A 144,179-nucleotide genomic window follows, 5' to 3' on the forward strand; every position below is an offset into this window, starting at 1 on the left:
TGTCCAGGGTGACAAGAGAACTTTGTAAACTCCTGAAAGTGACCCAGTTACGTACCTCAGTATATCACCCTCAAACAGATGGGTTAGTGGAGAGGTTTAATAAAACGTTAAAACAAATGTTGAGGAAGGTGGTGGATAAAGACGGAAAGAATTGGGATTATCTGCTCCCTTATCTGATGTTTGCCATAAGAGAGGTTCCCCAATCATCCACAGGGTTCTCTCCGTTTGAGTTGCTGTATGGGAGGCACCCCCGGGGCCTACTTGACATTGCCAGGGAAACATGGGAGAGTGAGAGTTCCCCTCATCGAAGTGTGATTGAGCATGTTGCCCAAATGCAAGATAGAATTGCCCAAGTGATGCCGATTGTGAAGGCACATTTAGCCCAAGCCCAGTTGGCTCAACAAAGGATTTACAATCGTGGGGCCCAGGTCCGTTCTTTTGCACCTGGTGATAGGGTGTTGGTGTTGGTCCCCACGGTCGAAAGTAAATTCCTAGCCAAATGGCAGGGGCCCTATGAAGTATTGGAGAAAATAGGGATGGTGAATTATAAAATTAGCCAACCAGGAAGACGAAAACCTGAGCAGCTTTATCACGTGAACTTGTTAAAACCATGGAAGGATAGAGAGTCCTTGGTCGCTGAGACTACCCGAGTTTCTGCTCCAGTTCACCTGGCTGTCCCTGAGGTTGGGATAGCAGAGACTCTGTCCAAACTTCAGAAACAGGAGGTTAAAGAATTTGTGCTCCGTAATAGGGAGAAGTTTTCAGACCTGCCAGGTTGGGTCTCGGGAGTTAAACATGACATTATCACCACCCCAGGGGATAAGGTCAAGTTAAAGCCTTATAGAATTCCAGAAGCCCGGCGAGATGCCATTCGCCAGGAAGTAAAAAAAATGCTTGAGTTGGGGGTGATAGAAGAGTCAAATAGTGATTGGTCCAGTCCCATTGTCTTAGTGCCCAAACCAGATGGAAGTTGGCGGTTTTGTAATGATTTTCGCCGCCTGAATAAAATCACTAAGTTTGACACCTATCCTATGCCCCGCATAGATGAACTAATTGATCGCCTAGGCACTGCCCGGTACATGACCACGTTAGACCTTACCAAGGGTTATTGGCAAATTCCTCTCTCGGGGTCGGCCAGGGAAAAAACAGCATTTGTAACTCCAGACGGATCTTTCCAATGTCGGAGGATGCCTTTTGGGTTACAGAATGCTCCTGCCACATTCCAACGCACCATGGATAAGACCCTTCGGCCTCATCTAGCCTATGCTGCTGCATACCTCGATGACGTGGTCATTCACAGTGAGGATTGGGACTCACACTTACCAAAAGTTCAGGCTGTGTTGGATTCCATCTGGAAAGCTGGGTTTACAGCCAATCCAAAAAAATGTACCATTGGGCTAGAAGAGGCGAAGTATCTGGGGTATACCATTGGTAGAGGTTTAATCAAGCCCCAAATAAACAAAGTTGAAGCTATTAAGGATTGGCCACGTCCCACCAGCAAGAAACAGGTTCGTGCATTTTTGGGGATTGCAGGTTATTATCGCCGTTTTATTCCCCATTTTGCCTCACAGGCTGCTTCCCTGACCAATCTGACCAAAGGGAAGGAGTCTGTCATGATCAAATGGACTCCCGAGGCAGAAACAGCTTTTCAGGCTTTAAAACAGGCCTTATGTAGCCAGCCAGTTTTAAAGTCGCCTGATTTTTCACGAGACTTTGTGGTCCAGACAGATGCATCAAATGTGGGTTTAGGAGCTGTACTGTCCCAGATTATCAATGGGGAAGAACACCCTGTTATGTACCTCAGCCGAAAGTTGAAGGCCCATTAAGAGAATTATGCCACCATTGAGAAAGAGTGTTTGGCGGTGAAATGGGCCTTGGATTCTCTCCGATACTACCTCCTGGGTAGACAGTTTGAACTGGTGACGGATCACGCCCCATTGAAGTGGATGGCACAGAACAAGGAGACCAATAGGAGAATAAATAGGTGGTTTCTGGCCCTTCAGGAATTTAGTTTTGTGGTAACGCATCGCCCCGGTGTTCAAATGGGGAATGCAGATGGTTTGTCCCGTGCACATGCGTGCCTGTCAACCTGTGTCCCAACCCTAGGGTTGAAACAAGAGGGGGGGGTATGTGACAGGAAGTCAGGAAAATCTATGGGTGTTGTCACTGACGGGAGATATATTTCTGCTTGGTTTAGACAATTCACTAATTGCTATCAGGTGTCGGCTGCAGAGGTAGGCAGGAAGGTGTACGGAAGTTGAGAACACTTTCAGCTGTTCAGAATGAGGCAATTAAGATCTCTATAACTTGTCCAAAGGGAGTCTATTGATTGCTGTCTCCTGAGGCTGTGTAAGCTGGGGAGAGCAGTCAGATGAGAGACTTCTAAAGGTGAGGTGTTGAATTTTTTTCTGTGTAAAGAAAACACAAATGGACATTTGAGTGTCTGCTGTAGAACCAGCAGGGTCTGCCCAAAGAGTAGGTTGGGAAGACTCCTTAGATAGGTTCCGGTGTGTGAGAAGGTAGACGCCCACAGTGGCCAGGATTTATTTTGTGTTTTGTTTTATTTTTGATGTTTTTGCTGCATGCACTGTTTTGAAGAAATTGGACGAATAAACCATAAACTGTTGTTTTCAACCACTCCTCGGCTATCTCCCTGTGTGACGAACCCCCCCCCAAAAGGGGTTATCCACACCCGCTACCGAGCTAATCCCTCACAATATATATATATATATATATATATATATACACACACACACACATTATGCTGGCACCTATACTCTCCCAGTAGAGCCAGGGATTATAAATATACAGTGCACTGAACATAAACGTTATACTCCTGGTCTCATAATATATAATCCCCTTGGATTATGCTGGATCTTGTATTCCCGCTGTCCAATTATACAGGTTGTATAGAGGTCATGTTGAGGTTTGGAGTCACACAGTCGAATAATATACAGTATTTTAGGGACATGTTGGGATTCATAGTCCCTCAGTGTACAATATACAGTTTTTATAGGTAATTTGGGGACTTTTAGTCCTGCATTTACATAATATATTGAGATACTTGAAGTCCCTCAGTCACATAATAGTCCTCAGTTATTTACCTAATACTTCAGGGAATTCCTGGCTAATTAGCTTTAAAATAGTCTAATTGCTTATCAAAAATGCCCAGCGCATAGTCTTTTTAAGGCAGCTGAAATTCAATTCCAAGCTGTGACCGTTTTTTTTTTCATTTATACCGTATTATCATGATAATTAAAATTATATTTTATGAATCCATAAAAATATTTTACAGAGCGTTATAAAGACTGTGCTTTCCTTATTTAATTAAAAATAAATTCTGTAAAATGGGTAAAGTATTATTTTATATTTTCCTGCACCTGCTAATACCAAATACAATTTATAAATGGTTCCCAATGTAATGTGAACATGTGACTCAAGTCATTAACACCAAAAGGAAAGAAACAGAGGCCGTATGTGCCTAACAGGTATGCACCATTTGCCCTGTAAAACGTAGAGTTACTAAAGACCATATGGCAATCCATAACATAATTAGAATTTATATATCAAATATTCTATGTTTTCCTTGGAGCTTTAAAATGTTAAATTAGTAAGCATTTTTGTTTCAGAAGCAGCATTTGGGTTACCAATTTACTCTTCTTGACTATGTTTACAAATCTCTTTGATAACTACTTCATTGATAAATATTCACAGATTAACAATGTTTTTAACCACTTTAAGACCGGGCCTATTTTTGACACTTGGTGTTTCAAGCTAAAATCAGTTTTGTTTGCTAGAAAACTACTTCAAACCCCATAACATTATATATTTTTTTTAGCAGAGACCCTTGAGAATAAAATGGAAATCATTGCAATATTTTTTATCACACCATATTCGTGCAGCGGTCTTCCAAACGCAATATTTTTGGAAAAAATTCACTTTTGTGAATTAAAAAAATAACAAAACAGTAAAGTTAGCCCAATTTTTTTCCATAGTGTGATAGATAATGTTATGCCAAGTAAATAGATACCCAACATGTCATGCTTCAAAATTGCACACGCTAGCCGAATGACGACAAACATTGGTACTTAAAAATCCCCATAGGCGACATTTCAAAATGTTTTACAGTTTACCAGCTTATAGTTACAGAGGAGATCTAGGGCTCAAATTATTGCTCTTGCTCTAACGATCGCGGCAATACCTCACATGTGTGGTTTGAATACAGTTTACATATGTGGGCGGGACTTGCGTATGCGTTCGTTCTGCGCACAAGCTAACAGAGACAGGGCGCTTTTTTTTTCCTATTTATTTTATTTATAATTTTTTTACACAGTTTTTAAAAAAAAAAGAAAAAACATTTTTGATAATTTTTATTCCTATTACAAGGAATGTAAACATCCCTTGTAATAGAAAAAGGCATGACAGGACCTCTTTATTGTGAGATCTGGGGTCAAAAAGACCTCAGGCCTTACAACTACAGTACACTAAAAAAGAAAAAAAAATTGCTAAAAAAAAAAAATTAGCCCTTTAAACCGGTTGCTAGGCAATGACGTTTGACATCGCTCCGGTCCTCCAAGACCATAGAGTCGAGTGGGGGCCATCTTGCTGTCTGTGAGGAGCGGGGACCGGATAATTTCCCCCGCTGCGGAAAATTGGTAAGGATGGTAATACTATGTCCTACTTCCTGTGAAAGGAAGATGCTACCTTGGGCAGATATAAGGGATCTGGCTTGAGAATAATCCTATCTGGGAAGATCGACATAAATGGTTCTTTAATTGAAAGACCTTGTAAGTCCCTTACCATTCTGGCTGTTGTGACAGCAAAGAGGAAAGCTAGTTTTAGGGACAAAAGCTTAAAGGGAAGCTCTTCTATAGGTTCAAAAGGGCTTCTAGATAATACTTATAGAACCCTAGTCAGGTCCCAAGGAGGGAACCTGTCTCTAGTGACAGGGGTAGCTCTATCCCTGGCCATAAAAAATCTTTTAACTAAAGGTTCTTTTTCAAGTCTCGCATCTAGAAAAACTGAGAGAGCTGCTATTTGTACCCGAAGGGTGTTAACCACCACACTCCTCTCTACCCCATCTTGTGGGAAATCCAAGATTATGAGGACAGAGGCAGAAGAAATTTGCTTCTGCCAACGCTAAGTACAAAAATGTTTTACAAACTTTTAGGAATATTTTCCTTGTTACTGGTCTTCTACTCAGGAGGAGTGTGTCTATCACTCTGTCTGAGCAGCCCTTTAATCTAAGGATCTGGTGCTCACTAACCAGGCCGTCAACTGGATGAACTCTGGCCTAGGGTGCCAAACTAGTCCCTGCAATAGCAGGTCTGGGAGGTTCGGAAGCTTCCAAGGAGGTGCTACCGATAACGCTTTCAGGGTCGCAAACCATGCCCTCCTTGGCCACCAAGGCGCAATCAGGAGGAGGCAAAGGCCCAGGGAATGACTGAGCTTCTGTAAAACTCGAGGTATAAGAGTTAGAGGGGGAAAGGCATAGGCTGACTCAAACTGCCATGTTTCGGCCAGAGCATCCAGGCCCAACATCCCTTTTTCCTGCAAAAGGGAAAAAAAAACTCCCTACTTTTCTGTTTTGTAGGCTGGCAAATAGGTCTACTTCTGGACAGCTGAATTTTTGGACTAGTGTCTGAAATACCTTGGGATTTAGCTCCCATTCTCCTTGTCTTATTGGATGGTGACTGAGGAAATCTGCTTCCCAGTTGGTTTCCCCTTTTATATGAATGATCAATAGGGAGATTACTCTTCCTTCGGCCCAGCCTAGGATTTCCTGGGCTAGTACCAAAAGGGGTCTTGACCTGGTACCCCCTTGGTGATTCAGGTAAGCTACTGTTGTAACATTGTTGGAGCAGACCTGACCTTCCATGCCTGAAATGCAACTCTTGAAGGCTTTTAGGGCTTCGCCCACTGCTCTGAGTTCTCTGAAGTTGGAGGAGGCCTGGGCTACTTTCTTGTCCCAGATGCCCTGGGCTTGGGCTCCCTCTAGATGAGCCCCCCACCCCCAGCTGCTTGCGTCTGTGGTGACCTTCAGAGGGCTCCACTGACCCCAAGGTCTGCCCTTTTCTAAATTGCTTGGAATTGACCACCACTCCAAGGAGGTTTGTACCTGAGGGGTGAAGGATTACCCTTTCGTCCAAGGACTCAACCTTTTTGTCCCAGGACCACGCTCTTACTGAAGGGACTACCTTCTCCTCCTTTCCCTTGGAAGGAAAAGACTTTGTACTCATGAGTCTATCTGGTTCCCTAAATAGGTCTGAACCTAGGCAGGCTCCAGGGAAGACTTTTCTATACTGATTAATCAGCCTAGCATCTGTAAGACTGTCAATACCCTCTGGGTGTCGGATCATACTTGGTCCACTGAAGGACCAAAAATCAGTAGATCGTCCAGGTAAGGAATCAAGGCTATTCCCTGGAGATGAAGATAGGCCACTGCCTCTGCCAGGATCTTGATAAAAATCCTTGGACTGGCTGCTAGACCAAAGGGGAGTGCTCTGAACTGCCAATGTGCAGTCCCTTCCTCTGTGACTTCCGCAAATCTCAGAAAGGCCTGGTGTTCCGGATGAATTGGAACATTCAGGTATGCATCCCTGAGATCCAGAGTAGTCATAAACACCTCTTTCAATAGGTTTTCCTTGACAGCTTGACTCATCAGTTATTAATGATGCGGCTGCCGGCTTACCAGCCCAGTCCTTAGCAACCAGCTATGCACTGTTTGTTAAAGAGGAAAAAAAAACAACAACATGCAAAATGCATGTAAAAACGCATAAAAAATGCAACACTTGCATTTTTGGTGCGGGTCCATTGAAGTCTATTATACGCAAAATACAATCTCTATGGGAAAAAAAATCCCTGACCCTTTCCAAAAATTCTCCGGTTGAAAAACGCATAGCTGTGAACGTGTACCATAGGAAGCCATGTCAAATGGACTGTAGTGAATTTCTTCAAACTGAAATACGCACTACAAATATAGCACCCTCCTAGGTAGGTGATAGGTAAACACATATGTGGCCCTGTCTGCTTATCGGGGGGGGGGGGAGAGCCTGAATTGTTAGCTAGTCTGTCACATGTTTCCAGGTGTGTCTGTTGAGTCTGGGGAGTCTCCCCGCCGTATCCATTGAGTGACCTTGTTGGACAGTGGAGGAAATCTGGCCAATAGCACATCAGGATTTAGGACTGTCCCAGTGGGCGGGGTATGCCGCAGTGCACCCTGGGATTGGAAATAAATCTGTGGGGAGGATGTGACAGAGCGTCTTTGGCAGGAATCAGAGTCCTAGGAGGAGAGTGACGGCTCCTCTTGTCAAGTGTGAAGGTGGTCCGGGCGGTCAGCCTAGGGACTGGAGGTTTAGCTGGGCTGCAGAGGATCTGGAGTGTGCTGACTGTGTGAGCTGCTGGGCAGAAACTTGCAGGAAAAACAGTATCGTGAGTACTTAAGATCTGCCCAGGGGTCTGCCTAAAGAGGGGACCAGTCCAGAGAGGTCAAGAGGGATCCAGGAGACAGCTAACCAGGAGTGCACAGTAAAGGGGGTGCCAAGTAGTAAAGCCCTGAAGTTTGGGGAGTACAGAGGGCGCCAGGAAAGGGCCATGAAGTGTTCAGCAGTACAGTACAGCAAAGTCAGCTGCCTCAGGAAGGAGTATCTTGGGGAGCTTAAAGGGACTTTTCACAGTCAGAGGTGAAGTTGTAGGGACTGGCCTAGTCGGTGTCGGGGTCAGCGTCAGTCAGCGCCAAGCAGAGTCAAGAAGCATTTTAGTGTCCCTGCTCAATTGTGCATAGTTCAGTTGTTGGAGTATCCCATTAATCCCTTCTCCCATCCAAGTTCTCAAATAAACCCTAAAAACCAAAGAAACTGGACTGGTCATTGTCTGAGGCGCTCACACTTGCAACATGCTTAAAGGTACTGCTATTGCTAATGGTAACCCAAGGGAACCCAGTGCTACACAAACAAAAAACGCATTGGTGTGAACGTAGGGTAAATGTAGGTAGTCATAAACAAAAGAAAAAGAAGGTAATTATGGTGAAGCCAAAAGTAGAAGTATGATGTTATCAAGGTAACTCTGTGATATCCCTACCATAGGACAGTACCTGTTTCACAAATGTTCCTGTGTTTAAAAATAATTTAAAATATAATGCAAGTTCCTGTTTTAAATGGCATAAATCGTGAGCATCTTCTATCTACTTAAGGGATTATTGTCTATCATGGGTTTAGGAATATGAAGGACATAGCCAATGGTATACTACTCCTCTAACCTAGCAGGTTACCACCTACAAATATGAAAAATTATTTTTTGCCAATTTGACTTTCTAAATTGCTGTCAACAGAAAGAGATAGTTTATTGCAAATACTCTAATTTCTCACTCAGAGGAATGTCAAATAAATAGAATGTATACCTGTCAGCAGAATGGGGATTTCTCTGTTCACTCACTAGCTTGACTGCCAGCCCTAAAATCTGGGACTAATGAGTGACAACCCCCCTCTTGACCAAAGAAAACAGAAAACGTATGCAGCTGTTGGCAGATTTAAGGAGTCTAATAATTAGCTGCCTTGCTGAAAATAGCAGTGCCAAGTCATAAAGATATTTGTCTGCATTAGAAAAATAATAGTTTTATATTAAAGGAAAGGTTTTAGAAAGAAACGTAGAAAGAATACATAATTGCAGTTTAGAGTATTGTGCATGGATCTGAATATTAGAGAGCTTATCAAATTAGTCTGCAGATAATTGAACATATATCATTAGAATAACTTTTTTATTTGTAAGATATTTTATTTTCATGTTCATGGTTGAATAAAAGTTAAGTGCTTTTCAAGCTAATTTTTTTTTTTTTTTTTTATAAAAAGAGATATTTTTGCGCTTAGTGGAAAAATAAAGGCACAGCAAGTTATAATACGAAACCATATACTGTGTTGTTTTATATATATATATAGGTGCGCTACCAAAATTACTTGTCAAGTGCAAGAAATCTACAACATATAAAACAATAAAGAAATAGAAACTTCCATCAGGTGGACACGCACATGCTTAATGGCCCGGGACTTCTGAAATGTTTTAATGCTTGGATTTTATCTGCTTTTGTAAGTATGTTTGCAAATAAATGTTAAAAGTTATTGAACATACTGCACTATGAGATCTCCTTTATCCCTCTTGGTTTACATCTGAGTTGCTGGCTGGAGAGTTATATCTGACTATACTGGAGAGTTATATCTGACTATACCATCCCTGTTGATTGGTTTAAAGCTGCTATTGGGGACTGACATATCATTGGGTTGATCCTCTGCCGACACTTGCTACATGCTTTTTTCATCTTCATTCTGGTAAGGAGATTGAGAGATCATATGTTGGTGTTGTGTGTTATCAGATGCACTGAAGGTAGTGGATTTTCCCTTCTATCAAGCGCTGCTTATGAACTTTTATATTTTTTACCTATAGGAAAGCCTATATTAAGGCTTACCTATAGGTAGTGTAAATATCTCTTGAACATGCACTGCTTGGCCCCTTTCACACATACGGTCTGTTTGTCCATTTTTCATCCATCCGTTGATGAAAAACGGACATCAATGCATCTCTATGTAAAAACGGATGACAACGGATGATCCATTTTTTGGAACAGATGAATGCCCTATTTTTCATCCGTCAAAAAAGGGATCGGACAAAAAACGGACAAATGGTCCATTTTTCATCAATTTTTGCATTGGTAGTGGATGTAAAAAAAAAAAAAAAAACGGATGAAAAATGGATGAAAAAACGGATGAAAACTGATACATTTTGACGTGACTGGACCTTATGTGTGAAAGGGGCCTGTAGGAGATATTTACTGACCTAGCAGCCAGTTACGTCACTGGTGCATGCACTGTGATGGAACGATAAAGCAATGGGAAGGGAAAAGCCGCTCAGGTGTGTATTTCAAACCTGGTGCACGTCAGATCCGTCATCCGAGAACTGAAGAAATCCAAAATTTGAGACCGCACTCAAGGTATATGATGAAATCAAAAAGGTTCCTTTATTCCTCATGTATAAAGTAGACAGACAGTGTGCAAACAGACGTGCCTGGTTGACGCGTTTAACGACGCTGTAGATTGCTTACTCATAACCATACTTTATTTATTATGAGTAAGCGACCTACAGCGTCGCGAAACGCGTCAACCAGGCACGTCTGTTTGCACACTGTCTGTCTACTTTATACATGAGGAATAAAGGAACCTTTTTGATTTCATCATATACCTTGAGTGCGGTCTCAAATTTCGGATTTCTTCAGTTCTCTGATGGAACGGTCACCCGTGCCGCTTCTTCAGAGCAGTGTGCCGTGAAAAAAGGGCAGCGGTTTACAACCGCTTTAAGATCAATAAATGACATTCATACATTTAATAAACAGACAAAAAACACTCATGCAAAATGTATCAAAATTTCAAATATATTATTAAATGAAACAAAGTCCACAAAAGTGCTCAGTATAAAGTGCTCAGTCCATGCAAATCCTCATGGCTCTAAAGAGAATCCAAAGGGAGCTTCAATAATGTTATACTATAAAAAAATTTCCTTTTTTAAAAACTGACAGGTACTTGCAAAGTAGGAAGAAACAAGAACACACAATCATACAAACACAGAGACAATGATCTCGGCATGCATGTGACATCACTGGCTAAGCCCCGTCCAACATGTTTCGAAACCAATCAGCATCATCAGGAGTGTGGAGTAATTATTTGGTTTTGTTTTGGGGAAGGGTTATAGCCCTTGTCACCCAGAGAGTCAATATGGAAACACAGTCAGCAATAAAAACATGATGAAGGTTCTAGCCTTTCCCTACTTCCCTAAGGATGTTTTATAGTCTATAGCTGTATTCCTCTTGGTGATATCCCTTCCCTTCCTGTTCTGGTGACATGTTGCCACTAGGAAAACAAGCCAAGAGAAATCTATCAGTGTTGTTAATATTCAGCATGGCATAGTATAGACTAAGACTCAGTTTACCAATTAAAGTGTGACTGTACTTTAAAATCATTATCTTTGTATTGTTCGCCACACTCCCACCTGGTGTTATACTTACCTTCAGATCTGATTCAGTGATCTTCATTGGGTAGTCTCTCTCCAAGCTATATGGCCTTGCTCCTGAAATTGTTCATTCCCTTCTGAGTGCATGTGTGTTGCAGCTCCATTCCAAGGACAAAAGCCTTACTCATGGCTGCCTCAAGCAGTCTCTTGGAATATGGCTTTCCCATAAGAATGAATGGGACTGTGGTGTGCATGCAGTACAAAGCAGCCATTTTGTATGGAAAAGATTGCTGAAGATTGCTGAATTAAGGCTGAAGGTGAGTAGAACATGTAACAAGTGGGCAGTATTCAAGGGGGTTGGGAAAACAAACTACAAGAAAAAAAACTGACAAGGAAAGTAAAGTTGTTCTTAAAGTGGATGGAAACCCCATTCACCCTATAACTGTAGTGTTTACTTATCGCTCTTTAAAGCCCCAAGTCCCATGTCTTTCTTCTGCTCCATTCCTCTGTTATCAGCATGATAACTTCTGACAAGTTTTTAGACACAGGAGATAAAAGCAGCTGGAAATTTGTGTCGGGTGGGTGCATAGAGATTAGCAGAGAGCTGGTCTATTCACACCACAGCTCTGCATGTTTCTTCCTTCCTCTGCATATGTGAGGAATATTTTCTCTTTTTCTCCACTCATCGTTCACACAGTGTATGCCAAGACTCCACATCCAGTGCTAGAACAGGAAGAAAAAAATCCTAACACGATGTTTACTTTCTAAACAGTATAGAAAGCTTAAGACAGCAGACTTAAAAATAAAATTTATGTAGGAGGATTGGTTTAATCTCTGTATCATCTGAGGCTGTTCCCTTCACTGGGGATATGTGAGGGTTTACGACCACTTTAAGTTTAAATTTAGACTTACTCAATTTATACATGCAAGATCTATCTGTAGAGTAGTTTCACAATTTTTCGTAAACTTTTTAATAAATCCTTTAAGACAGGGGTCTCCAAACTTTTTAAATGGCCAGTTTACTGCTTTTCAGACTTTGAGGGGCAGGTCTGTCAGAAATGATAATCCTTAAATCACAGTAAAATATAAAGTGGTATAAAATGATGTAGTTGTAAAAAATGATGATAAAATACAGCTTAATAATTGCTGTATAAAAAGTGAACCACTACAACCTTCAGTTGCACAGTGAATAGCTAAGATGAACTAAATCAGGTGCCAGTGACGATATCAATAACAAAAGTGACAGTGAATTCACTTGAAGTGCTAAATGAATAAATAAACGCCGTGAACAGCACTAATGAATGAATTACAAAATTGCAAAGTCCCAAAGTAAGTGCAGAAAGTGCAAAAAATGCCAAAAATTACAATAATAGAAAGTTCATGTGTGATGGAGTGACACAGGACACTTCCAGTGACATCCCGGTGCGGACTTTCGTGAGCTTGGAATCTACAATTAAGTGTAATGGCCGCTCACCTCCATTAACACTCAAAAGAGCGTTTAGGGTATATTGGATCACCCTGTAGACCCTCTGGATCAATCTCCAATCTGCTGCGAGGCTAGGGTAGTCCCTCTGCACTCCTCAAATATATGGATGTACCGAATGGATCAATAAGTTATCTTCTATAATAACATCAGGTATGCGGCAACAGCTGCAGAGTTCCTAGGGTACTCATTCACCAGAGATAAATAGGGGGGACTCTCATAGTGTAGTATATTCAATAATTTTAATGAATCCAAAATAAATCACACTTACAATAATGATGAACAAGGAAAGCCTTCAGGAAATAGTACAGGATCCCACCGATGCGGTCCGTTCTGATACTTCCGGTCTCGGCCGTAGACCGGAAGTGACGTCACCACGGCTTCTCCCGACGCGTTGCGTCACAATCTCACGTGACTTTATCAAGGGTAAGCCATTGGGTGACAGTCTCCGGTAGAAATAGTGTCATGGTAACCATAGGAACCAATGCGGACGCCATTCTGCTATTAACCCATATGCGGCTATTAGCTTTTAAGGTGACGCTGCCGAAGTGTGTTATATTCAAAGCAGCATTATATAACTTCTATGATCTGGGAAAAAAAAAAAATATATATATATATATATCTGAGGGGCAGTAATAATAACATTAATCGTTCAAAAAAACAATCTAAACTCTCAGGTCGTCTGCTTAAAAGGTGATAGTACCAAAGACGCCATCTAGTGTTAGAATAGCATATAGTCTCCGATGTATTAAACCATCAATAACCCAGCTTCTATTTAACCCAATAGGGCTGACTGGTCTTGAAAAGCCAATTCAGAAAAAATATTGACAGGCAATAAAATGTGTTTAAAAATGAATACAAACACATATGTATAGTATATAGCACAGGACATCAGTAAATAGCCCAATACTTAGAACAACTAAAAATATAGTTAATATTGCATTAATGAAATTTCATTAATGCAATGTTAACTATATTTTTAGTTGTTCTAAGTATTGGGCTATATACTATACATATGTGTTTGTATTCATTTTTAAAACACATTTTATTGCCTGTCAATATTTTTTCTGAATTGGCTTTTCAAGCCGATTGGAGTCACCCTGCCGGGAAGCCCTCTTTCTAGTGTATGGGGTCCCGGATGTGGAGGCGGGGCTGATTGGACGCCTTCTGAGTGGCCTGGCGCTCGATTGCGTCTCCTCATATCCCCCCCTGTGGCACCGCCTGATTACTTCCGGGTGCGGGTGAAGCAGTGACGAGTTCCGGCCGCAATCTCCGGGATCTCCGCTCCTGCCCGAGTGCCACCTCGTAGTGTTCTTTCATTTATACATTATAAGGGGCATTAAAATATATACTATTTTTACTATTGGTGACCCTATGACCCCCGACTTCCATTCACTTCCGGCATAGCCCCTATATATCACATTTGATTGGTGCTATGTGGCCACGCCCCCTGATAATGTCAAGTGTAACGAAACATGTTGGGAGGAGCCTAACCACATGATGCTGGCATGCTGTTGGAGGTCGGCCATGTTTTTGGATGAAAAACAAACACACACCGTTTTTACTATATGCCTTTTATCCTTGGATGTAATGTGAGTACCCTGTGTGCAGAGTTCTACTACATGTTTGAATAAAGCCTTTTTAAGGATGTCTGCGCAATGATATTGTCATTTTATTTTTACCACGAGGAACAATCTATATGTTGGGTCCATTCCCTTGGACATATACATTTAATAATTGATATCTATGCTACCTGGTTGGATTCGCTTGCTGGTCTGTGACAGATGCCTGCTTCATTTGGTTCATCCTGATTGAATGCTGTTTTCTTTAGACCATCTGGTAAGAGGCTGCATGTTTTTACCCTTCCTGGTGGTTGATATACGGACAACATAAGTTCACATCTGTTTGCATTTATTTTCACTGGGGGATCGCTTTGGAACTTTGTATCTCCTCTGAGCGCGGCTATTTTATGGAATCTCTGATTATCCTTCACCAAGAGGACATTGTGTCTGCTGCTAATTTGCCATTCATGGACCTTTATCTCTTTCTTAACATATTCATGTCCTAGCGCAATGTATTCTTGTTTTACATTAATGGGAGTAAACAATGCCTCATCGTTGGTATTAGTGGGAGTAATAGTGCCCCAGCATTGGTATCAGGGTAAGGAATAGTGGCCCATCACTGGTATCAGGGGAAGGAAGGGGGCTTCCTCATTGGTGTCAGTGGGAGAAATGGTGTCCCTTTGTTGTCCCTTTGGTGCCCCAGCATTGGTATCAGCGGAAAGAATAGCGCCCCTTCATTGATATCAGGGGAAGGAATAATACCCCATCATTGGTAGCAGTGAAAGGTATCGTGCCTCCTTGTTTGTGTCACTGGGAGTAATAGGGCCAAGGGACCAAGGGCCAGATATAGGCAGACAAAGTGCCACTTCCAGCCCCCGAGCCACAGTTTGGAGACCACTGCCTTGAGGGATCAAGTGCATGTTTAATTTGGTCTAATTTGGATTCCTCTTACTGATGCTAAGTAGCATGTTGGCATGTAGAACTTGTGTTCCCCTTTAATTCTTAGGACAGACTCTTATTGTGATACTTCCTCTGGGTAGGGTCTAGCTGTTACCCATAAAAGGTTTGGGAGGAGTCTATGTAAGGAGAGTTCAATCCTCACTGCCAGGTGGGGCCCCTGCACCTGCGGGATGTCAAAGAAGGGATTAGTGGGGGCCTTTGACCTATGGAAACCATGAGCAGCATGCCCTAACAGTGAGTATGCCACAGAACCCCCCTGGAACTGTAAGAGAAATGCTTGAACCAGGGATTAAATTATGCCCAAAGCAAAAGTGTTGCCTTCTGTTATAGCCATACTGTGGATGAATGTAACCTCCTCTTTTAAAAATTTCAGTAAAGTTAAAGCAAATCTGTCCCTAGCCTCATTACTGTTGAAGTCAAGTGAAGTACTGCATTTCAGAAGGTGGATAATTTCATTCACTTAATTGTGGAGTTGTGTCCGCTAAAAGTGTTTTTGTGTTCTCAACTGGTCAGTAACAGAGCTGATGGTGGTTAGAAGAACAGAGTCGCCCTCTCAGGTAACATGCATTAGGTGACTCGGGCCCCTGTGTAACAAGGGTCTTGAATGTTCAGATGGATTTTGGAAGCTCTAACCTGGACCACGAGTAAGACATACTGTAGGCCTATGCATTAATGTGCCCCAGAGCGTGATGGTGTTTAACAAATGTGACTAGGAGGATGAGCTGAAGTAAGTGGCCTATGGCCTGCATCTGTGCATGTGGTTAAAGTGTGAACTTGGAAAAAGATACAATCAAGTGCCTGAAGCTCGTATCGTATGGCTCTCGTTTGCAGCAGAGAGTATGGCTCAACCTTCTGGTGAACTGGCAAGCAACAGCGGCCTAGTACATCCTGGTTGCAGTCAAACCAGCACTGCAGTAACACTTGGTGACGTTGCGAGTCCCATAAGTACAGTTCAAGCTGGTGCGGTGGCTAACACAAGTAGTGTCCCGCAGCCACCAAGAAGGCGAAGACAGGCCTGTAGAGTCCATAGTGTCCTTCCTGATGCGCTTACAAATCCTGGTTGGAAGCCCACCACTTCTGCAGCACCCGTACTTCCCCATTCACTTGCCAACCCGGAATTCAGGAGGAAATGGCTGATTTTACTCCCCTTGTTTTTATGAGCGTTTTTTTCCTGGAAGATCTGTACAGATCTATTGTTGACCAAAGCAATTTAAATGCCAATCAATTTATCGCCGCAAATCCACATTTGACTTTTGCCAGAGAATTTGCATGTAAACATATCGCTGTTTCCGAATTTAGAACCTTCTGACCAATGAACTCGTCGTCCTCTGGGTGACCCGGAATATGACCTGCTCCACAAAATTCGGCCCCTCGTAAATCACTTCAATCAAAAGTTTGCAGCCTTGTATATGCTCCAACAAGCTGTCTGCATTGATGAGTCCCTGATTACGTTTTCTGGCCACCTTGTTTTCAAACAGTTTCTCTCCAGCAAGTGTGCCAGATATGGCGTCAAGATGTACAAGCTCTGTGACAGTGCAACAGGCTATACATGTAGTTTCCGGTTTCATGAGGGAAAATACAGCAATGTGGAGCCCCTCAAACTGCCCAGACTACATGGGGAGCAGCAGCAAGATACCGGTAATCTATTATGTACCAAAAATCCATAAAAATAGCCAAAATACACCTGGTAGCCCTATAACAGACTCATTACCAGCTAGACTCAGAGAATACATTGACATCCTTCTACAACCAATGGTACAAGAAACCCCAGCGTATTTAAAGGATACGAAGCCTCACTTTACACCAACATCAACCATGAGGGAACGATAAATGCAGTAAAATGGGTCTTGGAAAAGAATGATAGACTGAACATTGCCACAAAAATGTTTCTGATTAAAAGCTTCACATTTTGCCTGAAACACAACTACTTTTGCCATGGTGACACATACTACCTAAAAATCAGAGGAGTAGCGATGGGGGCTAGGTTTGCCCCCAGTTTGGCAAACGTATCTATTGCCAGATGGAGAGTGAACAAAGAACTACCCTACATCACCAAGATATCCTTCTATACAAACAATATATATAGATGATCTAATAATAATAATGAAAAGCAAAAAAGAAGACCTGAATCATTGTAACACCATAGAAGCCAACATCACCTTAACGTGGGTCATAAGCAGTGAACAAATCAACTTTTTAGATCTGGATGTCAGCATTATCAACGGCATATTCAAAACAAAAACCCATTTCAAGGAAAAAGACAGAAACTCATATATACCCATTACCAGCTGTCACTACAAATCTTGGCTACTTAATATACCAAGAGGCCAATATATAAAGGATGAAGAGAAATTGCACCAAAAATGAAGATTTCGAGCAACAAACAGGAAAATTTCTATCAAAGGAAATGGAAAGAGTAAAGAACATTGACAGAAAGGACTTATTAATAGACAAACCGAGAAAGGAAAATACATTCATTCATCAATAACCCAGCAGTAATATTGGACTTCAACATACAGCACAAAGTAGTGGAAAGAATCATCAACAAATATTGGGAAGTTCTCAAGCATGATAGGGTAATAGTAGATAGTATTCCAGACAGGCCTAGGTTCATACATAAAAAAGCACCTAATTTGAGAGATAGAATAGTTAAGAATATGGTAGATCCACCGAAAACACAGAGGCTCTTCACCTGGAATATCAAAGGCTTCAGAAGTTGTGGACGATGTTACAGCTGTAATAGAGTACCCAAAAACATCAGGAAAAAAAAAAAACATAATTCACCAATCCAAGCACAAACAAAAGCTATGAAATAAAATACTTCATTACATGTGACACTAAAGGTGTGGTGTATGCGATTCAATGTCCCTGCAACCAATTATATATAGGTAGAACTCAAAGAACTATGAAGGAAAGGGTTAAAGAACACATATTCAATATCCAAACAGGATTCGACAAAGCTGCAAAGGACTACAGTTTTGGGGAATTGAGGCCCCAAAGAAACATTGGAGAGGGGGGCAACCACATCAGAATTAGTAAAAGAGAGTCGTGGTGGATTTACCAACTGGGATCTTTGGCCCCTGGGGGCCTCAATAAAGAATTTGAGCTGGGGTGCTTCATTAGTGACCTATAAAAGGAGAAAAGATCATTTAAAGTATTTATTGGATAATTAACACAGTCCTGACTTACCAGATATAAACCTAAAAGATATAAAAATATAGGCCACTATTTCTTTAGAAAAAAAAAAATGTAAGTAGCACAAATCCGGACACATCAAATAAATAGTACCTCCCCTTATACGGTTATGCCACAAAGTTAAATTCTACACATTTATGTATCACATTGTAGAATGTACAACATCTCAGAAAAATGAGTACACCCCTCACATTTTTGTAAATATTTTATTATATCTTTTTATGTGACAACACTGAAGAAAGGACACTTTGCCACGCTTTAAAGTAGTGATTGTACAGCTTGTATAACGTAAATTTTCTATCCCCTCAAAATAACTCAACACACAGCCATTAATGTCTAAACCGCTAGCGACAAAAGGGAGTACACCCCTAAGTTAAAATGTCCAAATTGGGCCCAAAGTGTCAATATTTTGTGTGGCCACCATTATTTTCCAGCGCTGCCCTAACCCTCTTGGGCATGGAGTTCACCAGAGCTTCACAGGTTGTCACTGGAGTCCTCTTGCACTCCTTCATGATGACATCTCATAGCTGGTGGATGTTAGAGACCTTGCGCTCCTCCACCTTTTGTTTGAGGATGCCCCACAGATGCTCAATAGGGTTTGGGTCTGGAGACATGCTTGGCCGTCCCATCACCTTTACCTTCAGCTTCTTTAGCAAGGCTATGTTTGTCTTGGAGGGTCTTGTTTTGGGTTTTTATGTTAGCATACTGCCCTCCGAAGGGAGGGGATCATGCTCTGCTTCAGTATTTTACAGTACACATTGGCATTCATGGTTCCCTCAATGAACTGTAGCTCCCCAGTTCCGGCAGCACTCATGCAGCCCCAGACCATGACACTCCTACCACCATGCTTAACTGGCAAGACACAGTTTGTACTCCTCACCTGGTTGCCACCCACACGCTTGACATCATCTGAGCCAAATAGGTTTATCTTGGTCTCATCACACCCCAGGACATAGTTCCAGTAATCCATTTCCTTAGTCTGCTTGTCTTCAGCAAACTGTTTACGGGCTTTCTTGTGCATCAGCATTAGAAGAGGCTTCCTTCTGGAATAACAGTCATGCAGACCAATTTGATGCAGTGTGTAGTGTATGGTCTGAGCACTGACAGGCTGACCCCCCACCCCTTCAACCTCTGCAGAAATTTTGGCAGCACTCATATGTCTATTTCTCAAAGACAACCTCTGGATATGATGCTGAGCACGTGCACTCAAATTCTTTGGTCGACCATGGCGAGGCCTGTTCTGAGTAGACCTGTCCTGTTAAACTGCTGTATGGTCTTGGCCACCATGCTGCAGCTCAGTTTCAGGGTCTTGGCAATCTTCTTATAGCCTAGGCCATCTTTATGTAGAGCAACAATTTCTTTTTTTCAGATCCTCAGAGAGTTCTTTCCCATGAGGTGCCATGTTGAACTTCCAGTGACCAGTATGAGAGAGTAAGAATGATAACACCAAATTTAACACACCTGAGACCTTGTAACACTAACAAGTCACATGACATCAGGGAGGGAAAATGGCTACTTGGGCCAAATTTGAACGTTTTCAACTAGGGGTGTACTCACTTTTGTTGCCAGTGGTTTAGACATCAATGGCTGTGTGTTGAGTTATTTTGAGGGGACAGCAAATTTACACTGTTATACAAGCTGTACACTCACTACTTTACATTGAAGCAAAGTGTAATTTCTTCAGTGTTGTCGCATGAAAAGATATAATAAAATATTTACAAAAATGTGAGGGGTGTACTCACTTTTTTGAGATACTGTATATAGACTTAATTAAGGTGATTTCTTCATTTATCTAGGAATTCAAAGCAACAGTAAATTCTTAAAAAAAAAAAAAATTAATGTATATTGATAAATTATATGGATTATCCCCAGATATCCCATAACCAATATCTAAGGATTTGAATATACAATTTTTTCATTTTATCCTTATTCACATTTTTATCTTATTTATTTTATATTTTTTAACTTTTAAAGTATGTTAATAAAACTATTTATTAAAGGGAGAGCAATAATGAGAAGAAAGTTGAGTTGAGGAGCCTGTGCTTTTTTTAGGAGTCCTGCACCTCAATGGGGAAGCTGATGGGAGGAGTTCCAAAAGTACTGTACCTTTCTTCACCTGCTTCCCGTCAAGAGGAAGCTCCAAGAAATAGAGCCTACATTGTTGTAGTTATGTCCTCTTGATACTTCCCATAATGACCCCAGGCAGATTCCCAACAGACTATTTATAACAGACTCCTACTTTCCAAGATATTCCACACTGGCATTAGCAAGACAGCTTACTGGCAGACTCCTTCACTTCGGTTTAGACTAGGACTCAAACATGCCCAAATCTCATTCCTAGTCCTTTTCAATTTCTAGGACATGAGCTACAACAAAATAGCCACAGATTTTACCTGTATCAGGACAACTGAAGTGATAAGGGGCTGCAACAATGTTCCTGAATCTTTGCTGCAACATAATAGAGTGCACTGTGCAGCTTTTGAATTAGGAAGCACACTCGCTCCTGCGATGCTGGAGGTGAACATTCAATGACTGCCATGTCTTTGGAATAAACCAAGAAGTAAGAACCGAAACATTGGGAGTTTTTTCGACCAGGCTTCATAGGTGACATAAAAGGCCTATAAATATGACATTTGCATGATATAATATTTTTATAAATAGCACAGTAGATTTTAAACTAATGGAGCCACTTGTCTGCATGAGCCAGTTTATGTAAAATTTGCACCGGTAAAGTGTCACAAGCCTAATTGATTAAAACTAAGCATATTATAAAGAAATTATTTAAAAAAAACCTAAGCATATTATATTACTCATTGCAGAAATAGTTGTAAACAGGATAAGTTAATGGAAAGATATAGAAATCTGAATAGATGCAAATCTGTATAACAACCCACAACAAGATATATGCAGTAATAAAAATGGTGACTGAACCCCCTCCTCTCAAACCAAAAATTATTCTTTAGGGGTATTGTGTTTTAAAGGGGTCATTCTGACCAAATATATATATATATACAGTATATTTTGCTTTTGAGTAGATACCAACACTTTATAATACATTTTGTAATTTTAAATATTCCAAAAATTCAAGAGGCAATGGGGTTAATATACTGAAGAAGTTGAAAATCATCAACTACTAAATTGTAGCTGTGATCACTTTGAATACCCAAGCTTGTGCAAATGAAAAAAACAAAATAAGTGCTTTTCATATGATTGATTTGTTGCACTGAAGATTCTCAAGTCCATTAGTAAGTCAGCCTCCATATCTCAATGGTCAAGTTGCCAAGCTGCAAAGATCATAACAAGTGGGGATCCTGCTTTCTATTGAATTTTGATCAAACCAGTTTTATTTTTCACAGTAATTTGTAGCTAAATACTTTAACTTAGGTTTTTTTAAACACATTCTGGGAAATTCAATAAAGTCTTAACAGCTCTATACCCTAGGGGAGTTTCTCTTTAAAACTACCTGCGTCTACGTCAGACAAGCATTTGTGCCAGTCCTGGTAACATTACTGACACGGGCAACAAATTAGGATAATACCACCACAACTTTCTCACTATGACATCGATGATGTTTTCCTAAAGAATTACCACCATTTTTCAGATTAGGAGACTGGCTGTAATTGAGGCCAGAGGTACGCCAGTGCTCATAGTGGACCATGTCTTTGCTGGGAAGTGGTCATGAATGAGACAGCTTCCCACACAGGGCTCTATCCCCCAATTAAGCTGTCAGCCAGAGAAGCTTCCAGCTGAATTGCTGGCTGTAACTAATTATAAAGTGTTAGCTCGAGTTTTGCTTCTATTTGTTAGTGTATATAAACCTGCTTGAATATATAACACTTCCCTCCCCCCAAGCTGACAGTGCTGCTGTTCAAAAGTGCCCCCTGTGCTCCTTCACCAGAGTGGGGCACTCAATACAAGAGATGTGTTACTGGCCAGATCACCGGGTGAAAACCAAGGGAAAAAAAATAAAATAAAAAAGAAAACAAATGCAGCCATCACATTTAATGATTGGCAAGCTGCAATGTATTGCATTTTTTGTTTGGGTTTAATACCGACAGCTTTAAATCTGAACTCAAAGTAGAAATAAAAATCAAAAAAATTACAAATCATTAATGCATTCAAATGCAAGCAATGTAAGCATCTTCTTAAACTTTAACTTAAAAGGGAAAAAAGTTTTATATATTTTATATTGAGTATAGAATTATTACAACACCTGTAATGTATTATTGTTGTCTGTGCCCTTGTTAGGGAGATTCCCCCTGTCTATTTATTATGTTTACGAGTATCATACAAAGTGTAAAAGAAATTCACACATTTTTGATTGGCATCAGAACACTAATAGAGGGGAAATCTTGCAGTGGGGACACTAGTTCTGGTGACCTTGGTGACACACTGGGATTCCCTCACTTTGTAGGGATTTCCTCTTGCTTTCTGGTTGGCTATGGGACAGGAAGTGTAGGGAAATCTCCCCAATTGGACACAGATGTAAAAAAAAAAAAAATGTTTATAACCATCCCTTACACTAAGCAAATGAAAAAAAAAATTGTTTTGTCTTTAGTTATACTTTAAAGTATAACTTAAGGTTAACTTTTTCCTTTTTTGAATGGGATAGAGTCTGTCTGTGTTTCCATTAGAGAAATTAATTTTCTCTAAATGTCTTACTTACCAATAACACTGGGAGTGAAAGTGAGGACAAATCCAACATTTTTAACAACACAACAGGAATAGAGGGGAAGTCTACCAATGGAGATACTAGTTCCCAAGTTCCTGTTGAATCTACAGGGCAGGACGTGAATGGAAAGCTCCCTAACGAGAAACAGATGTGTCCCTATCCAAAATTTAGAAAAAAAAAAAAAATGGCTGCAAATATAATTTAATTTGCCTGGTATCAGACTCTTGCAATCCCTGCACAGTAAAGAGGGGCTGCTTGAAGAGGGGCTGAGAAAAACAGCAAAAGGAGTCAATCAGGCATGTAAGAAAGTGCAAGGAGTATGCTAATAGAAGGAGATGTGCCCCGCATCCATAATGCACTGCGCGTAAATTGGGCACCACATGCTTGACAAGACATATGACGACCTGCCATGCAGTCCGTTTGCAACAGCACCTGAAAGAGCCACAAGATAAAAACAAGCATACTTCACCTGGCTCCTCATCTGGGACCTCTAACCCTACTATACCTCATGTCTTCTCAAAAACCTGCATTGAGAGGGATGATGGTATAGCAATGAGTGCCACAGATACTTGCACCCAATCTGCTAGCAGTACACCACCACATGATTTGAGCAGCAGGTAAATTTCCCTACCCCAGTTGCTAACCCATAGAAAGAAATACTGTCTTCTCAAAAACCTGCATTGAGAGGGATGATGGTATAGCAATGAGTGCCACAGATACTTGCACCCAATCTGCTAGCAGTACACCACCGCATGATTTGAGCAGCAGGTAAATTTCCCTACCCCAGTTGCTAACCCATAGAAAGAAATACTGTCCCAGCCATTCACATGCTTAGCGTCTTAATGCTAGCTTGGCCAAATTGCTAGCACTACAATTGCTGCCTTTTCATCTGGTAGACTCTGCTCCCTTTTGCGAAATTGTGGATTGTGCTGTATCACAGTGGCAGGTTCCAAAAAGACATTTCTTTTCACGTAAGGCCATTCCGGCTCTCTACCATCATGTGGAAGGTAGTGTTTTGGCCTCGTTGGACCGAGCAGTCAACAGGAAGGTTCATATTACTGCTGACTCTTGGTCCAGCAGGCATAGACAGGGATGGTACATTTCCTTCACGGCTCACTGGGTAACTTTGTTGGCCGCTGGGAAGGATGAAGGATGGGGTTTAGTGCTGAAGCTTGTTTTGCCACCACGCCTCCAAAAAGCTGGTGCTGGTTTTGCCACATCTGGCTACTCCACCACCTCCTCCTCTTCTTCTTCTTCCTCTATGTCCTCTTCTGCTAAATTGTCCTCTGAAGCAGCAGTACTCCTGTGCTCAAGGGGCTATGCAAGCAGTCAGGCTAAAAGATGCAATGCAGTGCTTCAGTTGGTCTGTCTAGGGTATAGGAGTCACACCGGGGCAGAGATTCTGTCAGCTCTGCAGGGCCAAGCTCAGAGATGGTTGACGCCACGACAGCTTGAGCCAGGAATGGGTGTATGCAACATTGACACCAACCTTCTCTCTGCCCTCCGACAGGGAAACTTGACACATGTTCCATGCTTGGCACATGTTCTGAATCTGGTGGTGCAGCATTTCTTGACCAGATACCCGGGCTTCCAAGATCTCCTGAGGCAGACCAGAAAAGTCTGTGGCCATTTCTGGTGTTCATACAATGCCAGTGCTCGGCTAATATGACATTCAATGGGAATTCAACCTGCCCACCAACCGCCTCATTTGTGACATGCCCACGAGGTGGAACTCAACATTGGCAAATGGCAATGCTGCAGCGGCTGCACACGCAGCAGAGGGCCATCAATGAGTACCTGTGTGAGTATGGCACAAGGACAGGCTCAGGGGAGCTTGAATTTTTTTTGCCACGCCAGTGGCTTTTGATAAAGGATGCATGCACCATCCTGTCACCATTTGAGGAAGCCACAAGGATGATGAGCCGGGATGATGCATGCATCAGTGACACTATCCCTCTATTCTACCTGCTGGAGCACAGGCTTCATGGAATCAGGGACAGGGCACTTGAGGCAGAACAGCGGGAGGAAGAGGAGGACTTCCTTTCCTCACAAGGCCCCCTTTATGCAGATATCATGCTTGCAGGGACGCAAAACACACAGGAAGAAGGAAGAGGAGGAGGAGGATTGTGGCAGCATGGATGTAGAGGATAGGATACAGCAGTCTTCAAGGGATGGTTTTGATTCCCCATGAAACATCTTGGAGGCGGCCCTGAAAAAAAATGTGTGTAACACCTTTCCAGACACTGGGAGGTTAACATTCTCTGCATGTGTTTCTGAGGCATCATTCAGCCAAAGGAGGAGCAGTGGAAAAGGCGGCTGGCTGACCGATGCCTTTAAACAGTTATTTAGTCCTCAACAGCACCCAGGACTGTTAGGTTTAAGCAACCTAGTGCATTACCATAAAAACTTTTATTAAAATATTAAAAGGTGTACAATATACTCACAAGACTGGTGTGGTACAACACACATCAAGAATAGCATATACAGTCTCCAAGGTAGCCAGGTCCCAATAGTGACAAATGGGCATACAGATAGTCGCATGGGGCTGCTGTGGCTAGGCTGACGCGTTTCAGGGGCGAGCCCCCTTCCTCAGAGCCAGAAAAGATGCTGCTAGATCACAAGCCGAACGGTCAAAGACTAAATGGGAGTAGGCCCCACCTCTTCCTGCTCCGCCCCAACCCTAAGGGCGGGACAGAGGGGAGGGGGAAGGTGAGAAAAGGGAAGAAGAGGGGAGAAGAGAAAGGAGAAGAATAAAACGGACACAACAGCAAGAAGGAGAAGGGGGGGAAAGAAAAATGGGGATGCTGGGACAGGGAAAGAACATGGAAGGGGGGAGGGGGAGGGGAGGACAGAGAGGACACTTGTCCAGTCCGAGCCAAAACACACCCACCTTCCAAGGCCAGCTCGGACTATGTGATCAGCGGCAAAAGAAATATAATAGATAAAATAAATATACAGCAAATGAAACACTTGTTCGAACAAGAAAGGAGATAACAAACCAAATGTGACGGGTAATGCATTGTGGTCAGAAGTGGTATACATATATACGTATATACATATACACATATAATAACTACATACGTATATATATACATGCACACATACATACATATACATGCACATATACACTCACATCAACAGTCAGTACTTTAGGTCTCTATTGGATCAGATGAGAACTCCACTGCTTATCCTGTGCATATCCACTAACAAGCAGAGCAGTGTCAGCCACCCCTGACCTACAGCCATGCAGGGGGGACACTACCCGTGGGAGCAGAGCATATACAGCTAGCCTGGCATGGTGCAAGAGGATCTCACTGGCCTCCACACACAAATAGTACCTGTGATCATGATGTGAGGAGGGCGCCGCTGGCCGGGACTAAAAGGGGTCTGCTGTATGTTGAAACATCCCTATTTGGATGGCTGCGTCCCTTCTCTGGGACGCACGCCAACCCGTACCCGGAAGTGAGAAACCGGAAGTGCGGGTGGATGCGTTCCACCCGCATCACTTCCGCCATCACTACGGGGCGCCGCTCGGACCATTTCTCTACAAGTCATTAGCTGTGCTAGCCAGCAGTGGACATGGACAGAGCGGCGCTTACCCGACTCCGCCCTCCTCCTTGCGTCTCTAAGCAAGTGGCTACAAGTGCATATATATATATATTCAAATCTGTAAAGAAAAGCGCACGCAACCTCGGGCAATAACGCTTTAATAAAGGACAATAACACAGTACATTGGAATTGCACTCACACTTTTCCTTTAAGACAATCGCTTTACAGCATTCCAACAGGAGCTACTCGCTCCTCCCGTCCCTCCAGATGGTGACTCTGCGGTCTCCTCATCCGCGGCTGCCACCGCTGTATCCCCGCTCTCCTTCACTTCCTGTGTTGCCTGGTCACCGGATGCCGGTTCTAGTGCGCCTGCACACTATACCAACGTGATCTACGGCGCCTCAGGAGAGCCTCAGCCAAAGCCGGAGCCACAAGTTGTACGGAGCTGCGAGGTGGGGGATTCAAGACACGGGTGCACTGCCTCTGCTGTTACTACGGACAACGCGTTTCGGAGGCTGAGCCTCCTTCCTCAGGTCCCACCTTGCTTCCTGCTAACGCCCTTCCCTATATACCCGGGATACCATCGGCCCTAATTATATAGTTGTGTATTCTTAAAGGGGCCAGTAACCGATAATCCTTATCCACCTTGGCTGGGACGGGAGAAGCAAGGGGCTATCCACTTTTAAAAAACATATATTAAAATTACAGTTTAAGATACAATTTAAAATACAATTTAAAACAGTACAATACCAGCGCAGATATTAACCAGAGCTATTATAGATACATGTTTGGATATCACATTCCCTACATAGCAATGGTTGTCTCCTGCTTAAAATACATAAACGTATCCTAAAAGTATATCAGCATTTCCTAATACCAATAGTCGACAGATCATATTAATTCCACATTATCTCTCATCCATCTACCAAAATAATTTCATAAGTCAGGATAATACACATAATAAATAAAAAAAAAAAAAAAAAAAAAAAAAAAAAAAAGGGATACTAGTCTCATTAAAATACAATAAAATAAGATTCAATTCCATATGGCACATATACAAATATCAATTAGTATATGAAAATACTACTCCATATAGGCCAACCAAATATACTACATGGCAGTTGTTTATATTTCTCATATATATATATACACACACACACATGAGAAATACATATACCTACACATACCCATGTATATATATATATGAGAAATATAAACAACTGCCATGTAGTATATTTGGTTGGCCTATATGGAGTAGTATTTTCATATACTAATTGATATTTGTATATGTGCCATATGGAATTGAATCTTATTTTATTGTATTTTAATGAGACTAGTATCCCTTTTTTTTTTTTTTTTTTTTTTTTTTTTTTTTTTTTTTTTTTTTATTTATTATGTGTATTATCCTGACTTATGAAATTATTTTGGTAGATGGATGAGAGATAATGTGGAATTAATATGATCTGTCGACTATTGGTATTAGGAAATGCTGATATACTTTTAGGATACGTTTATGTATTTTAAGCAGGAGACAACCATTGCTATGTAGGGAATGTGATATCCAAACATGTATCTATAATAGCTCTGGTTAATATCTGCGCTGGTATTGTACTGTTTTAAATTGTATTTTAAATTGTATCTTAAACTGTAATTTTAATATATGTTTTTTAAAAGTGGATAGCCCCTTGCTTCTCCCGTCCCAGCCAAGGTGGATAAGGATTATCGGTTACTGGCCCCTTTAAGAATACACAACTATATAATTAGGGCCGATGGTATCCCGGGTATATAGGGAAGGGCGTTAGCAGGAAGCAAGGTGGGACCTGAGGAAGGAGGCTCAGCCTCCGAAACGCGTTGTCCGTAGTAACAGCAGAGGCAGTGCACCCGTGTCTTGAATCCCCCACCTCGCAGCTCCGTACAACTTGTGGCTCCGGCTTTGGCTGAGGCTCTCCTGAGGCGCCGTAGATCACGTTGGTATAGTGTGCAGGCGCACTAGAACCGGCATCCGGTGACCAGGCAACACAGGAAGTGAAGGAGAGCGGGGATACAGCGGTGGCAGCCGCGGATGAGGAGACCGCAGAGTCACCATCTGGAGGGACGGGAGGAGCGAGTAGCTCCTGTTGGAATGCTGTAAAGCGATTGTCTTAAAGGAAAAGTGTGAGTGCAATTCCAATGTACTGTGTTATTGTCCTTTATTAAAGCGTTATTGCCCGAGGTTGCGTGCGCTTTTCTTTACAGATTTGAATTGTTTTGATCCGCCCCCCCCAGTGGAGTGAGAGAGGAGCAGCAGCAACCAGGACATTTCAGCCAAAAAAACATACAAACAAAGGAGGTGAACACATGGACAGCGCCATGGGCTGGTGAAGTACTCCTCTTTGTACTTGTTGCATATCAGCATGTGCAGGATCTGTCCTTTTTGATTGATATATATATATATAAAATGTCCGTGGTAAACAGGCAGGCTGCTCAAAAATAAGGGCAATGATGGCACCATTTGCATAAGCTTGCAAGGTACATATAGCATGATCAGGACATAATGACAAAAGAATATATATAATAATAATAGTGATAATAATAAATAGAGGTAAATGATTGATTGATTGATAACATGATGCAATAATACAACAATACCACTGAAAAATAATACTACATAAAGGAGATTTTTTTGGGGGGGGGGGTGAGAGTGAACCACATCTGAAAAATATATATATAGTATAATACATTATAATATAATATAACATAATAATGGTGCCAACAAGCACAGAACGCATATAGATTTATGCATACGTTTATGTTTAGGCATATACCTTCTATCTATATCTCTATCTATATTTGTTTTTTGTTTTTTGTGTGTGTCCCGCTCAAAATACATATACGGTGCAAGAAAAAAGTGCCAATGTGCCATCACTGTCTATAAGCAGGCCGCAGAAGGAAAACAGTTCCCCATGCGGACATGCATAATGTGGGAAGCATGCACTCAAACCAATACCAGCTGGTCTTTGTGTACATATGTCAATGCTAATACTAATGGCCAAAAATGGGCTGTTACAGCCATCTCACCCAAGAGGCTGTACCACAGAGGAACAAGGGAGCGAAGGAGGGGGGGGGGGGGTTTTTTTGTCTTTTCTACCAGTGGTTCTGGATACCCTTGATCCTGAAGGGGGCAGCAAGACCAAACAGCTCTCTTTACATCTGAGTTTGTAGTGCACCTCTTTCTACTCCATCAGACAGCACTTAAGCGCAGGAGGTTTTGTTTTTACTAGGTTTAAGCAACCGTTGGCAGCGTCTCCATCATATGGTGCATGATAATCTAGGGGCAAGAGCAGACTTGGAGACCTTTTCAACTGAGCATCCACTGAGTTACTAGGTCTTGAGGATGGACCACTGGCCAGAACTTGCTCAATATGTAATGGAGCTACTGGCCTGTCCTGCTTCCTGCATACTTTGCTTGCAAATGGACATTCAGTGCTGCTGGAGGTTTTGTGATGGATAAAAGAGTGCGTCTATCCACAGACTCTGTTGACCAGCTGACTTTTATCAAAATGAACCAGTCCTGGATCAACAGCAGCTATCAAGCCCCTGATGCTGATTTAACTGATTGAATTTGCTAGGGGTCTGCCATCCCTTGAAGACTGCATATGCTGCCTATCCTATTCCTCAACCTTGATTCTGCTAGCTTCCAACAATGTTTTTGGTTTAGGTCACCACTAACACCCAAGGCCACTAACACCCAAGGTCTACTTTTTCTGCACTTGTATGACAGGTGCATACAATTTAAATTTTGTATGAAATGTTTAACAACAGGGCCCATTCCTGTGCCCTGCACTAAGCAAGAGTAACTGTGAGCGGGTTACAGTGTTAAGGCACCACCAACACCAAAGGCCAATTTCAGTTTCAGCTCCTGCCGATACTAACCTTCCAGGTCCCCATCACTATAGCAGGTTTGCATAGCAACCACCTAACCTTGGCCAGGTCAGATGACAGCACAGCTCCCCCACTAGATCACTGATAAGAACACATACAACACTTGATCTTAGACAATTTCAAATTTGTATGGAATTTTTACCAGCAGGGCCCGTTCCTGCACCCAGCAAGAGTAACTGCGAGGGGTTGCAGTGTTCAGGAACCACCAACAACCAAGACCCAATTTTTCTGCACCTGTATGACAAGTACATGCAATTTCAAATTGGTATGGAATTTTTTCCAGCAGGGCCCGTTACTGCGCCCAGCAAGAGTAACTGCAAGGGGTTGCGGTGTTCAGGCACCACCAACAACCAAGGCCCAATTTTTCTGCACCTGTATGACGAGTACATGCGATTTCAAGTTTGTATGTATATTTGTATATGACATTTTTTCCTTTAGAAATGTCAATATTGCTGCAGCAGGCTACATACATCGTACAGATGCACTACTTTACAGGCACATTGCGGGGGACCCCCCAGGCACAATATTTAAAATAATTTTTTCATTTTTATAGTTTCACTTTAAGCCTCATTAAAATCAGTAAATCACTGCTCCTTTAAAAACGATAGTTTTTAAAAAAAATATTTTTGCATTGGTACATGTTCCCCGGGTCAGTACCCAAACCCACATACACTTTTTTGGGGGCAATAACTTGCATTTAAGCCTTTAAAATGAGGACTTTTGATTTTTGACGTTCGAGTCCCATAGACTTCAATGGAGTTTGTTTGTTCGAACAAACTTTTCCCCTGTTCGCGGTGTTCTGGTGCAAACCGAACAGGGGGGTGTTCGGTTCATCACTAATAAAAGCATATGTTTTCTGGCTGGAATAATCTGAGCCAGGGAATTGGGTCAGGGTTATTAAAGGTCAGGGATGGATGACTCATCTGGCAGCTCTTTATGGCACCTTCCCCCTGGTCTGGCAGTTTGTAGAAACTTCCAGAACTAGAGAGTGGGAGTAAGGAGGGGCTGCCATGCATATTTATGAGGCCTCAGCCAATCCCCAGCAGTGGGCTGGCAGGGGGGCACAGTTTATACATGACCCAGGCTAGCAGGGGCAGTGAGGTGGAAGATGGAGATGCAGTGCTATGGAGTCTGTCGGTGGCCATCAAAGGTGCCCCCTAGTCTGGGAGGGGGGGGTTGACCATGGCTGGGGCTCAGGTGCTGGAAGGATCCTTCTGCAACACATGGGAGCATTGTGGGGACTACAAAGGAGGGAGACTGCAATATGTAGTCAGTCTCCCTTGAAGACAGCAGTGTGCTTAAGTCTACAAGCCTTTCCCTAGAGAGAGAGTAGGCCAGGTGGTCTGATTAAGAGTCAGTCGAGTGGATTAGTGTAAAGGGGCAGATGCAGCTAGGTGGATTGACATTGCCCGAAGAAGTGATACTGGGCTTAGTGACCGCAAGGGAAGTTAAGGAGAAAGTTTAAGCTGTGTCACTCCAATGCGCTACTGTTAAGGGACTGTGAGTTCCTGCCTGTAAAGGGCTGTTGCTGAGCTGACATCAGGCCTGTCAGCTCCCCTAAAAGAGTGAGCCAGCAGAAACCTAATAGAGGAGAAGGAACCAAGTATGTGCAGGAGGCTGAAGAAGTGGAGACTGTAAATAGAGACTGTAGAACGAAAGTTGTCCCTGAAGTTATTGAAGTCAAGTGGGCATCCCTAACCATCCCATCCCTATCCAGGGTTAAATCCCCCTAATAGAACATAAAAACAAAGCCATGAACTGTTCTCTGTCTCTGGTGCTTGTGAGGATTCGGTGTACCTGGCTGTGTAGGGGTGGGGGGTCCCTTTCATCTGAAGCCTGGGGTGTGCTACATAAGTAAACCACTGCGTAAATGGATGCCACTATACAAGTACTTGTAATAAATAAATAAATCAGGTAGGTAGAAAGATCAAGTGCTAGGCAGTGCTGTGGGGCAAAGCTGTGTAAACCTTAAGAATGGTCAAATAGAACTACATTTGGCAGGTATATAAGCTCCTATATTTTTTTATATTCCTGGGTATTTATTGGTTTTACTGGAGCTCAGCTTTAAACATAACTTGTCACGTTTATGTTTTTATATAGATCAGTTATATACTTGTCATCTGCAAAATAACTGCTGATTTGCCTTGTCACAACACACCCCAAGTGAAATCATCAAAAAATAATCATATATACAGTGTGTCTATCAAAAAATAGACTGGCATCAAAAAAAGTCCAAAAGACAATAAAATCCTCCAGTAACAATCGATCAATCACAAATAAATGAATAAGCTTGCCACCTCTGTGTGTAGTAATCAAAACACAGGTGCTCAAAAAAATCCACCACCGGTATTCACTAGCAGCTCACCTCCAGCTTTGACTCCTGTTTTACCAGGGGGTCAAGATACGCTGTTCCCCCTTGGGGATAAGCAAGCTCAGTGTGGATGAATGGATGTCCCTGGATCTATCAGGATCCAAGGTAAAATAAGCTCACTCACATTGAGCAGCACTATGAGCCGTGCTAGCTGTATACATATTGAAATACAATCCTCTGGCTCTCAACTGTCAATATGGTAATGGACATGGGTGAGAATCAGATGTCAGCTCCTGCCTCCAGATGCCTTGCGTCTTCAATAGACTTCTTCAGTGAGGTGGAGCTAAGTTCTGACATATCCTCTATTTAAATTGCTTGCGCTATTGCCTGGTAACCATCACTGTCTATCATCTACTCCCCTGTTGGCCGGAAAAGCATCTCCAGTGACACGGACTCATAATCTAGCTAATATTATACCACATATTAAAGGAGCTGACATATTTACTTCATCCCACGGCCATACCTTACAAGCACATAGATAGTACTGCATATATAATAACCATACAAAACAGGATCAGATTAGATATATATTAGTGTTAATAAATTCAGACACCCTCTATTGCATTAGCCCTACATTAACATCAATGCAATTGCTAAAATATCCTTCCTGAATAGGGCTAAGAGCAAATCATATGTCAGATGTATATATATATATATATATATATATATATATATATATATATATATATATATATACACACATACACACACACACACACACACATACACTGAACTCTCAATGCAGCCCCAAAAAATCAATAAAATGTATAATAAATGATAACAATTAAATAAACAAAATACATTTTTATTATATACATATGCGAAAATTAATTTACATGCACACGTAAGGAATATTAATATGTTGTTTGAGAAATGGGATTAATTTAATACATAAAATAAATGAATTAACAATTGGGCAATCCAAAAAATCCACTGCGCACGACCCCTCCCCTTTTCCTGACCTGCCAGGCTGCATGCTCGGATAAGGGTCTGGTATGGATCTTGGGGGGACCCCACGCCGTTTTTTCAGCGTGGGGCTCTCCTCAAAATCCATACCAGACCCGAAGGGCCTGGTTTGGAACCTGGGGGGACCCCCACGCTGTTTTTTTCCCATTTTGGCATGGAGTTCCCCCTCAAGATCCTCAGAGCAAAAGTGACACCACAAATTAGATCATCCTGATCCGACTTTTGATGAGACTTCCATTCAAATCAATAGGCTCCCATAGGGAGCCATTGATTTTCACATAAAAAAAAAAACGTATAAACGTGGCTTAACACTGTATGAGCAACGTTAAGCAATGTTAATCAGCCTTTAGCAGCATCAGTAGTTTTTACAGCTCTGACGCTGGTCATCAGAACGCTCAGGCCCTGGGTTTTTTTTGCAGCTTAAAAACGCCTATGCCACTTGGAGCTCCTAAAAGCCTGTGTGTGCATGAGGCCATAGAATAACATGGCAAAGCGTTTTTAAGCTACAAAAAAAAAAAAAAAACTCCTGAAACTCCTAAAAGCAGCTGCAAAAACGCCCTGTGTGCATGGGGCCTTATAATAAATACGTTTTTACAGAGCGCACTAGATACTTTGCTTTTGTATTATATGGCTGATTATCATGCAAGCACCTGAATAAAGAGAGAGCATGGGATCCTGATAGATTCAGGGACATCCATTCATCCACACTGAGCTTGATTATCCCCAAGGAGGAACAGCGTACTTTGACCCCCTGGTAAAACAGGATTTAAAGCTGGAGGTGAGCTGCTAGTGAATACCGGTGGTGGATCTTTGAACATCTGTTTTTTGATTACTACACACAGAGGTGGCAAGCTTATTTATTTATTTGGGATTGATCGATTGTTACTGGAGTATTTTGTCTTTTGGACTTTTTTTGATGCCAGTCTATTTTCTGATAGACACACTGTATATCTGAATATTTTTTGATGATTTCACTTGGGGTGTGTTGTGATTTAGCTTTGACACAGATAATATAGGTTTATACATATACTTTCACATGTGTAGCGAATTTTGTGCACAATTTTGAAAGAGATGATTGTGCTGTACTAATTTTATATTTATACTGTCGTGAGTGAGGGGAAAACACTTGTTGAGTACTGGCAGCAATCAATTCATACATTTTTATTTAAATTTATTTAAATGTATCTAATTGAGCTGATTCAAATATCATTTTTGTTTTATAAAAGCACTCATGTTTCAGAAATATGCAGAAATGATTCCCATGCACAAGAACATGTGCACAGCAAACAGGAGGAAATATGCAAAATTATTCTCGCCCTTGGTTGTAGGAAAAATGCGAATACTGGCTATAAATTTCAATGATGCGGTAATATATTCTAAAACATAAAAACCTTACAGTCATGAGTATTACTTTCAGCATTTCCTAGTACCTGTAATCATTTCCTTAGATTTCATGTGGAGCTTTAGCCCATCAGTAGGGAAACTGAAACTTTAGAGGGTAACTGAACATTTCCTCCCTTCCATATTTATGTAATCCCTCTAGTGCTGCCCCCTGTCATCATCTCCTTCTTCATAATATTAACCTTTCCCTGTGTCATCTATTTCCTCCCTCTCTTGTTTCACGTTATCATCTTTCTTTCCACTCGCCTCTTTAACCCATGTCCTACTATGTCATCACATGTGCCTGCTTTCTACCTCTTTATCATTTCTACACTTCACTCCTCTAAAGGCTGCAAATCGGACATCTGCATACCTTTACTGCTGCTTTATTTTTTCATCTGTCAGGCAAAGATCATAACACTTTACAGAGCTGTTTGGATTTTCTCTTCCTATTAGCTATCTCTTGATAGGAAAATCCTAATAGTAATGCTGAAGTCAGGATGGGACAAGGGAAAACATTCCAAAGTTCTGCTTTGATGTTGAGAATCCTGGAAATTTAATATAAAAAAGAGGGATAGGTGGTGCTGCCTAAAACATGTGTAAACTTTTTGGAAAGAAAAAAAAAAAAAAAACGTGTATGAAAAATGTGTCAATAAATAAATCAATAAAATAATAAAGGTGCTATTTCCTTAAAACCATGCGTACATAAAGGCATAAGTAATATATTACCTACCTAATGCAATTAGAATCAAATATAACCAACTCCAACACACTGTGTAATATAAAATGATGCAAAAAGTACTCTCAGTGCAAAAAGAGGTGCAAAAAAAAATGCAATACATAGATTATCACATAGATGTATAAATAAATATGAAGTGCTCTCAGTGCAAAAAAAGTTGCAAAAAAATGCAACACACAGATTATCATATAGTTGTATAAATACATATAATAATCCAAAAATTCATAAGTCCATATAGGATGATAAAGTGATAAGTGCAAACACAGTCTCTGGTGGTGAAATGCAAGAGAGGGGTTAGCACAAGTGGATTCACCTTTGCATTTCAGCACCAAAGACTGATTTTGCACTTATCACTTTGTCATCTTATATGAATTTATGAATTTATACTTGCAATAAATTTTTATTGAAATTTTCAGAAAACAGGAGAAGCAAACAAAATTAGAGTTTAACATATATGACCCGTACAGGGTAAAACATGTGAACAGTACATGTAGATAAACGTATAAACAAGTGGGTAAATGCCTCATGAACATTGTCAGAAGATAATCAAGAAATTACAATAACTGTAATAGTATCATTAACATTAGCCGGGTGTTGAAAAGTATGGACTTCGTACCCAAACTTGCCAATCTTTGTGGAATTGGATTTATGAATTTTTGGATTATATTTATACATCTATGTGATAATTTGTGTATTGCATTTTTTTGCACCGAGAGCCCAACACAGTGTGTTGGAGTTGTTTATATATTTGATTATTATTACATTATGTATGCAATATATTTCTTATACCTTTATGTACGCATGGTTTTAAGGAAATAGCACCTTTATTATTTTATTGATCTATATATTGACACGTTTTTCATACAAATGTTTTAGGCAGCGCCACCCATCCCTCTTTCTTATATTCTATTTCATATCCCATATGTTGGGATATGTGAGGTAGGCAGCAGCAGTGGCGTACCAATAGGGGGGGCGGTCTGCCCCGGGTGCCACACATTAGGGGGGTGTCAGTGTGTCAGGGAAGATCAGGGTGACACCCGGGGCCGGCCGCCAGACTGCTTCCACCGCGAAGGAGGAGGAACTATTTAAAGCAGAGAGGATGTGAGAGACTCACTGTCACTCCCGAGCCCTGAATACACAGCGATTGGCGCTGCCGCAGTTTACTATGCTGGTTAATGAGAAGGCGATTGGTTGCTAGGACCGCCTATTAACCAATCACCTGCTCATTAACCAGCATAGTAACTTCTGCAGTTCCCGCCGAGGCGCCGATCGATGTGTATTCAGGGCTCGGGAGTGACAGTGAGTCTCTCACATCCTCTCTGCTTTAAACAGTTCCTCCTCCTCCGCTCTCCTCCTAAAAAGGTAGGGGGGGGGGCTTTGTATTGTAAAGGGGTTATTTTGAGGGGGGGGCGGGGGGGCTTTGTATTGTAAAGGGGTTATTTTGAGGGGGGGGCGGGGGGGCTTTGTATTGTAAAGGGGTTATTTTGAGGGGGGCGGGGGGGCTTTGTATTGTAAAGGGGTTATTTTGAGGGGGGGCGGGGGGGCTTTGTATTGTAAAGGGGTTATTTTGAGGGGGGGGCGGGGGGGGCTTTGTATTGTAAAGGGGTTATTTTGAGGGGGGATGACTTTGTATTGTAAAGGGGTTCTTTTTTTGGGGGGGTGGCTTTGTATTGTATAGGGGTTCTATGGGGGGGGCTTTGTATTGTATAGGGGTTCTATGGGGGGGCCTTTGTATTGTATAGGGGTTCTATGGGGGGATTTATTGTAGAGGGGTTCTATTGGTGGGGGCTTTGTATTGTAAAGGGGTTATATTGGGGGGCTGTGTAATGTAAAGGGTTGTATGGGGGATGGGGCTGTGTAATGTAAAGGGTTCCAATGGGGGGCTGTGTAATGTAAAGGGGTCCAGGGGTAAGGGGGCAGTGTAATGTAAAGGGGTCCAGGGGTACAGGGGCTGTGTAATGTAAAGGGGTCCAGGGGTAAGGGGGCTGTGTAATGTAAAGGGGTCCAGGGGTACAGGGGCTGTGTAATGTAAAGGGGTCCAGGGGTACAGGGGCTGTGTAATGTAAAGGGGTCCAGGGGTAAGGGGGCAGTGTAATGTAAAGGGGTCCAGGAGTAAGGGGGCTGTGTAATGTAAAGGGGTCCAGGGGTAAGGGGGCTGTGTAATGTAAAGGGGTCCAGGGGTAAGGGGGCTGTGTAATGTACAGGGGCTGTGTAATGTAAAGGGGTCCAGAGGTAAGGGGGCTGTGTAATGTAAAGGGGTCCAGGGGTAAGGGGGCTGTTTAATGTAAAGGGGTCCAGGGGTACAGGGGCTGTGTAATGTAAAGGGGTCCAGGGGTAAGGGGGCTGTGTAATGTAAAGGGGTCCACGGGGACAGGGGCTGTGTAATGTAAAGGGGTCCAGGGGTATGGGGGCTGTGTAATGTAAAGGGGTCCAGGGGTAAGGGTTCTGTGTAATGTAAAAGGGGGTCTCCATACATTTTACACATGACACGTCAATGTTCGTTGCCTGGGGGGGGGGGGTGCCAGATATAGGATCCGCCCCGGGTGCCAAATGCTCTAGGTACGCCCCTGGGCGGCAGCCTTGTTGTACACATCCTAGCGCGGAATTAATTTACCTTAATCCTGGAAATATATTCTGAGCTTTATTCAAATAGTTGTAACATGACAAAGTTTTGTTAAATTTTATATATATATATATATATATATATATACACACACACATACATAGTGGCAACATATACTTTCATTTAATTAAATCAGCATTGTAATAATACAAACACTAGTTATATTTGACAATCCAATAAAATCTTACTTAAAAAGATCTTCTTTCATGTTGTGAGTTCTGCCTGTCTGCTGGTCATCACTCTCCACAGCTTCCTGGATTCCATGCATGCTTTGCAGCTTCTCCCCTGCTGTTTACTTTACATTTCTAAAGGACTATATATCCCATGGCACCTTGCTGTCTACAAGCAGTGATTCCTGTATTGACTCCACCTCCTAAAACTCCTCCTTCCAGCACCTCTGTAGATCAGAAGGCAGGCTCTGGGAAATGTGTTGACACAGCTGTGCCTACTCACTAGGGTGACCACTTTTCCAAACTGCCATTCAGGGACACCCCCCCCTCCCCCCGACAACACCCCCGCCAAAAAAAAAAAAGATGACTATTAGGTACACCAAATATAGTGAAAGGACAGACTGTACCCTAATATGGCCAGCGTGTGCCCTTTTTACACCCAAAATTGTCAAAAACAAGTATAAATTATTATCAGCCGAGTGTTTCCATAATGATTATTGACCTGTCAATTGCAGCTGCACTCTGAACATCTTGCTCTCAGAGCTCCAGCCTCTGCTCTCATTCCTGATATTACAAGAAAAGTGGATCTTATGAATAACATACACAACCAAATACGGCAAGAATTAGGACATTTCTGGCCTGTGTAAACATCAATTAACTTTAACCTTTCCTTAAAAAGGTGTTCTTTAACTTTGCTCCACTTGTCAATCAAGGCAAGACAGTGACATCACTCCTCACTGCAGGACACAGGCCTGAAAACTTTTTTCCATCCGAAACATAAGTCCTGTGTGCAGTGCTTAGGCATGTGCCCCTTTCACAGACTCCAGTGACATCACTCCCCTATTAACACTGTGCTCTGAATGTATTTATTTTTTTTACATCAAGACCAATACCATTTAACTTACATTTTTTGTCCTCCTCTTCTTAAATGCTGATAACCCGGCCCGCCGGCCGGCCGTTGGAGACAGTTACAGGAGCAGGCAGGCTGAGTTGAGCTGAGGCGGCGCCGCACATGAGATGATCCCGGGCCGGCTCCGGCTGACGTCACCGTCCACCTCTGCTCACTGCTCTCCTATTGGCTCGAATTGCAGGCAGCCCGCCCTCTAATGGCACACACAGCCCAGCCCAGCCATGACGAGCCATCCTCCCTCATCCAGCCGCGGACTGACTCAGACATGATACACAGACAGTCCAGACTGACCGAGTTCGGCTGACATTCCGGGACATTGCATTGTCCCGTAATGAGGGTGACCGGGACCCGGGACAAACACCCCAAAAACGGGACTGTCCTGGGCGATCCGGGACACGTGGTCACCCTACTACTCACAGGACGTAGTGAATACGTGTCACAAAATTCAAGAAAGTAAATGTGTGGGGATCGTCATAAAGTAGGTTTACAGACTTCAAGATCATTCAGCATAAAGGAGTAGGCTAGAAATGATTGAAACACTATGTGGAGATTATTATACGATTTTAAATGTTGACCATGGATACGCTTTCAATCAGTGGGTGGATGCATTGACTATGTGAACTTTGCTGATCAGAGGTCAGACTGCAATGCTCCCTTTCAGTAGCAAGCATTTTTACAGAACTCCTAAGTCTTCACACGTGTAGCATGATTCTTGAACAGCATATCCTTGTAGAAATTAAAGTATTTCAGCCCTACTAGTATTCCTCATTCATACTAAGCACACTGGTAACATACATTTATTTTAAGAATTACTCTTTTTCAAAAGGAATTTTGGCTTGTAGTTTATAGTTTTAAAAATATATAGGAGCTTCCTGCCCAGCCTTGGCATCCTGTTAACTTGCCAATTATGCCCAGGGGATGGGAAGGTCTGCCTGACTGGCTGTCACAGTGGTCAAATGAATAGGAGCCAAGCTCACCACTACCAATTATTACTACAGACCAGGAGTTGTCTCGGAGAACTCCATCATTGTGCTCAGCACAGAAACCTCTGCCACCCATCGATGCATTTGTGTGGCGTGCGCGCAATTAAGCCCACCATCTTTTCTGCCACACGTATGGGTTATGTGGGCAGCAAGAAGTTATTGCGACCCTGTGACTCTAGTAAAGTAAGGGTGAGGGGAAACAGAGCCAAGGATAGCAACAAAACCCAAAAGAAGTTTTTTCCTTCCTCACTCTATACAAAATGAAAACAAAAATACTTTTTGCTAAACTTACACTTTAACCACTTCCCGCCCGCCCTATTACAAATTGACGGCGGGAATGTGGTTGTGTTATCCTGACCGGATGTCATATGACGGCGGCAGGATAACACAGCTCTGGGTGCCCCCCGGGGGCGCGCAGAGCGGCGATCGGTGATGCGAGGTGTCAGCCTGACACCCTGCATCTCCGATCTCGGTAAAGAGCCTCTGACGGAGGCTCTTTACCATGTGATCAGCCGTGTCCAATCACGGCTGGTCACATAGTAAATAGGAACAGCCGTTGATCGGCTTTCCTTAGTTCGTGCCTGACAGGCACGAGCAAAGGAGCGCCGATCGGCGGCTCCCCTGACAGGGGGGGGGGGTCGGCACTGGTAATCAGATCATTAATTACCAGTGCAGACCCTCGGGGGGGGGATGCCACTAGATCCACCAGGGATGCCCACTATGACCCCAGGGATGCCCACTATGACCCCAGGGATGCCCACTATGGCCACCAGGGATGGCAATCAGGGCTCAGGGAGCCCCCCATTGCCCTCCCCATCAGTGATGCCCACCAGTGTCCTCCCTATCAGTGCTGCCCACAAGTGCCCATCATTGCTATCCTTTAGTGTCGCCCACCAGTGCCCATTATTGCCCACCAGTGCCGCCTATCAGTGCCCATCAGTGCCGCCCATCATTGCCACCCATCAGTGCCCACCAGTGCTGCCTATCAGTGCCCATTAGTGCCCATCAGTGCCACCTATCAGTGCCCATCAGTGCCACCTATCAGTGTCCATCAATGCCGCCTATCAGTGCCCAGCAGTGCTGCCTATCAGTGCCCACCAATGCTGCATATCTGTGCTACCTATCAGTGCCGCATATCAGTGCCTATCAGTGCCGCATATCAGTGCCGCCTATCAGTGCCGCCTATCAGTGCCACCCCATCAGTGCCACCCCATCAGTGCCACCCCATCAGTGCCTCCTCATCAGTGCCTGTCAGTGCAGTCTCATCAGGGCTCATCAGTGCAGGAAAAAACTTATTTATTTACAAAATTGTATAACAAACAAAAAACTTTTTTTTTTTTTCAAACTTTTCGGTCTGTTTTTATTTGTTTAGCAAAAAGTAAAAATCGCACAGGTGATCAAATACCACCAAAAGAAAGCTCTATTTGTGGGGGGAAAATGACATAAATTTGGTGTAGGTACAGTGTTGCATGACCGCACAATTGTCATTCAAATTGCAACAGCGCTAAAAGGGGAAAATTGGCCTGGGCAGGAAGGGAGGGAAGTGCCCTGTATTAAAGTGGTTAAGGGCCAGTTCACACCACATGCAGTGCTTTTTTTCCCATCAAAAATGCATTGAAAGTAGGCTATATGGTTTCCAATGTCATAGTTCACACCAGAGATTGCAGTTCCAGGGTGTTCCAGTTCAAGAAAAAAAAGTAGAACATGCTTCATTTTTCCTGCGCTGCACTGTGCTGGAATGCTGAAAAAATGCATCGGAACCCACTTAAACATACTGGAACACAAAATGCATCTAGAACGCAATGGAACACATCATAACGCGTCAAAAATGTGCATGCAGAAAAGCATCTAGAACGCATCCGGACTGCGTTTCCTTGGTGTAAACTGACCCTAAGGCAAACTTGTTGTTCTAGTAAAGTTCCCCAGGCAAACACAGCTAACTAGAAGTTATCCCCTGAGCTCCCTTGGGAAGCTAACATTTTCAGGAGTGTTGACCTCCTGGATCCCTCACATCTCCCACTGGTTTCTCCTTTTCAATGCTGTCTCATGTAGTGTCATGGAGGTCGGCAGTAAGAACCAGTGAGCCTTGTGAGAGATCCAGAAGATCCTCACTCCTGGAAATTTCAGTCTATTTTGTTAGACATTTCTACAGAGCAGTGTTCAGCAGGGTGGGCAAGAAAGGAGAGCATTTACAGTTTTATTTTACAGGTATGCCTTACCCTAGAAACTTTACTAGAGCAACAGAGTTGCTTTAACCACTTGATGACCGCCACCACTACATTTGCTGCAGAAGGGCAAATCCTCCAGGCACTGATGTACCCTATCTACGACCCGCTGTGACACAGCAGATTGCGGGGGTTGGTATCAGGCTGCTGTGAGTGGCCTGAATACCAGATGATTGCTGTGTGATCACAAAATACACATAGTAAACAATAGTCATTGAATCTATTCATGATATCATTGTTTATTTCTGTGTGTGATCTGGGGTTGGTCACCAGTGATTACATGGTATTTAGGCCAATCAGAGCACCCTGTACCATGTGATAGCTGTGGGCCAGACACAGCATCACAATAGTAAACAATGAGTCATGAATGAAAACCATTCATGACAGTTTAAAGGATTGTGGTTACAGTGATCATCGCTGTAACAAGCAATCACAGTGTAAAAAAAAAAAAAAATAAAATAAAATATGATGATGCTGTACTGCACAGTAAGTTACAAAAAAAAAAAAAAACACTTTTTTTCATTTCTTCATTTTCCAAAATACTGTGACAAAAATATGTCAACTTCAAAAAAGTCACCGTGCCTTTTACTAAATACCTTGGACTGTCTACTTTCCAAAAAGGCGTAATTTGGGGGATATTTGTACTGTCCTGGTGTTTTAGGGCCTCAAGAAATAGGATAGGCTGTCAAAACATCAGGATTGATACATTTTTAAATATTATATATATATATATATATATATATATATCATAGTTTGTAGATGCTATAACTTTCACACAGACTAAATGGTATACACTGATTTGGGTTATTTTTACCAAAGTAATGTAGCTGACTACATTTTGGTCTAAATTTATGAATAAAAGGTTTTTTTTTTTTTAATTAGGTTTTTTTTTTTCATTTATATAGTAAAAAATAATAAACCCAATGGTGATTAAATACCTCCAAAAAAATGATATAAACTTCATTTGGTTACAGTGTTGCATGACTGAGCAATTTCCAGTTAAAGTAGCACTGTTCTGAATAGCAAAAGAAGCCCTGGTCCTAAAGGGGTTAAAGGCTTCTGGAGGTCAAGTGGTTAAAGAGCAAATCCGGCCAATATTTAGGTTTTGCATAGAGTGAAATAGGAATGGAACTTCTGTCAGATTGTACTGTTGTCCAGGGCTCTGTTCAAGATGTTTCACCTCACCCTTGACACATACAGTATAAAGAGAAACTGTTCTGCTAACAACAAGTTCTAAATTATAACTAAAGGCAACATTTTTTTTTTTTTAGTTTTGGATAGAGCCCATGTGAATGGGACCGAAGAGTAAATTAGGTTTATGGCTAGGAACACCCAATCTTACTAAAGTCAAGGTAGTTAGGCCTGTCTGCTTTCCTTCAAATTAGCATACTCCATTATTGTTAAAGAGTTCAACATTATCAAAGCACCAGCTTAGTTCTGGTAAACCTCAGAGGTCATAAGCAGGTCTTTAGTTTATAACAGGCTGAAATCTGTGGTAGCTCATTGCAGTTCCTGCCAAACAATGTATTAAAAAAAATCCAAAAACAAATCATGCAGACATCAATTAAACAGCTAATTTTTGTGTTTTGTATCTAAAACCAAAATGTTTTTCCTTGGTTTTGGATAGTACCAAGGAGGAGGAGTAGTATAGAAGGATTAGAACCTCTATCATAACCAGGGCTTTTTTTCTCAGAGAATAGGTGAAGGTACTCCCCACTTCTCCCCATTGTCTCTTTCCCTCACCCACCTCTGAGCATGATCCACTGCAGTCAGGAACAATAGATCCCCCCAGCAACAATATATTCCCACCAGCAACAATAGATCACCCAGCCACAATACCCCCCAAGCAACAATAGGCCCTCAGCAACAAAATACTACCTCAACATCAATAACCACCCCCCCCCCAGAAATAACAGACCCCCAATTTAATAATGCAGTAGATCTCCCAGCAGCCAGCAACAATAGTCCCCTCCCTCAAGAGTAGATCCCTCCCAGCAACAAGTGACACCCCATCAACATAAGATTACCTCAGCAACAATAGATCCCCCAGCAGCCAGGATCAATATATCCTCCAGCACACCCCAGCACCCCATTCAGTGCTGGAGGTGCCGGAATTGCATTCACCCACATCCCCACTGAAAAAAAGCCCTGGTCATATCTGGTATTACAGTCTATGTTCATGTTAGGGATATTTACCCCTCTTATCATCCTGTGGACCATTGTCACTGGTGCCTAAAGTGAGGTAATATCTAAAATTTTCAGTTCTCACTAGAACAAGAATAGAGGGGAAATCTTCAGTGGGAACATACAGTATGTGCATGTGACAGTTGTCCAAAGAAGGAATTTCCCACACATTGGAAAGATGAAGGAAAGTCTTCCCAATAGGACACAAATGGCAAAAAAAGAAACTTTACCGGGATTTTAGCTATTGCCTACACTATGCAAAACTAAAAGAGTAAAAAAAGTGTTGGCTTCTCAGATAGACAGATTGGTATGTCATTTTCCAGTTTCTTTCATTGCATCTAGTTTACTATATATATATTACTTATGATAAATATTGTAATTTGGTGTTTTAAACACATAAGTGCTCATGGCAGCAGCTTAGTGATAATTGACTATAAACAGAGCCATATGGAGAACAATATTGGCTCTATATTAAATCATGCACCACAGTACTCAAACAGATTAAAAAGGCAGCCACCATTATTCCCCAGTATGGCTACTGCCATGATATGCCAAGACTGCACAATCCCTGTGTAATAAATTCCGGATGAGTCTGGTACAGCAGACAAATTCAATAAAACAGTAATACTGTATTTCCATTTACAAACAATTCACTTTTATACATTATTTAATAAAACATCATGCTTCTTGTTAAAATCTACTTTTGCCATTTCTAAACTATAAATAGGCCACCTAAAATGAAACATACATATAATGTAATCCCTAGTTTTCCTATTACTAAGTCCAGTTTCCAATTTGAACAGAAACGTGAGTTTGTTATATATAGAGAAATTAGCACAATTTATTTGACATCATACACCTGATGAGAAGCAAGTCCTCGGTACGATTGATGACATAAAGGTGCAATGGCTGTGATTCAAGAAAATACACAAGGGTTATACCAGGCAGCTACGTAAAACCTTTGATTGCTTCCAGCACCGCCATGCTAAAGAAAAGTAGATTAGAGAAAACGCACGCTAAAGTGGAATAAAGGAAAAAAACACACATTTGCTTTAGTAATTCACACCTACATTTAAGGGGATATGTCAATCTTTTAACTTTCTTTCACTTTCTTTGGTTCACATTAGTGCCATATCAGATGCAACTTGAGTCACACAGAATCGCATGCAATGGAAACCACATTATTCTCTATGGTGCCCACTCAATGCAGCACAGCGTTTTTGGAAAAGGGTCCAGTGCTACTTTGGTGTGATTGCAGCATGATTTTGGCCCCATGGACTTCAATGGAAACACAGATGTACAGGTTGTTAAGACTCATTATCCCCTTTAAAGCAAGGGCAAAACCAATTCTAACGTCTGAGTACAGTTTTGCAACTTTGACATATTGTATGTTAGTAAAATTGTATATATCATCAAAACGACTTTGTGTATCCAGGTTGATTATACCTTGCTTTTTTTTTTTTTTTTTCCAGGACAAAATGGGCTTTTATTTGGTGTTAAATAGTAATGGATATCTCCTGTTCCTTTTTTATTATCAAAGTAAAACTGGCACCAAATAGTAACAAAAAAAAAAAAAAGTAAATTTTCAAAAATGTAGCTGTTTATTTCTTGCTATTACCATAACCTACCACCAAACACCAACCTAAAATAAATTACCACATACACTATATCACCAAAAGTATAGGGATGTCTGCTTTTTACATGCACATGAACTTTAATGGCATCCCAGTCTTAGTCCGTAGCGTATCGTTTTGAGTTGGCCCACCCTTTGCAGCTATACCAGCTTCAGTTCTTCTGGGAAGGCTTTCCACAAGGTTTAGAAGTGTGTCTATGGGAATGTTTGACCATTTTTCCAGAAGCGCAGTTGTGAGGTCAGGTACTGATGGTGAACTAGAAGGCCTGGCTCGCAGTCTCCACTCTAATTCATACCAAATGTGTTCTAGCAGGTTGAAGTCAGGACTCTGTGCAGGCCAGTCAAGTTCCTCCACCCCAAACTCACTCATCCTGTCTTTATGGACCTTGTTTTGTGCACTGGTGCGCAGTCATGTTTGAACAGGAAGGGGCCATCCCAAAAACTGTTCCCACAAAATTGGGAGCATGAAATTATCAAAAATGTCTCGGTATGCTGATGCCTTAAGAGTTTGATTCACTGGAACTAAGGGGCCAAGCCTAACCTGACACCATATTCCCCCCTTCACCAAACGATTTGGTGTCAATACACCTTGCATTCAATACACCTAAGGACCGGTATGCTGCATTAAAATTGGTTCCTATCATAGATCAGTGGAGGAGTGACAAAGCCACCCAGGGACAGGAGCTGTGCATTTTGCAGGCTTACCAGATGAAAATAATGCTAAAGAAGCCTGGAAAAAAATATGTACAAACATAAATGTCACAAGAAAGAGGCCTTTTTTCTGGTAATGTTTAGAACTGGTCTCTTTAGCATTCTCCTGTCAGCCCAGGGCAGAGGGTAAGTCCTTGACAACCTGGGCCCACAGGAAGTGCATTGATTGACACGGTCATTGTTTAACCTAAAAAACAACCAGCGCTATATCCCCAAGTGAGTGAGTCTGCAGGAGACCATGCTGAAAGAAGAGGTGATGATTTCAGCTATGGCCTCTTTTTTAATTTTTAGGAAGTGCAAGGATGGAGTGAATGGTGGATCCTTTCACATGGGCTTTCAGTCTGGATCCATCCGTCTGTTTTTCAGACAGATCCAGACTGGACCACAGTGCATGTCTATGAGGCGGCATTTGCATGTGCTCTGTTCTTTTTACGTCCCTTTTTAGGCAAGAAACATATTTTGATACTTTTCGCCACCTATGGCTATTTTCCTCAGCAACTAAAAAAAATGGACATGTGAAAAACAGATGTATACTGATGTAAAGTCAGCTGGACTAAACTGAACTGAAGACAGATGTATAAACTCATGTAAACTGATGTAAAAGGATGCTGTTTTCATGTGTTTTTTTTTTTTTTTTTTTTTTTTTATTGTTATTATTACTTTTTGTGACAGAACAGAAGATGATAATGTGAAGGGAACCATATCCTGTGAATTAACCCCATTTTCGATGCAGGGAAACAAATGTAAATCCCAACACTGAGTAAAACTGAGGGGCAGTGGCAGTTGTCTTACAGTGGATTAAGCAGTACAGAATCATGTTATCTTTAAACACTGTAATCACTTCAGTGGTATATATGCACTGCACTATGCATTTAGGGCAGTATGTTAAAGTGCTTGTAAATCCTCTAATAAACCCAGTGAAGTGAACAGCCTCAGATGATATACAGAGATGAAAGAAATCCTCCTACATAAGTTTTACTTGTTTATCTGCAGTCTTCTCCCCTCTTCACCCCTTCAAAAAAAATCAGATTGTGTTAAAAATCTTTCTCCATCTGTCAGCAGTACAGAGGAGGGGGGCGGAGAGACTACAGTAACAGTGTGTGAGAGCTGATTGAGGGGGGGGGGGGGTGTGCCTCTACTCCAACACACAGCAAAACTGAATTCCAAATAGACAAGCTGTCTGCTGAGTCCCCCCCCCCCCCATCCTGACATAAATTTATCTCATGTGTAGGGAAAACTTCTCATAATTGACACTGATAACAGAGGAATGAAGCCTAAGAGAGAAACAACACTTAAAGCTTTGGAGAGAGATAAGTAAATACTACAGAAATATTTGCTTTGCTCAAATTTTATGACTGAGGTTTACAACCACTTTAAATGATGCGTTCAACTAATTTAAAGAGTTAGTTCATCTTTACAGAAACATTGTAAAAGGTGACCTAAACTGGACTCCCTCTCACCCCTCAGTCCCTTCTGTATTCACCTCCTGTGTTCCCAAGCTGTCAGGGCAGCCGCAAGCTGCTCCACCAGTCAGGGGATTTGAAATCCCCGCTGCTTTCACTCCATCCAGCACTGCAAGGACTGACCAGACAGATTCTGATTGGTCAGCACCGTCCATGTGTTATACAGTGTTAGCTGGAGTTTAGCTTCAATTTGTTGGTCAAGTCCCTCTAAATCTGGTAGTCTAAAACTTCCCTCCCCCCTACCCAGACTGACAATGCTGCTGTCCAGAGGTGTCTGTTTTACTACTTCATTCAGAATGCAGAAACTCTAAAGCCTAGTACACACTATTAGCTTTTTTAATAATTTAACCCAGCAGGCTGAATGAAAGAAAATTGAGGAGCTCTGAAGGCACTCGCTGTACTAACTATGCAATATTAGTACAGCAATTTCCCCACTGAACTATTGTGTCCTGACAGAGGAACAGCCCCCACCAGAACACATTTCTTAGCACTTGCAGTGGATTGGCTGCTGTTTTTTCAGCATGCCCATGTGACAGAAGCTGGATGTTCACATTTCTTAGGTTGGACGGGCTGCTGTACATATGGGCCGAATGTTGTCTGGTTTCTGTTGAACCGGACAATGTTCTGTCCATGTGTACCAGACTTAGGACATTAAGGCAGTGTGTTACTAGCTAGACCACCAAGTGAAATAAAAGGAGAAAAAAAGCCTAAAAAAGGCCTAAAAAGGAATACAGCCACTACATCAAGGGATTAGTAAGCTGCCATAAATTATATTTTAGTTTTTGGATATAATACTGCTTTAATCACTGCTGTGAACCCGCCCCGTGCATCTGTGTCTCTACATTTAGTGTTCTGTGAATGGGCTGTAACCTGTTATTTACTTTTTCGGGGTTCTTTAGGTTTTCCCTAAGTCTGGTGGGTTGATTGCTTCAGCTCCTGACTGATAGAGGGTTCCACTAATCAGTGTGGAAAGGATTAACCACTAGGTAATGCACATTTATCTGACTCAGCCAAAGGGGGAGTTGATTAAAAGGTACCTTTTTTCCAGAATGTTTAGGGCTTCCACTGGGGGGGGGAAGGGCTGTATGATTTTTTTTTCTTGAGTATCTTGCACCCCTGGACGTCCTATCCAATTTGAATACTGCAAAAACTCTTAAAAGAACCCTAGTGACTGGAGCCCGATAATTGTCAGAGGTTTGTCAGTGAGCTGTTTAACCTCTTATCTTTACTGCTGTGCAGATGCTGCTGTCTAGCAACTCTCCTGGTCTAGCAAGTTACTTTCCTACATAGATTTAAACAAGAAAGCCATATTTTGAGTCAAATCAAGTTTCTTACTTTAGCTGAAGTCCTTAAAAAGGGGTTTCTGGCCCGCAAAATGCCTTAGTGTTATAATTTGGTCTGGTGCTCCTTCTATTGGTACATTTTTCATCTGGGTGCCCACTTAGGGGAGCCCTGTCTGTTGTGAGCAGTCTAACCTGAGCTAGTGAGATCTCTGAATCTATTTTTCTTCTCACTACGTAATATGAATTAAGATTAAAGATGCTGGGCCCCTTGGATGTTTTTTTTTTTTTTTTTTTCGGATCCAGATGCAGGGCAGGTAGCCATGGGACAGGAAAACCAATTCCAGCAGCTCCCCAGGAGGTATTGCTACACCACTCAACAATATTTTTGTTGCTTTGTACCTAAATCCATTCTTTACAACCCTTAAAGAATTAAAAAAAAAACATTCTAAATGAGACAAACAATTATCTTTTTATAGCCTTACAAAATTTGTTAAGATAATGAAAATGGTAGCATACCTCCCCATAAATTTTTACCTTTATAGACTTTGTTGAAAATGGGTTGATAGGTTTCTTGTGTCTTGATCCTGTTTGCTATTAAACAGTTAGTGGGAAAAATGTGCATTATCACTCTAACACAATTATATTAAGGTCTTTTCTGATAGAAATGATACAACATAATTCATTATAAATATTACATACCAGTAATGTGAATAGGGCTAAATTAATCCATCCAAATGTGGCATTCTTTAACTAAATTACCATATTAAAAGCCATGTGCTAACACGGTGGAAAAAAAAGGCACCACAATGTCAATTTTGATTTTGAAAGGAAAGTATATCTTCTAGACAATCGACTCTGATAAATCTACACAATACCGTGTGCTGTTAATGGGAAGTATTTTTCCACTTAGTTCATGCAAAGGCTTACTTAATAAAAAGTGCATATCATGCCTATACAATGCTCCTGAGAAACAAGTTAAGCCAATTTTTCAGTTAGTAATCCTTTTGGCTATGCACCACAAACCTTGCACCTTTCATAAGCCTCCCAACATGCCTCTGAGCCCATGCAGTGTAATGTGTTTTCCCTGCCTTGTTGAATCACTTTAGATGAGGCTATTTTCCAATAATTTCTTCACAGCCGCCCCAAAGCTTTGACCTAACGGTATGACACTGTGAAGACCAAAGTCCTATAAGCAGATAATCATGAGTCTACAGATCTTTTCTCTACTGCGATAATCTTATATGCCGTTGAGAACCACAATAAGCCAATGTTAAGCTAAACACTGTCAACAGCTCTAAAGGGAAAACCTTAAGAGTCATTATCCCACTACAGAGGTGGCTAAGAGAAGGTTAAAGTAGAACTATAGGCAAAACTTTTTTTTTTTTCATTTTGGATAAAGCAAGGGATGGTTATAACCCCCTTCTGATTTTTTTTCACCATCTGTGTCTCATTGCCGAGATTTCCCTTCACTTCCTGTCCCATAGCCAAACAGGAAGTGTGAGGAAACCCATACAAATTAATGGAATTCCTTAAGGACTCCCAGGTCACCAGAACTAGCTTCCCCATTGGAAGATTTCCCCTCTATTACTTTTCTGAGGACAACCCACGATTTTGGATTTTCTGTTACTTTCAATGATAATGGTAACCTATGGTGACAATGCTGCTCTTTAATAGATACAGTGCGATGAGTGAGCATTGTCAGCCTGGGGCCTGGGGACAAATAGAGAGATGGAATCTCCTCAACAGGGGCACAGACAGCAATAAAAACCTGACAGATGTTCTAATTCCTCTGCACTCTGTCCAAAACTAAAAAAAGTTTTGCTTTTAGTTAAACTTTAACCACTTACGGAGCGCCCACCGTGTATTTACGTTGGTACTTTGACGTTATATACCGGGGTTATGGCAGCAGATATGGCGAGCGGTTCGCTTTAACATAAGGGTGGTCCCAACGACGGATTCACCGCGGGATCACCCACTGCTTCCCGGTCGTTTTCTCTGCTTACCGCACCTGTTGGTAGCAGGGAAAATAATCCTGTCCACTGTCCTCTCAGGCAGGAAGTCGAGTGAGTGCAAGATGGACCTCACTCCACTCTATGGCCTTGGGGGACCAGAGCGACATCATACGTCGCTTCCTGACAATGGTTTTAAAGAGTGCATTTTTTTTTTCTTTTTTAGTGTAGATGTAAGATCTGAGGTCTTTTTGATCCCAGATTTCACATTAAAAAAGGTCCTGTCATGCTTATTTCTATTACAAGGGATTCTTACATTCCTTGTAATAGGAATAAAAGTGATCAAAAACATTTTTTTTAAAAGGACAGTGTAAAAATAAAATAAATAGTAAAATAAAAAAAATAAAAAATTAAAGCGCTCCGTCCCTGTTAGCTCGCACGCAGAAGCGAACGCAAACGCAAGTCGCACTCATATATGTAAACCGTGTTCAAACCACACATGTGAGGTATTGCCGTGATCGTTAGAGCGAGAGCAATAATTTGAGTCCTAGACCTCCTCTGTACTTTAAACTGGTAACCTGTAGAAATATTTAAAGTGTCGCCTTTGGGGATTTTAAGGTGCCAATGTTTGTCGCCATTCTACGAGCGTGCGCAATTTTGAAGCATGACATGTTGGGTATCTATTTACTTGGTATAACATTATCTTTCACATTATAGAAACCAATTGGGCTAACTTTACTTTTTCCTTATTTTTTAATTAAAAAAGTGTATCTTTTACCAAAAAATTACGTTTGTAAGACCGCTGCGCAAATACTGTGTGATAAAAAATATTGCAACGATCTCCATTTTATTCTCTTGGGTCTCTGCTAAAAACAAATATATATATATATATATATATATATATATATATATATATATATATATATAATGTTTGGGGGGTTCTAAGTAATTTTCTAGCAAAAAAAAAAAACTGATTATAACATGTAAATAACAAGTGTCAGAAAAAGGCCCGGTCCAGAAGGGGTTAAGATAAATTCTGGGCTTGGGTTTATTTTTTTATTTATCAGTTGGTATTTATTATAGTCTTTGTCTTTTCCGTGCACAGAGTACATTTCTTGTCTTTATATGCACTGTAGTTTATGTTACCACATGCCTAACTGGTAATTTTACTTTTCTCTCATACCAGCTGATTGTCTTCAGGGGTCTGTCTTTATTTTTTAATTGACTTGCTTGTGGATTTGTTTACCTTACAAGAGGAAAGCAGAAGCGAACGCAAACGCAAGTCGCACTCATATATGTAAACCGTGTTCAAACCACACATGTGAGGTATTGCCGTGATCGTTAGAGCGAGAGCAATAATTTGAGTCCTAGACCTCCTCTGTACTTTAAACTGGTAACCTGTAGAAATATTTAAAGTGTCGCCTTTGGGGATTTTAAGGTGCCAATGTTTGTCGCCATTCTACGAGCGTGCGCAATTTTGAAGCATGACATGTTGGGTATCTATTTACTTGGTATAACATTATCTTTCACATTATAGAAACCAATTGGGCTAACTTTACTTTTTCCTTATTTTTTAATTAAAAAAGTGTATCTTTTACCAAAAAATTACGTTTGTAAGACCGCTGCGCAAATACTGTGTGATAAAAAATATTGCAACGATCTCCATTTTATTCTCTTGGGTCTCTGCTAAAAACAAATATATATATATATATATATATATATATATATATATATATATATATATAATGTTTGGGGGGTTCTAAGTAATTTTCTAGCAAAAAAAAAAAACTGATTATAACATGTAAATAACAAGTGTCAGAAAAAGGCCCGGTCCAGAAGGGGTTAAGATAAATTCTGGGCTTGGGTTTATTTTTTTATTTATCAGTTGGTATTTATTATAGTCTTTGTCTTTTCCGTGCACAGAGTACATTTCTTGTCTTTATATGCACTGTAGTTTATGTTACCACATGCCTAACTGGTAATTTTACTTTTCTCTCATACCAGCTGATTGTCTTCAGGGGTCTGTCTTTATTTTTTAATTGACTTGCTTGTGGATTTGTTTACCTTACAAGAGGAAAGCAAAATGCAAACTATTAAATGGATACAATCTTGTACACTACTATGACCAATGTCTAAATAAAAAAGCCTGGGCAAAGCAGCTGTATCTTGGTGGTTTCATGCACAATTATATTAGAATAAATGTTTTAATATGTGTGTTTAATAATATTTTAAACAGCCAAATCCAAAATGTTTTAGACAATGTTTTTTAAGCTATTTAATATGTTTAATTCATAGATAGAAATGGAATTTATGTCAAAATGTTTCTTATCTGTTTTATAGATATTAAGACTCTGCACGGATATCTTTACTGATAAGAGTACAGTAGCAAGGTTGGATTTCTACCTGCCATTGGTACCTGCCATTGGAATCACAATGAAAACTTAATTTATCTGGGGCTCATGTTTACAAGTTATAGAAAAAAGACAATTTGTTTGGACTGACAATTAAACGAAATCAGCAGCAGCAATTATGGTGCACCCATCAAGGTTGTGAGTGCAAACTTATAATTGCTGTGTATGGACATGTACTTAGTGAATCTTCTATAAGGTTTTCTTTGTCGGGTTGTGGTTGCTTCAATTATTCTTGAGGGGATAGTAGTTTGGCTTCTGTGTACTTTCCCCTATACGGGGGCTGGTATTTAAGGATCCTATATTCGTCACACTCTAAATGTTATTTACTCATATTTTGGAATTGTACATTTACATGCCTTGAAGCTGTATTGGCTACTTAGTGCTGATACTCAGTATGTTTGATTTTTGTGGCCTGTTTTCCAGACTGTATTTGTACCTTGCAATAAAAATAATTTTCAAAAAGAAAAAGTTTGTAGTTAGTTTGAGTACAAGGGGTAGAAATGAAAAATTGTTTCATCTCAACTTTCTGCTCTATGTTTCCCACTTTGATGGAAGAAAAAAAAAAAAAAAAAATATATATATATATATATATATATATATATATATATATATATTGATGATGATAATGATGAGGAGGAGTCGACTATGCTAATCAAAACGCTGTTTTGGTAGTTTAATATTTTCCTAAACTCATGTGGTGGTAATTGATTCCTGAAAATATTTATGCTAATAAAAATTCTGCATTGCACATAGCCATTTGGTCTGAGGTGTTGATGTATGATTATTCAAGTGTGTACACAAATGTACACTACACATTAATTTAATTATGCCAAAAGTCAATGAAAGAACTTAATTTAAAATGGTAGTTAGGGAAAGACGTTAAACAGATATCTACACAATTGATTATAGTTGTGAGATTAACAGTATAATTCTTAGAAAGATAGCACAATGATTTATTATGTGCTTTCACTTTTTAAAATTGTCCTCAGTTGACTTGTGACAACATATTTTATTGTGCCAGCTGGTCCAGGATCTTAGGAGCTCCGTATGTAAGAATATAAGTATGCATGGCATTACTGAGTGGTGTGTTTTAAAAGAGAAGATTTTATCAAAATTGGAAAAAAATAAACAGTGCATTTAATATATACCGTATATGTAAATATATTAACTATATTGCTAAAATTAGCAAATAATATTGCATGAATTAAGGATGTATTTTTAAATCTGTGTATTGGAGAACACATTAGGTTCATGCATATTCTCTTTCTAAATGCTTCAGGAGTAACTCCACTTTTGTTGAGGAAAAAAACATTTCCTTCTGGGTGATCTACTGTATGTATATTGGAGGGATTTTAACATACTTTGTTGCAGATTCCTACCTTTTGTTATTCTGAAGAATTCACTTTTTGTTTGTCTGTGTCCATGTGGAAAGTGAATCTAAAGGGAGTGCTTTCTTAATTATCAACCTGTTGCTGCTCCTGTGGGGCTCTAATGAGAAAAATTGCAGGGTCTGCATCCCTTTAGACGCGATTCCTTTGGGAGTGTCTCTCCAAAACAACATTTTTGTTGCAGAGGATGCCTGAAATTTGCCTCGTGTCTTAGTGCAGACGTCTGGGAAAATCAGTGAGCCAATTACACAAGCAGGAAATTATGTTTCTGGGGGGAGTTTTGTACACATTCTGTATACAGAACACCTCCAGGTAGCCATATTGCATTTTACAGAAAATTACAGGGCTGCAGATTGAAAAGGAAAGGTCATTTTTCATATAATTCAATTACAATATGACTTGTATCGAAATTGTATATGTTATTTTTTTACTAGCTTTTTTTCCACGAAAGTGGAGTTACCTTTTAAAATAGAAGTACTATAGGTAGTACAATAGGTACTATAATGCCTACCTTTTAGATACTGCAGTCCTCACTGCTGTACAATGACGTAAAAAAAAAAAAGCTATGTAAATAACTTTTTTCCTTTATTTTCTATGTGGCCACACAACTGAAAAACCCCAGTCCCTCTGTGTAATGTGTATTAGGCTGACAATGCGGAGTAATTCCCTAGAGCATTGACATCACCCACCTACATCCACTGCGCTATGAGTTGTCAAAGGGGGAGATGGGGGGTGGGCAGTGCATTTAAAAGGTAGAAAGTAGGAGTGCCTAATCTTTGTTCCACATAACCAATAGAGATGTATAGAACTGTTCGCCGGCGAACAGTTCCCGGCGAACTTAGCATGTTCGCGTTCGCCGCTGCCGGCGAACATATGCGATGTTCGGTCCGCCCCCCATAAGACATCATTGAGGCAAACTTTGACCCTGAACTTTACAGTCAGCAGACACATTTCCAGCCAATCAGCATACCTCCCTCCCACACCCTCCCACCTCCTATAAATAAGCAAGGGCAGCATCCATCTTAGATCATTCTGAAGCAGTGTGTGTAGTGAGAGTAGGGAGAGAGCTGCTGCTGCTGCTGCTGCTGTTAAGCTAGGGACAGTTAGTCAGTGTTCCTGGTCTTGCAGTGTTCTTGGTCCACTACTGCTGTAATATCAGCACCCCAAAAAGCCCTTCTAAGGGCTGGTATTTGTGTTTTTTTTTTATATATATATATATATATATATATATATATATATATATATATATATATATATATATATATATATATATATATATATATATATATATATATATATATATATATATATATATATATATATATATATATATATATATATATATATACCTAGCGTCCCCAAAAGCCCTTTTAAGGGCTGGTAATTGAGTTGTTTCTTCTTATATATATATATATCTATATCTATCTAGTGTCCCCAAAAGCCCTTTTAAGGGCTGGTAATTGAGGATTTTTTTTATTTATATATATACATATATATATATATATATAGTGTCCCCAAAAGCCCTTTTAAGGGCTGGTAAGGTAATAGAGTTTTTTCTTTATATATATATCTATATATATCTATTGTACACTGCAGTTGCCTGCCCGCTGTGTGTGAGAGGCCACAGACCTACCACAGACTGTACTGTGTGCACACCACACTCATTTCGGGTGGCACAGGCACAGTACCTGGCATTTTAAAAAATATTTTTTTTTTCCTCTGTCATAATTGCAGTGAGTGCTGTGTCAGGTCCACAGAGTGCACTGTACCCACTGCAGTGCACTGCCCACCACTGATATATATACGGTGGCACAGCATCTTGTTGCAATAAATTGAAAAAAAAAAATATTTTTTATTATTGCAGTTGCCTGGGCTGCCAGTTACTGTCAGGTCCACAGAGTGTACTGTGCCCACTGCAGTGCCACTGTGTGCCCACCCACCACTGATATATAAGGTGGCACAGCAGCTTGCAAAGTAAAAAAATATATATATATTTTTTAATTGCAGTTGCCTGGGTGCCAGTGACTGCTGTCAGGTCCACAGAGAGTGTACTGTGCCACTGCCCACCCACCACTGATATATAAGGTGGCACAGCAGCTTGCAAAGTAAAATAAAATATATTTTTTTAAAATTGCAGTTGCCTGGGTGCCAGTGACTGCTGTCAGGTCCACAGAGAGTGTACTGTGCCACTGCCCACCCACCACTGATATATAAGGTGGCACAGCAGCTTGCAAAGTAAAATAAAATATATATTTTTTAAAATTGCAGTTGCCTGGGTGCCAGTGACTGCTGTCAGGTCCACAGAGAGTGTACTGTGCCACTGCCCACCCACCACTGATATATAAGGTGGCACAGCAGCTTGCCAAGTAAAAAAAATATATATATTTTTTAATTGCAGTTGCCTGAGTGCCAGTGACTGTCAGGTCCACAGAGTGTACTGTACCCACTGCCCAACACTCCTATAAGGTGGCACAGCACCTTGCACTCATAGTACACAACACATTAAAAAAGAAAATGACAGGCAGAGGCAGGCCACCCCGCAAGGGCCGTCGTGGTCGTGGTGCTGTGATTTCCTTAGGCCCTAGAATAATGCCCAGTGTTCAGAGGCCACCACAGACCCTGAACTCAAAAAATTCTGAGGCCATAGTTGACTGGCTTACACAAGACACCCAATCGTCTACAGCTTCCGCTCGGAACCCTAATGCACCATCCTCCTCCAGCTCAGCTTCGGGCACCTCTCAATTTACCACTCGCCAGCCCGCCGGCACCACCACCAACACTAGCACCACAGCCGCTTCAGTTGATCCGTCAGAGGAGTTATTTTCACATCAGTTGGAAGAAATAAGTGATGCGCAACTATTAGTGCCAGAGGATGTAGATAACGGGGATATGTCTCAGTCAGGCAGCATTATACACATGGACGTACATTGTGATGATGATGATGATGTTGTACCTGCTGCTGCTGCCTTTGCTGAGTTGTCAAGTGAAGCGGCTGATGATGACGATGTGTCTGTGGATGTCACCTGGGTGCCTGCTCGAAGAGCAGAAGAAGAGGGGGAAAGTTCAGATGGGGAGACAGAGAGGAGGAGGAGACGAGTTGGAAGCAGGGGGAGGAGGTCATCGCAAGGAGCTAGTGGCGCAGTCAGACAGCATGTAGATTCGGCACCCGGGGTCAGCCAGACAGCACGCCAATCAACGCAAGCTGTTGCCACCACCAGAATGCCGTCCTTGCAAAGCTCAGCAGTGTGGCATTTTTTTTTGTGTGTCTGCCTCTGATATCAGCGATGCCATTTGTAACCTATGCCAAAAGAAACTGAGTCGTGGGAAGTCCAACACCCACCTAGGTACAACTGCTTTGCGAAGGCACATGATCTCACATCACAAACGCCTATGGGATCAACACATGAGTAAAAGCAGCACACAAACTGAAAGCCACCATCCTCCTCCTGGTCCAGCATCTTCAGCCACGTCAACCACTGCTGTCCTCCATGCCCCCTATCAACAACCCGCCCCTCCGCCTCTCACCTTCAGCAGTTCCTGCTCGTCACCTGCCCACAGTCAGGTGTCTGTCAAGGAAATGTTTGAGCGTAAAAAGCCAATCTCGCAGAGTCACCCCCTTGCCCGGCGTCTGACAGCTGGCTTGTCGGAACTCTTAGCCCGCCAGCTTTTACCATACAAGCTGGTGGAGTCTGAGGCCTTCAAAAAATTTGTCGCTATTGGGACACCGCAGTGGAAGGTACCCGGCCGAAATTATTTTTCACAAAAGGCAATCCCCAACCTGTACTCCATTGTGGAAAAGGAAATCATGTCACGTCTGGCACACAGTGTTGGGGCAAGGGTCCATCTGACCACTGATAGCTGGTCTGCAAAGCACGGTCAGGGCAGGTATATAACGTACACTGCGCATTGGGTAAACCTGCTGGCGGCTGCCAAGCATGGAATGCGTGGCTCTGCTGCAGAGGAGTTGGTGACACCGCCACGACTTGCAGGCAGGCCTGCTGCCACCTCCTCTACTCCTCCTACTCCATCCTCTTTGCTAACCTCCTCGGCTGATTCCTCTTCTGCTGTTGCGTCTTGCTCCACACCAACTGCACCCCCCCAGCTCCCCAGGGGCTATTCCACATGCCGGATACGACAGTGTCACGCTGTCTTGGGGTTGACTTGCCTGAAAGCAGAGAGTCACACCGGACCAGCACTACTGTCCGCCCTGAACGCACAGGTGGATCAGTGGCTGACCCCGCACCAACTGGAGATCGGCAAAGTGGTGTGTGACAACGGGAGCAATTTGTTGGCGGCATTGAATTTGGGCAAGTTGACACATGTGCCGTGCATGGCACATGTGTTGAATCTGATTGTGCAACGTTTTGTGCAGAAGTACCCAGGCTTACAGGACGTCCTCAAGCAGGCCAGGAAGGTGTGTGGCCATTTCAGGCGTTCCTACACGGCCATGGCGCACTTTGCAGATATTCAGCGGCGAAACAACATGCCAGTGAGGCGCTTGATTTGCGACAGCCCGACACGTTGGAATTCAACACTGCTAATGTTCGACCGCCTGCTCCAACAAGAAAAAGCGGTCAACGAGTATTTGTATGACCGCGGTGCTAGGACAGCCTCTGCGGAGCTGGGTATTTTTTTGCCACGTTACTGGACGCTCATGCGCAATGCCTGTAGGCTCTTGCGTCCTTTTGAGGAGGTGACAAACCTAGTGAGTCGCACTGAAGGCACCATCAGCGACATCATCCCATATGTTTTTTTCCTGGAGCGTGCCCTGCGAAGAGTGCTGGATCAGGCCGTAGATGAGCGTGAAGAGGAAGAGGAAGAGTTGTGGTCACCATCACCACCACCAGAAACAGCCTTACCATCGATTGCTGGACCTGCGGCAACACTGGAAGAGGAGTGTGAGGAAGAGGAGTCAGAGGAGGAATGTGGCTTTGAGGAGGAGGAACACCAACCACAGCAGGCATCCCAGGGTGCTCGTTGTCACCTATCTGGTACCCGTGGTGTTGTACGTGGCTGGGGGGAAGAACACACCTTCAATGACATCAGTGAGGACGAGGAATTGGACATGAGTAGCTCGGCATCCAACCTTGTGCAAATGGGGTCTTTCATGCTGTCATGCCTGTTGAGAGACCCTCGTATAAAAAGGCTGAAGGAGAACGACTTGTACTGGGTGGCCACGCTACTAGACCCCCAGTATAAGCAGAAAGTCTGTGATATGTTACCCAATTACCGGCAGTCGCAAAGGATGCAGCAGCTACAAAATAAGTTAAAAAACTATGCTTTACACAGCGTATAAGGGTGATGTCACAGCACAACGGGAATCCAACAGGGGAAGAGGTGAAAGTAATCCTCCTCCTACCACCACAACCACGCCGGCAAGGACAGGACGCTTTACAGACGTCTTGTTGATGGAGGACATGCAGAGCTTTTTTAGTCCTATGCATCGCCACAGCCCTTCGGGGTCCACCCTCAGAGAACGACTCGACCGACAGGTAGCAGACTACCTTGCCTTAACTGCAGATATCGACACTCTGAGGAGCGATGAACCCCTTGACTACTGGGTGTGCAGGCTTGACCTGTGGCCTGAGCTATCCCAATTTGCCATTGAACTTCTGGCCTGCCCCGCTTCAAGTGTGCTGTCAGAAAGGACCTTCAGCGCAGCAGGAGGTATTGTCACTGAGAAGAGAAGTCGCCTAGGTCAAAAAAGTCTTGATTACCTCACGTTTATTAAGATGAATGAGGCATGGATCCCGAAGGGACTGACAGTGGGGGATGCATTTGACTAAAAAAGGCCTGGTGATGACTGAGATGCCTTGGCCTAAAAATGGTCCACACGCTGCTGTATATAATCATTCTCTGCATGCCGGATGACTTACGTGACGTCTCCGCCACCAACTACGGTTCAAGCCGCAATGTTTTAGTGCACTTTCTGCCTTAAAACCTCAATTTTTCAGGCCGCTGCTACAGCAGCGGCTGCAACAATACCTACTTTTTCATGCATGTGTACATGCCTAATTTTTCTGGCCTCTGGTGCTACACTGTGGCTGCAAAAAAACAAAAAAAAAGGCACATACATGTGTCAATTCCCCTTCGTGATCGTTACCTTGTCGTGGTGAAGGGGCTTGCGTATCACAATGAAGCGATCACCTCTAGGATTGTGTTGGCACACCCCAGATGATAAGGTCGTTGCTTCATTGTGTACAGACCAAAAGCGATCCGCAGGATAATTTTTCATAAAAAAAAACATTCATTTTCTTTCATTCTTTCTGCGGAGCTGGGTATTTTTTGGCCGCGTTACTGAATGCTCATGAACAATGGCTGTAGGCTCATGCGTCCTTTTGCGGAGATGACAACCCTGGTGGTCAGTCGAACCCAAGGCAACATCATCGACCTCATCCCATATGCGTTTTTTCTGGAGCGTGCCCTGCGAAGAGTACTGGATCAGGCTGTAGATGAGCATGAAGAGGAAGAGTTGTGGTCCTCATCACCACCAGAAGCAGCCTTGTCGTTGTCAATTGCTGGACCTGTGGCAACGCAGAGAGAGGAGTCTGAAGAAGAGAAGTCAGAGGAGGAAGGTGGCTTTGAGGAGGTGGAATACCAGCCACAGCAGGCGTCCCAGGGGGCTTGTTCTCACCTTTCGGGGACCCTTGGTGTTGTATGTGGCTGGGTGGAGGAAGAGACCTTCAATGATGTCAGTGAGGACAAGGAACGGGACATGGCTAGCTTGGTATCCAACCTTGTGCAAATGGGGAGTTTGCGGTTGTGCAAATGGACTGACTGACTGTTAAACGGGGAGTTTGGTCTGTCAGAGTTTGGTCTGTCACTGTGAAGCGGGCGACGGGCGTAACCCTTACACTACTTGACCGATAAAACATTATACCTGATCGTATTCACACACTGGATGTTTTAGTGCTGGTTTACACTGCCGCTACCACTAAAGTAGCGTCGCTTCCAGTGCGACTTTGGCGCGACTTAGCGCGACTTTGGCGCGACCTCATCGCGAGGCGACTTTTTATTTGGCCAATCACAATATCATGTTTTGTGACCGTCACCTAATTTCCTTTTCCTGTTTTTTGTTTTACATATTTCCCCATGTGTGCAGTGTTGTCTGTGTCATAGCTCAACTGATAGGCATGTTTGCCTTGGCATATCATATTTCAGCTTGTCAGAAAGAAAAAAAGACAGCTGGAAAGACACTGCATTAGTTTTCTACTAAAAATCATAAGAAAAATGCTGTTTTTTTTGGGTTGTGGACATACTACAGAGCTGAAACTTGACAGGTACACTTTTTAGACCCCCCAGACACTAAATACAAAAAATGACATGCCTGCCTAAAAAAATGCCCGCTAAATGCCTGCAAGAAAAAAAGCCAGCCGCAGAGAAGCCATATTCCTGAAAATATAAGAAAAATGCTGTTTTTTAGGGGTTCTGGACATGCTACAGAGCTGAAACTTGACAGGTACACTTTTTAGACCCCCCAGACACTAAATACAAAAAATTACATGCCTGCCTAAAAAAATGCCCGCTAAATGCCTGCAAGAGAAAAAGCCAGCCGCAGAGAAGCCGTATTCCTGAAAATATAAGACAAATGCTGTTTTTTAGGGGTTCTGGACATGCTACAGAGCTGAAACTTGACATGTACACTTTTTAGACCCCCCAGACACTAAATACAAAAAATGACATGCCTGCCTAAAAAAATGCCCGCTAAATGCCTGCAAGAGTAAAAGCCAGCCGCAGAGAAGCCGTATTCCTGAAAATATAAGAAAAATGCTGTTTTTTAGGGGTTCTGGACATGCTACAGAGCTGAAACTTGACAGGTACACTTTTTAGACCCCCCAGACACTAAATACAAAAAATGACATGCCTGCCTAAAAAAATGCCCGCTAAATGCCTGCAAGAAAAAAAGCCAGCCGCAGAGAAGCCATATTCCTGAAAATATAAGAAAAATGCTGTTTTTTAGGGGTTCTGGACATGCTACAGAGCTGAAACTTGACAGGTACACTTTTTAGACCCCCCAGACACTAAATACAAAAAATGACATGCCTGCCTAAAAACATGCCCGATAAATGACTGCAAGAGAAAAAGCCAGCCGCAGAGAAGCTGTATTACTGAAAATATAAGACAAATGCTGTTTTTTAGGGGTTCTGGACATGCTACAGAGCTGAAACTTGACATGTACACTTTTTAGACCCCCCAGACACTAAATACAAAAAATGACATGCCTGCCTAAAAAAATGCCCGCTAAATGCCTGCAAGAGTAAAAGCCAGCCGCAGAGAAGCCGTATTCCTGAAAATATAAGAAAAATGCTGTTTTTTAGGGGTTCTGGACATGCTACAGAGCTGAAACTTGACATGTACACTTTTTAGACCCCCCAGACACTAAATACAAAAAATGACATGCCTGCCTAAAAAAATGCCCGCTAAATGCCTGCAAGAGTAAAAGCCAGCCGCAGAGAAGCCGTATTCCTGAAAATATAAGAAAAATGCTGTTTTTTAGGGGTTCTGGACATACTACAGAGCTGAAACTTGACAGGTACACTTTTTAGACCCCCCAGACACTAAATACAAAAAATGACATGCCTGCCTAAAAAAATGCCCGATAAATGCCTGCAAGAGAAAAAGCCAGCCGCAGAGAAGCCGTATTACTGAAAAAATAATAAAAATGCTGTTTTTTAGGTGTTCTGGACATGCTACAGAGCTGAAACTTGACAGGTACACTTTTTAGACCCCCCAGACACTAAATACAAAAAATGACATGCCTGCCTAAAAAAATGCCCGCTAAATGCCTGCAAGAAAAAAAGCCAGCCGCAGAGAAGCCATATTCCTGAAAATATAAGAAAAATGCTGTTTTTTAGGGGTTCTGGACATGCTACAGAGCTGAAACTTGACAGGTACACTTTTTAGACCCCCCAGACACTAAATACAAAAAATGACATGCCTGCCTAAAAAAATGCCTGCTAAATGCCTGCAAGAGAAAAAGCCAGCCGCAGAGAAGCCATATTCCTGAAAATATAAGAAAAATGCTGTTTTTTAGGGGTTCTGGACATGCTACAGAGCTGAAAATTGACAGGTACACTTTTTAGACCCCCCAGACACTAAATACAAAAAATTACATGCCTGCCTAAAAAAAATGCCCGATAAATGCCTGCAAGAGAAAAAGCCAGCCGCAGAGAAGCCATATTCCTGAAAATATAAGACAAATGCTGTTTTTTAGGGGTTCTGGACATGCTACAGAGCTGAAACTTCACAGGTACACTTTTTAGACCCCCCAGATGCTAAATCCAAAGAAATTTTTTTTTTTTTTTTTTTTTTTAATTTTTCCAATAATTGGCTCTCTATCAAAAAATTATAATTTTTAAGAACTTTTTTTTGCGTGATCCCTCTCCGGCATGCCACAGTCCAGGTGTTAGTCCCCTTGAAACAACTTTTCCATCACTATTGTGGCCAGAAAGAGTCCCTGTGTGTTTTAAAATTCGCCTGCCTATTGAAGTCTATGGCGGTTCGCCCGGTTCGCCGGTTCGCGAACATTTGGCGATGTTCGCGTTCGCGAACGGCGAATTTTAGGTTCGCGACATCACTAATAACCAATAAGAACATTTTTTTTAAAGGATAAGTTCACTTTTGGAACTTGTTCTATGTCCCAGCTCTTTAACCAATTCTGGCGATCTGTCACAGGGCTGGAGATTTCCCCCCACCCACTGTCACTTTTGAAAAGAATACAAGTTTCCTGTGAATGAATGAACTCCAACTAATGTAAATCAGAAGGGCAAGTGCAGCACTAATAACAAAACTAGACAGTAAAATAGATGCAATGTGCAAAAAAAAAAAAAAAAACATACAGGAATATAACTGTGAATATCCAGTCCTCTAAAAGTCCATGTATCACAATGAGCAGTGCTAGAATGGTTATCTGTGAATCACAATGGGCAGTGCTAGAATGGTTATCTGTGAATAACCCTCAGATGCAGTAGATGAAAACAGTTGATGAATCCACCTACAACAACCGGTGCAATTAGAGACAGTGTTCCTCCACCAGCACACACTAATACATACATACATATATATATATATATATATATATATATATATATATATATATATATATATATATGTATGCTCACCAGAAACCCTGAGGGCTTGAGCCTTAAATAATATTCCCACTAGGCAAATGAGGAAACCCCTTATGGCTGCAGGAACGTCCTCTCACTCAGAAGGGTGGATGAACTAAAAAAAAGCTCACCACATGGAGCCAAAGAAGCTTACAGTATATATTGTAGTAGATTTATTTGGGAATGGTGATAAAACATGTACATGTTCAAGAATATCAAGTCAAAACTCACATCAGATGGACCACCATTCCACTGCAGGGACACGGTGGTCGGACGCCAACGTGTAGGCCTATTCCTGGATGTGTTTCGTGTAAAAACACATTATCAGCAGGGGTCTGCCTATCACTGGCATCTGTAACTTACTGTGAATATGTAGTGAAAAGACCGGATGTTGACTCGTGGGAGACTGGAAGTAGTCACGCTGCCATATTTCGGAAGACCGGAAATGGAAACATCGCCGTTTTACAGAAGACCAGAAGTGACCTCGTATCGAAACACAGTAGTAACCAAAAGATGATAATAGCGGGGGGCCCTCAGGATATCTGGTGAGTATATATTTGTGTGTGTTGGTGGAGGAACACTGTCTCTAATCGCACCAGTTGTTGAAGGTGGATTCATCACTCATTTGAACTGTTTTCATCTACTGCATCTGAGGGTTATTCACAGATACCCATTGTAATGGTGTTCAAATTCACTGGAATTTAAGGACAGATGGGTGATGGGTTGAATTGCTTCATATTTGTCAGCAAGGTCATATGTTCCCTTTGCCATGAGGTCTCTGAGCAGGAAGTCCCAACTCCTAATATGGTCATTCCAAGAAGTTCAATGGAGAGACGGGCTGGCTAACAATGTTGCTTTTTGTCTGAGGTGGCTTTCCATTCACCTATTGTCAGGTGTGCTAATGACCTCACCTGTTGTCTGCTAAGGGATGTATTGACACTCAGAGTAATGTGTATTGAGGGCTCGTTAGGGAACCATTGTTCTGTGTCTGACTATTGTGTACATTGATTGCCCCCTGGGACTTCTGTCTCCTTGCACATGGCAGGGCTTCTGGTCAAGCTATCTGACCAATCCCTGTTGACTCATTTTCAAGTCCTCATTTGCATGGCAGTCCTTCTGGTCAAGCTATCTGACCAATCACTGCTGACTCATTTTCACTTCCTCATGAGTAAAGAGGACCTGAATGGGAACTGCAGGTACTTTGCAATTGACCAATGGGAGGGCGGTTGTTGGGGCAGGATGTTCCAAATTCTGTATAAAAGTGTGCTGTGTTCTTCCAATAAATGGTCTTCCTGTTTGAACTTACATACAGCTTGCTTGGTGTTTGTTCTAATGGATTCCGGACGGCACATAGCTGTAGTTCGGATCCCGGATCCTTGGTTGACCGAATCTTCAGATGTTGCGATCTGCAAGCTGACTGACTAGAAACAGAGGAGTGTCCGGAGAGCGGACAGAGCGAGCAAGGGTCTCGTCACACCCATGTCCATTGTGATACACGGACTTTTAGAGGACTGGATGTTGACAGTTATATTCCTGCATGTTTTTTTGCACATTGCATCTATCTTACTGTCTAGATTTGTTATCAGCGCTGCACTTGTCCTTTTGATTTACTGCTGAGAAGGTATATATTCACCTTTTAGTGCAAGCGGCTTTGATTGCATAGCGCTCGCTCATCACTGTTTTGCATATTTGAACTACAACTAATGGCTGGCCACTTGTAGTTCTCAATGAACTGCGAGGGCGCTGGTGAGCACCTTTGTAGTTTACTGATTGTTCCCGCTCTCAAGTACCTGCCTGCCCGTACGAGGTATAGGCAGACAGCTATCTTGAGAGTCTGCAGGAGCCCTGCATTGCATCCATGATCTGCTGATAATGGGTGCAATGCTTTGCAGGTTCCCTAGAAACAAAAAATGTTTTTACCTGCAAAAAAAATTTAATTTATTATCTTTATAAAAAGTAAAATTTATCCTTTAAAAGAGTGGTTTGGGAATCTAGAAAAAAAAATCATACTCACCTAGATGCCTGCAGCACCAATCCCAGCTGCAGCGGTCTCCTGTTGGCTCTACCCTGAGAACTGAGAGATTAAACATCGCTGATCACTCTCTGGTCTGCTTTGACCAGGGACCATTCATCTCCTCTCTTCTCTGCACATCCAGTGCTCACTGGAGCGCTGGACTGTGGAGGGGTGGGAGTGGCTGACTCAGGCTCTCAGCGGCATGGGAGTGGTTGGCAGGCTTCTTTCCTTAGCCTGGTGCCACTAAGTGACGTTAGCTGACAACAGACTTTAACTCGCTGACAGCTGAAAACAGGTCACAGGAATTCAGAATGAACTGTACTCCTGTGATCCATAGGAGAAGTGTAGAGAAAATATCTTTGGCTATACTTATCCTTTAATGTTATATATAAAAACTGCACTAGATGCCAACATATGTATAGTGTATTGCGCAAAAAATATTTAAAACACTAAACCAAACAGCATCCACTCGCAAATACCTGCAACACCTCGGTATATATTTAAAAAATTATCTCAAGTGTGTTGGACTATTGCATCTTCATAATGACATTCAAATAAATTACATAATTCATAAGTCCATCAAAATATAAAAAATGGCAGTGCACACGTCCATCTGTGAATAATAAATCCACCGGTGCTATGTTTATCACCTCTTGAGCTGTGAACAATTCCACCTTTAAGATGCGCAACAAGACCCGCAAAAGCTAAGATCAAATCACGCTAATTGATCTCCATAGCATATGGCTCATGGCTCTAATAGACCCCACTGCCTCTACTCTCTTTCAAAGGAGGGACGCTGTCACACCAGAGTGGAATCTCTTCTCTTACCAAGAATCACCATATATTGCTCTGCAGGAAAATATCAGTGTAGATGCCCTTCCATTTATAGTCTGCTCTTGTCTTTTAACGTGATTTCCCCTTTTTAGTGTTCTGGCAGCACTCAGCCTTTTCACCCAGAAGCAGACTCTCAGAGCAGAAAGAAAGAGACTTATTTTAAATAGAGCAGGGTAGGGGCAATACGGCAGACAGACACAATTATGAGAAAAGATGGTGGGCCATGCCTGTACTGTATGTTACTGTGTTCAAAATCTGTTGCACTGAAAATAAAACCAATAACATATGTTACAAATGTTAAAACAATCACCAAAGTAAAAAATGTGATCCATAGAATCAAATCAAAATGTTACTTTCCAATATCTCCTTATGTAAGTAAATAATTAGTGTCTATCAAATCCAATCTGATATAGAATACATAAAATTTACCACAATCCACCATAGGTGATAAAGTATATAAAATAAGTCCATCCATAAATTTTCACATAATCACCCATGGATCCCTTCACCCTGTCACACACAGCCTCTTACCAACAGTGAAGATACCCCATATTATAGGCGGTCAATACAATGCTCAGAGGTTGCGGAGTTGATATGTAACTTTTATCCACTCCTGGATTGCAGAAATGCCAATAGAAGGCTTATCGAATATTCCTCCTCCCCAAGGATATATCCAGCAAGGGAAAGAACATAACAACCCCCTTAGCGAAACTCTGTCAAATAATGTTTATTAAAAAATAGTATTTTTTTTTATTACATTTTCAACGTATTGCTTGAAATCAGATCAAATGAATTTAAAGTGGCCCAAAAAGGTAAAATGCCTGCATTGCGGAAAATATTTTTACAAAGTGCTGCGCTCCTTCACTTCCTCCTCACTTACCTAATGTGCTCCTTCACCTCCCTCCTCACTTACCTGAGTCCTCAATCAATCCACCACTGTTCAGGGCTGTGTCTCTTCTCTTCCCACTCTTTCTACTCACATGGACTGAGACAGCCTTGGGAGCCATTGGATCCTACTGCTATCAATCAAAGGCTGAGGGAATGGGTCCAAGAGCTGTCAATATACATTTTGTGGTTCCCTACACTACTGGTCTTAAATCAGTAATTGTAGTATAATAATGTGCCTGAAGTGAGGATACATTACAGATTACCCTTAAGTGGCCTACAAAGCCAGGTTAGCCTCTTCTCCTTGGGGTAAATTTTTGGTGAGACAGCCTTGTATATGTGCTGGGATGTGGACTAGGAACTGTCTGAGAATATAATGGCAGAGCACCTCCTGCATGTGCCAAAATAAAAAGCTCTCTGGTATAATTTGCCATCTGCCTAATGTCAGGATGTTTCAAATGAAATCTTCACTGAAGGAAAAAAATAGGTTATGCTAGCCCATACAGGCCACATGTGGATAATGTGCATTTTACAATCCTCACAATTTTTTATTACAAAATTGATGCTGACTTTAGGGAACTGAGGTGTTAGTTTAAAAGGGATATCTATTTTGCCAAAAAACCCTTTCCTTTCTTCTAGCAATCTCTTCATTTGATGTGTACACTACCTGTGGTTAATGTGAAGTGTATGTGAAGTTCATGTATAAGATGCACAGAGTGGAGTCAACTGTTGTAATACTGTAACTCCAGCATTGCATGTACAGTATGTGTGCTTGTTATATTGCCGCTGGCCATAAAATGGCCAAAGAAAGAAGTCCAATGCAAAAGAAGCAGCAAAAATGACAAAGAGTGAAGGCTTGTCAACAATAGAGCAGGCCAAACTAAAGGTAAGTTTGACTAATGTGCAAGTATACTGTGCCAACCTGTACATTATGTAAAGTGCTCTCACTATACCCCTTTGCCTTTATTTATAGCATATCACCAGTCTTTTGTAAAATTCAGATTTTTCTACACTCCATGTGTCCCCTGACCCTCCATTCTAGTCCACAACTACATTACAGGGCCAACAAAAAGACTTGGGAGGTGGCCAAAGACTTGGAAGGACAGAGCCAAGCTTGACTTGCCAGTTTCTGACTTTGACCAAAAATGTTAGATCCGTGTTGCTTCAACAGCCCTTATTTTTTACTCTTCTATGATTAGTCTGGGTTCACTGCTGCAGCCCAAAAGAATGACAGGAGACTGGAAACTGATGTTTTTAACAGCCAATAAGAGTTTCCCAATTGACAAGTGACTACTACATCAAGTTAAAGAGAGCCAGTAAAAAAGAGTTGCTTATTCACAGCAGCCAATGTCATGCATCCCAGGAGACTCCAGGAGGGGAGGAGGGGCTTTCTCAGCTAAGAACACCCTCCGGCTTTCGTGCCTGTGGAGTCCAGGAAATAATTACTCAAAATGGCCACAACCAGAAATGCTGGGGGGTGATTTTCAAAGTGATTTCTCAACAAAATAAAACATGGAGACATGAATGGATGAGTGGGTTTGGTTTGAACCTTAAAATATCAAAAATAAATAGCATTTTTGGTTTGTGGTGCTCAGATGCAGTTTAGTCCTGTTTTAAGTAGGGACCGTATAAAAGTTTATTATGTGCTTTATTACCCACTTGGCGCCCGCGCTATAGCGGAAAGATTGCTACAGCGCGGACTTGAAATGCCAGGAGCGTGTCAATAGATGTCCTCCCATTCTCGTGCTGCCCGCATGCCCCCCCATAAATGTGAACTCAGCTAATCACAGACCAGAGTAAGGGTCAATCACAGTGTGATCAGCTGTCAGCCAATGACAACGAATCACCGAAGTAAACAGGAGCCGGTTATCGGCTTTTTTTTTCTCACGCAAAAAGGAAGAAAGCCGCTGACCAGCTTCTGTTACAGGTACACCAGTCCCCTTTGTTCCCACTAGTGCTGCTAATCAGTGCACACCAGTGCCATCTATCAGTACTTCTAATCAGTGTTCATCAGAGCTGCCAATCAGTTCCCATAAGTGCCTCATCATCAGTGTCACTTATTAGTGCTGCCTATCAGTGCCACCCACCAGTGCCTATCAGTGGCCATTAGTGTCGTCTATCAGTGCCACCTGTTAGTTCCCACCAGTGCCCATCTGTACCACCTCTCAGTGCCCATTGGTGCCACCTCATCAGTGCCCATCAGTGCTGCCTCATCAGTGCCCATAAGTGCACGCTAATCAGCGCACATCAGTGAAGGAGAAAAATTACTGGTTTGCTAAATTTTATAACATACTATAAAAAACATTTTTTTTTTTTTTTTTTTAAATACCACCAAAAGAAAGCTCTATTTGTGTGAAAAAATTATACTTTTTTTTTATATGGGTAAGGGGTTGCATGACCACGCAATTGCCACTGCACTGAAAGCTATAAATTGACCTGGTCAGAAAGGGGGTATAAGTACCCAAGTAAACAAGTGGTTAATATCTATCGTAATGTATTTCCTAAATTCAGTGTTAAAAGCGAGATCACAATGTTGTCTGGCAGGGGTTCCTGGACACCCAGACTACCTAAACAGGATTACAAATCCATTAATAGGCAAGGTAGTTCACATAGATGTATTTTCTAGGAGTTCAGCTTTAAGGAAAGTCATGTCTGATCCTCTTAACATAAGTAACATGAATGATTGTGTTTGCCCAAAGGTCTAACTGTCATCCAGGTAATTTTGGATATATTCATTTTCCAGATAATTTAAGATCTTTAACATTAATACCCCTCTGTTAAAGAAAGCCTGTAAATATTCTTTGTAGAAGGTCACCTAAATGCAGTTCAATGGATTCATTCAGTCAGAATCTAAAATCTTCTTTTAAATAAGTCTGCAGACGACTGATATGCAACAGGACTTAAAATATGGAGCCACCAGCAATCTGACAACATAGAAACAGCATTTCATATCATTATTCACATATTCCACATAGCTGGTATGCAAGGTTAAATTACTAATACTGAAGGAAAGCCATTTGCTTCTATGACAGACAAGATAACAATATGAATGAGAATGTGAAGAATTTAGACAGTGTCACCAATACATAATCCAACAATCAGTTTAGTATACAGACATTCCTACAAAGCCTAAAAATTGTTCTTTGTAAGAATGAATGCATTTTACAATATATTTATGTGTGTCTGTCAAGGGACCAGAATGACCCACAAGTCAAGACTTACTGGATTCTATCATCTTCATGAGCACAATACATCTGTCCATAAATGTACTTGCAGCAGCTTTAAAAAATATGCATTCTCAGCTGCCTATAATGTGTCTCACAAGTTAAAACAAATTGGGGTCACTTGGTAAGAACCCTTGCTGGATGAACCACAGCTGGACACTCACGGTGTTCCTAAAGGTGTTCACTGTGTTCAATGTCCATCAGGGTAGGCAGCACAGCTTCAATTAACCTCAACTGCAATTGCAGACGGCTATAGATGCATTGCAGCAGTATTTGGCACCTAGTCCTAGTTCAACAACAAGTTTGTCTTCCATGTCTAACAAGGTCTTCCTTTTATTAAAAAAAAACATGTCTGAATACATTTTGCCCACAGTCACTGCCATGAGTTTTCAGTTTGTGGCTGCCTTCATTAAGATCTAATGAACATAGTGCTGCTGGCACACACTTTAATAAGTACCACTGTATCCTAAAACTAAAAACCCAACTGAGATGCCACCCTGTGCAGAGATTTTCCTGATCCAGGACCGCAATCTTAGCACCAGCAGATTAAGAGTAATTTTACTGGAGCAGGTTACACACACACTGTAGCCACCTTAACGTATTTTGCAAGGAAGGTCCAACGAGTTCCAGTACAAAAAAGACAAATGTGGGCACATGCTTATGGTCTTGTGAAATGGTCAAAATGGTTGCAAGTATTAGCTTGCAAGCTAAATGGCAAGGCACTAGTATGTCTACATAGTGTGACATGAACAGATTGCTGAGTGGTCTTTAGCTACTTCTTGATTAGCTTTTGACCTGGCCTACTATTTGCTTTCTTGTGTATGACCCAGTTTGCCTTTGGCCTGTCTCTGGATCCTTGTCTGCCCATTGTGACCTTGGTGGTCTGTATTTTGTACTTTCCTTATTGGCTTCTGATTTGGTACCTTGCTGCTCAGCTCCTAACTGACCACCACCTGTATCCTGACTCTGCCTTATGTTACTGCACCTCAAGCTCAGCTGTTGCTGACCTTGTTCTGTAAACTAACATTGTCTCTACCTTCTGCTTTGGTACCTCGCTGCCTGGCTGTTGACAGCCCCCAGCTTGTGTCCTGGCTAAGCTCCTGCTGCCATGTTCCAGCATTAGGCTCTTACCTAGTAGTCTACAGTCCTCTGTTTCTTAGATCTGACAGCCGGTGCTGCCAGTAACATTGGCTCTCATGCCATTCACTCTCGTGTCCTCACTTCCCCTACCACCACTCTTTTCTTCAGTTTGATCTCCACTACGTATGTGACACATTTTAATGAAATTGCATACTGCTCACTGCATCTTTTGCTGCAATACTGACTCTTAAAAAACATCTGAGAAACCCACTGCCACATCCAGAGATTTATACCTTGGTAGCCTTTGGCAAAGGCCAGAGGCAAAGTCAATTCATTTCAAATTGGAGCATTCAGAGATTCAGCTTAATGTATTTTAGTTATAATTTAAAGAAAGTAAAGAAAAATGAGAAGGAAGATATTGTAAGAAATAACAATATTGCAAAATCCCCAAATCAATAGTAAAAAAAAAAAACTGGATTAAAAGTCGGAAAAACTAAAAGTTCTCTCTTTATTCTGTGCAAAGTCCAATTTGCTTGCAGAGAAAGTCCAAACTGATATATGACTCTTAGCATTCCTTTATAGTTTAGATGGCAAATGGGAGCTCAGAGCTGCTAATTATTTCTGATTCCTAGAGAGAGAGTGTTACAGAATTGACACACCCAATCAAAGGGTTAAAAGGGTGTGCTGAAGTGGCTGGAAATTGTTTTATTTTGCTTCAGTGGACACACCCTTAGTGCCAACTATACAAAATACATGGATACTTCCATATGACAAGGTTTCATAATCCAAAAAGCCACCTATTGCTGCACAAAATATAATTACTATTTGTTAGACACCAGATATAATATTGACATTATGAATAGATCTCTCTCTTACAAGAGTGACTGTGCCCTATTTGCCTTCCCAGACTTTGTACTAAAGGCATGTTGGGGTCTAGTTGTTGGCATCTCCCGCACATCAGTGTAATACATTTTTCTCCTTTCCAATGGTTTTTATTGGTAGAAAAGATAAAACTCAACAGGTACATTAGTTGGGCATCAGAATACAAAAAGAAAATGAACATAAAAAACATCATATGGTCAATATAAATTATGCTATGCACAGAACTCATGAAGGCCTGGCCTGGTACACAATGAAAATATACCCTCTCCTGCCCAATCATATTTAATCTCCCCCACCCCCCCCCCCCCCCAGCCCACAGCTTGGGGATGATGCTTTGGTGTACTGACAAATAATCAGTCCCTCTACTAGGGCACTACGATGGAAGGGGGGGGGGGGACCAGTGGGGTGAACAGCATCCCTGTCATCCTTATCCCGCAGAATATCCCCAGTGTACTAAAATGGGCACATAGTGTACTGTATTATACTTCACATGGCCAAGTGGCCTTAGAGAGCAAGGAAAAGGGGAAGAGAGTAAGGAGAGAGAAAGGGAGAAAGAGTAAGGAGAAAGAGAGTAAGGGAATAAGGAGATAGAGAAAGAGATTAAGGGAGTAAGGTGAGGGAGAGAGAAAGAAAGTAGGGAGAGAGAAAAAGAGAAAGAGTAAGGAGAGAGAAAAAAGAGAGAGTGAGGAGAGAGAAAAAGAGAAAGAGAGTAAGGAGAGAGAAAGAGAGTATGGAGAGAGAGAGGAGAGAAAGGAGAGAAAAAGAGAAAGAGGAAACAAAAACTGGCCTATCTCCACTGAACGGACAGAGCTCTTTATTGTTTACATTGATAGAGCTCTGTCCTGTCTTCCTGCTTGCCAATCAGCTGGTTCCAGCAGTCAACGTTCGGGTGGCACCCGCTGATCGACTTGTGCTGTGACTAATCACAGCACAGCCAGCGTGCTGGCAGGGCACGCCCCCTACCTGCAAGTGCCAGATCACGTAGTAGATAGGTGATCCATCACAAGAGAGCCACTTTGCTGCCATACTTCTATGTGAGGCAGTTGACAAGCAGTTAAACTATTCTCAGGACTTTTTTACAGCTTAACTTTTTAGGACAGGGTTGCATTAGGTGCCTCTGCTAATGGGCATTGATGACACTGATCCATTTCCTCTTAGTGGTTCTGTATTCTGTCAAAGGTGCTTCAAACTGCTCTGCGGCTTACCAAAATGTGTCCATCCGAGGCATGAGTTTTAAATTTGATCATCTATGTTACCGAATTGCACATTTTGGGAAAAATGGGGGTGGCACTATATTCAGTACAAATCTCCTATTCACTCCACACAGTTTGTGGTTCATCAGACCTCAAAACATCTAACTAACTCATTTGAACAATCCCTAATATCTGGACAAGCCCATAACCCCACTAACCTTAGCACTTAAACTATTTACCTGAGCTATTAAAAATGACTTCCATGAACACCTAAACTGTAAAGCAAGCCCTTAACAATTAACTTAACTTTTTTTTTTTTTTGCTTTGAATATAAAAGGGAATGTTTAGAACCCCTGTCAGGTCAGATTTTTTCTTAATTCCTGTCCTGGAGAAAGTTGCCACTGGAACAATTCTCACAATTGGAGGACTTCTCTTGTATCTCCTGTTGTAGCGACAATTGTAAAAGTTTAAATTTCCCATCACGTTGTGTTGTTGTAAAAGTGGTCACCAGGAGTAAAAGAAAGGGTGGATCTTCAGAGTGAGGGCACAAACAGCAATAAAAGCATAGGCTTTAATATAAATTCATTCTATCCAAAATTAAGAAAAAAGTTTTGGGTAGAGATACACTTTAGCCTAATCCCTAAAATGAGCCATACTATACCATAACCTTAGCCCCTAAATTTAGCCCTAATCTGCTGTACACTGTACTTTATCTTGTCCTGAACTGGGAGCCCATGTGCCAACAGAAAACAATCCCACATCAAAAGCATGCAGTAAGGAGTTTCCATTGCCAGAATACACTGATCTAAAAATCCATCCCTAGAGCCTTCCAGAAGAAAATAGCTTTCTATGGTTAAATTCACACTGGCATTAAAAGCAGGTGTTTAAGGGGTGTTAAAAACGCCCCTGAAACGCCTATGCAAATGATATAATGAACAGCCCACAGTGTTGTTCGCGTTATCAAAAATTGAAGCCTCATGTCGAGTCAGGAGGCATTTAAAGCATTTCAACGCCTCCCATTCAAGTCTATGATAATGTTTCGCAAACGTTCTAGCAGGCATTTGCGGCGCAGTTGTGGGGAGTTAAAAAAATGTTTTTCCTGTAATGTCACTTTCCATTGTGGAGCAGTTTTAACGCACCTTAACGCTCATCAAACACTTCAAACCTGTGCATAGGGTGTTTGGGAAACATTTTCAACTTATTAACACTTGTAAAAAGCCAGTCTAATGCCCATACTTAAGCTCATTAAAGTGAATCTAACGCCCATACTAAAGCTCATTAACGTGAGTCTAACGTCCATACTAAAGCTCATTAACGTGAGTCTAATGCCCCTACTACAGCTCATTAACGTGGGTCTAACGCCCATACTAAAGCTCATTAACATAAGTAACGCCCATACTAAAGCTCATTAACTTGAGTCTAGCGCCCATACTAAAGCTCATTAACTTTAGTCTAACGCCCATACTAAAGCTCATTAACGTGAGCCTAGCGCCCATACTAAAGCTCATTAGCGTGAGTCTAACGCCTATACTAAAGCTCATTAACGTGAGTTTAACGCCTATACTAAAGCTCATTAACGTGAGTCTAATGCCCAAGCTAACTCTATAGGAGCATTTGTTAAGCGTTAGAAATGTAGTCAAGTGTGAACAGGCCCTAACTGTGATCAAACTTGGAGATAGTACAGGAGCAAGTTGTAAGGGAAAAGGGAGCAAATCTGTTGCTATGAAGTAGAGGAAAGCAAGAGGTCTTATATGTAGCTTATCAAAACAGCCCAAGGTAGCTTGGCATTGCTGTTAGTGTAGGACAATGCATCTGCCTTCCCATTAACTTGCCCTGTGTCACGGAACCATGAACCAGACGTACAACAACAGATAAGTGAAAATAAGAAGGCTTTATTGAAAATCAAGCTGTAAAGCAAAAGTCCAAACGGATGGCGAAACCGAAGCAGAGTCCTTGCGAAGCCAGAGGTCAGGAACCAGGAGGGTAGTCAGACGAAGCCGGGATCAGGAACCAGCAGGGTAGTCAGACGAAGCCAGGATCAGGAACCAGCAGGGTAGTCAGACGAAGCCAGGATCAGGAACCAGCAGGGTAGTCAGACGAAGCCAGGATCAGGAACCAGCAGGATAGTCAGACGAAGCCAGGATCAGGAACCAGCAGGGTAGTCAGACGAAGCCAGGATCAGGAACCAGAAGCAGCAGCAGTCTTAGAAGCATGTGAACACAGGAGGACCAAGCAAGGAACTGAAGCCACAGACCTCCTATATATATGAGCTAGGCATCCAGCTCCTCCCAGTGGGAAGGAGGAGCCGCAGGGTGGGAGGCTACAAGAAACCCAGAAACCAAGATGGCCGCCAGCACATGTCAAACGAAGGAGAACAGCAAGAAGGTAAGACCATGACACCCTGACAGAAATGCACTTCAGATACAGATATGCACTTTTTATTTAATTGAATTGCTAATGTATATGTATGTATAATGTAAGCGTCATCTGTATATACACACTTATACTGCACAAAATGTATTCTTTGATAGCGTTTTTTGCACAGTTAAGGTTGTGCTGTATCTATTATTCTTCAACTCAAGTGGTATTCTTGCTCATAAGACTTTTACCATATTACAGATTTTACACAGAAAACCCCGCTTTTAGTGATTTAATATTGTTTTTTATTGTAATTCTTGTTGAAATACACAATGGTTGAAATGAGTATGTTCCATGCTCTATAACCTAATGCAATCATTGGTTTATACATTGATAGGCCCATTACTACATTTATTGCAAGTCAAGTGATAAATCACAATTTTTTTGCTGGATTCCCCACCCCTTAGAATGGTTAATAATCCACAAGTGACTTTTGTCCAGAGCGCTCACTCCCACAAACATCTGCTTAAATCACTTATATAGGTTCCTCCCCTCTTATACTGTACTCATTCAACATTTTAACTTGCTTCAGATGTCGGTCTTCTCTCCGATTTTGTTAATTTTAGGCAAGGCAAAAAAAAAGAAAACACATTCTTTTTATTTAAAAAATTGTATCTTTTTATAATATATATATTTATTTTATTTTTCTGCATTATGCCAAAATGCCAAGTAACAAATGCATAATCAAAGCCTTTATAAATAGATGTATACACACCATTTATATATTCATTGCAAAATTACATTGCTGCAGTGCACACTTTTAACAGGGTCTTCCCAATAGCTATGTGGTATGTGACTTAAAGTGAACCTGTGGTCAGTCTATGAACATCTAATTATTTACATTTTCTGAACTACAGTAGATGAGCTAAATTCTAGTTAAAAACTTTTGAAATACTGTGCATGTAATATGCTGGGAACTCCCTCCTGCACTGTAGAGCAAAATCATCAGTGGTTTTAAATGGAACAAACCTTTAAACAGCAGATATTTTTACACAAAAAGTGTACACAGTCCTCTCCAACCCTATCTTTAGTAAACCTGAAATGAAAATTTAGCAGTTAAAGAGGTTGTAAACCGAGAAAAAAAATTTTTCTCTTCTTTACATCCTGAAAGAGAAACACATAATGAGCTAGTATGCATCGCATAGTAGCTCATTATGAAATACTTACCTTAGAACGAGCCCCCGCCGTGCCGTCCGCTTACCTGTATGACGGGCGACATGTATAGTCGCCCGTCTTCCGGGATCGCGGCATCCGGCCATCTGATTGGCCGGAGCCGCGGTGACGTCAGTCCCGCGCACGCGCGCGGGAGCCGACGGTCACGGCACGGGGCTCTGAAGGAACGGCACGATCTGCCGTTCCTTCAGAGCGCATGCGCCAGTGACGTCACTGGCTGCATTAAAGGTAAATATCTCCTAAACGGTGCATGTTTAGGAGATATTTACAGTACCTATAGGTAAGCCTTAATATAGGCTTACCTATAGGTACAACTTCCTGAGGAGGGTTTACTTCCTCTTTAATTAAATTACTTCAAAATATAAAGGTGAAACAATTCATAACAATAAATATTTCACAATAGCGCACTGATTCAAACTTTAGTTCAAACTTGAGTTTGAATTGGTGCGCTACTGTGAAATATTTGTTATGAATTGTTTCATCTTTATATTTGGATTTTATTTTGCATTAAGTAGCAGCATATTGAGAGGTTTTTGGAGTGCAGTCAGGGCAGCCATCAGAAATTGTGGGGCCCCTTACACAGCTTTAGGCCTGGGCCCCCACCCCCCGGGCCATCCCACTGAATCCACCAACTAGCTATTCCTTCACTGCACACACTTTTATTTTAACAATCTTACAACTTATATATAAAAATGAACAGTGTATTCCAAGTCATCAGTGCTTTCAAGATTTACAGTAAGGAATTATATTTTGCCCAAAAAGACATCCCAATCCAGCAGCTGTACGCCCTCACTCACACCTGTACACATTCAGCCCCCGCTTACACCTGTACGCACTCAGCCCCCGCTCACACCTGTACGCACTCAGCCCCCGCTCACACCTGTACGCACTCAGCCCCCGCTCACACCTGTATGCATTCAGCCCCCGCTCACACCTGTACGCACTCAGCCCCCGCTCACACCTGTATGCATTCAGCCCCCGCTCACACCTGTACGCACTCAGCCCCCACTCACACCTGTACGCACTCAGCCCCCACTCACACCTGTACGCACTCAGCCCCCACTCACACCTGTACGCACTCAGCCCCCACTCACACCTGTACGCACTCAGCCCCCACTCACACCTATACGCACTCAGCCCCCGCTCGCACCTGTACGCACTCAGCCCCCACTCACACCTGTACGCACTCAGCCCCACCTCACACCTGTACGCACTCAGCCCCACCTCACACCTGTACGCACTCAGCCCCACCTCACACCTGTACGCACTTAGCCCCCACCTCACACCTGTACGCACTCAGCCCCCACCTCACACCTGTACGCACTCAGCCCCCACCTCACACCTGTACGCACTCAGCCCCACCTCACACCTGTACGCACTCAGCCCCCGCTCACACCTGTAACCACTCAGTCCCTGCTCGCACCTCTACGCACTCAGCCCCCGCTCACACCTATACACACTAGGCCCCGCACATGTGTGTGTGTGTATATATTTAAAAACACACACATGTGCATACACAGACATGTACACAAACGCAGACATGTAAGTATAAAATATCAGGTGCGCTAAACAAGTGTGCAAGTATTAAAGCAAAGTTAAACACATAATGAAACAAATATAGAAAATTACCAATAACTATGGGTTTCTCCTACAATGAAACAACAAACATGTTGTATACAAATACAGCGCTTGAGTGATGTGATAAAATGAAAATGTAAAGACCACTGTGGTGATATGCGTGGCACAAAAATGCACCACGGAACGAAATACACCAAAAATATTGAAAACAGTGCAAAAAAACAACAAATGAAAGTCCAAATCTAGGTGTCCATGGTAGAAAAGGCAAATGAAATGGGTGTCATTCACAGTGATGATCAGATGACAACTGAACGTGCGGAATGTCCCTACACCAGTGTAGTTGAGCCTCTTACCAGAGAAACAATACAATAGGGCATAGGTAGCTGGATCCAGTTGGGAAATCACATGCCAAGGAGAGGAAAAGACAGATATTTTCCATACCTCCCCAGTCAGGGGGGGGCAGAGTCAGACTCTTACCTGATGCACAAATAGTAAGGACCTCGGATCTCCCTGGCTGAAAAGGAATTCCTTCCTCTCCTCAGGATGTTGATGGATCAGTGCTTCCTGGTGGTACCCCTTTGATGGCGGCCGAGTGCAGTGCACCCATTTATCTAATTTAATTACTTACTGAATATGCAGCTTATCTTTAAACCACTGGAAGACCAGGCCTTTTCTGGAACTCTTTGTTTACAAGCTTAAATTAGTATTTGTTACTAGAAAATTACTTAGAACCCCCAAAACATGATGTATTTTTTTTTTTAGCAAAGACCCTAGAGAATAAAATGACGATCATTGTACAAGGTAATGAATTAAAAAAACAAATACACAATAGCTACCCCAATTTTTTTGTATAATGTGAAAGATGAGTAATTAGATACCCAACGTGTCATGCTTTAAAATTGCGCATGCTCGTGGAATGGCAACAAACCACGGTACTTAAAAATCTCCTTTCCTGTTTCAGCTGGTGGCATGACCACTGCCTCAGGTTTATCCCAGCCATTGGGTGCCTCCTCCCTTCTCTTGCAGCATCCTATGGAGCCACTTTTGCATGCAGGGATTAGAGTTGTGTCTCTCTACACTGTATGCATCAATAGAAACATACAGCATCATAGCCCTGAAGTTACAAGAGATACCCCCGCTCCACCCTCTTTCTCCAAACAAGAGATTGACTGTAGAGTGCACACTGTTAATGCTTTCCTGTGCAGACCAAATTATTTGGGAAGCAGCACTGAAAAAGCAGGAGCCATCAGCATTGAACATTGTAAACCATAAGTGCAAGAACTTCACCAAATAGTTTAATGCAGAATGTCTATTTATTGTGCAAAATGTGTTAGGCTAAAAAAAAAAAAAAAAATGCTGAGGGTTTAATAATAGTTTAATTCTGGTTTGGCTGGGTACCATTTTCACTTGCCCTTCACTTAAGGCAGTATACACTATATCTGCCCCAAACTCGCTCATTCATGTCTTTATGGACCTTGCTTGTGCACTGGTGTGCAGTCATGTTGGAACAAGAAGGGGCCATCCCTAAACTGTTCCCACAAAGTTGGGAGCATGAAATTGTCCAAAATGGCTTGGTACTTGACTGACCTCAACAAGATAGAATACCTTTGGGATAAATTAGTGCGGAGACTACGAGCCGAGACTTTTCATCCAACATCAGTGCCTGACCTCACAAATGCACTTCTGGAAGAATGGTCAAACATTCCCATAGACACACTCCTAAACCTAGTGGACAGCCTTCCCAAAAGAGTTGAAGCTGTGACAGCTGCAAAGGGTGGGCTAATTCAATATTGAACCCTACGGACTAAGACTGGGACGCCAATAAAGTTCATATGCGTGTAAAAGTAGGTATCCCAATACTTTTGAGACTATAGTGTATATGTTATAGATGTCATGAAAGGGTCATGTGCAACTAAAAATGGTATATTTGCTGTCAACAGCCATACAAAGTTTGTCCTGTTAGAAAGGTCTAATAACATTTTTGGGTCAGTATCAACACTATAAGAATGGATATGGAATAATTCCATGATGACTTCAGTAGTATCACAAAGGTCACACAAAAGCTGCTGAACAACATTGCATGACAGCTCATTGTTGCATGTTCCAGTGAAGACCTTTGGCATTTTTGTCAGTGAAAGCAGCATAAGTGAGATTGTTATATAGTGTTCATGCACTCTGATTGATATGCTGGCTTCTAATATAGGGTTGTATTAGTGACATTTTGACCTAACTACTGTTTGCGGAATGTGTGGAATGTAAACTTGATCTTCACAAGCAGGAAATGTGTTAAAGCTGTTGTTACTTCCATACTTCCACACAATCATCTTTCAAATCAGAATGCCATATTGTAACCTCAACATTAATTGTTCTTACCATTATTTGTATAACAAAGATAGGATCACTGTATTCAGTGTTCACCTGCCATGAACTTTATATAGAATTGCATCGCATACGTTTGAAAGAGGATGGTCCTTTCAGAGAGCACTCCAGAAGATTGGCACCCGGGGAATAGCGGTTTAGAAGTCCTTATGTTTCTCTTAATGTTGCAGAAAGGACAGTGGGTCATTACGGATATATTTTGACTACTGTATTTGGAACAAGAAAACCATTCCCTGACAGTACACAACCCCTGGATAGAAAATGCCTTGAACTGCCTGGTGGGGAGCAAATGGTTCAGTGGTCTGGACATTAAGAAATGTCTACCATCATTTCACAATGCACCCAGAAGATCAAGAGAAGATGGCTTTCACCTGTTCTTTGGGATTCTTTGAGTTTGACCACATCCCATAAGGGTTAAGTGATTCACTTGCTACTTTCTAGAGGCTAATGGAAAGTGCAGTAAGAGACATGCATCTGCTGGAGGTTCATGAATATCTTGATTACATCATTGTTGTTAGGAAGACCCTTGAAGAATATAAGGGGAGTCATTAAAGTGAAGGGTCAACTTGAGAAAGAGGATAACTATTCTTCTAACTATTCATGGCATAATGTATATCAAATGTACTTTCAGCTGAAGGAATAGCCACGGACACAAAAAAAAAGTAATGTTGATACCTTATGGCCTAGACCAAGAAAAAAAATACCCAGGCCATAAACATGAATTTCTTGCATTAAAATGGTATTTAAAAGAAAGTATCCTTTTATCTCATAATGAAGAAAGCAGATATTATGTATCTGTTTTTTTTTCACCTTCACATGGAGAGGATGGAACACAAGGTTGGGAGAAAACATCAAAATGTCATCTAACCAGACTATTATGGACCTCCAGGGCGTTACAAAGACCAAAAGGCATGACCAGGTATTTATAATTATAATCCCTAGTGTTAAAAGTGCTCTTCGATTCATCATACATTTTAATAGGATTGTAAGCCCTTCTGAGCTTACAATGAGCTTAGAAAAAGAGTTGAGCTTAGAAAAAGTTTTGGCTCCACAGAAACAATCAAAATGTTCACTAATGAGGGGAAGTGGATATGTATTTATAATGGTGATACTATTTTGTCCATGAAAATCTATGTGCAAACAAGCCTTCCTTCTTCTGAACAAAGATAAATACTACACCTGCTGTCGGTGAGGTAAGGGATCAATCCTTTTTTTGAGACTGTAAGTTATGTATTCTTCCATAGCTTTAAACTACAGGATGAAAAGCGTGTACATGCATCCATGGGGAGACCAGTGTTTGGAATTAAATCAATTGGTCAATCGCAGGACCTGTAGGGGGTGGGCAGTCTGCTCCCTTTCTATAGAAAACATGAAACATGGACAGAAGTTGTTCAGTCAAGGATGGCTGGTCTGAGCACAACTTAAATAGTCACAGCAGGTGGAACTGGGTGACATCTTATTTGGCCAGACCAGTGCAAGATTTAGATGAGAACAGAATAGTCACTGGTACTACAGGTAATAGTTCAGCTTTGCAGCTATAGCAAGGTAGGAGCATTCCACTTCTCTGTAGGGCTTTTTCAACTGATCTTGACACTTGTCATCCAGTTGATATGGTTTTTGGAGTTATGACTAATGATACCTATATTCAAGTACTTTCCAAAACCTTGGGTCTGCATGGGAAGAAAAAGTTAGCTAAACCTTGGGGTTAACAAATTGACATACTCTGCTTACAGTTGCCCAGTATTCAAGTTTACCAAATTTGTCCTGAAGGAAAACATGGACCCATCAACATTTTTCACAGCAATAATAGGACACCTTTGGGAGTCAACAAGAAAGATAAATACTGAATGAAGAATGGCTCAGCATAAGGCAGACTCTTGATGTTCCAGAAGGCTTAGCAATCACCTCAAACGTTCATTGATGAGAATGCAATATTCTCCCACACTTTATCCTTTCAACAAAAATACACACTTCCACCCAGTGTTGCCAACCGTCAGTAAATTTACAGACAGATTGTAAAAACGTGTGACTTTTACATCTGTCAATGAAGGTCCATTTAGGACATTCAGTGCCAGTAACATGCAGAGCCTACAAGAGCTCCACCTGTCCACTGCCTCCTCAGACAATGAGAACACACTGTACCCTTCACCTTCCCCAGTGCACCTTATTTGACTTTGTCACAGGAGATTGAGGACGGGAGGAAGAGAAGTGGTCACAGTCTGCAGTGGAGGATGGACGGCAGCCTACCAGGAGAGGGTAAGCTGCCTGGGCTAAGCAAAATGTAGTCTTGTTTTTTTGTGTGAGGTGAACTGTACTGCTTCTGAAAGGAGGATGTTTTCAGAGATCTCCCCCAGTCTCTACTATATCTCCATACTCATTGCCTGCTCACCAGTACACAGGCACAGCCTCCTACTCTCCTGCATTACCACCTCATATGTCTGTGAGTCCCACCATGCTAGGAGAGGGGAGGCAGCAACAATGTGATATATCAGGCTGATTTTTGACATGTTCAACATGTGCTGTGTTACCAACCAGTCCATAAATGTCCATAGACTAAAGAAAAACACCAGTAAAAAAGCCACTTGTTGCCATTTGGAGGCATCTAAATGTTGTCCTTGAATGTGGAACCAGGGTGGGTCTGGGTGCACGCCTGTGTGGTGACACCATGGCACACATCAGACATGGCTTTTATTTACTGGCCCCAATCTAAAAGAGACAGTACCTTGGTTGCAAATTTCTAGCTTTGAATAGGCATTTGTTACTGTGCAGTAGTTCAGGTCCCTTACAAAGATCTGTAAGCTCATTAAATGAGAAGTTTGGAGCTAATACTATAGTTAGCTCAGTTAGATAGAGAAAAGAGAATTGTTACATCACATCTGTTGATGTTTGGATGACATAACTGTGATTCCACTGTTAGGCTGGGTTCACAAATAATACCAATGCGGCTCACAGCAGGGGTCCGGTGTGTCCCTGTTCTTAGTTTCAGGGACGAATCAGACCCACATTTTTGCCTGAATTCAGGCCTGAAATGGAACCAAAGATGCACAGGACCACTGTGCAATGCGCTCTGCCTCCACCCTGGCAGAACCGGCTCCATTGAGAGCCAGCCACAATCTCCTGTCATGCAAATTAGTTGCAGGGAAACCTGCATCCAATTCACATAAGTGTGAACTCAGCCTAAGGCTTATTGCTGAATTTGCATTAACCATTTCTCAACTTTTCGGCATGCATCTGCTGTTGATCAATTTAGCATATTATTTAAATTGTCTATTTTATGATGTCATGGGATTTCAAGGATGTCACCAGATTCGGGTAGGAAACTGTACTACATACTTATCATAGCCAACAGTTACGAGGGCACTATCTTGATAAACTCTTGTGCAGAAGTATGTACTGTGCAGTACCTGTAAATGGACATTTCCTAAAATATCATAACTGGCATAACAGGGCCTGTCATGCTCCTATCAATTACCTAACACCACTATTTCTAAAATAAAGTATAGGTACTTTTTTTGGCATCACTACATGGTATTCTTGAACCCACAAATCACTGTACAAGGCAACAATAATCTGAGCTCCAATGGGTTGTCATGGCCTAAAAACAGCTTTTTACACATAATTGGCCCTTGAATACCTTACCAAATAGCGCTGTAATGCTCTGCACTTTTGGCCTCCCTGGTTTCCCTGTGCATTTTTTCCATGCATTTTTATATTCAGACCAGACTGTCTGTACATCCAGATCTTTTAGATCTGTATTTATGGACTAAACATGGTATACCCGATGTTATGTAGCCTAACTATTTATAAAAGGAAGTCTGTGCTTTGTCTACGCAGGGCAACTTGTCCACTTAAAACAAAACTAAATTCTAGTTAACTTACCTCCTTTTCAGCACTGTGGCATTCATGAACGTCCTTGTTGTCCATGACATCCTCACACCGTCTTTTTCTAGGTTCTGCTTATAGGCATGGGGTCAATGACTTGGCATGGGGTCTAACCCTTCCCCACTCAACTTAGAACTGGAAAAAAAAACTGTAGGCCTGATTTTACAGGCAAAGATAAAACCTACTAAATGATATATAATCAAATGAAATATGAAGTGATCAAGTGTAGCCACTGAAAAAAGTTCATAAAGAGAGTTCCAGGTAGTGATGATAGGTGTGCATCCGAATACAAAGGTGATATTCAACCGTGCCAGGGGACCCCACACCAAAAATCAATGAATTGCGCTCACTGGAGAGTATGGACCCAAGATACTATATAGTATATGGGCCATACGGGCTGGTATTGCTGTATACTTCCAAGACAAGGCTGGAACAACGGATATCAGGAAGGTAGCCACAGTATCACAACGGAAGCCATAAATCTCTCACAGTTGTACATGGAGGAAGCCAGATAATACCGACATAGTGTAAAACCGCTAGACTTTATTAAAATATGAAAGCCAAAAAAACACTTACAAGCATCCAATGAACTTAGGCATGTAATACAGAAGTAGATGGCATGAATGACGTTTCTGACGCATTTCCTCTAAGCAGACATAATCATAGGAGGTTGCCATGGTTTAGTGCTGCAATTTTTCATTTTTTTTCACTTTATTTACAACACATGTCAGTTGATTTGCTAGCAGCTTTTCTGGTTTTATCATTCTTTTGTTAGCGCAGTTTATTTACTATATTATTTTCAAAGATAAAACCTAGATGCTCCTAAGAATGTGTTATGTAAGTAAGCACCGCACAGTAATTAGCATGGGCCTTTTATGTGAAAAGAAAAATTTATAGCAGTTTTGATGAATTAGGTATAGATAAATTAAAGTAAGTACTTTTTAAGGACAGCTTTAGGCATAAGTATTAGCTAAGTCTTTTTGTATTGTAGTCTTGCTAATTTTAGTCTTTACCGATGTTCTAAATGTATAAATCATTGGGAAACTTTTAAAAGTCCACCAGTTTTAGAATATAAATAGGCATTGCTGGTACCAAAAAATTATGCCCCTTATACTAGATATAATTGAGTTTTTGTTATGGATGGGGATGGTGTATTGGTTTAATTACCCAAAATGTTTGGTGTAAGGCAAAAAGAATTTGAAATGCAAGGTTAGACAGCCCTTAGAGCTTACCAATGGATGAAGAAAGAAGTTGAGGGAGGCGGTGGAAGGGGGTAGGGTTTACCAGGGGGTCTAATGGGAATGTATCATTATTTTTTTCTCAATGGCTATTTGGTGTTATTTAAATTTACTGTAATTTGCAGGTACTTTTACGCAATCAAACATTTTAGAACATTTATTAACTATGCTAGTGATTTTGCTGTGGAAAACTTTGGCAATGAAAAATTTATAAAAACTTCTTAGATTAAAAACAAGTCCATCTCATTCTTCCATTGCTTCATGCCATCAAATATTTTTTTTTAAGATTGTTTTGTACACAGAATTTTTAGCTCTTCCTCTCAGCTGCAAAATAGAGCGACAATATAGCTGATGCAGACCCTCCCTTTAAAATGACAATTCATTCCTTGCTTTTTTGCCACTACCTACCCTCACAACGTCCAACTGCTATCACAGAACACACCTATCACCCCCCAGCAGATTGCTGAAGCGATTAAATCCCTCCCCACTGGGAAATTTCCTGGGCCCGATGGCTTATTGAACGCCTACTACAAACAATTCTGCTCTACCCTCTGCCCTACTCTTTCTTCGAGGTTCATGGTTGCAGTGTCCTCTGTCTCCTTCCCACTGGAGATGCTCCAAGCACATATAGTAAGGATACCAATACCTGGCAAAGAGCCTACCACCTTGTCCAACTTCAGGCCAATTTCATTATATAATAATGTTAAGTTATATGCTAAAATATTGGCGCACAGACTAATCCCTATTCTTCCAGGTTTTGATTAAACTGAGTCAGTTGGGCTTTATCTCTGATCGCCAAGCTTCAGATGCCGCAAGGAAAGCCATTTATATAATCCAACATGCTGGAACTGGTCGAGTGCCTTCTCTACTCTTATCACTGGATGCGGAGAAAACATTCGACCAAATCATTGGCAATACATGCAGAGAACACTGCTAAAGTTTGGCTTCACAGGGCCCATATTTCCTCCATATTGGCACTATATTCATCACCTTCTGCAAGGGTATATACCTCCAACATGCTTGCCCAGCTCTTCCCGATCTCCAATGGCACCCGACAGGAGTATCCATTATCTCTGTCTATTTTTAATCTTTTCATAGAACCCCTGGCAGGGGCCATCAGATCATCCTCAGACATCACAGGTTTTCAGATCCAACATACCTCCCATTCCATACATTTATTCGCAGATGATATAACTATTTTCCTGACAAATCCAGGATCATCCCTTGCTGCTGCCCATACAATTCTCACAGAATTTAGTAAGCTTTCATATTAAAAAGTGAATTTCACTACTCGATCTAGGTATAGATCCCACTCTTAAGAATAAACTTCAAATCTCTTATGCCTACACTTGGAGTACTGATGGTATTCCCTACTTAGGTATTAGACTGGTGGCAGTCTCAGATGTAGCAAAATTAACAGACTCAAACTATGTCCCTCTTGTTTCTAAACTAACTAGAGAAACCAAATGGATTTCCAAATTTGAGCTTGTCAGCGTTGGTGGTCAGGTTCTTTTAAAATGTTGCTACTTGTAAATACTGTACGTCTTCAGAACTCTACCTATTTCAGTTAAACGAGGACACCTGATGGCCTGAAACTTCTTACTTAAGCACTTCATTTGGAAATTTACAAGACCCTGCTGCTCACATGCGCAACTTATAAAACACAGAATTGCACCTTCCCTCTATATCCTTCTATCTTCTTTACTCTCTTCCTCCATCTTTCTATCTTTCCACCCTGTTAACGTTAAATCAGCCCCCCCCTTAAAAAAATTAAAAGTCAGCAGCTACAAATACTGTAGCTGCTGACTTTTAAATAGTAGAACTTACCTGTCCAGGGAGCCTGCAATGTCGGCACCCGAAGCCCATTTACGTATCGGCTCTTGGGTGCCGCCGCCTTTTGGCTTCACTGCTGGTTCCCTACTGCACATGCACAAAACGCAGCGCGCTTTGTAATTGGCCCAGCATCGGAGGAAAAAGGAGGGGGGGGCGAACTTCCGAGGGACAGTGCCGTGGCACTGTCTCCCAGGAAGTGGGGAAGGGTACCTTTCAAAAACAGGTACCCGTTCCCCCCTGAAAGGTGCCAAATGGGGCACCAGAGGGGGGGGGGAGCAGATCAGCGGAGTACCACTTTAGACCACTATGGCCCATAGCAGGAGAACTTGCTTGTTAAGTGCTGTTATGGAATATAGATTATATGTTTTGATATGCATTAACTGTTACTATGGTATGGAGCCCTGTTAATCTTATTGTCTCCTGCTTGTTCCATTGTTCCATTACCCATCGTTGTTGTCTTGTATATGGTTGTTTCTTTTTTGTCCTCTGTTTCTGTTTGTATCATTATCAAAACCTCAATAAAGAAATATTGAAATATAAAACACAGAACTGCAGGAGGTATGGGCATGATTGATCTACACGATTATTTTATGGTGACACATTTAACCCAAAGTAAGCATTGGGTCTCTCCCTCCCGTGAAATCCTGGGAAGAGAAAAAGAATCAGCTTCCAACCCTGCCAGTTCACTTTATAACTTTCTACTGGTTGACATATGGCGTCAGTACCCTCTAAAATATCTTCCTCTCATGATTTAAGTCTCCTTGATGGCATGGAGAGTATTTTATGCCTCAACCCCTTCATCCCCACACAGGATCACCACACAGCTCCCCATCCTACCTACTGCCATAGATTATATTATCCCCAATGTATCCTTCAAACAGTGGGCAGGCAAAGAGATCACTTCCCTTACTAATCTACTTTGCCAACAAACTCTTAAACTGTTCTCTCAACTCCAGTGGGAGTTCATAATTACTTCTACTGAACAATATCTCTATCGCCAACTTTCTCATTTCCTTAAGTCACTACCTTTCCAAAAAATATACGTTCCCACACAGGGTTGGCGATTCCTGCAGAATTCTTCCCCTACCACTAAAGGCATCCCTTCCTTCTACAAACTCTCTCTAAATAAACTCTCATTTTACAAATCCACTCCATACCTGAAATGGTAAGCTGACCTAAGAGAGACTGTCACTCCCAAGAAAAAATGGCAGTTTGCCTTCAAAAACATTTCCCGGTCCTCCAAATGTGTTATTCATTGGGAATTATCTTAGAAGATCGCTCTTAGTTGGTACCTACACCCTATAAAATCTCTAAATTCCTTCTTTCTCAAGCTCCCACTTCCTGGAGAGGATGTGGTTCAGTAGGCCAACTTATACATATTCTTTGGTCCTGCAAGCATCTAACAAGCTTCTGGAATAAAATATTTACCACAATCTTGGATATTACTGGGAAATGTATTTCGTTTTTTCTGTCAATAGTTGTATTTGTATTTTCAAATAAAGAGAATAACAGATAAGATTGTGTGGACACAGTTGCTTGAGTACAGTACACGCATAACATTTGGAGATATTGTACAGTACAGTCGTACCAGTGGAACGTATACATGGTGAAATATTAACACATGATAACATAATGTACTGCTAAAGGTAATGCAGAAATGTTGTAAAAGGCAACACAGGGCGCAGACGAAACACCAATTATGCTGCATAGCAGTAGGGGGCTCCGTGAATAGTATTCCCCCACCTACCTATTACATATGGAGCTTCCAGGGCTAGAAAAGCGGGTCTCCAACCATGGTTTGCAGGTCTTACCAAAGGCTGATAGCGAGCCAGAGTGTACAGCTATTGATCTTTCATAGGAGTAATGGAGATGTATGGTGTTGACAGTTTCTGATGGGTTTTGGGCAAGATCTTTTTTCCAGTTGCAGCCTATGATCAATTTTGCAGCCAGTAGGAGGTTCATTGAATGTATTTTGATATGCTAAAAATGTCTGCACTGTTTCTAAATACTGGTTAATTCTATCTATCATACAATCCTATATAAAACAGGTTTGGTCAGACCACACCCTGTTACTGTATTTTCTGTTAATTTTATTTTTTTCTATTTTTTATTGTAGCAGAATTTACAGGCATTGGGCCTGATGTGGGTCTGCCATTGTTACCGGGAGCACTTCCAACACATTTAAGTTGAAAACCCAAGTGTGAGAGCTGAGACAATGACCATTTCGGCATCTTTGGTTTGTTTTGTTTATTTTATAATGGGGATGGGAGAAGGGAATGAGTGAAATACTCCTCTGGCTCAACTAGGTTTAACTGGGACACTTTGTAGTAAAAATAACTGTTAGCGCTGTCCTGACGCCAGCTGAATGCCGACCAACGCTTCCTGGCGCTTGAGATACTGTTCTGCTGAAAGTGCTGAAACTTCGACTTTAACTCCTTGGTTAACTCAGAAGATCCAGGACTCTAACACTCCTTGACTCTCGACACTTTGTCTAGCTCAAAAGTCCTGCATATGACTCCCTCCAGTCCTTCACTGACTGAGGTAGCTTCTTTCAACTGCTTGTGCTGCTGAAACTCCTAATACTGCACACTTGACTCTTCAGGGCCTAACCGCTGGCGCCCTCTCTACGCTTTCAGGGTCCTCTCACTAGGCAACCCCTTTGACACTTCAGGGTCCTCTCACTAGCCAACCCCCTTGACACTTGCAGGCTCCAGGATCCCTGGGACCTCCACCGGAGTGGAACCCCTCTTCCTCCGCTGGTCCTCGGCACACCGGATCCTCTCTGCAACTCAGCTCAACTTTCCCGCCTAGATTCTCAGGCAGCCACCCGAGACACCCGATCCTTCTGACAAGAGGAGAGACAGCTGTACTCTACCTCCTGGGACTCTGCTTCCCGCCAAAGATGCTGCGTAATGCGTTCCCTTCAAACTTATACCCACTCCCAGAATCCTCTGCGGCAGAGTCTGCCTTCTGGGGTAGATACAGGCCTGAGTGGGCCACTGATTGGGTTTCCTCCACTGTCCAATGATAATCCTCTCATGGAGCCAGTGGGGATACTCCCCTCTCAGCAGCCACAGCTGAGAGACATGACAGTCCATCTGAAAATCATGGCCCTGCTGTTAGGCAGCTAAGGCCCATTATGCTTTTACCTAGCACCTACTTTAAAGGGTGCTACATCATTTTATCATTTTACTTTAAAGATAGACTACGCCTTTGGCTAGATGCTAGCTACTGTTATTACAACTCCCTTGGGGTACAAGTTCTTTGTTCCTTTTTCATACAATAAAAAAACAAATGAAATTAAAAGAAAGTGGGCTAAGTTATCCATTCCTTCAAATTGTGACTTAGCTGACCAGGAGCAAAGGCTTTGCACTGCAATATAGGTTGCTTCTCATTTCTGACAGTTTACCTGAAAAGCCTTTAGCCAAAAGCTTGCAATTTAGGAAGTTTGCAGATCCTGGGAGTTCTCCAGGAATTGCATCCGTATCCAAAATTTTAAAACAATGGTTATGCATACATTTTAATAGATAATAGACCATATATATGATGTTTTATTTAATAAAAAAAGGCATATGCAGGTTACCTTTTATTTTCAATCAATCAGCTCATTCATGGAAAGCCTCCTCTACACACATACATACATAGAATACTTACTTAGTCCTATGCATTCTTATAGAGCTTACGCGTGAAAATCCCCTATCAACTTTTAAAACCATACATCATTATAACTAAATTAAAAAGCAACTGTGTGCACATTTTTTTTCAAGCTTCAATACAAAGAAATCACTGTAAGGTAACATAAATGTAGCTCAGTCTATGGAATGCTGCATCAATGTGTCCACAGAGGACTCTTTTATGTGCAACTAAAACTGATCTACATCACAGTATCAAATATGATGGTAGATTTAGGCTTCACAAAATTGTACGTAAATAAACAATGTGTGTTAACATATATTCCCAGTGTGAAACAAACACATGCTTGCCTTACAATACACTGCATCATTTCATGTTCATCCTGGCTTATTCATTTACTTTAACCCCCCAAGGGAGGCCGGCAACATCATCAAAAGTATGCAGAAATAGGGCCATCTATGAGTTCTAGCTTTTAAAGAAAATCTAAAACCTAAACTGTCATAGCAGATCTGCTTTAATCCTAAAGTAAAGCATTAAGTAGAGACAGTAGTGATGTGAAAGGCATTGAAATTTACATAACAGCTGGAAAAAGCAAGTCCCACGACACGCTGGTTCATGGTCATGTGACCTGAGGCCAGCACATTAGGGCTTGTGACCTATACCTGTCATTGTAGGCATTGGTGTTAGTAGCATCATTCACTCACATTCTACTGACGTCAGCACACTAGAGTACTGCCGCAATGGGTTCAGGTCTTATGACCCATATCGGTAACACAGCAGGAGTGCTTTTTTCTTGCTTTTACCATACGTTTTTGCAGTCTTTCAAAACCTTACTCTGCCTCACTAAACCCCACCTGCATGATTAATGTGGAGCAAACTTTACAGTTAAGTTCTACTTTAAACTGCAATTCTATAAAGATAATTAATTATAACAAACATCTTAAAGTCACTAAATATGTTTCTCTTATTGCACCTTATTTTAGTGTTAAGCAGAAGTAAACCCAACAACTAAATTCTCATAATCTTTAACATTTTAGAGTAATTTCAAAAAAATTTCTTTAAGGTCCCTTTCACACATGCTGTCCGTTTGTCTGTTTTTCATCCATCCGTTGACGGATGAAAACGGACATCAATGCATCTCTATGTAAAAACGGATGACAACAGATGATCATCAGTTAACATCCGTTTTCATCCGCTTCCGTCAATGTCCGTTTTTTGAACGGATGAATGCCCTATTTTTCATCCGTCAAAAAAACAGATCGGACGAAAAACGGATGACAACGGATGAAAAACGGATGACAACGGATGAAAAACAGATGACAACGGATGAAAAATGAATGAAAAACGGATGGAAAACGGATGGAAAACGGATAGAAAACGGATGGAAAACGGATACATTTTGACGTGACTGAACTGATGAACTGAACGGACCATATGTGTGAAAGGGGCCTAAATCTGCAGGATTCATTAGGAGCCCATTCATACCAGGTGCATTGGGAGTGCATTGAACGGCTATTTCATTGCAGTCCCACCACAAGACAAGGCAATATGCCTTGTCTCCTATGTGCCACACCACTGTGTTGAGGTGGTGTGTGCTGAAAAGAAAATATGGCCAACCATACTTTTTTCCATGCAGCGCAGTGCACTGCCTCTCACTGCGCAGAGGGCAATACAAATTAATGAAATGTGAAGGTGTGACATTTAAAAAAAATTGGTTTAAAAAAAAAAGTGAACAGTGTGATGTGCCACAATCTGTCGCACCGAACACCAGCCGTTGTGTTGCAATGCAGCAGCTGGTGTGAATAGATCCCAAAATAATACCATAAAGGGCTCTGTTTAGGCAATTCCTATTATGGGGAGAAAACACTCTTATCTCTGTCTCTCAATTACTCTATTGCCACCCAATCATATGCATTTCTGGTGGAGCCCATAAGCAGCCATGCCAAAGTTCATTGAGCAGGCATGTTCTGCCATTGTCACCATCAGGAAGTCCACCTTGAGCAAAGACATGCAACCACCACTGGAGGATAAGCATGTAGACCTGAAGGGGTTTATTTACTAAAGCTAGATTGGGGAAAATGAGTAACAATTCTTCAGAAAACCCAATCAGCTTCCAGGTTTTATTGCTAAAGCTTAATTAAACAAGCTGAGGTTAGAAGAGGATTGGTTTCTCTGCAGAATTGTGACTAATTCTGCCTCTCTAGCTTTAGTAAATAAACCCTGAAGTGTTTGCAAAGAGGCAAAAAAGTTAATCAACACTCAGATACAACAAAAGTTAATGAAATATAAAAACAGTAGGTTCTAAAGTGAAAATTAAAAAAAGAGAGATATCATTTGTGATAGACGGCACTTTTACAAATTAAATGGCATGCATTTAGAGTTACATCTACTTTATAATAGTATAAATTCATTATAGTCTTCATCACATTCCAAAACGACATTCAATGACTGACAGTTTTACAGATCGCAAGCAAGTTCCCCAACATAACTTTTAATAAACGTGAATATAAATAGGAATTATTTTGTGTAGTTCTCCCCTCAAGCACCCAGTTCCCCCACTCCACAATCTATAGTAGGTCTAATTAAATGTACTTCCTCTCTTTCATTGTAAAGCACTTTGACCTGCTCACCACCTCAATGTGTTAGACAGAAGTTGAGAACACAAGAGAAGCATGAGATATGCTTGCCGTGTATAAAAATCCTCAACTCAGATTACGGCCACTAATAGTGTACTTTCAAAGTAGACTAAGACAATGTAGGCGATAAGTGTATGTGCAATAATAAAGTGTCACACTAGTCAGTAAGGCTCAGCAGCATGTGTTACTCCCAAGACACATTACATACACAAATAAAACTTGCTGGCTTTTTTTAGTTTGCTTTTTCTGCACTGGAGCCATTCCAAGTGCTTTAAATTGGACAGTTGGGAGATGTGTGTCCCTTCTGTTTATGTAGAAGAATGTCAGCCATATGATTACACAATGTCAACAGTCTGGAATGCATGTGTCCCTCATGTCACAAAAAAGAAAGTGCAGCTTGTGTGACAGATACCTATTCAAGCAGGTGACACGTGATATATTGGTGACATAAGTTGTAACAATGCTGTAACTGGCAGTTGTATGTATATAGTATGGACACGGGCCTTTGAAAAGCCAGCTAAGGTCAGCTGAGGTTGTGGATGCTTCTAATGGTCTGTGTATGACACAGCCCAATGATTTATTCACATTACAGTAGTCATTAAACCACATTCATGATGGCAATTAAGCCAAAAATCTCCAACCCTAAATCTGCATCTGGTCCATCCATGATCCATTAACCTGGGGGATCTCAAGTGTATCCATATTTAGTTTTCAGTTGACTCAAAATAGAAATGTTTTGCGTAAAGTGAATCTAACAATTCTGATACCTACTTGATCAGGGAGCAATAGGATGGGCTCATCTGTGGTCAGTCATTTTTTAACTTAGTCTAATCATGTCTGCTGTTTACTGTAAGACAAGGTTTGGTGGCATTTTTCAAGCCCATTATTTTGTACTTTATTACTATATATTTTTCAACAAAGATCCCATTAGTTTTAGCTGCTTTGGTCCTCTGTGTAACATCCTTTTTCTTTGGGCTTCACCCCCCTTTTCGTTATGGAGTCTAAAGAAAACCTCTCAAATTACAAAACAGAGCAAGCGTATATATTTAACACAAGCCCATAAGAACCTTTCAAGTGCCCACTAGTAATATTTAATTTGTTTTTTGCAAAGCTCTTTTTTTGTCCAACCACCTTCCTTTAAACCTGTGCACACATTGATTGCAAACAGTGATCTGTAGTGACAAGTCAGAGATATGAACAGACAACATATATGTATACTGGCGCAAGGGAAACAGAAGGAAGCCAGCAGTAGAGGCCTGAGGAAGGAGCGCATGCTCCATAAACTCGTCGCCTCCTGCGTCATCACGCTACCACGTCATAACCGGGAAGTGACGTTGGATGTTACCCCTGCGTTCCAGCTACCAGGAAGCGCCGACACCCATCGGCTGCAGCTGAGCACTTGAGACCGCCAGAGCCATCCTGACTAACCTTTCCCACGGATGGACATTACACACAACTACATGATGCTTTCCATACTTGCTCAATTGTGAGTACATTGGTGTATATTGCCATGTTTTATTTAAACCTTCCTACTGCACTTAGAGTGGCGCCTGTCTTTTCTCTACAAAGTCAGAGATGTGGCCTGTGCCTTCAGCATCAAACATTACAGGCATTTCGCTACTGGCTTCAGAGGTGCCTACATTAAAATAGAGGGTGCTGGGGATAGACCATGGCTCCAAATACTAAGTTTAGTCAGCAATCAAAAATCAACACAAGGGACATTACTTGTAGTCAGTAAGATGTGTTCCTTGTGCCAATTTTGCCTATTTGTTAAATCTTCCTCCATCAAATGCCCTATACCCCCACTGCCTTTATCTTCTGAGGTTAATATAACTGAGTAAGCAGTGAAAGACACTCATTAAGGCTTCATGTACACTACAGTTCCTAAATTTGAGATTAGGAGCTTTTGCCGTTTTTTTGCCAAAGCTCCTAAACTCAACTCCATAAAAGCCATGCATACATAGGTTTTAGGAGCTGCTGTGGTTAGGGGAGGATCAACCTCCCTCTACTGAACATGGAAGAATCGCGTTCAGGATGGGAAGGCTTTGACTGCTGGCTGCAAAATCAATTTTGCCGCATTTTACGTTTTCATGCGACTGTTGGTCATATTAGGCTTTGTGCACATGAAGCCTAAGAGTGCTCAACTATCCCTGCTATTTCCACCACTCATAGAGGCTGTTCTACAGCTTCTTGGAGTGAAACAGATTGAAGAATAGATGGATGGCTAAAGTTCCACCACCCTCATTCATAAATCATGTATCATTTACAGCAGCTATAGTATAGCCTTTCTGAATGGAGGAGCTGGGCAGAAAGGGCAGGCATGGTCAGGCACCCTTTGCAAGTCCCTATCACAGTTCCATTGGACCTATTAACTCCCTTTGCACTGAAGAGTACAAGCACAGGGGTATAAGGAGGCTCAATTTATGTTTATTTTTCCTGTGGGGGGGGGGGGGGGGTTCCTAGTACTTGAGTGTAACTTTATTTACTTATTTTTCATAACTTTATTTATAAACGTAGTCAAAAATTCCCTTATGTGATATAAAATTTTGTTACGGGTTCTCTTTATTGTGGCATCAGGAGTCCTTTAGACCATGATGTCTCACCTGCCCTCCACTTGCCCTTCTCTGTCTGCAGTGTCTATAGAAAGTGACACCAGAAACAAGAAGTGATAATATACACTCCATTTCTGGGTTCTTTGCAGCTAGGGGAGATCAGTAAATGGAAGTTCGCTTGTCTCCCTTCTCTCCACCCAGCGGCAGTTCCCATGCAGATCCTGGGCCAGCAGGTGGAACAGAGCAGCCCAGGAACCATGATGCAGGAGGGCACAGTTCAGGGGGGGGGGGGTACAAAGGGGGCTGTGCAGCTGCACAATCACTTTTATAAGAAACCCGACAGACGACTTGTGGAGTGTATAAAAATTACCCACTGCCTCCGCAGTACAACACATGCGGTGGGCGGTGGCAGTAAAAGGGTTATAGCATAGGTGTGCGCATACTTTTGCATTTGGGTGTGCACCCCAAAGTTGAAAACACATTTGCATGTGTGGATGTGTATACTGTATATACTTACGGTGTCAGCAGAGCAATGGGCGGTGTCAGTAGGGCATTGGACGGTGTCAGCAGTTTATATTTTTATTATTGTATGTTTTTACTATTTTTTACAATTTGATTTTTTTTAAGAACCCAGTTAGGGGGCTTTGGTGAAATATCAGGGGTCTACAGAGGGGGAATCTGTGCCACACTGGGTGATTAGGGTGTGCCCAGGCACACCTGGCACACCCTGTGTGCACGCCTATGGGTTAAAGGAAAGTGAAAGATAACAGACTTTACTGGAGAGATCAACAGATTAAAATAAAGGAAAAAGTCTAAAAAAGAAAACAAATGCAGCTAAATATGATAGAGATAAGCTAGAATACATTTGTGTTTGGGTTTAATACTGCGTTAAGTGAATTGGTATACCAATGGAATCTTCTTACAAATGATTGGTATGTCCCATTTCAAACCATTAGCTTTATTTAATGTAGGGTAAAGCAGCTGTAATGAATGCTATTTTCTTGTAGAAAATGAATAACCTACTTTGCAGCAAATAATAGAAATGCCCCAAAAAGGTATTTTGACCTTTACAAATCACTGGAAGCTATCAAGAAACATGAGATTATAGTATCATACTACTTAAACAGCAGATATTCCTAATTCCTAACCTATGAAAGGTATGCATGCTAATTGTTTGACATTAAAAGGGGTGACGTCTTGATGCGTGCTATTGAAATTTACTACATCCAGCATGGCAGGTTTATTGCCTACAGCTGCAAGGTGTAATGACAGGTATGTGTGACAGATCATTTAAAAGTGGATGCTGTAGCAAATTTACAGGTCCCTGTGATAATAACTCCTAAATGTAGCGCAAACAATAACACAGTCATCTAAGTATGATGTTTTATAGGACATCACACTCAGCTAGCTCAAAGTGACAGATTGCAAGCGCAGACTGATACAAGCTAGAACATATCAATAATATAAACACAATAAAACAAAAAAAGTATAATTGAAACAGTAAAGTAAAAAGGAAACCTAGTTAGATAAAATTAATAAAGTTGAATGGGCAATTTAACTCTGCCCTTCCCAAAATGAAATGGGTACCAGACAGATAAGGTGTATTTGTTTCATCACATGGTCAATAGCAGAAAGTGATATAAACCATCAATAAAATAAATGTAAAACATGCGCCTATTCTTACTTGGCATGGGGAGTTCAGCAGTGAAGAAGTAATCATCAGAAAGATAACTGGGGTCATCTTGATCCAAATATAGGGTCCACCTGGTGATACCATGCTGCCCAATGTTGCATCTTGCTCCAGACAGACTTAGGAGTATGCCAGCAGCCCCTATAGCAGAAAGGGCTGTAAAACAGCAGACAAGTTATCAGGAAAGTTTTGCCTGTACTTGTAGCTGAAGACAGGTAGACAGCATTAGAGCACACAGCAACACATTATTCCCTACAAGCTGCTTCTCTCTTCCTGGCTGCTGACAGACTGTTCATTCCTAGCAAAGGGAATGAGGGAGGAGCATTCATTACAACGCACACACACACACACACACTTGCACAAGCACATATTAAAGTCACAGAGCACCTCAAGGTAAATTTAACCTATCATAAGTTGATGTTTTTTTTTCTGGAGAGACACTTTGTAAGAATATATGTATATATATATATATATATATATATATATATATATATATATATATATATATAGAAAAAAAAATATATATATATATACATACATACACACACACACACACACACACAGATATATATATATATATATATATATATATACACACACATATATACACATATACACACACATACATATACATATATATATATATATATATATATATATATATATATATATATATATCCACTTCACTACAGGGCACTTTCACCCCCTTCCTGCCCAGGCCAATTTTCACCTTTTAGCGCTGTTGCATTTTGAATGAAAATTGCGCGGTCATGCAGCACTGTACTTACACCAAATTTATGTCATTTTCCCCCCACAAATAGAGCTTTCTTTTGGTGGTGTTTGATCACCGCAAGGTTTTTTCTTTTTTGCTAAACAAATTAAAAAAAGGCTGAAAAGTTTGAAAAAAAAAAAAGTTTTTTTGTTTATGTTATACAATTTTGTAAATAAATACGTTTTTTTCCTGCACTGGTGAGCACTAATGAGACTGCACTGACAGGCACTGATTTGGAGACACTGATGGGGTGGCACTGATGGGGTGGCACTGATAGGCGGCACTGATAGGTGGCACTGATAGGCGGCACTGATAGGCACTGATATGTGGCACTGATAGGTAGCACTGATATGCAGCATTGGTGGGCACTGATAGGCGGCACTGCTGGGCACTGATAGGCGGCATTGATGGGCACTGATAGGTGGCACTGATGGGCACTGATAGGTGGCACTGATGGGCACTAATGGGCACTGATAGGCTGCACTGGTGGGCACTGATCGGCACTGATGGGCGGCACTGATGGGTACTAATGGGCACTGATAGGTGGCACTGGTGGGCAATAATGGGCACTGGTGGGCAGCACTGATAGATGGCAATGATGGGCACTGGTGGGCAGCACTGATAGGGAGGGCATTGGCGGGCAGCACTGATGGGGAGGGCAATGGGGGGCTCCCTGAGCCCTGATTGCCATCCCTGGTGGCCATAGTGGGCATCCCTGGGGTCATGGGTGGGCATCCCTGATTACTGATTACCAGTGCCGACCCCCCCTGTCAGGGGAGCCGCCGTTCGGCGCTCCTTTACTCGTACCTGTCAGGCACGTACTGAGGAAAGCCGATCAACGGCTCTTCCTGTTTACTATGTGACCAGCCATGATTGGACATGGCTGGTCACATGGTAAAGAGCCTACGTCAGTAGGCTCTTTACCGAGATCGGAGATGCAGGGAGTCAGACTGACACCTCGCATCACCCCGGGGGGCGCGCAGAGCTGTATTATCCTGCCGCCGTCATATGACGTCCGGTCAGGATAATACAACCACATTCCCGCCGTCATTCTGCTATAGGGTGGGCGGGATGTGGATATATATATATATATATATATATATATACACACATATACATATGTATATATACATATATATATATAAAATACATTTTTCTGTAACAATAGTAAATACATTTGTTTAAATGACTGAAGGTTTTTAGTATTTTATATTTACAAGTAATACATACTAGAAGAGGTATTAAACCCAAAAGCAAACATTTATTATACAGCAGCTTACTAATTCTTAGATGGGAAGCCTGCATTAATTTTCTTTTTTAGGCTTTCTTTCTTCCATTTTCATCTGGTAATCTAACCAGCAAGTCTGTTGTTTTTCAAAAGAACAAACAAAAATGAATTTGCTAATGTACCATCCACATAAGTTAGCCTCTACCCCCCTAGGAAAATGTGAAGATACACTTGTGTACCATAGGTAGTTCATAAAATATTCATAAGGAGTTTAAAAAAATCCCATAGGAAGGGTGTTGTACTTCAAAAGGCAGCTCCACTTGAGATAGGAACGAATCTCTGAAAATTAGAAACAGTAACACATGGGGGCGCCAGCTAAGTGCAGCATCATAATAAACCCATTGGTGCTAATCTTAGCTGGCGCCCCCTTGTGTTCCTTTATGTTTTTCAAAATAACAAGCTCCAAATTAATACTGTTGCTGTAACTGCTGGTGTAGCTGCAGTGTAAATTGGAGTTTGGTTTTAATTTGTTAGTATATTTAAACCTGATAGTCCATCTAACACCCCTTCCCCCAGACTGACAATGTTGCTGTCTAAGCCCCGGTTCACACTTGTGCGTGTGCGGGGTTCGCATGTAATGTCGGAGCGCACTGCTCCGACATTACATGCGATCGGCTGTGCGGTGCGAGTTTAGCCATACAAACTGTATGGCTAAATTCGCATCGCACCCGCAGCAAACACGCACAGGAGGCATTTTTGCAGCCGCATCAGGATCGGATCGCACAGCAGTTCACACTTGTGCGATCCGATCCTGTGCGAACTGCACGATCGCACTGCGATATGCGATCAAACTGGGGGTGTCGTTAAGATTACATTGACACCCCCAGCGGATCGCATATGGCAGTGTGAACTGCCGGGGGTGCGTGTGCGATGCGGGAACAGGCTGCGAATTCGTAGCCTTCCCGCATCGCATCAGTGTGAACCGGACCTAAAGGTGCCCTCTATGTTCCTTCATCCAGAGTAAGGGCACACTAATACAGAAGGTGTGTTACTGGCCAGATCACCAGGTGAAAATAGAGGGGAAAAAAAGCCTAAAAAAATAAAAACAATGCAGCCACCACATCTTAGGATTGGTAAACCGTTTATATATTACATTTTTGGCTTTGGGTTTAATAGAGACATAATACTGAACCTAATCTCATCACTACACAAAAACCTACTTATTCAATATTTTATATGGCTTTACTATTCCAAAAAAGGAACCTTGTTGTGAAAATCCATTATTAAACATTCGTAGAAGATAGTTAATACTCACCTTTCATGGTGCCCATGCTACTGAACAGAACTTTGTTAATGAGTTTACATGGCCCAAAGTCTGCTCAGAAAACCAATGCTTCCAGAAGTGTGGATCTCCTGGGTCCCCACAGCTCTCATTGGCTCCCTTCTCTTACCTTATGTCACCACAGGATATGGTAGTGATGCAAGGTCAGCAGTAGGAACCAGTGAGAGGTGCTAGGGGGGACCAAGGAGATGGACACTCCTTCAGTGTTGGTTTATGAGTAGATAGGAACTCATGAAGGGAGCTGTGTTTAGTGTTTATGTTGAGGGCACCAGGAAAGTTGAGATTTTACCGAATTCTGTAACAAGAAATATTTAAGAATTTTAATATTAAAATATAATATTCAAATATTAAATTTAATATTTTAAGAGATATTTTTCAGGGTTGCTTTAACACTGATCACTTTGTACATACAGGGGTTGATTCCCTGGAGAGGGCAAAATCTGGTGCAGCTGTGCATCAGCTTCCAGGTTTTTTTTTTTATCAAAGCTTAATTGAACAATCTGAAGTTAGAAGCTGATTAGCTACCATGCACAGCTGTGCCAGATTTTGCACTCTCCAGTTTTAGTAAATCAAAACAGTCACTATCTAACCACTTGCCGACTACCGCACGACTATTTACAGTCAGCCCCTCACAGGCAGAGCGACGTAGTACTACGTCGCTAGCTTGTGAGGGTCTAGGGAGCGAGCGCGCGCCCCCGGAGGCGCGCTCCCGCGCGGTCACGGACTCCCCCCCCGCGCGTGTGACCGGCGGACCCGATGTCCGCCGGTCACTCGGCGATCGTCGGTGCAGAGGGAGAAAGGCAGGCGGCTGATGTAAACAAGCCACCTGTCATTCTCCCCTGTGTAGAAACAGTGATCATACGGTTCTACTATGTAGGACCGTTGATCACTGTTCCTACACCTCAAGCCACAGCCAATCACAGTTAGAATCGCTTTTGTGATTTTTTTTACCAAACATATGTAGCATAAAACAAATTGGCCGAAAATGTTAAAAAAATTAGATTTTTACATTTTTTTGGGGGGGAATTTCATATAAAAAAATGTGAAAAATATTGTTATTTTTGCAAAATTTACGCTCTTTTTTTGTTTATAGCGCATGATCAAAAAATCGCACAGGTGATCAAATACCACCAAAAGAAAGCTCTGTTTGTGGGAAAAAAAGGACGTCAAATTCGTTTAGGTACAATGTTGCACGACCGCGCAATTGTCCGTTAAAGTCACGCAGTAAAAAATTGCAAAAAACCCCCTGGTCTTTTAGCAGCCAAATCCTCCGGGGCTTAAGTGGTTAAACTCACCAAGTCACCAAGCATAAGTGCTATCCAATGGAGGTTGGGGGTGAATCCTCAGCTCTGCAAAAGTTCCAAATGGGGCAACCCAGAGCCAATGCAGTGCTGTCTTTATTTGTATCCAGAGACTGAAAGCAGCAGAGAAGGGGAATGCAAAAGAAAGGTAAGTATGCGCAGTTGTGATATGAGACATTAAAATGAACCTGTTTTTTTTACCTCTATGTGCAAAGCACCAATCTATCATCAAAAAGGGACAGACTAGATGGCATTAAGCAACAGATGTGTATATGTAGATAACGTAAGAGGTGGGGATATGTATACATTTTTTAAATGTTCTTTTTTATTAATAATTGCTGTATTTCTGTAGTGGGAACATTAAGGTCATATTTTATTATAAAAAATATAAAGGTATAATTGATATTACATCAAAACTCTAATGAGTGCAAGCTTCATGATTTGTAATCAATAATTATTCTCATAAATATTTTCACAGATTGAAAGCGCCATTAATACTAAAATAATTGTGCCAGAGTATACTTGTGGCGGCTTCTCCTAATTTTATGTAAAAACGATTACAAATCCCCTTGAGCAGTTGTAGAGGGTAGGGTGATACCTTGGTCCTACATTACTTCTATTGTTAATATGGATAGAAAAGGTTAGATGGTTTGAAGGATCATGTCAAAGCATTGCGTAACACACATGCTCTGTTATTGGAAGGTAAATGCTGTCTGGAATCCATTAGATTCAGTCTTTAGGAGTCTTGCAGTAGCTGACTCATGGAAGCACAACAACAATTTCCTATTGACCTGTCAGTAATATGTTTCCATAAATGGTTGCAATATGTGCAACAACAACAGAAGTGCCCCTATGTACAAAAGAGACAATTGAAAAATCCTGGTTTATTCTGTATTACTTTTTATCCTAATTCCTTAATGTACAGTATCTCAATATAATCCACAATACTTTAGTGACATTAGTATAAAGAAGTCAGTTTTCTATACTTTTTAAAGCTTTCCTTATCTTACTAGGACACCAGGGAATGTGAAGATTGCACTCTGCTCATACAATATTTAAAATTATTGAAAATGCATTTTTTTTTAAAATAACAAACAGGCTATACTTACCTGCTCTGTGCAGTGAAATTGCACAGAGTAGCCCCGATCCTCCTCTTCTCAGGTCCTCCATTGGTGTTCCTGGCTCCTCCTGTTCTCAGTGTGCCAACATAAGAAGTTGCTTCCTATCGTGGAACACCTGCAGACTCGATCCTGAGCCACGCAGCCTTTGTTTGCAGACAGCGCAGCTCAGCACTCCCCCCCCCCCCCCTTCCACTCCCTCGTCACAGGATTTGACAGCAAATGCCTGTGAGACCAGGAAGTGAGAGGGGAGACAGGCATAGCGCTGGATCAAGTGAAGGCTCAGATAAGTATTGGGGGGGTAAGGGGGTGGGGGGGCAATATTTTTACCTAAACATTTTTTACCTTATTGCAAAGAATGCGTTAAGATAAAAAAATGTTTAGCCTTTAGAACCACTTTAAAGACATCCTGTCACCAACCTAATCAATTGCCGGTAAAATCACAGAAAATCGAGTATTTCAAATTCTTGTAGTGTTTTTTTTTTTCCAAAAATTGATTTTTATTCACTTGCAATGTTCCTTTTAACTTTCTAGCATACTTGACTTCTTGGCGAAGTGTCAATTATATACTACAGCCACAGCCTTCCTTCCTGTATATCATAGCTCACCCAACCCTCCCTTCACCTCTTTTTATAACCATTTATGAAGCTAGTGGAGAGAAGGAATAGGGAATTCTATAAAATGTCACTTTCAAGACAGCTTTGATCTTTGAGCCTGTTGAGACTTCTGACATCACATCTAAAAAGGTCCAGAATCAGACCTTATGGATGTCTACTCATGCATAAAATCTAATAAATACACAAATTATCCTATTGGAAGATTTTTGTTGAAATAAAGGATTAGGTCTCTTAAAATGTATCAAGAAATATGTTTTTTTTTTCCGGCAGTTACAATCTCTGATCTATAAATTTATTAGGAACAAGGGTGGTTGTCAGGTAGCCCCCTCTACTTTATATAGATCTAAATGGCGAGGAGGGCTGGGAGTTCCCTATTTCTTGCAATACTATAAAGGTCACAACTGGTCCAGTTATACCAGATTTTCGCTGGGAAATAGTGTTGAGGTCTTTCTTATCCCACTCCCTGTTGTTGTGGGACACAGCATGTAAATTATACCCTTTAAAATCCCTCCCGCTTGCTGGTGGCCCCTCTCTTCAATAACCCTCACTTTATCCCAGGCCTACAGATTACTCAATTCACTTGGTGGTTTATTTTTACAAAATAGCGCACTTTATAGACCATAAGGGGATAAGACAACTTAGCTACTTTAAGGAAACCTTACACTTTAAGGAAACCTTACAAATGCCCCCCGAGGAGACTTATCGTCTATACCAAATTACCTGTGAACCCTAACACGGGATCAGGTTGGTATAACTACTAGGACCTTGTTTAAGAACAGATGCATACATGGATCCGAACCATGGGGAGGGATTACAGAGTTATATGCCCTGTTCACCAAACAGGGTAACAAACCTTCATATCAAACAGCATGGGAATTTGATCTAGGGGAGACAATTGAGGAAGAGGTGTGGACAAAATGGTCAACTATGGTGCACAGAGGTATACTTAACACTTCCCTGGTGGAGGCAAATTACAAAATGTTATTGCGCTGGTACCTTGTCCCGACAAGGTTGACAAAACTGTATCCTGGTACCTCACCCTTATGTATGTTTCCAGGGATGTGGACAAGAAGGTGGTCCTGTCCGAAGGTTTGACGCTTCTGGATCAGGATGTTTAACCTGATCCATTCAGTGAAAGGACAGAGTGTTCCCAGAGGTGCCAAAACGATGCTGTTTACAGACCTACCGGAGGAGATCCCCAGGCATATGCAAACTCTCATATTTTTTATTCTCTTAGCTGCTAAAATAAACCATAGCACATTCATGGAAATCGCCTGTGCTCAATGTTGCGATGATGAAACATAAAATATCTTGGATTATGATTATTAGAAAACTGACCAGTATTCACAGAGATAAACAAGCTAGGTTTGAAAGAGTGTTTAATCCCTGGATCGCTTATCTTCAGGCTCCCTGAACATTGGGCCATACAGTGAGGGGGGCTCAGACCAAGGGGACATATTGTATTCTACTATACCCTTTTCTGAACTTTGCGTCTCTTTTTCACTTTCACTTCTCCTGTTATTGGTTTGGCTGCTTTAAATTTGTAATAAAAATTATTGGAACAAAATCTATTGAAGGAAAGATAAAGTAAAGGTTGGCCCCCACCCCAGGACACAGTATGCTCCCATTGGGTTGTCAGGGTGTGGTGGACATCACTCTGACTGATAGGTAAACATTAATAATATGCCTTTGTATGCACAAGAAATCTGTTTGTTCCATGTATATCATTAATATTCCATGTGGTGTTCAATTGCACATCAGACTTGTTCAGCTTTACTACTTCTATGTTTTATGTAACCATTTTTCCCTTTGAAAATCCTCAATAAAAATTATTAAAAGAAAATGTGTCAACAAATATGTAATGCAAAACCACATTTTTTGGGGTAAATCTAAAGGATAGTGTACAATTAGATTGTGATGTGCGTGTGGTCAACTTTAGACACAATGGGGGTGGATTTACTGAATGCAAATAGACTGTGCACTTTGCAAGTGCAGTTGAACTCTGTAAGTGCAGTTATCCAAAGCTTAGTAAATGAGGAGAAGTTCTGATGATTTACATCACCCAATCATGTATTAACAAAAATTTGCTTTTTTTTTTTTGTCTTTCCTTGCATATAATTGGGTGTTCTTTGCAAAGAGAAGCTTTATCTAATTTACTTAACGCTGGAGCAACTGCATTTGCAAAGAGTACAATTTATGTGCCTTTAGTGTAGCAAGAGATGGATAGGTTTCATTTAGAATTATAGCAGTGATATATCTGCATGGCCTTAAACTGGCCAGAGCCTGCCACAGTGCATCTTGACACCTTTCTTGAAACCTAGTTGAAAAAAATGTCAACTTGTTTTTTTTTCTTTTTAAATCAAGGATAAATTGTATTAAGATACCAAACATCCCTGACAGATACGCAACTGAGTGCAATACATTTTACCATAAGTATACATAGAGATGATATAAGTGACCCACATATACACTATGTTACCAAAAATACTGGGATGCCTGCCTTTTTACGCACATGAACTTTTATGGCATCCCAGTCTTAGTCTGTAGGGTTCAATATTGAGTTGGCCCACCCTTTGCAGTTATAACAGCTTCAACTCTTCTGGGAAGGCTGTCCACAAGGTTTATGAGTGTGTCTATGGGAATGTTTGACAATTCTTCCAGAAGCGCATTTGTGAGGTCCGGCACTGATGTGGACAAGAAGGCCTGGCTCGCAGTCTCCGCACTAATTCATCCCAAAGGTGTTCTATCGGATTGAGGTCAGGACTCTGTGCAGGCCAGTTAAGTTCTTTCATCCCAAGCTCGTTCATCCATGTCTTTATGGACCTTGCTTTGTGCACTGGTTCAAATCATTTGGTGGAGGGGTGATTATGGTGTGGGTTTGTTTCTTAGGGGTTGGTCTAGGCCCCTGAGTTCCAGTGAAGGGAGCTCTTAAGGCGTCAGTATGCCAAGAAATTTTGGAAAATGTCATACTCCCAACTTTGTGGGAACAGTTTGGGGATGGCCCCTTCCTGTTCCAACATGACTGCGTATCAGTGCACAAACAAGGTCCATAAAGACCAGAGATGTATAGTAACGAAGTAGAACTACTTCACTACTGTACTTAAGTACTAAAAGGCGGTATCTGTACTTTACTAGAGTATAATTTTTTCTCCTACTTCCACTTTTACTTCACTACATATTTTCGATGAGTTTAAAACTTTTACTCCGATATTTTGCATGCATAGTTACTCGTTACAATTCTAAAAATGTTACGAATCATTCCATTCCAAACCCACACCGCCGCTGACTTTTTTTACTCGAGTCTCACTGTCTCTAAGACTCACAAGTCACAACCAATCCCGACCCGATGCAATCGCTCAGGGGCAGAGCCTCGCTGCCTCTGCCCTCCCTCAGCTCGGCCCGAGTCCCGCCTCCCGCTCGGCTCTCAAGTGAAGTGGTGGTGGTGAGAGAGGAGAGACATCTGCCTGCAGAGTGATCTCTCTGGGCCCTGGCTGGGGGAGGGACTGTGAGTTACTAGAGTCTAGACTACTAGACTGTCTCTGGGCACTGTGCATCGCGGCCGCCCAGCGCGGGAGAACTGGATGGAGGTAGGAATATATTCTTCTTTCAGCAGGGGGGACTGGACTGGGGACTGTGGAGAGAGAGGCTGGAGGACTCGAGACAGCCTAAGGTAGGAGAAGTAAGAACTGTCTTGAAGTCAAGTCACTCACTAAGGGGATCGGATCTATTCAATGGAGGGACCTGCCCTGGCCTGCCCTACACTAAGGGGGATCTATAATGGGAGGGGGACCCTGGCCTGGTCTAAGGGGGCTCTATAATGGTAGGGGGACCCTGGCCTGCTCCAAGGGGAATCTATAATGGGAGGGGGACACTGGCCTGCTCTAAGGGGAATCTATAATGGGAGGGGGACACTGGCCTGCTCTAAGGGGAATCTATAATGGGAGGGGGACCCTGGCCTGCTCTAAGGGGGATCTATAATAGTAGGGGGACCCTGGCCTGCTCTAAGGTGGATCTATAATGGGAGGGGGACCCTGGCCTGTTCTAAGCTGGATCTATAATGGGAGGGGGGCCCTGGCCTGCTCTAAGGGGAATCTATAATGGGAGGGGGACCCTGGCCTACTCTAAAGGGAATCTGTAATGGGAGGAGGACCCTGGCTTGCTCTAAGGGGGATCTATAATGGGAGGGGGACCCTGGCCTACTCTAAGGGGAATCTGTAATGGGAGGGGGACCCTGGCCTGCTCTAAGGGGATCTATTATGGGAGGGGGACCCTGGCCTGCTCTAAGGGGGGATCTAAAATGGGAGGGGGGCCCTGGCCTTTTGACTACTTTCTTTAATAACTACATACCACAATACTTGTACTTTTACTTTCAGTACTTGAGTAGTAAATTTTAAAATAAACGACTTGCAATACTTAAGTACAAAATATGTTGAATACTTTACTACTTCTACTTAAGTGTGGTGCTTAAAGAGCACTTCAACTTCTACTCAAGTCACTTTTTTGATAGAGCACTTGTACTTTTACTCAAGTCTGGGTCTCTATAAAGATATGGATGAGCTAGTTTTGGGTGAAGGAACTTGACTGGCCTGACCTCAGTCCTGACCTCAATGCAATAGAACACCTTTGGAATGAATTAGAGCAGAGACTGCGAACCTGGCCTTCTCATCTATATCAGCTGCAAAGGGTGGGCCAACTCAATATTGAACCTTACAGACTAAGACTGGGATGCCATTAAAGTTCATGTGTGTGTAAAGGCAGGCATCCCATACTTTTGGTAATATAGTGTATATAAACATACAATATCAGCTTAGTCACGAAAACATGTCACCTTGTTTACCACAAAATGAACTGTATCTGCAGAAAGTTTTGAAACACTTTTTTGTAGGTAGTTTTATTCAGATTCAGTCACCAATAATGTCAGTGGGTCCTAGCTCCAAACACCATTTTTAACAAAAAAATATAGCTTTACATTTTTCTTCTTTTTGGTAAAAAAAAAATATCTACAAAATAAAAATATGTACTGTATGTGTAATAATAAACACCAGATATAAGCATATCTTACCAACTCAAAAGAAAGCTCTACGTTACCTATTTACTATACAAATATCATTAGTGATGTCAAATCATGAGCATTAATTGCAAGGGTTGGATTGTGTATGTCTAATCATATTTTGTCTGTGCATGGCCCTCCTTCCCACCTGTTTGTTAACCACTTAAGCCCCGGAGGATTTGGCTGCTAAACGACCAGGGGGTATTTTGCGATTCGGCACTGCGTGACTTTAACGGACAATTGCGTGGTCGTGCGACGCTGTACCTAAACGAATTTGGCGTCCTTTTTTTCCCACAAACAGAGCTTTCTTTTGGCGGTATTTGATCACCTGTGCGATTTTTTGATCACGCGCTATAAACAAAAAAAGAGCGTCAATTTTGCAAAAATAGCAATATTTTTCCCTTTTTTTTATATGAAATTCCCCCAAAAAAAAATGTAAAAATCAAAATTTTTTAACATTTTCGGCCAATTTGTTTTATGCTACCTATGTTTGGTAAAAAAAATCGCAAAAAGCGTATTTTGATTGGTTTGCGCAAAAGTTATTGCGTTTACTGACTAAGGGAAAGATTTTTGTCATTTTTGTTGTTTTTTTTTTAACGCGTAATGGCGGCGATCTGCGATTTTTTTTGCGGTACTGCGACATTGGGGCGGACAGATCGGACCCTTGACTGACATTTTTGACACTTTTGGGGTTACCAGTGACATTTCTACAGTAATCAGTGCTATATATATGCACTGTTACTGTAAAAATACACTGGTAGTGAAGGGGTTAACTTTATTTGAGAGGGAGGGGCTGTGTGTGTCCCTAGGGGTGTGATTCTTACTGTGATTGGCTGTGGCTTCAGCTGTATGCAGAGTGATCAACGGATCTACATAGTAGATCCATATGATCAGCTCTCATACAGAGGGGAGAATGACAGGCAGCTTGTTTACACAAGCTGCCTGACTTTCTCCCTCTCCCCCGCCGATCGCAGAGTGGCCGGCGGACATCGGGTCCGCCGGTCACACGCGCGGGGGGGTCCGTGACCACGCGGGAGCGGGAGCGCGCCTCCGGCGGCGCGCGCTCGCTCCCTAGACCCTCACAAGCTAGTGACGTAGCCCTACGTCACTTTGCCTGTGAGGGGCTGACCGCCGACGTAGATCGGCGTGCGGCGGTCGGCAAGTGGTTAAAACATATATATAAAAATATAGTGACAAATAGTCTGGAGTATTAGAAATATTACATATAAATAAATAACCCCTGAAACTTGTCACTGGAGGAGGCAGTAACAGGAGATCTCTCCAATTTAGATTCAAACAGGTCTTTTTCTTCATGTAAAGAAGAAAAATTGCTCTTTTTTTTTTAATTACACAATTGTTTTACAGTGACAAGAATTGATTCATGCAGATTTGTTAAGTTACACTTTAAGTTATAAACTGCTAAAAACTGTATCTCTAACAGACATGATCAAACTGCTCACAAATGTATATGTTTTAGGAAGGTACCTACGAGGTTACAAGGTTTAAATGTATTTTTGCTTGATGCTGTAGGGATTAAACAGTTAGTGCTGTAATGTGTCATGTTTGGATGTTGCACTATATGTATTCCTGTGGGAAAATGTACAGAACTGTAAATCTAATTGCTTTATTCAGTAAAGAAGTGCTGGTTAAGTGGAGTTGTCTGGTCTGGATTACTTGGGAAGAGTGTGTGCTCACAGTGTATTGAAGAACTGGCGAATGATGTGTACCATCCCAAGTTAACCCTTGAAGTTATGGAACAAAGTGTGCACTACAGTGAACTCTTGAAGCTATGAAGTCAAGAGTTTCAAGAAATAGGAGCAGCCAGTACAGGAGATGGATTGGTGGTGGTCGGTGACAGAGGTTCCATAGGTGGGGGTAGCTTAGCATTTAGTGTACCCTACTGGGTGGCAGGGTCCCTCACCTTAGGGTCAGCTGTGGAACAAAACCGTTGACTGGGCCTGGAACCACATGTGTGTGAAGCCTCAGCAATAAGTGCAGTGGCTCTAATCTTTGCTTTCAAGGCTTAACACAAGTTAAGAGTAAAGTATGTTGTAAAGAGCTATTGGAGGTTAGTCGGTGCCCAATGCTACTCCCTCAAAGTGACTCTGCAGTCAGTACCAGGGCAGGTGTCACTGGCAAGTGTAAAAGACATTATCCTTGTGCATGTGTGGCCTGGTGAAGTAGTTTGGCCTTCGGCCATAAGGTACGCCTCATGTGAAAAAATATAAATCTATCAGCATGCAGTTCCCCCATGCTAACAACCTGTTAGTTCCTGTATAGAAAATGAAATGTACTATTCTGTTGTGTGCATGATACATGTTTTGTTTACAGCTATTCTGGTTACTAGAAGGCTATAATGGGTCATATGAAATTATTTTGACTGTGTGTGTGCATGCAACTTTGTTTCCACCCGTTAAACCCAAAACTGGGCACCTGCAATAGACAGCATATAGGGCAGATTTCTTTTCCTAGTGAATCAAGTGAATGGAATGTGGGCATCAAACCTGTTATAAATGTAGGATGTACAGTATACTCTGTAAGCAGACATGAGTCCATCTCAAGGCTGGGCCCCAGGTTTCCACCTAAACCACCCTAATTAAAATTTGCCTTTGCACACAATTGTCCTTGGCTTTTCTTTACCATAGTTTGTTTGAAGAATGCTCTTGCCTGACAGCTTTGCTTCTTGCATCTGTATTTTTTAAGAGGTATGGTAAGTTTTTTGTAGACTTCATTGTTTTGCCACAAGTTTTTGGAAAAAATGGGGAAAAAAATGAAAAAACATTTTTTTACACAAAGTTGTACATTTAATAAGATATTTCTGATACACAGCACGGGCATGCTTAGAATTACACCCCAAAATACATTTTGGCTCTCCTTCTCAGTATTGTGATACCAGGTGTATTAGACTTTTTCACTGATTATGTACTGGACATTGTATTTTGTGTATCACACAAATCAACCAACTGTGCCAAAACCAATGTACTGTAATGGTTGCTTCTATATAGGTGATCAGGGAATATAGCTTGGTGTAGAATCACCTATAGCAGTTCCCATTTCTATAAGCCAAGTAAGCCTAGCCTACTAGCACATAGCTGCCCACAGGAATGCTATTTTTCACTGGCTAGGAAGTTCAGGATGCTGAAATAAGGAAGAAAAAAAGACTTCTTGTGCTTCCAGGTGGGTGGTTGTCCACAGGGGATGGCAGGAACTGGTGCTTGACAGGAATGTTAAAAGTCAGATGTGCAGATGGGTCAGTTCAGGAGACAGGCAGAGAAATGCTCAGCAAACAGGCAAAGGTTTGGTCAGCTTTTCTTCATAGCTGTGGAAGGAATTATACCCCCTTTACGTCCACCAATCTTAATCCATTAAAGTGAACCAGGGTGCCTGTGCAGGGTCCAAGGAGTTAGAGAAGGTGGGAGGAGGTGATGCAACGCCTCCTCACTGCCGGTTAAATGATTTCTGAAGAGAAATATGACATTGGATCGCTCTTCAGAGAGCATTGCACATGTGAACGAGTCCTTATGGTGACACTATAACAGGTTTGGGGATGACCAGGGACACTGGGACTGGTGTGGCGGTAAACAGAGACACTATGACTGGTGTAGTGGTGATCAGGGACACTGTTATTGGTTTGACGGTGATTAGGGACACTGTAACTGGTGTAGCCTGGTAACATTGTACTGCTGTGATTAGAGACAGTGGCTGGCAGCACTGAAATACAGTGATATCAGAACAGCCAGAAATGGCACATGATCATCGCCAAGGCAGTACAATGTCACCAGACCACACCAGTTAGAGTGTCCCTAATCACTACCAAACCAGTCACAGTGTCTCTGATCACCACCACACCAGTCAGTGACCCTGATTACCGCTACACCAGTCATAGTGTACTTGCACTGGTGACATTATGAAAAAAAAAACATTGTGACAAATCACAGTGATCACGATAGTAAACAAAGCCTTCATGAATGTACAGCAACAGTATTTTACACTGGATTACAGAGTGAGTTGGATATATTTCATGAATTGTCCCTACAGCATGCACCTGTATGACAAGGAAATTAGATTAGAAAATAAATTCACTTCAGATTATAAAATTCACAGCAACAGCTGTACATGGTCCAGTGTTTTCTACAATGCACCTTAGAATATGTTGGCTGCATATAAATCCTTAAAATAAAAAACTCTGGTAGTACAAAGTTAAAGGGTTTAAATGATCAGGATGATTAAATTCTACATTTGCATTTCGTTATTTTCTTTTCTGTGTTCTAAGACTTTTTATACCTTCAATTTTAATGAACAAAAAAGTGTGTTAATAGTTTGCATTAACACGCAAAAGGACTGCCAGGCGTTTATGATTTGTGGTGCCAAAAAAAGCTTGTATTTTGCAGATACAGCGGGGAAAACTTAACCTTAAAATAATCCAGGCCAATGAACTAGGGATGGGCTGAATGCTAAGGGAGAACATTTCCTTTTTACCTAAAATAAAATAGTTACAGGAATAAATGACAGCTGGGTGTGTGTAAAACTCATCACAAATCAGCCCTCTACAGTTTAGGAGGCATGTTATACATCATTTGTTAACTCACTGTGGATTGCAGATATGCCCTTTCAATATGTATTTTTCATTAGGTAATATGAACATAGGAACCAAATAACACAAAAAAGTGTAGCGCTACTTCAATTTCTCCAATTTCTAGTATTTTTGGTTTAGTTTATTGACCAAAAGTGTTCAGCTGCTGTATTTTCAGGTTGCTATATAGGTATTTGCGCTGATACAATTTTTAACATATTTTAGTAAAAAATAAAACATTGTCTGACTGTTTGGAAGGAAATAATCTTACAAATCCGTTAGAAGGCAAAATAAAAAAACAACCAGTCAAAAAAAAAAAATCTCATTAAAAGATTAAAAAAAAAGCAGCTTGTGCTGTAATAATTACCTTCATCACAGGAAGGTGAGAAAACCACAAACCTACAGCTCCATCGCAGCCTTCTGCCACTCAGTCTTCTACAGCCCTCACAGCCCCTCTGGCACATCCCTTCTATCACTGGTTTGGGTCTTTCAAATAGCAGCTGTGTGTAAAGCACTGTGTAAGACTTTAAATTGCATTTTTTTATTTAACTGGATTTCCTTGTCTCCTATGGATCCTGGGCTTTGGTAGTGCATCTACCCCACACAGTCCATTCCACAGACCTCCCTGGAGCGCCTTGACCAGTGGAGGCCCGTCTATTAGGGGAGCTGCCCCCCCATCCATGCATCTGGCCCCCTAATCTACATGCAGGGTGCCGGACGCATGGATTCCAATGGGGGATTTTCTTCTTTTGGAAGCACGTGATTAGAGCCAGGGGCTCTAATAGGCTTCAAAAAAGGGTGGGCTTGGGGCACCAAGGAGGAGTAGGAGGAGGAGGGAGGAGATGCACGGCCGGAGCACTGGAAGCACAGACTTTCCCACCAACCACCACTGTCTCCGGGGATTGCTCACCCACAGTGGCTCAGCCATCCAGCACCCCCTGGCTCAGACAGGAGAGGGAGGAGGAGGGGAGAAAGAGTAATCACAGGCAGAACATCTGCCTCCTAAAGGTATGGAGGCCATTCCTCTCAAGCAGGGGGGGGAGGTGTTGTTTTTGTTGGTTTTCCCCCCTCAAATTATCAAGCAGCAGCCGTCACTGGCCTTGACTGTGTGTTTTTGTATATTGTCTTTACCACTGTCCTCATGATCACTCTGAGATCAACCAGAGAAGTCCACATACCAGATTTTGCACCTTTCTCTGGCTGCTGATATGGATCCAAATTGTGATGCTGAAGTATATCACCTTACCTTCTTTTATATTATGAATTAGGTACATACCAATGAACATAGGGGTCGTTTTTGGCTACTATAATTCTGTGACTGACTCACTAGTTGGATGCAGATATTTTTCTGTGAGTTATTTAATTTTTTTTTTAAAGATTTTCTTTTATGCACATTAGGCATTTTTTGTGGGAATGGAGTATTAACAAGACTTAGCACTACAGTTACATCTTTTGCATTGTATACAATAGGGATGATCGAACGGTTCGGGTCGACCATCGGTTCCACCCGAACATTGACTGTTCGAGGTTCGGCCGAATTCCGAACTTTTTGCTGAAAAAGTTCGGAATTCGGCAACCAGAACCGACCAAAATGCAATGGGACAGGAAATGGGCTTTAAAAGCCCGTGATTGGACCAGAACCATCAGTAAAAGCCAATTGAGGGGGCAGGAGAATGCTAGGAATGTGATTGGAGTGACTATGGGGTCCAGAGGCCAATCATTAGTGAATACGCCCCCCAGTATATAAGATAGCCCCGCCAAATTCCTAGCATTGTAATACAGGGACGTGGAAGAGAGTGGAAGCAGTTCTGTTACTTCTGCTTCAAAGTGTCATTTAGCAATTGTTAGTGTGAGGAAAGGGATATCTAGTGTAGTCAGGGTGCTATTTTCCACTATAGTTAGATTTAATAATCTAGTTTCTGTAGGGAAAGTGTTAAGTCTAAGGGGATCGTAGTGTAGTGTAGGGTTAACTGACTCTGACTGCTATGGCAGGGTGACTAAACCCTTCCTTGTCAGGGTGACCGCTATAGAGAAAAGATCGCTTCTCTTAGGTCACTTATAGAACAGCGATATGGCTTCTCACCTGTCACCCTGCTTTTTGCCGCAGCCGTTTATAGGGCTTTTTTGAGGACATGTTTGGAGTCAGGCATGACATCTGAACTTCTGTGTATGGGTATATATACACACACACACACACACACGTCTGTATATATACACATACACATATATAGGTGTGAAAGTAGCAGAACACTATGCTTGCGCTAATGAAATAATTAACAGGCATATGTCTTCGCTCCTATCACACCTATATGAGTGTATGTGTATAAATACATATAAGTGTGTGTGTGTGTATATATACCCCTATACAGAAGTTCAGATGTTTTGCCTGCCTCCAAAGACTCCAAAAAAATGCCCCAAAAAAAACGCCTGCTGCAAAAACACACCTGGGCGTTTTTGTAGCTGGCATTTTTTTGGGCATTTTTTGGGCGTCTTTGGAGGCAGGCATGAAATAATTAACACCCATATGGCTTCTCTGCAATAACACCTATATATGTGTATGTGTATAAATACATATAAGTGTGTGTGTATATATACCCCTACACAGAAGTTCAGATGTTTTGCCTGCCTCCAAAGACCCCCAAAAAAAACGCCAGCTACAAAAACGCCCAGGTGTGTTTTTGCAGCAGGTGTTTTTTTTGGGCATTTTTTGGGGGTCTTTGGAGGCAGGCAAAACATCTGAACGTCTGTATAGGGGTATATATACACACACACTTATATGTATTTATACACATACACACATATAGGTGTGATAGGAGCGGAGACATATGCCTGTTAATTATTTCATTAGCGCAAGTATAGTGTTCTGCTACTTTCACACCTAAATATGTGTATGTGTATATATACATACATGTGTGTGTGTATATATACCCATACACAGAAGTCCTGATGTTATGCCTGCCTCCAAAGACGCCCAAAAAATGCCCAAAAAAACGCCAGCTACAAAAACGCCCAGGTGTGTTTGCAGCAGGCGTTTTTTTGGGCATTTTTTGGGGTCTTTGGAGGCAGGCAAAACATCTGAACTTCTGTATAGGGGTATATATACACACACGCTTATATGTATTTATACACATACACACATATAGGTGTTATAGCAGAGAAGCCATATGGGTGTTAATTATTTCATTAGCGCAAGCATAGTGTTCTGCTACTTTCACACCTACATATGTGTATGTGTATATATACATACATGTGTGTGTGTGTATATATACCCCTACACAGAAGTTCTGATGTTATGCCTGCCTCCAAAGACCCCCAAAAAATGCCCAAAAAAACGCTTGCTATAAAATCGGCAAGGTGTGAAAATAGTGGAGCCCTATCCCTGTTCTATATTAATTCTAAGACAAACAATCTTTTTTTTTCTGGTTCTGGACATGCTACAGAGCTGAAACTTCACAGGTACACTTTTTAGACCCCCCCCCCCCCCCAGACACTAAATCCAAAGAAATCTCTTTTTTTTTTCAATAATTTTTTCAATAATTGGCTCTCTATCAAAAATGACAATTTTTAAGAACTTTTTTTGTGTGATTAATAGTCCCTGGGGCATGACCCAGAACCCTAGGCACTTTTTAGGGGCATTTATTGGGTTTTAGGGCTTCAAAATGGTGTTTTTTGATTCCAGAAGTTCGGGTCCCATTGATTTCAATAGGGTTCTGAAATCTGAACCGAACTTTCAGGAAATTCGGGTGTTCTGGTTGAAACCGAACTTTTCAAAAGTTCGATCATCCCTAGTATACAACACATACTGTATATCAGAATATAAAGTGCACTGCTTTTATATGTAAATATGTCTGATAGCGCAGTTAACTATGTATGTTTAATTGAGGATCACCAGGTGAAAATGAAGTAAAAAAGCATAAAGAAAGGAAACAAAGGCAGCCACCACATGTAAGGACTGGTAAAATGCAATATATTACATTTTTGTTCTATCTTGAGTTTAGATAGACTTTAAGTTTTTCTCTGTGTATTACTAAATAAACATAGTTATTTTAAATGATTAGTTAAATAACTATCCACCTAACATTTTTAACCCATAAAGAAACCTACTATCATTTAGGACTGATGTGCTCAGCAGACCCCCACTAATTAGAAGCACAATTTTTGTTTTGTTTTAAAAGAGAAAAAAATCATATCATGAACCACATATGGCTTGTGCATGGGTAAAACAAAAGATGGAAACATGAGATTAGTTATGTGGAAAAATTGTCTATAAGATTGGAGTGAATGATATTTCCATTTATTTCATAGAACATGGCAAAGGCAAACTGAATTTGCAGCATCTGTATCTCTTTTGTTTACAGTTCATAACTGTTATTGTTTAATGTTGTTGTGTTTTTACAGAAGTAAACATTTCATGTTTAAATCTTTTCCTGTGTTTATTCTACATTGGCTTTTGTATGATTATTTGTTTTATTACTGGGTGATGAATTATCTACATGGAACAATATGGTATAACCTAGGATCTATTTTTCTTTTTATAAATACCCTAGGTCATAGAGATTATTTATAAAGACCATGTTCCTAACTGATCCAACTTGAAAGTCGCACGACTTTTGTTCCAACTTTGCCCTGCGACTTAAGGTCTGACTTCCATGGGACTTCAATGAACCAAATCTGATTTTGATCTGACTTTGAGATAATTGTGACTTGTCCTTTGACCAATCAAAACAATTCCTTTGTTTCTGGTATGGATAAAACCTCATGCCAAATTTATAAAAAAAAAAAAAAAACACAACACAAGTCGGACCAGTTAAGACGGCTCTCATAGTGAACCACTGATTTTGACAAGTCATGCGACTTGTGCTCTCAAAGTCGGAGCGCTTGTCGGACCAGTGTGAACCGGCCTAAAATCAACAAATAAATAAAAGAAGAGCTTCTTAGATTACATACTAATCGTGTTCTGATTTCTAGAAGCTACTAGGCTGTTGACAAATATGTTGGCTTTTCCATATCACCTAGGTGTATCTCTGTCTTTTTTTTTTGCCAAGTAATTTTTGACAAAGCAGGGCAAAATAATAGCCTACCTGTATCTCACCTTGAAATCTCATAGGATGTTGTTTATAACATAAGAACCAAAGCTCCTTCCACCTATCATGCAGGAAAAGAATTTCAAAGAAATCCAGGAAAGCCCTTCCCCAGACCATTCTGTCTTCTAATTATATATATATATATATATATATATATATATATATATATATATACTCTATTACTAAGTAATAAGCATTGGAACGCCTGCCTTTACATGCAATATTGGGTTGGCCCACCCTTCGCAGCTATAACAGCTTCAACTCCTCTGGGAAGGGTGTCCACAAGGTTTAGGAGTGTGTCAATGGGAAGGTTTGACCATTCTTCCAGAAGTGCATTTGTGAGGTCAGGCACTGATATGGAGGAGAAGGCCTGGCTCGCAGTCTCCGTTTTAATTCAACTCAAAGGTGTTCTATTGAGTTAAGGTCAAGACAGGTCAGTGCAGGTCAGTCAAGTTCCTCCACTCCAAACTCGCTCATTCTTGTCTTTCTGGACCTTGCTTTGTGCACTGGTGCACAGTCATATTGGAACAGGAAGGGACTGTTCCCACAAAGTTGGGAGCATTAAATTGTCCACAATGTCTTGGTATGCTGACACCTTAAGGGTGCCCTTCACTATAACTAAGGGGCAAAGCCCAACCCCTGGAAAAACAACCCCACACCATAATCCCCCATCCATCAAATAATTTGGACCACTGCACAAAGTAAGGTCCATAAAGACTTGGGGATGAGCGCGTTTGGGGAGGAGGAACTTGATTGGCCTGCACAAAGTCTTGACCTCAACCTTAAGAACACCTTTGGGATGAATAAAAGCATGAGTGTGAGCCAGACCTTCTCATCCACATTAGTGCCTGACCTCACAAATTCACTTCTGGAAGAATGGTCAAACATTCCTATAGACACACTCCTAAACCTTGTGGACAGCCTTCCCAGAAAAGTTGATGCTGTTATAGATGCAAAGGGTGGGCCAACTCAATATTGAACCCTATGGACTAAGACTGGGATGCCATTAAAGTTCATGTGCGTGCGTGAAATTGCTGAGGTATAGTGGGTGGTTTTTTTGCAAATAGAGGGGTTGACTGAACCGTTTGTAAGGAAAGTTGCCCTTTGCAAGGACATTTTTCCCAGGGCCTAGTGAATGAGGTGAAGCTCTGCTGACTTTCTTAATCCAATCATGTGCAAGCAAAAATCCTGTTCTTTTTTATTTTCCTTGCACATGATTGGGTATTGTTTGCAAACTGACAATTTACTGCATTCACTAAGCTTTGGGGAAAGTTCCTTTGCAAAGAGAAACTTCCCTTGAAAAGTGAAAAGCCTATTTGCCTTTAGCAAATCAGCCCAACTGAGTTTAACGTATGTATCCCTGCAAAAGCACAAGTAAGCTTTTTATGCATAAACATTATGCATGTAAATTACCAGCCTGGATATTGAGCAGGGCCCATCCAATCCCTGGTGAAGTGTGCCCAGATGGTGGCTGGGAGAGCTTTTAAATGGTTTGGAGCCCTGAGAAGATGGTCTCTTCTCCCCATATGCAGATAGATAAATGATCTAAGGAGGAGGGGGGCTGCCTGGATACTGAGCTAATTACAAGAGGCTGCACCTAGGACTGAACCTGTTCTGGTGTTTTGTGAGTAGAGCCTCCTTTCTCTTCTACAAGCTGTTTCATGGTCCCCAGCCTTGAACCTATAGACTGTTCCAGCTTGCCTATCTGTTCTACAAGCTGCCTCATGGTCCCCAGCAGTGAACATAAAGATACATAAAGAAAGAAGAATACATAAAGAAAGAAAACATACATTAAAAACTCAATTTCTGAAATAAGTCAAAAGTGAAATATCTAAATACTTCATAAACAGTTAGGTTTCTTGTCAGAAATCTCAATCGAGTGGTGTTAATGGGATTTTCAAACATCTCAAAATTAATTTCAGTAAATAACATAATAACAGTGGTCAAAATGTTCTTGTTAACCTCTAGACTGTTCCAGCCTAGCCTATCTGTTCTACATGATCTTTCATGGTCCCCAACCTTGAATCTGAAGACTGTTTCAGTCCCACTGCGTTGGATTACTTATATCTCCCGGTTCCCACCTGTGAGTGAAAAGAAACTGTGCTGTTGTTGTTTAAAGAACTGTCCTCGCACACTTTTTTTCCAGCATTTTGGAGTATCCCGCACAACCCTTGATCCCCTCCCCAGTTCCTTTAAGATATAAAATATAGAAAAAGACAAACTCCTAGACTGATCGATGGCCGAAGTGTATCGACTGTCACTGTGTGCCAGGCTGTCTCTGCACTATAGTGGGAAAGAACCTAGTAACATCTACAGCCCTTTTGGGGGTCCCGCTACATTTGGAATATGCAAGCATTCTTCTGCATCACTTTTTCTCCTAAAATGTCAGTAGCAGAAGTGTGTGTCCTCTGTCTCCTTCCTTGCCTCTTAACACGAACGGTCATAACTCAGGTTCCATAGAGCATTATTATCTGCATAGAGAACAGAGAAGAAAAAGTTTTCCTTCAGACTCTCTTTCTCTGATTGAAACTTCACAAAACTTTGTATAAATGGAGTAGGCAGTAAACAAGGGGGAGCCATTGCTCTGACTCATTCAGTTCTTAGCATTTGAAGAGCTATAGGACTCTACAAACAACATGCTTTTTTCATGAAAGCAGCAAAGAAAGGCATGGTAAACGTGTGAAAAGAATCCCAGGGCTCTATCTGATCACTGAAAATAGTTTAAAAAGATGTATTCATATTCATGTAATATTTTAGTATTACCCAATAAACAATTGAAAAATATTTTCTAAAATAGCATTTACATAATATCTAAAATATGATTAAAAAATACTAATTTAGGCCTGAAAAAAAACATAAAGAAAAAGAAAACATACATTAAAAACTACATTTCTGAAATAAGTAAAAAGTGAAATATCTAAATACTACATAAACAGTTAAGTTTTTTGTCAGAAATCTCAATAGAGTGGTGTTAATGGGATTTTCAAACATCTCATAAAGTTCATTTCAGTAAATAACATAATAACAGTGGTCAAAATGTTCTTGTGTCAGAAGGGGAAACTATTTCCGCACAAAATCAGCTTCAATCCCAAAATGTTATTTTAAAATGCTTACCAGATTGAACCAGGAGACAGCACATAAACCTTAAATAAATGGCATGTCCTAAAAAAAGAGGAAACTCATACAGAAGAAGTTAGCAGTCTGCCTAATAGTAGAGGTAAATAATGATGCGTGTATGAGGATAATTAATGCAGTATCCTTTGTTCCCCTGCAGCTCGATCAGTTCCTTCTTTATGCAACACCCTGGAGCCAGACCAGATAACAGATAAATATTTGCTTGTTCTGTACAATATACGGTATGTAGGTTTGTATCCAAGCTGTAGCCAGGGGAGAAAGTAACAGAGTGAGGCTCCTTTACAAATATCTTTAAATATTAATGTGCACTAAATCTTAAAGACATGTTAGCAATTATCTACAATGTCATTCATATGCTGTAGAAGAAACTAAAGGCCCGTACACATGTAGCGATTGTCGGCCGTAAATATTGTAAAGGCCAATTGTCGGCTTGTTAGTATGATGCTTCCGACAGCCGACAGCGCATTTTCGGCCGAACAGAATCTGTTGTGCAGACTTTAAAATATTTGTTGGCCGTCATCAGAACGACCGATTGTTCGCCAGTCAGTACAGAATTCGGCCGACAAACAGCTGATTAGCAAGACTGTGCATGCTCAGAAAAGAAAAAACACACGGAAAGTTAACCATCACATGACATCACTTCTGCAGTCGGCTGTTGTTGGCCGACAAAATTCGTGTGCAGTCTTTAGCACTTTTCAGCCGACAGGACAGCACCGGACAAAAGACGGCCGATCGTTCGGTCAACATTCGGTACGTGTGTACGGGGCTTAAGCATCAAATTGGTTGTATTGCTTTGATACATCTTTACATCTAATTAAAGCCCCAAAACACATTCTTTACAACCATATATACTAAAATACAAGTACTTTTTTTGTACTAATAAATTTAAAATATTGATCAGTTGATTGATTTTGGAAGAGTACCTTCCTTTTTCAGTTGGCATAATGTAGATTAAGGTTTCACACAGGGCCAACTTTTTTTTTGATCACTTGCTGCTGTTCCTTAGAACAAAAAAAATCCATATAATCAAACTTTGGGACTTGGGTAACATTTTACATTTTATCACCTTGGAAGGTCTGAGGTCTATAATTTGGATGCATCGCTTAGACTTCTCATTACAACAGCTTCTGGATATATTCTGTAAATATACACTATGTTGCTATACATTGAAGGATATTTTGTTTTTGTTTGAATCTGTGCATTTTGCAAGCCTTAAGGCCTTAAGGCCCGTACACACGTGCAGATTGTCGGCCGAAAAGATTCAGCCGACGACCGATCGGCCGATTTTTGGCTTGTTAGTATGATGCTTCCGACAGCCGACAGCGCACTTTTGGCCGAAAAGAATCTGTCATGCAAGCATTAATATGTTTGTATGCCGACACCAGAGCGGCCGATTGTTCACCAGTCAATACAGAATTCGGCCGACAGACAGCAGATTTGCAAGACTGTCCAGTCTGTCTTGTGGTCTTGTCTGATGTTGTACCTATGATTTGAAGAAATAAACTCAAGTTTCCAAGTTCCTGGGTCTGGAAGTGCCACTTTCTTCTTCATTTATACAGAAAAGAAAAAACACAGGGAAAGTTAACCATCACATGACATCACTTCTGCAGTCGGCTGTAGTCGGCGGACAAAATTCTTGTGCAGTCTTTTGCACTTTTCAACAGACACGACAGCCCGGGGACAAAAGACGGCCGATCGTTCGGCCGACGATCTGCACGTGTGTACGGGGCATTAGACCAAGCTCTGTTTTACTTTAGTTCACAAAAATACTCATTGCTAAAATAATTATTTTATATTAAAAATAAAATAAAAAGGGGGGCGTGGCCAGGAACGGCATGTGAGAGGACGCATCTCACTGAGCTCCCGCTCTGATCCGTACACCGATCCTTTCCCCGGTCTCCTAAGCTGCTCACCGGGTACCGACGGCATCCTTGTACCGTCGGGCACACGCCTGTGATCCTTCCGTCTGGCCTTCGGGCGACGCACCGCCGCAAATTGCGGGAGAACTCCGGGATGTCTGGGCCCCAAGATGGCGCCGCGCACGGCCTGCCGCAGCGGACGAGAGGCTCCGAGAAGCCCGCCACCTCCAGTAAGTCCACCAAGCCCCCGAAAAATCCACCCAAAGAGCCGCAGCGCGATATGCGCTACTATGCACAGAAGTCCCCTGGCTCGGTGGGGAAAGGGAGACCCCCAGACGCTAGTACCAGTGCGGGTGCTTCTGGCCCTGTCAGCCCGGGTGTGGGTGGTCCTGGAGTGGAAGACTGTGCTGTTGAGGGTGAGGAGGAGATGGAGCAGGGTGACGGGGAAGTGGAGGAGCAGCCCACCCTTGCAGATATCCTGCGGGCAGTTAACAGATGCAACAACAATGTAGACCACCTCAAAAAGCAATTTGGGGGCCTGACAGAAGCGGTGTCCCTTCTTCGGCAAGACCTCCAGAAAGTCAGGGAGCGCACCACGGCTGTGGAGGGGAGAGTGAGTGACTTGGAGGACCAGCTACCCCCCCTGACCAGGGAGTCCCGCCATACTGCTGGCATGACCAGGGCCCTAGAACAGCGGGCTGAGGATGTTGAGAACCGCCTTCGGCGGAACAATGTTCGCATTGTGGGTCTGCCTGAGAAAGTGGAGGGGAGAGACCCCACGGACTTTGTGGACTCTTGGCTCAAAGAAACCTTTGGTGGGGATGCCTTCTCCCCTCTTTATGCCGTTGAGAGGGCCCACAGGGTTCCCCCTCGTCCCCTGCAACCGGGCCGCCCGCCAAGGACCATGCTTGCCCGCTTGCTTAATTATAGAGACAAAGAGACTATCCTGAGACTGGCGAGAGAGCGGCGGGATATACAGTACAATGGGGTGCGGGTCTCGTTTTACCTGGATTTCTCCGCTGAAGTGCAGAGGAGCAGGGCGAAATTCTTCGCGGTCAAACAGCGTCTGCAGAAACTACATGCCTCTTATGCCATGCTGTATCCTGCGAAGCTCCGTATTATTGCTGGGGGTCAACATCATTTCTTTGAGGATCCGTCGGAAGCTTCCTCGTGGATTGACCACAATGAGCATTCCCTTCGTCCTCGTCAGCTGCCTCCGGAAGATGGTGTGGCCTGAAGATTCTTCTCCGGTGCTCTTTTGCGATGATGACCCGGTGGATGCTGTTTGGGGGGCCCTGCCCCCAGCCTGGAGATAAAAGTACCTGTGATTTTTTCCTCTCTCCTGCTACCCCCTGTTTTTGTTTTTTCCTTCCCCTGTTCTACCCCTGTTTTGCAGGTGCTAATATCCTGGAGACCGTTGGGACTCGAACTACTGTTTGCTAGCTTGGAGCTGTAAGGTTCTGTCCATTCCGCAGAAACTTGGGTTCCTGTAAGTACTTGTGACTTATTTCCCCCTTTTTGGATGTTTTTTTTTGTTTTTTTTTCCTTCTCCCTCACCTCCCCTTTTTTTATTTTTCTGTGGGGGGTAATTTTTCTCATCCCCTCTTGGACAGTATTTGACTTCCTCACTAGTGTGGATGAGACCTGTTGTCCTCTACACGGGAGGGGAGGCTGAGCTGGGGTGCTCCCCAGGGACTATGTCTGCGACACCGGTGTCCGAGGGCCTTGGCAGTTGGACTCTGTGTGGCTGGTTGGGGCGCCCTCGGCACGGTGCTCGGTTTTTTGCACTGTTTAGTTGGAAGGTCCTGTTGACCTCCCTGTATTGGAGTCCGAATTGTACCTTTACTGTATGTTTACCTAGTGACAGCCAAGACCCCTATTTTGTACCCTATCTTGTGCGATGTCCGCTGATCGGTGTCCCAGCCCCGCCAGGGCGTGTGCTGCTCTGTCGCCCACCATGACGGCTGTCCCGGTTATTTCCTGGAATGTTAGGGGGCTGAGGGACCCACTTAAGCGTTCCATGGTTTCCTCGACCCTGCGCAGGCATTTTCCAGCCATCTGTTCGTTACAGGAGACTCACTTGGATGCTGAGTCGCGATCCTGGTTGCATTATGCCTGGGTGGGCTGGGAATACCACTCCACGCACACCTCCTACTCTCGTGGGGTGAGTGTGTTAGTCCATCGGTCCCTTGACTTTCAGGAACATCATAGTCTAGTTGACAGGGAGGGACGGTTTGTATTTATATACTGTAAATTGTATACCTTACACTGTATTCTGGCCTTTATCTATATCCCGCCCCCGTTCCATGGGGAGGTCCTTCGCCGGCTTGTATCTTATACTCTGAGCCACCCGGAGGTTCCGGTCTATGTACTGGGGGACTTTAATTGTGTATTGGACGCTCAGCTGGATCGACATTCTTCTGCACTGGGGAGTGGAGGCATGGGCCGATCGGCCTTGGCGAAATTCGCTGAGGAAGTGGGTTGGACGGACATCTGGCGACTCCGCAACCCGGGGACCAGGGTCTTCTCCTGCTTTTCCAAAACCCACACCTCTTTATCACGTATCGATTTGTGCCTCTGCTCCTCCTCTGCCATTAGATATGTTGACAGGGTTGAATATGCCCCCAGGGGTGTCTCAGATCATTCCCCTCTGGTGCTGTGTCTAGCTGTGCGCCCCTCCGCTACCCTGCAGAGGGCGCCGTGGAAACTTAATGCCTTCTGGTTGCACTTGTTCCCCTCACATGATAGGCTTAGAGAGGCTATGCGGGAGTTCTGGCAGGTACATGATGCTGCGGGGGGGGCGGGGTGTACAGTGGGAAGCTTTTAAGGCCTATCTACGGGGTTTATTCATCAGGGAGGTACAGGCCATCAAGAGGAACACGGCGGCTCTGGGGGAGCAGGCTGAGGGTTTGGCGACTCAGCTGGAGGCCCGCTATATTGCGGACCCATCTGAGACTAACCGTGAGGGCTGGCTGGCTGCTCAGGAGGCTCTGGTTCGTATTAATTCCTCTGGGGCTGAACGTAGGAGGTTCTTTCAACGGCAGGCGTACTATGAGGAGGGGGAAACCACGGGCAGGTTGTTGGCCAGGATTGCCCACTCTCATCAAACGTCGCCGTCCATTGGGGCACTCATGGGTGATGGGGGCCGGGTTGTGAACACCCCGGATCGGGTTATGGAGGTGTTGAGGGCATTTTACGCTACCCTATACCAGTCTAGACAGGGGCACACTGCTGCTGAACTCTCGGAGTATGTAGATGCCATCTCCCTGCCCTGCTTGTCAGATCTGGAGAGAGCTGAACTGGAGGCTCCCCTTACCCTGAAGGAGCTTCAGACTGCGTCGGCTTCCTTCCCTAATTGTAAAGCTCCGGGGGAGGATGGGCTGCCAATGGAGGTATACAAGGAGTATGCGGAGGAGACGTTGCCGCATCTTCTGGAGACCTTTTTGGAGGCCAAGCGGAATATGAGGTTGCCGCCTTCTATGTGTAGGGCTAATGTTATCCTCCTCTTGAAGCCGGGGAAGGACGGTCTGGACCCCGGGTCCTACCGTCCTATCTCGCTCTTGCAGAGTGACATTAAGATCCTGGCGAAGGCTCTTGCGCTGCGACTTAACCGGGTAGTTGCTTCCATTGTACATGCTGATCAATCGGGCTTTATGCCGCACAAGTCGACGTCCATTAACCTGCGCCGCTTATTCCTGAACATACAATCCCCGGCGGACAATGGGGGCAGTAGGGCATTGTTATCACTCGATGCGCAAAAGGCATTTGACAGTGTAGAGTGGGACTACTTGTGTGTGGTCATGTCCAAGTTTGGCTTTGGTGAGAACTTTATTTCATGGGTAAAACTGTTGTACCAGGCCCCGGTGGCCGCTATCCGGTAGGGTGGTAGGGTGTCCCATCCCTTCTCCCTGTTTAGGGGAACTAGGCAGGGGTGCCCCCTGTCCCCCTTAATCTTTGCCCTGGCGATAGAGCCTCTAGCTGCCCTGATTAGGTCCAATCAGAACATAGTGGGATTCCGATACGGCCCCTTGGAGGAAAGATCATGCTATACGCGGATGATACCATGCTTCTGTTAGGTGATACCTCTGGTTCTCTGAAGGAGGCTATGGAGGTTATTACTACGTTTGGCTCGTTTTCGGGCCTGCTTATTAATTGGTCCAAATCCTCCTTGATGCTGCTCGATGATCCCGAGGGTTCCCAGGAAGTGGGGGTAACGGGGATTCCTGTCTCCACTGAGTTTCGTTACTTGGGGGTGCAGGTGACCCCACAGCCCTTAGACTTTGCCCGTCTTAACCTATTTCCCCTCCTCGCCCGCTTTAGGGATAAGATAAAGGTCTGGTCGAGGTTGCGCATGTCACTGGTGGGCAGGGCCAACCTCATAAAAATGATTCTCATGCCCCAGCTGCTTTACGCCCTTCACAACTCCCCGGTCATGGTCCCCCTGAGGCTGTTCCAGATTGTCAACACCATTTTTAGATCATTTCTGTGGCTGAGCAAGAGCCCTCGTATAAAGTTGGAGCACCTTCAGCGACCTAAGGAGCTTGGGGGTCTGGCAGTTCCAAATCCCTGGCTGTACTACTTAGCCTCCCAACTTCAGCATATTGCACGGGTCATGAGTGAGAAGGGAGAGGGGTCGATTGCGGGCCTTGTGGCCCACATTGTGGGCAGGGGAGATGTGGCGGCCCAATTGGAATCCTTGCGATTCGGGAAGTCTAGTAAGCGCTATCCGACCTATGTCCTTATGCAAAAGACCTGGAACAAGGCTCGTCAGCTGCAGCGGGTACTGGGATATACGGACTATAGCCCTATCTGGAAGAATGCCAGATACCCGGAGCTGGCTGGATTGCCGTACGGGGCTAAGTGGCTGGGACATGGCATCTCTCATATGACCCATATATTCAGCGGTGGGGTGCTCAGATCTTTTGCTGCACTTCGGGAGGAATTTCGACTCCCCAGGTCCATGCACTTTTATTATGTACAGTTGGCGCATGCCGTTAAGGCCCAGGGGGGAGATGATCTTTGGACTCACTTTCCCGCCCCGATATTTCACTTTATGTCTACGGTTTCTGATTTTAAGGGGTTTATTTCCCATTGCTATTCCCTCCTAATGAGCTCCTTCATGGATCGGCACCCTCTTCGAGTGGTTCCCCGGTGGGAGGCGGATGTGGGGGTATTTGAGGATGAACAATGGGAGGAGGCTCTACAGGCTGTGCAGCTGAGCTCTCTGAATGTGGCTCAGAGATTGTCTCAACTATACATTTTGTACAGGACTCATTACACACCAGCCCGGCTGTTCAGGATGGGGAGGAGAGATTCTCCCACCTGTGGTCGATGTATGCGGGACCACGGAGACTTAATGCATCTTCTTTGGCGCTGCCCCAAACTTCATGTCTATTGAAAGGGAGTACTCTCGACGCTCTCGGGGGCCTTCGGGGTTACGATACCGGAGGACCCTAAGGTTTGTCTGTTGGGTGTTCTTGGTGGAGTTCAGGCCCCGGAGCTGGCCCTGCAGGCCATCGGGCGAGCTCTGTTTCAGGCAAGGAAATTGATACTGAGGCGATGGATTTCACCAAGGGCCCCACTGGTTAAGGAATGGGTTGCGGCTATGGGTGACACACTTAGATTAGAGAAGTATATATATCAACATAGGGGCAGCGTGGGTAAATTTGACCGCCTGTGGGCTCCTTGGCTGGCTGTGCCGGGGCTTGCCCCGGTGGAGTTGGTCCTGAACAATCTTCTGGCAGGGGTGAGGTGAGGCCCGGGGACCATTGTTACACGAGTGATCAATGTCTGCTCTGCTTGTGGTTGTTGTATCTGGTGGGGGTGCGGGGCAGCTGGGTCGGACTACTGTATATTTTCCTGTCGCATATGGGGATTTATGTTGGTAAACATGTATGCTATTACTGCAAGCTTTTTCATGCACTTGAGTACTGTACGTGTTCTGGACTCTGTATTTCTGTTCTTTTTTTTGTGTGTTGATGTTTTGTTTGACATCTTTAATAAAGTTTTTGCCTGATTTAAAAAAAAATAAAATAAAAAAATAAAACAAAACATGTTTTTTAATTGTGGATAAAGTAGGGTATGGTTAAACCCCTGTCAGATATTTCTGTAATTTGTGTCTAATTGGGGACATTTATTTTTACTTTCTTTCCTGTAAACTCTTGGAGAATTGTCACTGGGACAAAAGTCCTAACTGGAAGATTTATTTTCACTTGCTGTTTTAGTGACAACTCTAAATGTAGGATTTCCCCTCACTTTCTGTCTGGTTAACAATAGTAACCAGTACAAAAGAGAAATTCTCCCTAGAAAGGACACAGACATCAATTAAAGCCTGACTGGGGCTCTAACACTTCCCCACTCTACTCTAAAAAAAAAAAAGTTGCTTCAGATACATTGTACCGTAAACATGAACGTTCATGGTTCTACCATACGGTCTAAACACTGTTCATATTTTCTGTAGGGCAGTTTATTGTCAAACTCTAGAAGTTAAATAGCATCACACTACATAGAAAGATTTTCTTTTGTGATTTCATTTTTTACAAGCTTTGAAGTCTTGTGAGACTTTGGATATGTATCGCTTTGTGATGCAGCCAAAAGTTAGGAGGGAGATTGCAGATATCATCCATCACATACAATACATGGCCCTGGCTGCTTCAAAAACTACAAGACGGATCAAGGATCAAGTCATTTTATAATACAGGTAATGTTATTATACAATAATTTCTTTACAGAAAATAGACTGTTCTGGAAAAATGTTTTATAATATTGCCAAACTCTAATGAAAAATAACCAAAAATTACAGCAATATATTTTAATTATTTTTATTTGTATTTTTTAAATTTTTTATTATATATTAAAATGAGAGACTACATAATTCGGTATGGTAAAACAAAAATTGTAAAAACATTAGGAATGGCGAAACTCAAAGCTAATCAGTTCAACACACAATTATACACAAAATGCCTAAACACGCCTAACAAAAAAATATGTAAACTGTCAGACAAAATAGGTTGTATATTTAGTGACATGCATTACATGTAACATCCAATATATCGGCTGGACCAACAGACACCTTTGTAATAGAATGAGAGATCACTTTTCAAACATAAGGACTAATAAAAATATTAGCTTGGCCAGACATTTCAATCAGTTTCATGATCACAACAAACAATCACTGAGGGTTCAGATTGTTGAAAAAAAATTGATCATCCTGTTTGTGGTGTTGTTTCTGCCTCCTTTGCAAAAGGGAAGTATCTTGGATTTTTAAGTTGGACACCCGCAACCCAAAGGACTTGAATTTTGAATGGGATATTACCCATTATTATGAGTAAATTCCATGTTTTGTACTGTTTCGCTTTGTTTTTCTGGATAAGTAGTAGGGGAAATTAAAGTGATTGAAAATTCTCATTTTTTTCCCTTTAAAAATAACAAACATGTTATACTTACCAGCTCTGTTGCAGTGGATTTGCACAGAGCAGCCCAGATCCTCCACTTCTCAGGTCCCTCTTCTGCTCTCCTGGATCCTCCCTCCTGTTAGGTGCCCCCACAGCAAGCAGCAGGTCCCGCCCCCTGTCTCTTCTGATTTGCTAGCTGACTTTGACAGGAGTGGCAGCCAATGATGTCTTTGCTGTGTCTCAGCCAATCAGGGGGGAGAATCTCGGACAGCTGAGACACCCGTGGACATTGCTGGAAAGAGAGGGACCTCAGGTAAGTGTTAGGGGGGCAGAGGGGGGCTGCTACACACAGAAGGCTTTTTATCTTAATGCATAAAATGCATTAAGATAAAAAAAAAAAACTTCTGACTTTACAACTCTTTTAAAGATAACTTATTTTCAAGCCATGCTTCTATATATGTCTTTACCTGTAAGCTAAGTTTGACTCTCATATAAAGATTACTTCATACATTACTCATATATTGCATATTATTGTATTCGAGTGCACTCTTGTAGGGAGTCCACAAGTTTGTTGATAATAAAATGAATGCAAGTTTTTAAAGGATTTTTCATTTTTATGGACTCCATATCCTATGCTTTGGGGAGGATTCCTTTTTTTTTTTTTTTTTTTTTGGGGGATTCTTTTAGGGCTTATTTCTTTTTGGATGCATACTATTATTTTTTTATTTTTTTCATTGTTTGTCACCACTTTTTTTTTTAGTGCCCATATTTACCCTTTGTATGTTTTGGCATTTTTTAGGCATTATATATTTTCTTTTTGCATTTGCACATAATTTTTTATGTGTCATCCCAGTGTATGACTAATGTTCACCTTATACCTATTTTTAATAATTAAATGGCAGCCAATGATGCGATTATTCCCCCTCTATGCGTGGGATCTTTATCCCTGTGACTAAGCTCCGTGGGTGGATTGAAATGTGTTGGGAGCATGGCCTGGTTGGTGTCCAGACTGAGGCTGTCATACACCTTCTTGCAACTTCTAGAACGTTTCCTTTTTCCATTAAGAAAAAATATGTAGTTAATCAACACAAATGAATACCTCAATGAAAAAAGTCACTTCCAGAAAAAGTCATAATATAGCAGCAGACATTTATAGTGTTATATACTGTATACTTTGTGTGTATAGGTAGTGTAGAGATGAGCCACTGCACATATTTGTTTGGGTCTTGGCCCAAGTGCAATGCTTGAAAAAAAGTACGTATATACACAGCAGGCAGTAGGTGCACTCAACAGGACTTACAGCAGGAGGAATTTTCCAACGTAGTTTAATCAATACCAATGTTTTGACAGGGCCTAGCCTGCCTTTCACAAGACAGATTCCGTAGTGGCCTGCACACAGGTATAAATTCACATAACCCCTTCCACCACCAACCCCCAGTGATGACATCACCAAAAATAAGTGCATGAAAAAGAATTAAAAAAATACAAAATGTAACTACAATTAATCACAGACATCTCCTACTATAAATGATAGCAATGCAGATTAAATACTATGGAAGCAAACAAAGTAGCAAAATGAGGGAAAGACAAAAAGAAAATGAAGGTGCTCAATGCATGGTGCAAGAAACAAACAAATGCTCAGTATTTCAATATGCCAGTGAGCAAATCTGTGTAAGAAGGAGAGAGACATTTTGTTAAACACCCCTGAATAAAGTGCTGTCTCCATGTATTCAATCAAAGCTTTCAAGGCCTTAGAGCAGGGGTCCCAAACTGGTGCCCCCATCAGCTGATGGGGAACTACAAGTCCCATCATGCCTCTGCCTATGTTGGAAATGTTGGACTGTCTTTTTTTTTCAAGTTAGGGAAATACTTTAGAGGTTTTTTGCATGGGGCAGATGTAATATCACTGTAATAAAAGGGAAAGCTAAAGTATAATCAAATGCATGCATTTTCATTTCTTGTGGTTTTTCATTTCTTCTGCTTCTGTTCTTCATGGACTGAAACAGATTCCCTTGGTTAAACTTTCAGAGCGTCTGATACCCAAACTTGTTTTGAAGCATGGTCTGCTTGCATGCCTTCAGCAATGACCAGATCTATATAAGATTTGCATTTTGTGACTGCTTTCTTATCCCTCGTAGCCCCTTTAAGTCAGTCTCAACATTCATTTTAATTGGTAAGCAGAGCTCAACTCAAAAGGGGACGCTCTGCTTGTTTTCTCCCTCCCCCCTCTTCTGCCACATTTGGCACCTTTCGGGGGGGAGGAGTAGGTACCTGTTTTTGAAAAGTACCGGTCCCCACTTCCGGGTTATTTCGCAGCGACGAGGTCGCCCGGAAGTTCATTCCCTCTCCTCCTTCCCTCGCCGCCATGCTATTCACAAAGCGCAGCACCCTTTACACATGCAAAGTAGGAAACCGGCCACAAGGCTTCGCTACAGGGTTCCCTTACAAGGAATGGCAGTAGCAGCACCTGAGAGCCAATTAAAAAATTGGCTGTGGGGGCCGACATCACGGGATCCCTGGACAGATAGGTGTCCTAATAGTAAAGGTCAGCCGCTACAGTTTTTGTTTTTGGTGGGGGGACTGGAGCTCCGCTTTAACATTCAAATTTATCCTAGGTGATCTGATGCATACAGACATAATGATCCTCCCTACCTCTCTTGTGGCTTTAGCACCTCAAAGGCCAGAGTGACCAAGCTCATACTATAAGAATAAGGAGTAACAATTAGACCAGGACAGGTTAAAATAAATAAGATGGATGAACAGAAAGGAAGGACTGAGAATGAAAAAAAACACCCACCTGATAGTGAACAGCAGACAAATGTGTGCCCAGAAAACATCTCCCCATCGACAAGAACATAGATGTCAGTTGTGAGACACCAATTGTGTTTCAATACAGGACTAGTGGCCACACATGCCTCTGCCACCTGGAAACAGGGGGGCATGCAAGGCATGTAATCTATGACATGTCTGGAAGTTGCAGAAATGCCCAACTAATAATGAGGAAGAAATTCAAGTTACTGCAGCCTGCAAACAGAGTACCAGGTGCAAGGTACAAATGGGATTCAATAGGGATCCACGTGCCCGCCCAGAAAAAGCCACAGAGTAACTAAAGAAATAGGATAAGTAGAAAAGTACAAACAAAAAATCCCTCCAGCATAAACTTAGACAACGTATGCAATATAGAGACACTAGAGTAAGCTACCCAATAGCCAGATTTACCAAACAACATGAGACCATTTCACTCTGGTGAGGCTAAACTAGGGTGGATTGTGGTAGGGGGGGTATTCAGTTCAGGTGACCCTGGATGAGGACAAAACAGGATCCTAGCTTGAGGTATCTGCTTACTTTTCTAGGCTAAAAGAGGATGGTCCTGTGTGGTAGCATGTTATATGGTGGCAAAAAAATATTTTTTATCATACGGTTAATCTGAGTTGCTCAGGTCTGTAACATATTTGCTTAAATTTTTAATTTTACTAAATAGATCACCCATATTGGCAACATTTGTAAGTGGCCACCCATATGCACATTGCAACCATACACTAGAGGGCATTATATTTGTGCTGATGCTCAGAAAGGCATTTCCAGCATTTGCTTTTTACAAGCTTCCATGCTTGGTTTTTCAGACCCTGGGATTTAGAAATGCCAGACTACAGATAATTCTCAACTCCACTAAAAATCAAATTCAAAGTTTTAGATTGTGTCCTTTAATAATTACGACATTGTAGGATTGGTAAATAAAATAGTTAAAATGTTAACTCTTTAACCCCACAGGGCCATCTTCTAGTACATCCACTTAATGGTGACATGAAGAAAAGAAACCAAATAGGTTCAGTCTGTATTATTTTTTAATCAGGTGACTATAAATAAGATGAGAACAGGAATTGCGTCGTTTTTGTGCAGCAGGGAGAGAGATAGATGGTAGTGAATGTTACTGTGTTTGCAAAAGTGTTTACACTTTTTCTCCTATGCCCTAGGGTACACGTGAGTGTACTTCATATTGAGTGATTTTAGATTAGTGTCTACTTGCAGTGCTTCATCACGCCTCTAAACTGTTTTAGGGTTGTGACAGAACAACACAAGCATAAAAAATACCTGAACGTTTGCCAAATCTGCAAAAGAAAGAGCGCATATGACACGGGAGTCTCAACACTCTTTTGGCATCCAGTGAAGAACTGCTTCTATTTTATAACAGTTAAAGTGAAAAGACTCCGAGTTTATGTATCTATTACTCATTAATAAAGGAGGCCCCTATGGTACAGTATGTCTTTGTATCAAGATTCTGTTTAGCTTATTTAGGTGGTCAGTATTTAACAGTGTAGGAAATTATTTCAAATAGCCCATGACAATCAGACCAGAGGCAACAATGTAATTTCCTAATGCTGAGTAACATGAAAACCATCTTTACATCTAGCGTAGTTACAGTAAATTACAGTAAATGGCCTCATATTCCCCACTACCTCCAGTTACTATGATTACATTTTGCCAGTTAGAAGCCCATGCACACCACAGCTTACAAATGCTGCTTTAACCCATGAATGCAAGGAAAGTGTCCTACATGTAAAGGCAAACAAAGAGTTAAAATAAACTCAGGGCTGCAAACGCACTTGAAAGTTAAGCATTTATTATTATTTTCATTTTATTATTTATTACAGATACTTATATAACGCCATCAATTTACACAGCACTTTCCATATATATTGTCCATTCACTTCAGTCCCTGTCCTCAAGGAGCTTACAAGCCAAAGTTCCTAATTCACATTCATACATACACATACTAGGGTCAGTTTTAGACAGGAGCCAATTAACTTTTACATATACATTCACAACAGTCCCTACCCTCAAGGAACTTACAATCTAAGGTCCCTAACTCACAGTCATACATACACATAGTAGGGACAATTTAGACAGGAGCCAAATAACCTTTACATATACATTCACAACAGTCCCTACTCTCAAGGAGCTTACAATCTAAGGTCCCTAACTCACATTCATACATACACATACTAGGGCCAATTTAGACAGGAGCCAAATAACCTTTACATTATACATTCACAACAGTCCCTGCCTTTAAGGAGCTTACAATCTAAGGTCCCTAACTCACATTCATACATACACATACTAGGGCCAATTTAGACAGGAGCCAATTTTCCTTTACCGGTACATATACATTCACAACAGTCCCTACCCTCAAGGAGCTTACAATCTAAGATCCCCAATTCACATTCATACATACACATACTAGGGCCAATTTAGACAGGAGCCAATTAACCTTTACATATACATTAACAACAGTCCCTACCTTCAAGGAGCTTACAATCTAAGATCCCCAATTCACATTCATACATACACATACTAGGGCCAATTTAGACAGGAGCCAATTAACCTTTACCGGTACATATACATTAACAACAGTCCCTACCTTCAAGGAGCTTACAATCTAAGGTCCCTAACTCACATTCATGCATACACATACTAGGGTCAATTTTAGACAGGAGCCTACCAGCGTGTCTTTGGAGCATGGAAGGAAACCGGAGTACCTGGAGCTAACCCACGCAAGCACAGGAAGAACATACAGACTCCAAGCGGGTAGTGCTGTGGTTGGGATTTGAACTGATGACTCTAGTGCTGCTAGGCAGAAGTGCCTTTAACCTCCCTGGCGGTATGATTGTTTCAGATTTTAGGTGCTGAAAGCGGTACCATTATTTTGCATGTAATTCTTAAGGACGAGCAGCCCAAACCAACTATTTACATATGATTTTTTTTCTACTGTGCGTTCTTCTTTATAACATCTCAGGTATGATAAAGTTTGAAACACAAAATCATAAATTATAATATAATAAATAACTATAAATAAGTTAAAGTATATATATATACGTATACACATATATATATATATATATATATGTATGTGTGTGTATACATATATATCTATATCTATCTATATATCTCTCTCTCTCTATATATATATATATATATATATATATATATATATATATATATTATATATGTAAAGTACAGTAAAACTGCAGGAAAGGGCACTGGGGGGCAAACTAATGTCAATTTATTTTATTTTGTAATGTAGTCCAATGGGATTACATTATATCAGTGTGTTTGTGTGTTTTACTTTTCAAATTTCCCGCCGGTTCCACCCCTCTTTGCAGGAGATGGAAGCCGAGGCTCACAGCATCGGGCGGAAGATCCGGCCACCGTATGCTGCAGGGACACATCGCGGGATCCCGGGGACAAGGTAAGTAACCTCTACCAGGATCCAGCGATGCTCCCTGGCAGTACCCTGAGTGTGGCTCGGGGTTACCGCTAATGGCACTAAAATTCCACCCCGAGCCACACTCGGAAATACCGATAAGGAGGTTAAGTAGCACTTTGGATTTAATCAGTTACTGCACTTAACTCAAAGAGTTATTTTTTTTCAGATATAAATATTGACAAATAAGCACAAGTGAGTGCACTTTAAACTTAACCACTTCAATACAGAGCAGTTACACCCCCTTCCTGCCCAGACCAATTTTCAGCTTTCAGTGCTCTCACACTTTGAATGATAATTACTTAGTCATGCAGCGCTGTACCCAATCAAATTTTTTATCATTTTTTTCACACAAATAGAGCTTTCTTTTGGTAGTATTTAATCACCACTGGGTTTTTTATTTTTTTTGCGAAATAAGTGAAAATAGAGTAAAAACTTTGAAAAAAAAACATTTTGTTTTAGTTTCGATTATGAAATTTTGCAAATAAGTATTTTTTTTTTTTATAAATTTGGGCCAAAATTTATACTACTACATATCTTTGGTAAAAAAAATAACCCAAATTAGTGGATATTATTTAGTCTGTGTGAAAGTTATAGAGTCTACAAGCTATGGTGCCAATCATTGAAAATTGATCACACCTAATCACACCTGATGTACCGACGGCCTATCTCATTTCTTGAGGCCCTGAAATGTCAGGACAGTACAAAAACCCCCCAAATGACCCCTTTTTGGAAAGTAGACAGTCGAGAGTATTTTGTAAGAGGCATGGTGAGTTTTTTGAAGTTGTAATTTTTTCCCACAATTCTTGGGAAAATTAAAAAAAAAAAAAAAATATATATATATATATATATATATATTTTTTTTTTTTTTTTACACAAAACTGTCATAATAACAGGTTATTTCTCACACACAGTATATGCATACTTGCAATAACACCCCAAAATACATTCTGCTACTCCTCCTGAGTATGGCTATACCCATACCCACGCTGAGCAGGAGGATGACAGCTGTGTCTCCGCGCTGTGTGTGGAGACACAGCTGTCAGGTCCCCATGCATCTCTATGGGGAAATCGGATGGTAAGGGATCGTCGGTCCGTTCTCATCCGATCCCATCCGATCCACTGGATTAATGGAAAATAGGGTTTCAAACCGTTCAGATTTAACAGATCGGTTTGGATGTCAGCGGACATGTCTACGCTGACATCCAGTGCCCCATAGACATGCATGGGGTGACTGTTCAGATCCACCAGAAAAACTGACAGGCAGATCTGAACGGTCTGCCTGTGTGAAAGGGGCCTTACACAGCTTGGCCACATACAGGGGCCCAACATTCAAGGAGCACTGTCAGGTGTTCTAGGAGCATAAATTACACATATAATTTCCTAACAATCTATCACATTTTTGAAGGCCCTGGAGCACCAGGACAATGGAATTACCCACAAAATGACCCAATTTTGTAAAGCAAACACCCCAACCCCAACGTATATTCTATGAGGCATAATGAGTCTTTTGAACATGTCATTTTTTTCCACAAGTTTTTGGAAAATGTAGAAAGAAAATGAAAACGCATTTGTTTTACACAGAGTTGTCAATTTATAAGATATTTCTAATACATAGCATGTACATAGCAAAAATGATACCCCAAAATACATTCTGCTACTCCTCCTGAGTATGGCTATACCACATATGTGGGACTTTGTCACAGCATAGCCACATACAGAGGCCCAACATGCAAGGAGCACCGTCAGGCGTTCTAGGAGCATAAATTACACATATAATTTCATTACAACCAATCACACTTTTGAAGGCCCTAGAGCATCAGGACAATGGAAACCCCCACAAAATGACCCCATTTTGGAAAGCAAACACCCAACACATAATCTAGGAGGCATGGGCTGCAGATAGGTACTCAGGTACTCTGATGAGCTGTAGATAGGTACTCAGGTACTCTTCAAGTATCAAAATTGATTAATGAAAAATCGCGATTGCAAATCAAAATCGCATAAAGTGATCAGTTCAATTCTCCAAATCGCATAGAAAATTTTGATTTTGATGCTGAAAATTAGATCAGTCCCAAAAATGTGTAAATCCAGGGACTGAGAGTGGCCACGCTACACATAGAGACCTAGGCACAGGATACTGAGGGCCCTTGAGTGCCATGTCCAGCTAGGACTACAGGCGTGTTACCCCTGCAGGGGTGATTATTTCTGGTAAGTGCGGCCCTGGGAGTGAGGGGAGCACCCTGTCCCATCGCACCAACCCCACATGGAGTCCCCGGAAACGGTCCATTGCACCAGCAGTCACCGGATTTACACATTTTTGGGATCGATCTAATTTTCAGCATGGAAATCACATTTTTCTATGCGATTTGGAGAATTTACCTGATCATTTTATGCGATTTTGATTTGCAATCGCGATTTTTTCAGCACTAGTCGTTTTTATATTTAAAACACTATTCACATTATTTATTAGGTTGTGCGATTTCAATTTTCCTCAGCACTAGTCACTTTTTTGATTCTAACTAGAGTTGAGCGGACATCTGGATGTCCGTGTTCGGCGGGTTCGGCCGAACTTGAAAAAAAAGTCTGGGTCCGTGTCCCGGGCTTTTTCCGAACTTTACCCGGACACCGAACCCCATTGAAGTCAATGGGGACCCGAACTTTCAGGCACTAAAATGGCTCTAAAACACCAATGGAAAGGGCTAGAGTGCTGCAAATGGCAGCAAAACGTAGTTAAGAGCATGGCGAGTGCTCTGCAAACAAATGTGGATAGGGAAATAACTTAAAACAACAAAAAAAAACAGAAAAATAAAACAATGTTCACCTATGGGCGGTGTAGGTGGAAGCGGCGGTGGAGGAGGACGAGGTAGCCAACACTGCTTTTTTTCAGTCATTTTAAATGAGGGTACACCCCAAAAGAGTGAGAAAGAGCAAAAATAGAACAATGGCTGGATAAGGTCGGTATCCATCTCTATTCTGCACAAGGTATGGAAAAGTCCTGTGGGATCCATGCCTGGTTCATTTTAATGAACGTGAGCTTGTCCACATTGTCTCTGGACAGGCAACTGCACTTGTCTGTGATAACGCCCCCAGCCGTGCTAAATACACGTTCAGATAATACACTGGCTGCAGGGCACGCCAGCACCTCCAAGGCGTAAAGGGCAAGCTCAGGCCATGTGCCCAATTTGGAGACCCAGAAGTTGAAGGGGGCAGACCCGTCATTCACTACATGTAGGCGTGTGCACACATACTGCTCCACCATGTTGGTGAAATGCTGCCTCCTGCTAAGACGTTCCATATGAGCTGCTGGTGCTGCTGTTTGTTGTGGCGTGCTCCACATTTCGGCCATGCTAACCCTGCCGTCTGAGGTGCTGGCGGTGCCCTGGTTGCGTTGGCGACCTCTTCCTCCTCCTTCTCTGCCTTGGCCTTGTGCTTCCACTGTGGCCCCGCTGTCAGGTGGGAATGCCAGCAGCGTCGCGTCTACCAGC

Source organism: Pelophylax lessonae (assembly GCF_965119305.1).
Source record: "Pelophylax lessonae genome assembly, chromosome: 1".
Classification (NCBI taxonomy): Eukaryota; Metazoa; Chordata; class Amphibia; order Anura; family Ranidae; genus Pelophylax; species Pelophylax lessonae.